Raw genomic sequence first — 123,315 nt, forward strand, 5'->3', positions numbered from 1 at the left:
GGCAGTGTCAGAGGCGGGGGAGGTAGATAGATGCAAGGAAAAATAATGAGAGCCACCCCAAAGTGGCATGGGCTGGAGGAAGCGAGGCAGGGGAAGAAGCTCCTGACTGACATCTGGACCAGACAGGCTCAAGGGTCCTTTTCATTTTCTGTCTTCTGGGTTCTAAGTTCTAGGTTCTAGGTGCTTTGCATGACACTACAGTTTCAGGTAGTTTTAAACCTGGTTGACTGGTTGGACCTAATGGCCTGATATCAACTTCGAGGAAGGTCTACAGCAGGGTGCCCTAGGGATCTGCCCTGGGGTCTGTACTATTTAACATCTTCATCAATGGCTTGCATGAAAACTCAGGGGAAAAATAGTTCACAATTTAGAGATGACACTGATTTGTGAGGGAGGGATGAAACATTCAATGACACTTAGGAACCGAAAATAACTCAAGAGACTAAGATGATTGGAGTGGAGCTAAGGACCTGAAGTGGGACAGAAATAAATGTAAATTCCTGCCCTGGGGTTCAAATAATTAGTTTCACACATAGGAGATGGGAGAGAAAACTATTTGTATGATCAGAAGACCTGGGCTTTGGGGAGTTGTGGAGCTCAGTCTGAATGAGCAGCCTGATACATCAGCCTGGAGATTCCCGGGGCTCAGGGCTAGCTCCCAGAAAAATGAGGAAGCAGTCAAAGCCAAGGAATATGCCCTTTCACCTTGGAGCAGGTAATCCTATGCACCAGCAGATGGCCCCCAACCTTTGCTGGTCATCACTGACCCCGGTCCAGGCATCTCGTTGAGGTGCTGAAAATCCAAGTGTTCCTTACTCTGGGCTTGACTGGTGCAGGAGGCATCAGTCAGGCCTGAATCCCCAGGCCACTTTTCTTCTCTTGGCGGGGTGCTTGCCAGGGCCTTGCCCTGGGCAGAGCTGTGTAGGAGAATGAATCCCTAGAAGACAGGGGTTCAGTTGTCAAGGGGCTCTGCTGGCCTAGCCAGGCATCCGGAGCACTGTGGTATAGTGGGAAGACCTTTGGGCCGGGAGTCAGGAGACTCTACTTTGAGCTCTGGCTTTGGCAGCTAGGGGATGCAATGGTTAGAGTGCCTGGCCTGGAGTCAGTAAGACCTGAGTTCAAATTTGGCTTCAGACCTTACTAGCTGGGTGAACCCGGGCAAGTCACTTTACCCTGTTTGTCTCAGTTTCCTCATCTGTCACATGAACTGGAGGACAAAGTGGCAAACCACTCCAGCGTCTATGTCAAGAAAACCCCAAATGGGATCATGAGGAGTTGACTGAAAAAGGACCGAGCAACAAAATCACAGGAACTCTTTGAGAACAGGGCCTGGGACCTACTGATCATTTATATGTCAAGTTGTTGTTGTTGGTCCTTTTTGCTTGGAGGACTGGCTGATCAAACCAATATGAACTCTGAAGGCTCTGCCACAGGTCAAGCACAAATAGTCCGTATGAACATTTGGCGTGGAGATATCTCTATATCTCTATATCTCTATATTCGTGCATCTCATGTTTCCTTTGAGCTACTACAATTCATAGAGCTCAAAGTTTTTTTGGTGCAGGCACACCATGCTGAGTGGTCCTATGCCAGTGTCTCCATGCCTCACAGTCGATCCCTAAGTTCTTCAGAGAGACCTTGACAGTGTATGAAGACTTCCCACTGGACTGGGGGGATGAGAATAGTTTGTTCCAAAGGCCACAAAGATGGCTGAAGCAGGCTCTGTGGAGAACTTAGAGCTTGGTCAGACATCGAAGATGCCAAGATCATCCAGTGCATCCCGGGCCATCCCCAGCCGTCCTCACTTTTGTCCTGCCCTTGGACTTTGAGGACTCAGGAAGAGAGAGTGAGGCTGCTGACTTTGCACAGATCTGTCTCACTTAAATCCAATTCATGCATAAGTCAAGGCATCAGGCATCAGTCACTGTTTTGTGATTTTATTATCTTACTGTTTTACTGTTTTATCCACCTTGAAGTCCTGTGGTGATGGACCACTGATGAAGCAGCAGATATGGCTACACTGGGAGCTATAGTCACACTTGCTCACAGAAGGCCAAGGGCTTCTCTTCTGAGCAGCAGTGGGATTGGCAGCCTCCCGTGTGTCTGAGTAGCCTTTTAAAAATAATATTTTATCTTCCCCCAATTACATATAAAACCATTTTTTAAAAGTTTTGAGTTTCAAATTCTATCTCACTTCTTCCCCTACCCCCTCCCTGAGATGGTAAGCACTCTGAAACAGGTTATACATGTGCAATCATGTAAAACATTTCCATATTAATCATTTAGTGCAAGAAGACAAAGGAAGGAAGGAAGAAAGAAAGGGAGGGAGGGAGGGAGGGAGGGAGGGAAGGAAATATGCTTTGGTTTGTGTTCAGACAACCTCAGTTCTTTCTCTGGAGGCAGATAGCATTTTTTAATCGTGACTCCTTTGGGATTATTTTGGATCATTGTATTGCTGAGAATAGTTAAGTCATTCACAATTGATCATTGTACAATGTTGATGTTACTGTGTAAAATGTTCTTCTGGTTCTATTCACTTCATTCAACATCAGTTCATATAAGTCTTTCCAGGTTTTTTCTGAAATCTGCAGGTTCATCATTTCTTATAGCACAATAGTGTTCCATTATAATCATATACCACAACTTGTTCAGCCATTCCCCAATTGATGGGCATCCTTTTGATCTCCACTTCTTAGCCACCACAAAAAGAGCTGCTATAAATACATTTGTACAATTTTTTTTTCCTTTTTAAAAAATCTCTTTGTGATACGGACCCAGCAGGGGAATTGCTGGATCACAGGGTGCGCACAATTTTATGGCCCTTGGGGCATAGTTCCAAATTGCTTTCCAGAATGGTTGGATTGGTTCCTGACTCTACTAACAATGCATTGCTGTCCCAGTTTTCCCACATACCCTCTGACATTTATAATTTTATTGTTTTGTCATATTAGCCAATCTGATAGGTGTGAGGTGAGGCCTCAGAGTTGTTTTAATTTGTGTTTCTCTAATCAATAGTGATTTAGAGCATTTTTTCATGTGACTATAGATAGCTTTGATTTCTTCATTTGAAAACCACATGTTCACATCCTTTGACCATTTATCAGTTGGTAAATAACTTGTATTCTTATAAATATGACCCAGTTCTCTATATATTGGAGAAATGAGGTCTTTATCAGAGAGACTTGCTGTAAAATCTCTCACCTTCCAGTTTTCTGTTTTCCTTCTAATCTTGGTTGCATTGGTTTCTTTTGTACAAAAACCTTAATTTTGTATAATTGAAATTATCCATTCTACATTTTGTAATGCTCTCTACATCTTGTTTGATACTGAATTCTTCCCTTGTCTATATATTTGGCAGGTAAACTATTCTATGCTCTCCAAATTTGCTTATCACTCTCTGTGTCTAAATCATGGACCCATTTTGACCTTATCTTGGCATACAGTGTGAGATGTTGGTCTATACCTAGTTTCTGCCATACTATTTCCCAGTTTTCCCAACAGGTTTTGTCAAATAGTGAGTTTTTGTTCCCAAAATTGGGATCTTTGGGTTCATCAAACACTAGATTACTCTGATTATTTATTACAATGTAAATTGTGTATCAGATTTATTCCACTGATCCACCACTCTATTTCTTAGCCAGTACCAGATGGGTGGGTTTTTTTGCGTGGCAATGAGGGTTAAGTGACTTTCCCAGGGGCACACAGCTAGTAAGTGTCAAGTGTCCGAGGCTGGATTTGAACTCAGGTCCTCCTGAATCTAGGGCCGGTGCTCTATCCACTGCGCCCCCTAGCTGCTCCCTACCAGATGGTTTTGATAATTACCACTGAGCAGTTTTTTTAAAAGACTACACTGTTCACCTCCTAACATGAGGAAGGGACTAGAAAAAGTACCCTAAAATTGCCTGCTTCACCCAACCCTAGCCTGCTTCTACAGTAGTCAGGGATCCCACCCTGAAGTCAAAATACAATAAAATGTACAAATTTTTTTTCCACAGGATTTACCAGCAGAAAATGTCTGGTCTCTAAAAAGATATCATTTAACTCCATCAAACATAGTGCAAATGTATCTTAGAGAGATGCAGGATTCTTGGCTCAGTTAAGAAAGAAGATGAAATTCAGTTTTATGCTGATAGTAACCATCCAAAGCAGTTTTATTATGCCCTAAAGGCTATTTATGGGCTATGGTGCATCTCAACTACTCAGTGCCAATGGGGCCACATTGATTAGTGATAAGGACATGATCCCAGAGAGATAGGCTAAACACTTCCATAGTGTTCTCATTGGATCACCATCAACCAGTGCTGAAACCATTGACCATATACCTGAGCCGGATGTCATTCTCTCTCCAGCTGAACTTCCAAATGAAGAAGAGGATTTGAGTGTTAATTGGCTCCTCTTGCATGGCAAAGTGCCTGGTGTTAATTCTATTCCAGTGAGATTTGCAAGGCAAGGAGGTCCTCATAGAAAAGCTGATGGAGAGTTTCTGTGCTCCATGACAAAAGGAGATCAAGGATGCCACTGTTGTCCCTCTCTATGTCACATACCCAGCAGTGTTGGGATTGCAACAAAGGAGATGGGGGCAGCTAGGGGGCGCAGTGGATAGAGCACCGGCCCTGGATTCAGGAGGACCTGAGTTCAGATCCGACCTCAGACACTTGACACTTACTGGCTGTGTGACCCTGGGCAAGTCACTTAACCCCTATTGCCTCACCCTCCCGCCCCGCCAAATGAAGGAGATGAGGTGCGGCCTCAGAGAGAGAACCTGTGATTGTGGAATCTGCGAGTGGGCAAAACTTGGAGGGGCAGAACAAAGCCCTGGAAGTTCTTTAGCTCCAAGCTCTCATTCTGCTTGCACATGGGGAAACTGAGGCTCGGTCAGGGAAGTGCCAGGCCCCAGTTCCAGAGGCCCAAGCCCTGCCCTCCTGCTCCGCTGCTCTCTCCTCCTCGACACAGACTTTCTGAGGGTCACGAGGGCCGAGGGCCGAGGGTGACTCGGCTAAGGCCCATTGTCCTTGCCTCCAAAATAAGGAATGTGGACACGATTTCTAGAGATCCTCCTACCCCTGCTAGCCTGGGAACCAGTGAACATGCGTTTATTAAAGGCCCAAGGTATGCCAGGCCCTGCTGTGGATACTAGGGATAGGAAGATAAAGTTGGGTCAGTCCCTTTCTTCGAGGAGTCGAGGGTATGCATCTATATATAATACATAATATATATATATAAATGTATGTAAAATATATTAAAAATAAATACAAGGTAATTTTTTTTGGCAGGGAAGAGTATGGAGGGAACCAGGAAAGTTTTATGTAGAAGGCGGGAGGAATCTAGGGATTCCAAGAGGCAGAGGGGTGATGGGGGGCATTCCAGGCATGGGGGACAGCCAAGGCAAAGGCCTGGAGATGGGAGATGGCTCTAGTGGGTAAGGGGGCCACTTGGCTGCCTGTGCAGTGGGTGAAAGGGGATGTGTGGACTATGTCTGGAAAAGTAGACTGGATCCAGGGGGTGGTAGGCTTTAGATGCCAAACAGTTTTCACTTGATCCTAGAGGTGCTAGGGATCTTCTGGGGTTTATCAAGCATGGGAGTGGCGTGGTCACCCTGTGTTTGAGGAAAATCATTTTGGCCACATCTGGTGGGCGGGTCAGAGCCAGAAAATGCACTGACACCCAGGGAAGATGATGAAAGCTCCTGAGAATCCAGGCCACAAAACAGAGCCATGGATGGCTCAGAGACTCATCCAGAGCCTTGGCTTGGGACCAAATGCCGGAGATCTGGAGGTGCCAGGTTGAGCCCCAGTTGTCCAGGCCATTGCTCCTTTTCTCTCCCTGCCTGAGCTCCTCGGGGAGGCCAGAGCCAGGGAAGGGTCAGGCCTGGCCCAGCGCTGCGCACACCCAGCATTGCTTAATCGCTGGCATGGAACAAATGAGAGCGGGGGAGCTAGCCAGTGAGGGGGCCAGGCCTCAGCTTCAGGCCAGCTCCCAAGGCAAATCCCACCCACTGAGGAGAGCACTGTGCTCTTGGTTTGGAAGGTGCCGGCATTTCTCTGCAGGCCTGGATGCATTCTCCTTCTGTGAAAGGAGGGGGTTGGGCTCCACGATTTTCTGAGGTTCCTTCCGGCTCTGACTATGATGACTATGGCTGTGTGACCTTGGAGAAAGTGCCACGCCTCTCTGGGCCTGATTCATTCTCTGGAAAACATGGGGGTTGGAGAGATCCCTCCCATCTCTGCCAGCATGTGGTTCCTTCTAGGATGGGGAAGGGGGCAGGGTGGATCCCACACTGAGCTCCCCCTGTTCCTGAAAAACACCCGGAAATTCCTGCCTTCCTGGCTGGGCTGGGCTGGCTGCCATTGCCCAGCATCACCAGGGCCAGAAGCTGGGGACAGGGAGGGTGGGGAGCATCAAGCATCTGTAGCAGCCGCAGCAGCAGCAGCAGCAGCAGCAGCAGCAGGGGAGGGGAGGAAAGTCCCTGTCTGGCCTTGGCAGTCACTGAGACTACAATTCCCAGCATGCCTTGGACTGCCACTGGACCACAATGCCCAGCATGCACTAGGAACTGTCTTAACCCATTCCATGCACCAGGTCTTCTGCTGAGATCTTGGATCCTCTTTACCTCCTGAATTGGTTTGACAGTCCTCTCAGAGGGGTAGATCAAACCCTCTGCAGGGTAGGGGGCTTCTGGGGAGTGCCAGAAAGCAGGCGTGTATGCAAAGTCCCGCTTAGCCTGATATCAGTCTAGGCTGAGCTCGGCCACTAACTTGCTGTGTGCCCTTGGGAAAATTCCTTTCTCTCTCTGAGCTTCAATTTTCCTCTCTGTAAAATGAAGGAGTTTTGAGATGTTTGAGATTGTTTATGTCTAAGACTCCTTTCAGCTCTGAAATTCCAGTTTTCCCCCACTTCTTAAAATAGCTTAAAAACTCTAAGTAAAGAAGACAATTCTCCTGAAATGTTTTCTCTGCCATGATCTCCTTCAATTAGGATCACAGCCCATCTCCATTTTTCTCCTCTATACCCTCTTTGTGTCAGGCAAACTGAACTAGTTCCCTGAGCTCGGTATCCCACTTCCCACCTTGGGGCCTTTGCATAGACCATCCAGTCAGTGCCTTGTCTCTGGCTTTCAGAATCTCCATGACTCGGTTAAAGGGAGAGGTACCCTCATCAAATTTGTGGATGACCCAAAGCTAGGAGGGACAGCCAACACTGGATGATGGGATCCACAAAGATCTTGTTGGAGAAATAAGGTGACAATATAAATTCTTACACTTGGGCTCCCACCCAAATCTTCAGAAGTACAAGATGGGGGGAGACAGCAGTTCATCCAAAGAAGATCCAGAAGGACTTCAAGCTTGATAGATACCAACAATGGGACACAGGAGCCAGGTAAGCTCAAGTGCCCTTGCACTGAACCAAGAGACGCAGAATGTGCAAGAGCTGGTTGGCCGGAGTGCCACTGCCCCGCCTCATTGCTCCATAGTTTCCGATTCCCAGCTCTGCCTTACAAGATGTCTACCATCTAGGCAAGGGCCTTGAGTTCCTGCCATGTGAGGAATGGGCCAAGGAACTGGGGCAGTTTAACTCAAAGAAAAGAAGGCGGGGTGGGGTGGAGAGGGCGTGAAGTCAAGGGTCTGGAGGGCTGTCATTGTGGTCCGTGGATGTGCTCTGTTCATTCATCATTGACAAATTATTTTAAAATTCTCTGTATCAACTTTGGGTCCAACTGTTTTCCAGCTTTGTAGTAAATAGTGAGTCTTCTTAATAATGTGTGTTACTGGGTTGACTGAACACTGGGCTACTGTTCACACTGGCCTTTTGATCTTCCTTACTTAGCAAATTTGTTCCAATAATCTCTCTCTCCCTCCCCCCCTCTCCCCCTTTTTCTCTTTTCCTTCTCTCTGTCTCTGTCTTTCTCTCTCTCCCCTATGTCTCTCTGTTTCCTGTCTCTGTCTCTCTGTGCTTCTCTTCTCCTCTCTCCCTCCCCACCCTGCTCAGTCTGTCTGTCTCTCTCGCTCGCTCTCTCCCTCTCCCTTCTTTCTCTGTCTCTGCCTTTCCCTTTCCCCTGTCTCTGTCTCTTTCTCCTATCTTTTTGTGCCTCTCTTCTTCTCTCTCCCTCCCCCTTCTTCTCTGTCTCTCTCTGTCTCTGTCTCTCTGTCTCTGTTTCTGTCTCTCTTGGGGGGGGGTGTCAGTCTGAAATAGAATCAACGATCTGTGTTTCATAGCATAGTTTGAGATGGAGGTTGGGGGAGGGGGGTGCAGCTTCCTTCCCCCCCCCTTTCCTTCTCCCTGAAGTCTGTTTCCTACCTCAGAATTGACTTTGTCTCTTTTTTGTTTGCCTCTATGAGTTCTGTTGTGGCCCCTGCCCAGTCTGAAGTTCCATGAGAATAGGGATTTGCTTATTCTTGTCTTGGGATCCCCAGCACCTGGGACAGAGCCTGGCTGGCTCAATAAATGTTGATTGGATTGAGCTGAATGAAACTCCGCTGATCACTTCAGTATTTAGTTTAGTTCTGGGCACCACGTTTTAGAACAAAACTAAACACGTCCGACCTTGTCCAGGGGAGATAAGCCTGGCCAGGTGGAGGATGGGGAAGGCCGGGTCACACAAGACTCTGTAGAGGGAACTGGGAAGTTTATCCTGGAAAGAAGTCTCCGGAGGAGAGCTGTGCTCCAGTGTCCAGATCCACTTCATTCTGCTTGGCCCCGGACGGATGGACAGACAGACGCCAGAGCTAGGAGCAGAGGTGTGGGAGGGGGATGCTGCTGTGCAGAGGCCGATTGGGCCCGAAAAGCTTCCTGATAATTAGAGATGCCTCTGAGTGGCCGAGGACGCCTTCAGGTTGGAGGCTCGATGCCCCTCTGGGACCGTCTTGAGGGGATTCTTGTTCAAGTCTGGTTAGACTAGATGGCTGCCGAAGTTCTGAGATTCTGAGATTCTTTGGGGACTGGTCCTATCTCTGCCCTCAGGAACTTACCCAAGCAATACTCAGCCTATATAAAGCACCTGCTGGTGCCATGCACACCTGAATGGACAGACAGCAATGAGTCTTTGTCCCAAAGGAATTTATACTCAAGGGGAAATAACGTGTAAATATGCAGGGTGGCTGCTGTGGATAAAGTGCAGGACCCAGAGTCAGGAAGACCTAAGTTCAAATCTAGCCTCACACACTAGCTGTGTGACCCTGGGCAAGTCACTTCACCCTGTTTACCTCCATTTCCTCATCTGTAAAATGAACTAGAAAAGGAAATGGCAAAATACTCCACTATCTCTGCCAAAAAAACCCCAACCCAAACGGGGTCACTGAGAGTTGGATACAACTGAACAATAAGGCAAAAGGTAGCAAGAAAACACTAAGTGTTTTTTTTTTTTTTCAGGAGGCCCTGGGGGAAGGGAGCTGGGGCTTCCTGTCCGAGGCGATTTTTGAGCTGGGCTTTAAAGGTTGGTGGGGCTTCTAAGCCATCCAGGCACAGGGCACTGGAGGTTGAATGTCTTGTCAGGGAAGAACGGTGGGGAGCACAGTTAGAACATAGAAGGTCTGAAGAAGAGAGATGGCATAAACCTTGGAAGAAGGGTTGCAGCCTGGTGCTAAGTGCTCAGGAGATGAAGAAAGACCCAAGTCAGTCCTTGTCCTTGGAGAGCTCACCATCTGACTGGGGAGGGGAGGCCAGTTTGGAGGCTCTTTCCATAGCGGAGGCCAGACATGCTGGGAAGGTAGAACGGACGGGGTTTGGGGGTGGTGAGGGAGGTTGAAGTTGACCCTGTGGTTGTCAGATGGGGCGCCTGGCAGGGAGCAGGTGCCTTTGACAGTAATAGGGCAGTTCAGGGAGCGGGGATCAGGAGGTCAGTTTTCTGCTGAGTCTAAGATGCCCAAGGAATGTCCAGTTTGCCAAAAGGCAAGTGAGCTACAGGGTTAGCCCTGGGGAAGGAGCATAACTATGTTATTAAACCTGCATTACTGGGGAGTAGGGCTGCTTATAAGAATCTGGGAGTCATCCACATAGAGATGGTCATTGAGCCCTGGGAGCTAATGCGGTGAGGGTGGGGGAGGAGGAGAGGGACGGAGACAGAGACAGAGACAGGAAGAGAGAGAAACACCAAGAGACAGAGATGAGAGAAACACAAAGAGACTGAGACAGAGACAGAGAGAAGGGGAGTGGCGTGGGGCTGGCTTCCCCTTCCACACCCTCCTCCAGCTCTTCCTCCCATGTTCCCAGAGATGGGTGGGCGTGGGGGGTGGGAGAAGGAGAAGGGGGCCAGGCAGGTTGGCAGGGCCTGGGCCTGGGGGTGGCACCGGCAGGCAGGGGGCTGCTCTGAACGGGGGAGCAGAGTCGGAGCCGTGATTGGATGCCGGGCTGCCGTTTCCAAGGTGAGCGGCCGCACCGTCTGTACATGCCCACTCTGCTCGCTCCTGTAGCACTGGGCACCCGCACCACCCGCACCACCGGCCTGGCTGTCTGCGGCCCGTCTGGCTCCTCATTATGCTTTCACAAAAAAGGACTAAAAAGCTGGGGCGTGGGGAAGGGGAGGGGCAAAGGGAGAATGGAGAGAGGAGGATGGGGCATGCTGCTGGGAGAGCTGGAAGGGGCCTCAGGGATCACTGAGCCAACCCCCACCCCAAACCTGCTGGAAATAAGAGCTTCTGCAGAAGGGGAAACTGAGGCCCACTGGGGAGAGTGAGGGGCAGAGCTGAGACTAGAACCCGAGACTCTACCGGCCAGAAGGACCCTAGATCACCTGATCCAATGCCTTCATTTCACAGATGGGAAAACTGAGACCAGGGCAGGAAAACAAGCTTTTTCTGCCAGAGTCGCTCTCCCACTACTCATCATCTTCGCACTTGTTCTTTCCCTCACTCACTTCCTCCCTTCACCAGTGTCTCCAGCCGCCCCTCCCATGAGGCCCCGTCCTCTCTGGAGAGGCTGTGTGATGCAGTGGGTGCCCTGCTAGAGCAGGGCAGGAGCCATCGGGGCTCCAATCCCACCTGGTCTTTTCCCCAGGTGGTCCCCTCTGCCCTTTGCCTCCTTCAAGCTTTGTCTCAGAGGCCCCCTGGGAGCTGAGCCTTTCCTGAGTTGCCCCTGCCTGCCAACATCCTCCCTCCCAGTCTGGCTCATAGGCAGTTTTCCAATTCAGTGAATGGAAGCTCTCTGAGGTCAGGGATGATTGGCAAAGTGCCGGCCACACGGATGCTTGTTTATTGGCTGAAAAATTATGTGCCCTCTTGCCATGGGCTTCCCACTCAGAGCCTCTGTTTCCTGTTCTGTAGAATGAAGATGATCTCAGTGGGCAGGTATGAAGGAGGTCCTGGGACCCTGGGTGTAGAGCCAGAGACCTGGGTTCGAATCTTGCCTGAGATCTTGGCTAGTATGGCCAAGGGTAAGCCCCTTCCTGGTCCCCACTGCTGAGCAGCATATGCTGGTAAATGCTTAATAACCAGCCCCACCCCTCCGCCCATGCACAACCAACCACTTTACAGCTATTCTGTATGACTAGCCTTTGTCCATCACTTTGGGAAGTCCAGAAATCAACAGAACAACTCTAGCACCGATTCCTGAGGTGTCAGTGCTTGGCACTCCTGAGCCGGTCTGGGCCGGCTCATGTCTCAGGGGCTCCTTGCACAAGCAGAGGGCCCACACCCATTGTGATGTTTGTTTTCTGTGACCCCTCTGTGCAGGAGGCACGTCCCATGCTTATCCCCATTTCACATGGGGGGAAACTGAGGCTCGGAGGAAGAGGCAGCCGACCCATCCTCACATAGCCCTAAGCCGCAGAGCTGCTTCGGTTACAGGACCATGGAGCTCCTCCCACCTAGATGTGGGGTCAGGCAAGAGGTGCAGGCATGATTCTGTGAAATAGGTGGCAGACCTTGCACGCTTAGTAGTGTGACCTCGACCAAGTCAATAATCAACAAAAAACCAAACCAATAAATGGCTAACATCCATCTAGCCCTTACTCCGGGCCAGGCACTGGCTGGGGGCTAGGTGCAGACAGATAAAAGAGAAACAGTCCCTTGCCCACACATTGACAAATACACAGTGACTTCTAGAGGGCTGGAGCACTGATAATGGGCCATCCCAAAGGATCTCCTGGAGGAGGAAGCATCTTTAAGTGTCCTCTGAGGCCATTCCAGGTGGAGGGGACAGCTGGTGAGAAGGTAGAGGCCAGAGGTGGGATGACCTGAATGTGTCTGGGTGGGGCTCGAACCCCACTCAAGGAGTTTAGCCTCAGAGGGTAAAGGCAAGCTCTACTTGCCAAGAAAAGATGGAGGGGTAGGGGAAGGTGGGGATCCTGGGGAGATGGAGAGGAAGCGATTGCAGAGAATGGGCTCCTTCAGGCCTCTATGGGCACCAGGACCCTCCCCAGGGGAGCCATTCAGTAGCATGGGAAGTGAGCAGCACTGAGGACAGGGGTGCCACCACCATAGCTATTTGAGGGGACGGCCTCAGTCTCGCTATACATGAAGTTGTGGTTGAGTTATTTCAGACTCCCTGTGACCCTACTGGGGGGTTTTCTTGACAAAGACATTGGAGTGGTCTCCGTTTCCTTCTCCAGCTTGTTTGACATTTGAGGAAACTGAGGCAAACAAGGTGAAGGGATTTGCCTAGGGCAAGTGTCTGGGGTCAGATTTGAACTCAGGTCCTCCTGACTCCAGGCCTGGCACTGCCCACTGTGCTACCTGACTGCCGATATATAAATGGGGAAGAAAGCCTGGCTAGCTCTTCAAGATCTATCAGAGGACAGCATGAGGTATGAGGTTCAAAAAGGTGGAGAACACTGGAACATCAGCACAGAAAAGAACCATAGAACAGGGGATGTCAGAGCTGGGAGGGGCCTGAGGACAGGGAAGGTCAGGGCTGGGAGAAGGTCTTAGAAATCATCTAGTTCAATCGTGTCATTTGAAGATGCATGTGGGAAGGGGCAGTGACTTGTCTAAGGTGGCACAACAGCAGTTACAGACCCGGGACTCCAACTCAGTTCTCTTGCCCCCACCCCAGGCCCTCAGGGCATGAGTGTTCCTCCCTCTCCTGGAGGCAACTGCCCCTGTCTGGTGTCCCTGCTGTAGCTGCTGCTGCTGCTTGGGGGCTTCCATCACACCCCATGGGCAGACCCCTTGTGCCCCATCTGGATTGTGTTGATAATGGTGGTCTTGTGGCACAGGCTCATGGTGAGGGTAGAATGATGACAATGGTCTTTCCTGCTTCAATCAATGAGAACAATGCTGTTGACACCAAGTGGGCAACCTAGGGCAGATCGGTTCACCACTCTGAGCCTGTTTCCACCTTGGTGCCTTGGCATATAAACTGGAAAGTCTTTATCCTTGAGGTGACTGCTCTAGCTTGTCAATGTCTTTCCTAAAGTAGGGTGCCTAGGACTCGGTGTCTCCAGTGTGGCCTGCCCAGGACATAGCACCTAGTGTGTGCCAAAGCCTGTGCTCAGTGCTGGGGAGTTTATGAGGTATTTTATTTTTTCCATTACATGTAAAGATAGTTCTCAACTTTTGTTTATACATGCTTTACAATTTCAGATTTTTCTCCCTCCCACCCCTCCCTCCCCCCTCCCCTAGACAGCAGGTAATCTGATATAGGTTACATCTATATATCTCTATACATATACATATAGATATATACATACACACACACATATATATACACATAATAACATTAATCCTATTTCTGCATTAATCCTGTTACAAGAGAAAGAATCAGAGCAGTGATGCAAAACCTCAAAATAGAAAGAAAAAAAAAACCAACAGCACCCAAAACAAAAGAAATAATATGGTTCAATCAGCATCTATACTCCACAGTTCTTTCTTTCTTTTTTTTTCTTGGATTTGGAGATCCTCTTCTATCATGACTTCCCTGGAACTCTTCTGTACCATTGCATTGGTGAGAAGAATATAGTCCATCACAGTAGGTCAACACTCAATGTTGATGATACTGTGTACAATGTTCTTCTGGTTCTGCTCATCTCACTCATCATTAAGTGCTGGGGAGTTTAAATAGAAAAATGAGAGAACATTTCTCCTCATGAGGAGAGAGTCCAATACAGAGCGCATGTAAGGATGGGAGTCTGAAGTGACTGTGTGAGAGGGGGCTGAAAAGGAGAGCCCTGGAGGGCAAGATGACAAGATCTGGGAGCTGATAGAATGTGTGGTAGAGGGCGGGACAAGGGGTCCAGGATGATGTGGAAGTTACACACTTGAGACACCAGGAGGGTGACCATGCCTTTGGCAGAAACAGGGGGATTTGGGAGGAAAGGGAGCCATTGACTTTGGAATGTCTGTGGGACCTTTAGTTGGAAATATCTGTAGGTCACTGGCAATCCATAATCTAAGCTTGAGGAGAGACTGGAGATGAATAGAGAAATCTTCTGCATAGGGAGTGGAATCTTTGGGAGGAAGTGATAGAGAGCGGTGGGGAGCTGGGGCAAGTAGAATGGAAAGAGGAGATGGCTAAGGTCAGAACCTTGGGGAGCGCCCACGGTTAAAGGGCAGGGTTTGGCGGTAGTCAGATAGGGGGAAGAAGAACCAGGAGAGTCTGGGATGTAAAAACCCAGAGGGTGTCAGGCAGCAGAGGCCAAGAAGGATTAGGACCGAGAAAAGACAGATCTGGTGACTGGCGAGTGATGAGATGGCCACCGGCTTACAAAGGGCTGAGTGGTCAGAGAGAGGAGAGGAGGTGGAGGCAGGGGATGGAGGCACTGAGAAAGGGAGGGGAGGGGTAAGACAAGAGCTTGGGGGGCAGTGGAGTATTTTGTTGCTTCATTGGAGGATAGGGGAAACTTGGAGCTGTCTGAAGGTAGTGTGGGAGAAGCCAATAGATGGGGAGAGGCTGAATATTTGAGAGTCGGGTAATTAATGATTAGGGATTCCATTTTTCAAAGGAGTTGGGAAGGGAGGGCACTAAATGCACACAGAGAGAAGTTTCCCTTGGCCACCTCATTGTCAGAGACTGGGAGAAGGGAGGAGAGAGCGAGGAAATGATGAGTTGTGGTGGACGGGAGAAGAGGGAGTTCCCATTGAATGGCTTCCATTTTCTCAGTAGAGTGAGAGGTCAGGTCCTGGGGTGGGGGTGGAGTGGCAGAAGGCAGAATGGGGGCTTAAAGAGAGAAGAGACGGTCTGGCATAGCTTCTGTGGGAACTGAGATAGTGAATCAATTAGGGAGAAAGAAAAGACCTGTCTTGCTTCAGCCAGAGCCCAGTTGATGTTGCACTCGATCTAGTTGTGAGTTTTAATAAATGCTCGTTGACTTAGCGTGACTTCACTTGTGAGCCTTCCTCCAGCTGCATTCTGGTTCTCATGAATAGGAACAGAGGAGGTGAATGGTGAGGTTGGAGCAGAGGCAATGGTCCGAGAAAGCACTGAGGGGTGGGGGAAGCAGAGGTCTCAGTGAGGTTGAAGTATAAGGTGGAGCGGGAGCCTTGGCATGACAGAGGGTTGTGGTCAGCAGGAGAATGTCAGAGGTTTTTCTTTCTTTTTTTCAACCAAGGAAGTGGAACATTTGGAGAGGCTCGCTGAAATGCAGACCATCCCCAGGGGCGGGCCAGGTGAGTGAAGGTCAGGAGATGAAGGGAGACTGAAGGATGGGGAGGCAGCTTAGTGAGTTTTATTGAGCATCAGTGTGAACCTTGAAACCCCCCAGGTATAAGGGCAGGAATGTGAGGGAAAGGAAGCTGGGGATCTTGGTGCTGAACTCCTCCAACAGAAGAGAGAATATATGGAGACATTGTAATGCTTTGCCACCACAAAGAGCTGCTACAAATATTTGTCAAATATTTGTGTATGTGTGGGTCCTTTTCCCTCCTCTATGGTCTCTTTGGGATACAGACCTAGCAGGGGTACCACTGGATCAAAGGGTAGGAACTGTCCCATAGCTCTTTGGGCACAGTTCCAAATTGCTCTCCAGGATGGCTGGATCAGTTCACAATTCCACCAACCATGCATTAGTGTTCCAATTTTTCCACGGGAAGCTTACATTCTAATGGGGGCAACAACATGAAAGGGAGCTGAAAAGCTATGGCATGTGAGGGGAAAGGTACTGTCCATAAGGGGCATGGTAGAGAAAGTCCAGGGTGGACTTCCTTACAGTGGAGATTCTGGGAGGAGCTGTCCAATCAGAGGAGAGGCTTTGGCATCCAGTGAATGAAGTGAGCTTCCAGGGCCTGCAGAGCCATGAGGAGCATGGCACCTCCAATGCTTCCTCTGGGGATGGTTGAGAGAGGATCCTTTTACCCTATGAGGACCTGCTGGGGCCCCAGAGTGTACGAGGTCCCACTCACAGGCCATGGGGGCCCTGCCGTGATTACACTTGGAGCTGAGGGGTGGGGGCCTGTCCAGAGGACCCTGAAGACCTCATGTGATCCCAGTGTTGGCCCCTCCTCATGGGGGCAGTGTGGCTCAGTGGGAAGGGTGCTGCTCCACAGCCAGGGGACCGGGGCTAGAATGATTGCTGTTTGCTCCTGGGGAGACCTGGGGCAAGTCACTTCACCTTCTTGGCCTCAGTTTCCTCCCCTGTAATGAGGGAATGGAACTCAGTGGCCTCCAAGATCTCTTCCCACTCTCAGTCTATGCTCCTGGGACTATATACATTGGGAAGATCAAATACTCACCTACTCATCCAACGTTTGTTAGGCACCAACTGTATGCAGGGAGACGAGTTAAAGAGTTCAGATAAAGCAGGATCTCTGCCTCTTTGTCAGCTGCTGGAGCTGTAGAAAGACAGGACACCAACACAGATGAATGAAATACATGTGTCTGAGTGCTGGCATCATTAGGGAGGGGCAAAGGCCCCTCTGAGCACCGAAGGGGAAGGTCCTTACTGACTGGGGGATCCTGGAGGGCTTCCTGGAGGAAGTGGCATTTCTTCTAGGCTTTTAAAGGATGGCAAGGAAGATCCCAGGTCTCTCAACCCCATTCCCCCACATGTCTGTCAGTCTGTCAGTCGGCAAGCATTTAGTAAGCACTTACACTGTGTCCTTGTGTAACAGGGTACATATGGACACAGAGGCACAGGAGACTACCTTCCCAGCCCTGACATCCCCTGTTCTAAGGTCCTCCCACTTTGGACACCCAGAGAATCTTGGGATACTAGACTGAGAAGTGGAAGGGCTCACACCCAATCAAGAGCCATTCCACCCTCAGGAGTTTAAAGGTTGCTTGCTTTCTGTTCAATGGCTGGCTCAGAGGACAAGGAGGACCTTGGGACTTCCATCTGACCATCATCTCTGATGTCCTCTAGCCCAGAATTTTCATGTATGTTTGAAGCAGAGGGAGAAATAAGGAGGCCCAGGTGGGGAAGAGGCTAGGCCAGGATCCTAGAGTGAGCCATCTCAGAGCCCCAGCCCCCTCTCTCCTTGCCCAGTCTCACCACTCTTGTGGAGAAGTGGGGGAAGGACAGGCTGGGTTGCCCCCTACTCCAGGCTGGCAGTAAGTGGGTCCCATCTGGGAGAGCTGCTTGTTCTTGTTGAGACGTTTTCAGTCCTGTCTGACTGAGTGAGTCTTTTTTTGGCAGAGATACTGGAATGGTAGGGAGACTGAGGCTAACAGGGTTAGGTGACTTGCCTAGGGTCACACAGCTAGGAAGTGTCTGAGTCTGGATTTGAACTCAGGAAGATGCGTTTTCCTGCCTCCTTGTTTGGCATTCTACCCACTGTGCCCCCTGGCTGCTCATGTTAAATGGACAGAGTGGGATGGGAGGCTGGGACTCATACTGGGGCTTGGGACATTGGGTCTGGCAAAGTGTAACCAGCACCTAGAGTCTGGGCAGGGAGGCTGGGCCTCATGGGGCTTGGTGGGGGGGACTGGAATGGGCGATTGGCATTGGAGGGATGAGTGGAGAGGGGGCGCTGGCGGGGCAGGAAACAATGTTCAGTGCCAGCCTCAGCACCCTGCCGCCCAGGGCCCCTACCCCCATCCCCAGCCACCACCAGTCCCATTTGCATGGGCTTCCACCACAAAGGGCTGGGGTGACTTGCTCCAGGACTGGCGGGGTTGACGCAGGGACCTGGGAGCACACCCTCCTCCTGAGGCGCCAAGAGCCTCCCAGAGAAGGTGCAGCCTGAGCCACTGCCCACCACCCACAGTGTCTGGGGGCTCCCCCCAGATCCTCCAACACACACCGCAGCCCAGCCGTGGTTAGGATGCAGGCCGGGGCACAGCCAGCTTCTCTGCTCCCCGTCTTCTCTGTTTCCCCCTCCCCCCGGTCCCCCAAATCTCCCTCAGTATCTTTGTGTCTCCTCCTTTCTGTCATAATCTCTGCATCTCTCTGTCTCTCTTCCTCTCTCTCTTCCTCTCTATTTTTCCCTTTCCCCCTGTCTTTCTCTTCATAATCTTTCCTTCTTCTCTCCTTTCTTTCTCTGTCATTCATTTCTCTCTTTGTCTTTCTTCTTTCTCTCAATCTCTCTCCTTCTCTCTCTCCTTCCCCCCTCCTTCCCCCTCTCTCTGTCTCTGTCTCCCCCTCTCTCCCTCCTTCCCTCCCTCTCTGTTTCAGTCTGTCTCTCTCCGTTTTCTTTCCCCCTCCTTCCCCCTTTGTCTCTCTCCCTTCCTCCTTCCTTCCCTCTTCCCCATCTCTCTGTCTCTCTTTCCCTCCCTCCTTCCCTCCCAGTTTCTGTCTCTGTCTGTCTTCCTCCCTTCCCTCCCGTCCTCCCCCTTCTCTCCCTCCCTTTATCCCTCCCTCTTTCTCTGTCTCTGTCTTTCTGTCTCCCTCCCTCCCTCCTTCCCTGTCTCTGTCTCTCTCTGTCTCTGTCTTTCTCCCTTTCCCCCCTCCTCCTCCTCCTCCCTTTGTCTCTCTCTCCTCTCCTCCTTCCTTCCCTCTCCCCCCTCTCACGGTCCCTGTCCCTTCACACCCTTTCCTTGGCCCCTCCATTGCTCTGCCCTAACCCTTTGCTGGTCCCTAGCCTCAGTGACCATTAGTCCTGGGAGCTGCCAGGCAACAGAAAGAGAAGAAAGAGGAGATGGAGGTGGTGCCAGTGGAAGGGCCCTGCCCCTTCCCCTACTCCAGCCAGTCGATGCCCGCCAGGCCCTCTGGGCAGCGGCTCAGCTGCATTTACAGCTTTCTCTCTGTTTCTTCACATCCACTCAGAATGGAGCAGCCCAGTCTTAAAGGCAAAGAACCTTAGGTTCTTGCAAATGTGGCGCTGGCTTTGCCCAGGGGAAGGCTGTCCAATCTTTGGGGGCCCCTGGCCCCTGCCTGGGCTCAGGGCAGCATTGCTCCTCTGCTAGAGGTCCCCAAAGACCTGCATACCCCCTACTTCTCTCCCTCCTTCCCCACTCCTAGCCCTACCCCCTTGGGCCCAGGGGCACAGGCCCTTCCCCCAACCCTGCACCAGGCACTGTGCCAAGAACGAGAGGTTGGCATGGCAGCCACGGGCAGTGAAGGGCCCCAGGGAACTGCCTGGGTTTCTGCACATGAGGCTTCTAGGGGGTAGAGGGGGAGGCTTTTCCTTCTCAGACCTGGGTCCCCTCTGCTGCTACTCCCTGTCACTCCACCCAGCCTCACAATGGTTCCTGTTTCCAGAAGCCCAGAGGACTTCAAAGCTGTCACAGAACCCCGGCATGTCTGGATTGCCAATGGCCTTCAGACTCAATGGGTTCAACCCCCTCATGTTCTGAGGAAGGAAACCGAGGCCCAGGGAGGCCTCAGAGAATTGTCTTGGGTCAGCCCACCACCGAGCTAAGGACAGGGCTGGGGTTTCCTCACAATTCAGCTTTGGGGGGTCAGTGACACAGGAGTTTGTACCCCCGTTTCATTGCCACAGCATCTCAGAGCCATCTGGTACAGTACGCACTGGGACCAGAATCTCCTCCACCCTTTGGCGCTGACCTTTCTTTGTCCCCCCTCTGTAGAATGAAGAGGTTGGATTCTACTGTCTCTGATCTCACCTGAAGCTCCAGACCCGGAGACCTCTGACCAGTGCCCCCTCCCAGCCTTAGCTTGATGCACAGTGAAAAGAGTATGGGCTCCAGGGTCCGAGGACTCAGATTCAAATCTTGACTGATGTTGTGGGACCTGTGGGGCCTTAGATGAGGCACTTCCCCTCCTTGGGTCTGTTTCCTTACCTGTAAAATGAGAAAGTTGAACTGGGGGTGGGGCTCTGAGGCCCCTTCCAGGTCTAGAGCGGTGACCTCAGGAGCTTGCAAGGCCTCCCCAGAACTCATTCCACTTCAGGGCAGTGCTAATTATTTCTGTTTTAACTTGGATGGAGTCCAAGTCAGCCTCTTTGCAAGCCCATGCCCTCCCTGCCTCAGGGCCCAGGACTCCCTCTTCCTAGATGATCGGTCCTTCAGGCACTTGCAGATAAATTGGACAACAAAAATTGGAGAGAAACAAAGTGACTTACCCAAGGTCCCAAGGCCTGTAAGTGGCAGCAGTCAGGGCCCTGTCATAGGAGGGGAAGCCCCCTGCCCCTGGGAGCCCAGGGCTCTGGCTCCCAGGAGCTGGGAGAGGATTGTGAGCATGTGTATGCATGTGCGTGCACATGTGTGTGCACATCTGTATTGTATGTGCATGCATTGTGTTTGGGTGTGCATGTGTGCACATGTGGATTGTATTGCGTGCATGTGTGTATGTGTGTGTCTGAGTATATGTGTATATTTGTATCTGTATGTGTGAGTGTGTGTATGTATACATGTATATGTGTTATAGGGTGGGTGTATTTGTGTGTATGTGCCTGTACATGTGCATTTGCATGAGAGGGGGTAGTGCTTGACCCTGGCCCAGATATCGCCAGTCTCTGGGGTCCAGGGCACAAAACCCTGCTTGTTAAGGCTCGGGGCCTGGGGGAGTGGAGCAGGCAGGCTGGCAGCATCTGGGATTTCTCCTCACATGGCTGCAGACCCGCTTTTCAGCCAGCCTCATTCGAATGCGCCCGGTGACCCTCTCCTGGATGGCGGAATGAAGCTCTCTGGGGTGGGCAGGCAGGCAGGCAAGCTGCATCTCAGCAGCAGCTTCGAGCCTGGGGACAGGACATCTGCCTGTCGGGGAGCCAGGGCCCAGTCTCCCCACAAGGCCTCCATGGGAAGCAGCCGGGCAGAGCCGTTGACTTTTGAATGCATGGCACGGGGCCAGGTTGGCACCGGCTCCCGGGTTAGAGATTGAAATTCAATGCATGCCTGGAGCTTCATCTGCAGCCGCCCGCTGAGGGAGCCCCTGGCATGGAGGAAACTGCATCTTCAGACCTGGCATCCCTAGCTGGCAGAGAGCTTAGAAATAACCAGCTCAACCCCCTCATTTACCAAGGGGGAAACTGAGGTGCAGAGAAGGGCAAGGATTTGCCCAAGGTCACACAGCCCATCCAAAGCCTAGCTGGAACTCCAACCAAGGTCTCCCTCCAGCTTCCCCGGGCCAGGGCTCTCGATTGTTTCGCATTTGTTCTGATTGGCTGGTTAGATGGTTTCTCACATATTGTCTGGCTGTGTACAGCTGTCTCCTTCAATGCAGGGGCTGTGGAGTCCGGTCTCAGCTCTGCCACACGTGACCTGTGTGACCTTGAGCAAGTTAGCCATGCAAACAAGGAGCATTTATGAAGCACCTTCTGGGTACCAGGCCCCATGCTAAGCACTTCACAAATATTAGACAGGGTCCTAGAATGTCCTTTCATTGGTGGTCCTAGTTTTCAGCACCTCACAGTCCGGGCTCAACCCCTTCCCATTCTGGTTGTCCTCTGCTCATACTCCAACTTATAGTTATCCCTCCTAAAAACACTGGACAGGGGGCAGCTAGGTGGCACAGTGGATAAAGCACAGGCCCTGGATTCAGGAGGACATGAGTTCAAATCCAGCCTTATACACTTGACACTTACTAGCTGTGTGACCCTGGGAAAGTCATTTAACCCTCATTACCCTGCAAAACAAAACAAACAAAAAAACACTGGGTATCCAGTAGACAGCTTAAACTAAATATGACCAAAACAGACCTTATTATCTATGCCCCTAAACAACTCTCAGTTTCCCTCCTACCTTCTATATCTCTATAGGGGGCACCACCACCCTAATTCTTCCAGGCTTACATCCTAGGAATCATCCTGGACTCCTCCCTGTCTCTTTCCCTATCCAAGCTGGTTCCAAGGTCTCTCTATCTCACTGCTGTAGCATCTCTGGTCAGTTACACCTCTGTCATCTCTTGTTGATTTCAACTTTGCAGCATCTCTTGTTGATTTCACCGTTGCACCATCTCTGGTCAATTTCACCTTTGTACCTTCTCTTGTCTTTGCTGCATTTCTGGTCAGTTTCACCGCCACCCCCCCAGATTGTCTCTTGTTGATTTCACCTTTGCAGCACCTCTTGTTGATTTCACCTTTGCAGCATCTCTAGTTGATTTTACCTCTGCAGTATCTCCCTAATACACCTTACTTCTCTCCTTGTACACTGCCCCCACACTGGGGCAGACCCTTTTCACTTTAGGCCTGGACTATGGCAATAGCTTCTGTGGGGTGTGCCTGCCTCAAGGGTCTCCCTACTCTAGTCCATCCTCCCTTCAACCACTGAAGTGATTATCCTAAAGCATAGGTCTAACTATGTCACCCTCTACTCATTAAGCTTCTGTGGCTCAGGAGTAAATAAAAATGCTCTGTTTGACTTTCAAAGTCCTCTATAACCTAGCTGCCTCCTCCCTTTCCAGTCTTCTTACACCTCTCTTTCCTATACATATTATTCTCTCCAGTGACACTGACCTTCTGGCCATTCCACAAACAAGAGGCACTCCATCACTCCGCTCCAAGCATTTTTTTGTCTGTCCCCCGTGTCTGGAATGCTCTCCCTCCTCTGCTCTGACTATTCATCAACCACCCTGGCTTCCTTTAAGTTCCAATTTAAGTCCCATCTTTTACTGAGAAACTTCCCCAACCCCTCTTAATTCCAGTGCCTTCCCTTGATTAATTATTCCCATTTATCCTGTATAGTGCTGGTTTGTACCTAGTTTTCTGCATATTGTTTGCCCATGAGCTTGGAAGCTCCTTGGAGATGGGAACTGTCTTTTGCCTCTTTTTGTATCCCCAGTGCTTGGCATGGTGCCTGGCATACAGTACATGATTGAAATTGCTTGCTGACATGACTAAATCATGAGATTCTGGCTCCTCATTATTTTGGTTATTATCCAAATTTGCAGGTTTCCTATAATAGTTCTAAAATAAAAATCCAGACCTGTACCTGCACTTATGCAGGGGCAGCTAGGTGGTGCTGCAGAGCCCAGGGCCTGGAGCCAGAAAGGCCCGAGTTCAAATATGACCTCAAACACTTACTGTATCTACTAGACCCTAGGCAAGTCACTTAGCCTTTGTTTGCCTCAGTTTTATTCCACTGTAGAATGGGGATATGATAGTTATTATTCCCTAGATGACACAGTCATAGGTACATCATGAATCAGCACAAACAGGGAGGCGAGGCAGCAGAGCCCAGGGAACAGGTAGGCAGCAGTTCCTATCGGCAGCTCCAGAAAGGCTACCTGTCTCTGCCCCCAGCATGAGGCTATGGGCAGTAGATAGAAGCAAAGAGAGTCAGCCTCCAGGCTGGTGTTCAAAACTGGTTCATTCTGCTGCAATCCCAAGCATAAGTGTTAGAAGAAAGAAGAAAAAGAGGTGGGGAATCCTCTTTAGGACAGACAGAGCTCTGGGGCTAGAGTCCTGACCCTGAGACCTGTTGCCTTAGGTTGGTTGATTGGGTTTTGTTTTTTTGGGTTGTTTTTTTTTTTTTTTAGTGAGGCAATTGGGGTTAAGTGACTTGCCCAGGGTCACACAGCTAGTAAGTGTTAAGTGTCTGAGGCTGGATTTGAACTCAGGTCCTCCCGAATCCAGGGCCTGTGCTCTATCCACTGTACCACCTAGCTGCCCCTGTTGATTGGTTTTTGATAGTTTTATTGCAATAGACTTGGTTTCCTTTCCATTATAAGCATTTTATTTCATGAATTCTTCTGAGAATGCTTGGTCAAGACAGATTGAAAATTCCTGTGGATTCCTGGATAGCTTGGTCCATGTATTTTTCCTTGCATTATGTGTGTCCTGATGGAGTATTGAAGATTGAGATAAGCTAAGAGATGCTTGAGATCTTAGAAAATACCAAAGGTCTGGGGAAAGGGACTCTGAGACATACAGTCAGCAATATCTGTGAGGCCTACACCTCACCTAGTCTGCGGCTCTGGGGTCCTCCGGCAAAGGACCTGATAGCACATGTCCTTCGAGCCGGGGTGGGGGTCGGGGAGGAGGCTTTTCTGTGGCCCAAGAAGAGGTGAGAGGGCTTTGGTTCTCACCTCTGTCACATGCTGACTGGGCAAGCCGAGACTCAGTTTCCCCTTCTGTAAAGTGAGGGGATGGACCAGAGGCTTGCTAAAGTCTCTTTTAACTCTAAAGCTGCACTCTTCTTATCAGAATTCTAGTCTTCAGAGCTGGAAAGGGGCACTTGATTCAGATCCAACATCCCTCAATGTCTGAATGACCAAGACTTTAGTTATCAGTTAATGCCTGAAATAACTTCGGTCTCTTTAGCTATCGACTGACAATAGCAGTGGGCATTTAGCTTGTGTGTCACTTAAAAATGTGCAAAGCACTATGGGTGTGTGTATGTGTGTAAAAATGTGGGAATTTGTGTGTGCATTCTCATTTGATCATCACAGCAAGGCGGGGGTAAATATTTTTAACAGATGAGGAAACAAGGCCCGAGCTCCCCAGCTGACCCTAAAAATGACCGGGCCACTCCCAATCCATTGTACTCCCCTTACCCCGACATCTTCATCTTCATTATTCGCTCACTGATAACTGACAAACACCTCAGATATCGGATAACACTCTAGTTATCAGCCAGCACCCTAATTGTCATCTAAAACCTTGCTTATCTACTAACCTGGTTATTAGTGACCACTTTAGTTATCACCTAACACCTTCATTATCTTCTAAGATGGCAGACCCTGCGGCCCTGGCTCCCAGCTAACGCTTTGGCCCTCAGTTATCAGCTAGCACCACACCTTGGTTGTCCTGTGACAGCTGAGAACCTGCTCTTCTCTCAGTCCTTCTGAGTTTGACCTCCAGCTGAGGCCGAGTGCCTGGGGAGGCTGCTCCCAGGCCTCCTTCCCACAGACCCCAGAGTTCAAGGGGGCTCGAGGTTTGCCCAGCTACAGCCCCACAAGGTAGCCTTTGGTTTTTGGGGGGCCAGGCGGCTTGGGCAGCAGGGAGAGTGGAGATGGAACATGGGGGGCTCGGGGTCGCCACCGCCTGCTCCCTGATGTTCCCTGCCCTTCCTCAGGGGTCTAGGCCAGCCTTCCTCCTCCTGCATCCCAGACACCTCACTCCTTTACTAGCATCATGAGAGTTTCTCCCTTTGCACCATGTCTCCTTTTCTTTACTCACACAGCCCTGCCTTAGTCAGCATCAGTCAACAAGAACTTCTCAAGTGCCTACGTGTGCAAGGCCCTGTACAAAGATGGCCCCTGCCCTTAAGGGGTTTACAGTCTAATGGGGGAGACAATAGGGAAACAGCCATGGACAAACTTGAGATTGACGGGATAAATTAGAAATAAGCCACAGGAGGAAGGCCCTAGCATTAAGGGGGATTGGGAAAGTGGGATTTGAGCTGAGACCTGAAGGAAGCCAGGGAAGTTAGGAGATGGAGATGAGGGGGAAACTGAGGCCCAGAGAGGGGAAAGGACTTGCGCCCGCTCACCCGGTGCTCCCGTCAGAGAACTCATCTTTCCCAATCCATCCAACAGTTCTTCATCAGGACCCGTGGAAAGAGTTGGGGTTCAGGTGTGGTAAGGCGACGGGTCCTGGCCAGACCTTCCTCCATGTTCTTAGAGTGATCGTTCAGATACACAGACTATGTGACCCACGCTTCCGAGAGAGTCACTGGGGTAGTCTTCTGGGTCATAGCTGCTTCCTTTTGTATTGAATATACCCAGTCCCATTTCAGCTCTTGAGAAGCCCAAGAAAATAGGAAGGCTCTTGGGGGAGGGGTAGTCCTTCATTCTCCAAGGGGACCACGACATGGGGGTGATGTCATGACTCGCAGTGACTTGGATTGAAGTGAGGGAGGGCTTTGCAAAATCACCAGCCTCACTCTCTCCTCCAGAGCCATCTGGAGATGGCCCGGGGTGTTTGGGGCAACTGGGGACAAGTGACTTGCCCAGGGTCACACAGCTAGTAAGTGTCAAGTGTCTGAGTCCTCCCAACTCCAGGACCACTGCTCTACCTAGCAGCCCCAGGAAGGTTCTAGAACCCTGACTCCAGGTCCCAGGATGAAGAAGATGAAAGAGAATGTTATGGTTCTCTGGTGGTATACACACCCTGGGAGTAGGAAGGAGAGGGGCACCGGGAGAGGCTCTTTTTTCAATGTATTGATCAGGTTTGCAGATTTTTTTTCTCTTTTTTATAGTTATGTTGGATGACTCCAAAAGGGGGAGGGAGAAGTGTGCTAAGAAAAATTTTTTGTTGTAAAAATTGAAAGATAACCATAAAAATTTGTCATAAAAGGGGCAGCTAGATGGCGCAGTGGATAGAGCACCGGCCCTGGATTCAGGAGGACCTGAGTTCAAATCCGGCCTCAGAAACTTAACACTTACTAGCTGTGTGACCCTGGGCAAGTCACTTAACCCCAATTGCCTCACACACACAAAAAATTTTTTTTAAAAATTGTCATAAAAAAGACAGAAAGATACCAGTGAGGGGCCAGGCAGACCTGGTTCTCAGCAGGTCCCAACTTCTCCCTTGCCACTTTTCTGAAGACTCACCCAGATGTGAGCTGAAGCTGGTGCCAAGTGGGCCGGTTCTCCCCCTGCTCAGTCCCTGAGCCCCCCCTCCACATCGTGGTCAATGTCTGACACTGTACTCCCACAGTCACCTCCACTGGAGGAAATCCAGAAAGTCTTCTCCACTCTGACCCTTGTCCCCTCTTCCTAATGGTGGTCAGTCTTAACCCAGCATTCCTGTGAGTCCATAACCCAGGGAATCTAGGACTTCCAGGTCCTGAACACGCAGGGCGTCCAAAGCTTTTCTGTAGCCCTGCAGCTGAGCCCTCCCCCGTGGGCTGTCTCCTTCAAAGTCTGGGCTTCTTGAGGGCAAGAATGCTGTTAGCCTTAGTGCTAAGAACATAAATGTTTCATGCTTCATCCAACCCTCCTTCCACCCATCCATCCATCCCCAGAACGTTTCCCTTAGATTGTAAGGTCTGGGGTGGGAGGGGAAGGGACACGAAGCTAGGGGGCTGTTGCAGTTCTCTGTGTCCCTTTCCTTAGGCCAAGCACAGCCCTCCCGATGGTCAGTGACGGAAGGAATAAACCTCGTAGGCTCATTAACTCAGAGCTGGGAGAGATTTTAGAGCTGATCCATCAAGTCCAATGCCAACATTTTACCCATGAGGAAATAGAGCTAGCTAGTGTCTGAGGCAAAGTTGGAACCCAGGTCTTCCTGACTTCTAGTCCAGTGCCCTAGACCCTCCCACCTCTTGAGAGGATCCATTAATGGAAGTCTAGTGAGGGGGTGAACAAGTGAATGAATGAAATTTAGGTAGGAATCACCAACAAATGGGATTTATGAATGTGTTATGAGTCAATGAAATCATTAATAATTAATGTTTATGGATGAATGAATGAAATTACAATATCAATCATCTATAACTGCTGAATGAATGAAAGTTAGGTAGAAACAATAAATGCTGAATGAATGAATGAAGTCTATTTAGAAACTATAAGCCAATGCCTGCTGAATGACTAGATGAATGAATTGTAGACATAAGCCATTAACAGCTATCTGCTGTAGGAATTAATTTTAAGTAGACTAACAAGTGTTTGTGGAGCAAGTGAATGAATGAATGAGAAAACCAATGAAATTGAGGTAAATCCACTTGCATCTTTTCATTGAGTGAATTAATAAGTTAAATGTATGTAGGAAGCCTTACTAAGCACTTGTGGAGTGAATGAATGAACAAATGAACATTGGACAGACTTCATTGATAAATGTTGATTGAATGAGTGAATGATTATCTGTGGAATGAATGAATGAATGAATGAATGAATGAATGAATGAATGAATGAAATCCAGGTAGAAATTCTTACTAAGTATCTGTTGAGTGAATGAAGGAAATCAGGAGGATTGGGTGAGTGAATGAATGGATTCCAAGGGGCCGGGATGCCGTCCTCTCCCCAGTTGACCCCAACAGCTGCTGAGCTGGAGCCAGAGAACACCAAAGAGGCTGAATCCCCCGTGGCCATGAGGGCCAGGCATCCCTGCAGGGACCCCCCTTTCTCTGGGCCTCTCCTCCATTCCCCTCCTTTCCCCTGCCCCCTTCTCCTTTGCTCACTCGATCTGCCTTTGTGATTCTCGGCTGCCAAGTCCAAGCTTCCTGGCTGGCTCTGGATCAGCGTGGAAACTCTCCACCCTGGGAGGAGGTTTCTCTGGAAAGTTCTGAGGCTGCCTGAGTGAGCAGAGGCTCACAGTGGGGCCCTGGCCCTTTAATGCATCTGCTTAGGGCTGTGACTGAGGGGTTTCAGAGGCCAGACACCAGATCTAGGCTCTCTGCCTCTTCCTCCTCCTCTTTCTCCAGGCACACCTGGTCGGGCCCTCCTCCGGTCCAGCTGACCCACCATGGGTCAGGCTCTGGGGAGGGCACTGAGCCCAACCCCCAGGGACCCCAAAGGGGGAAGCTGAGGCTAAAGGAGATTCTGATTCTCCTGGACACTGGAAACCTAGGAAAAGAACATGGGGCAGAGTTTGGGAGCCCGGGTAAGTTCCTCTTTCCCTTTCATGATTTCCTGTGTTTCTAAGTGTCTGTTGGTGAGGGTCAGAGGGTCAGAGCCTTCAAGAGGGCTTCAGGTTGTGGCTCAGAAGGTGTTCAAACCCAGCAGAAAGTGTGTCAGACTTCAAAGTACCTGGTGGAAATGGGAGATCATCCAGTGTCATAGCTGGGAGGGGTCTCAGGACCAGGAATGTCAGAGCTGGGAGGGGCCTTAGCACTGGGGCTATCAGAGCTGAGAGGCCTTAGAATGCAGAGTGACCTTGGGAAGATCCCATGCCCTCTCTGAGTTTCTCTCCCTTCTGCTCCCGGGGGCAGCCCCTCCCTCCAACCCCACAGCAGACAGACCAAGGAGGAGCTACCCTCTTGGGGGGGCTGGGCCACCCCAGCTCGAGGCTCTTCCCTATTCTGCCTCCTCTCAGAACAAAGGAAAAGCAGCTTCCGGGGAGCTGGCCACCGAAGGCCCCTCTGCCTTCATCTGGCATGCAGGCTGCTTCGCCAAGGGGCCTGCGGGTCCCCAACGCTGGGCAGCTGCCACCAGCTTCTCTTAAAGGGGAAAAAGCCTGAGGTTGCCTTTTGTTTTGACCGTCGTGTGGGCTTGGGTTTGGGGAGCAGGAATGTGAAATCAGAGAGCCGAGGTCCCGATCCCAGCCCGGCCGCAGCCACTCTGGAGGGCCCTGGGCCTCAGTTCGCCCTCCCCCGACCACACACAATAGATGTCACCAAGTCCCATCCCCTCCCATGCTGCCCCAGGGTGCTCCCTCTGACCTCCTCTTCTCCCTCCCCTACTGAGCCAGCGGGAGCAAGAAAGCAGGGACACTTGCAGTAGTACGGCGCTCTAAGCAGGGAGGGGGCTGTTCTTCCTCGGAGGCTCAGGTTGATGCTTTCCAAAGACAAGAAGGTGTCTCCTCCCCTCTGAGGCACGGGGGGGGGGGGGGGGGGGGGGGGGAGTGTGTGTGCAATGTTCTCTGCTCAGCCAGGGAGATAGTGCTTTGGGCGGCCTTGGGGGAAGGCCTGGCCGTGGTTGGAGGGCATTAGCCGCCATCATCGGGAAGCTTGAAGTCCTGGAGACTCCAAGTCTAGAGCTGGAGGGAGCCCCTTAGCTGTGGAGTCTGGCCCCTCATTTTACAGACAAGGACCCAGAGGCCCAGAGACGGGAAATGACTTGTACAAGGTCACCCTGGTCTGGAGCATCGGAGCAGGATGTGAATGCAGGCCCTTTGACACCAAAGTAGGTGACGTCCACTCCCTCCTTAGCCCTCCATGCACTGATTAAGGACCCCAGAAGCCACTCCTCTCTGTTCATGTACAAAAAGGGTAACAGCACAGGTGCTGAGAACAAGGCCCATTTTAATTCTGATATAGCTGAGAGGGGGGTGGTCTTCCCTGGAGGATTTCCAGGGTGAATCATGACAATAAGGAGAGTAGGCCTCTGGCGAAAGCCTCAGCCTGCCCAAGAATCCAGAGCCTCAGGTTCTAGAGCTGGCTCCACCTGCTAGGGGCTTCTCCCCAACTTGGAGCTTCCCCTCCCCCTCCCCCAGCTTTGATCTGTAGAGTCCCCAGCCCCACACAGTCTCAAGCTTGCCATGAGAACTTGGGGGGAGTCTGGTGGGGAAAACCTGGGGCATGGAGTTAGAAAATCTGATTGGACTTACCAGTTCTGACACCCCCTGTTCTAAGGGCCTTCCCAACTCTGCCATCTCCTGTCCTAAGGCTCCTCCAGCTTTGCCATCACCTGTCCTAAGGCCCCTCCAGCTCTGCCATCCCCTGTTCTAAGGGCCCTCCAGCTCTGCCATCTTCTGTTTTCAGGTGATCTCTCTTCTCTTCCTTCCCCCCAAATGGATATTCTAGGTTCTAAGTTTCCTCCCATTCTGATGTCCTGTGGTTCCCTGTAGTGACTGCAAGGTCAGGGAGCCTGGCTGGGGAATCTGGCCACTGCAAGCCCACGGGACCAGTTTCCATTTAGCTTTGCAGGCCACATCACCTGAGTCTGCCCCAGGGTCTGTGGTTGGGAGGAGGGGCCCGGTGGCAGGGCAAGGCCAAGTGTGTGGAAAGTCCCCTGGACAGCAGCCCTGAGCTGGAGGCCTTGCCTGGCTTCTGACTAAACCTGGCTTTGGATGTGCCCTTCACCCCTGCTCCCCATTCAGTCTACTTCATGAAGTCGATGGATTGCACCTGGCGGCCTTTCAGAGAGAAGTGTTCCTAAAGCACCTACTGTGTGCTCACAACCACCTGGGAAGTAGGTGTTATTATCCCCACTGTACACTTGAGACAGAGGGGAAATGACTTACCCAGGGTCCCAGCACTAGTAACTATCTGAGGCTGAATTCGACCTCAGCTCTTCCTGACTCCGGGCCGGTATTCTCTTCTCTATGGCACCACCCAACTGCAATGAAATGATCCCGAGCTCTAGGTCCTGAGTTTTTGGTGTGTTCTTTGTTGGTGATGCTTCTTACCAACAGCCATGCTCGCTAAAACTGTGTGTTAACTAAGAGTCCATGAGCCTGAGGCCTGGCTCTCTGGGGCTGTCCTGGTCAGGCAGGGAGAAGAGCTTCAGGAGGAGCCAGCCACACACCCCCTCCCCCTTGGTCAGGGCCTCGCCTCCATGGGCTGGGGACAGCGTGTTGGGAGTTGAAACATCTGCTCGTCCTGCAGGACGTTTTTGGTGAATGACCTCACCCTCCTCCAGAGAGAAACCGGCTGGACGGGCCTCCGAGCTCCCCTTCTGTCCCCTGAGGAACGGAGCCGGGCGTTCTGAGAAGAAGCAGAGGAGTCTGGAAGGACTAGCTCAGCTGGGGATGATTCAGCCGCTGTGGGGCGGGGCTCCACTGTGACTTTGGCCAGGGCCTCAGTTTCCTTATCTGTAACACAGGGAGTCTATCCTCCTGGCAGTGCCTTGGAGAAAACCATGGGCACTGTACCCGTTCCATTTTAGAGACCCAAAGCTGGGCGGGTCAGCGGACACTGTGCGGATGCAGCCATCTGGCCTCCGAAAGATCTGGAGTTTGGGGTGGAGGTGCCTGTGTCCACCTTGTCCCTTTTTAATGGCAGCATTTCATTTCAATAATATTACTAACAGTAAGGCCTACTGTGTGCCAGGCGTGCCCCAGCATGGGAATGCAAAGAAAGGTAGAAGGCACCAAGGGATGGTCAAAGGCGTCCGTGCTGAGTTGTCTACAAGGTGACATTGCGAGGCTGCCATGGGCACTCCCTGAGCCTGTGGCCTTGGCCATGTCTGGCCTAGTGGAAGGTTGGCCAAAGCCTCTAGGCCAGGAGTTGGATGGTCATTGTTGTTCGATGGCCACATAGTTTGAAAACAGTTGAAGGGTGTGATTAGACCCGCAGCTCCAATGGAGGCTCTGACCTAGAGGCGCCTAATAAATGCAGGCCCTCAAGGTCACTGCAGCAGAGAGCTGAGCCTGGAGTAAGAAATATCTGGGTTTAGATATTGAGTGGCTATGCATGTCAAGTATTTTGTACCCCTTAAAAGCTGATGGAGAGTCAGCCTTCATTATCCCTCCCCATATATATATATATATATATATATTTGGTGAGGCTATTGGGGTTAAGTGACTTGCCCAGGGTCACACAGCTAGTAAGTATTAAGTGTCTGAGGCCAGATTTGAACTCAGGTCCTCCTGACTCCAGGGCTGGTGCTTTATCCACTGTGCCACCTAGCTGCCTCTCCCCCACCATATTTTGACCTAAGCCCAAACAAGTTGGTTCAAATGTGTGGGCATTCCTCGGTGGTAAGCTTGGGGAGAGAGGCTGGTCCTTTGATGGTCCCACTCAGCTGAGCCCTCTGGACAAGGCCTCTGCTCACTCACAGGAGTCCCAGAGAATAACAGCCAGAGCCGGGCATCTGTGCAGACCCACCCCTTCCCCACCTTTCCTCCCCTTAGTGCGGTTGGGCTAATGGATGGGTTTACTCAGCTGGGCCCGTGCTGCCCTGCTCCCCGAAACCCACAGTGATTTACCCACAGTCTCACAATGTAGAAGTCCCAGGGCCTCAAGATGGGGAGGGCAGCCCCAGTAGGACATGGGCACCATGATGGAAAGGTGGCTTCCACCTAGGGCCAAGGCTTGGTTACAGGGAGGCAGCTCCCCACATTGAGGAGAGAAAAGCAGGGGAAGCTGGGAAGGCACTTCCTCTCCTCTCACCATCATGCTCCCCTCCAGACCCTGCTTCTCCTCCCCCTTCACCCTGGGCTGCCCCAGGATCCCTGCCCCACCTGCCCCACCCCCCAGCAGCTTGGCCTCAGGCCAGGTTCTCACAGAGAAAAGGGGGTGGGGTACAGGGAGGGGGAGCTGGAGCCCAAGGGCTACCTTGGGGGGTTCGTGCTGCACCCAGCTGTGTTGCAAGGAGGTGGGGCAGGGAGGGGCAGCAGGGAGGGTGTGGCCTGGGGCTCCCCCAGTCACCCCACCCAGTTCGAGGGCCCGGGAAGGCAGGGCCACAGGTTTTCAGGAAAGAAAACTGAGAGGGCTTGGGAAAAAGAGAAGGGGGAAGAAACCAAAGGCAGGAAGAAGGGAGGCCGGCCAAGGAAGCCAGGCTGGGGGGAGATGGGAAGAAAAAGAGAGCTAGAGAGAGTGAGAGAGAGAGAGAGAGAGAGAGAGAGAGAGAGAGAGAGAGAGAGAGAGGGAGAATGAGAGAGAGAGAGCAAGGCAAGAGAGAGAGAGCAAGGCAAGAGGTGGGGAGGGGGAGGGGGGGGCTAAGCCTGAGGGAATAGGAGAACAAATGAAAAAGTGAGTGAGAAAAAGGAGAAAAGAGGGAAAAAAAGGGAGACTAGGAAAGAAAAGGAAATTGAAAAGGAAGAAGCGTGAGGAAGGAAACAAGGGAGGAGGAAATCAGGGGAGATTGGGGGGCCCTAAGGTCCAGTCTGAGTTGAGGGCCTTGGGGAATCCTGAGGGGGTGCTATTGGGGAACCAGGAAGGGGTGCAAAGCCCAGCAGGTAAGAAGGGACCTTTGTGGTCCAGGGGAAGGAGCCCTGCACCCCAGGATGGTGCACGAACAGGCACATCCACATGCACACATGCATCTACACACACATACACACACACACACACACACACACACACACACACACACACACACACACACTCAGGCTTCCTTTGGAGGCCATCACAATGATGTGGAATTTTGCCTCCATGTTTGATGCCTGCCAGGAAGTCCTGATGGGTACCCAGCTGCTTCCAGGCAGGGGTTCCTCAGAAGGTGGGTCCCCACCTCCCCACCTCACCCTCCTTTCAGAGCTCAAAGGGCCCCTTGGCCCAGCCCCACAGGCAGGCAGGAGCTCCCCCCTCTCAGCTCCCTGTGAGCCCAGCTCCACTCCCAGAGGCTGGCAGGCAGAGCTCACTGGGTAGGCGTGGAGTGTGTGTGTGTGGTGGTGGTGGTGGGGGGGGGATTCAAATGCTCAGAATATTTTCGGAGACCTGCTGGTTGGGGACTTCCTGTCCCAGCAGCCAGCATGGAGGGCTGGGAGTCTGGGGAAAGAAGAGAGAAGGAAAGGACAGAGATATTCTACATATAAATGTGGAAGTAGATTGATGCACACATAGTCTATGTGTCTATTTATACACATCCCACACTTGTGTTTGTACACGGGTTCTCTATATGTACACGTGTATATTTATGCACACATGCCTACAGGTCTGCTGACACATATCTGTCTATGCTAGAGTGTGTGTGTGTGTGTGTGTGTGTGTGTGTGTGTGTGTGTGTGTGTGTGTGTGTACAGGATGTGTAGATGCGTTGGGAGGGCTAGGGAGCCAGCAAACAGACTGGGCAGCAGGCTCCCTGGGTCTTCCTGCCTGGCCTGACCCTTTGTCCCTTCCTTCAGGCTCTCGGACCCTTCTTTTCTAGATAGCCACCCTTCGGGCATGCACCAGAAGTCAGTCACACTCCCCCAGGTGAGCTCTGACTGGGCTGAACGAGGAGGATCACTGGAATCCTCACCCCAGGGGTGCCTTCAGACCCCAGCTAGTCCCTAGTAGGTGTGGGGGCTCCTCCAGAGGTGGCCCCAACAAGTGTATTCTGTAGCCCAATGACCCCCAGGGAGGGACATTTGGCACCCAGGCACGCAGAACAGAGTCCCAGGGAGCTAAGGGCTACCAGGAGTCATGGGGAATAGTTGTGGAGGACCCGATTCAGGGTGATTGTAGTGAGTGCAATTCCAGGGAACGAGGGAGTGGCTGGAGAAATCATACTTGGGGCAATGGGGGGAAAATAGTGGGATAGGCTTGGGATGACCTGTCTGCGGGTGAGGCTTGCCTCTGTGGGCCACCTGAGCAGGTCCTTGGTTCTGGGAGATGGAGCCAGTTGCTCCGGTTGGGGCTGATCAAGGCTGTGGAGAGCCCCACCCCCATCTCTGCCAAATGTCCAGCACCCATCCTCAGTTGGCCAGTTTTTATTGGGGGGGGTACTGGTCCCATTGCATGTGTGAGGAGGCCCCCTGTGTTACCAGCCCCTCCCTACTCTTGTGCACATTCTCTGTCCCCACCCCCCTTCCCGGGCTGTCCCTACCTCCCACTTACCATCCATTTTGGACCAAGAATTGAACCTCCACAGCCCAAAGTACAGGGTCCTGCCTGCCTCAGGAGAGGAGCTGGCAGGGGGAGGTGATAGGAACTTGCCGTGAAGACTGACCCCCCCCCATGGGGGCAGAGCAGATCTGCTCCTGCTGCCACCCCAGGCCTGGCCCATCAGAAAATGAGCTCAAGGCCTCCGGTGCCAGGCTACCAGCCCCAGCCCCACCCCCAGGCTGACACTGTGAGTGAGACTCTCTGGGGGACTGGGCGCTTGTAATTCAAGGCTCTTGACCCCTTCCCGGGTGACCCAGACAATCAGTCAGACAGTGAGGCCTGTGTTTGCAGCTCACCCAGCCCGGTATCTGCCCGCATTTATTTCCCCTTATAACTCCCCATCAATTTGGGCTTTTGTTCTTCCAGGCCGGGCTCCCTCCTCCTCCTCCTCTTCCCCAAGCCCTCCATTAACCCTTTGTGTGCTTGCTCGATGTTGCACTCACTCTCTGCTGGTGTTGGGCACTTTGATTATTTTATGCCCTGTGAAATTTGGAGTGGGAGGATTCTGCCACGTTGGGAAGGGAAGGGCCGAGTGCTGACAGTGTGGGTGAACAGGCCTCGTCTGGTGCAGAGAACCCCTGGAGGAAGGAAGGAGCCTGGAATGAGAGCTTATTTGGAATGAGAGAAGTTGTGGCCGGAAGGATGGCCTGGCATTGTCTCTGATGGCAGGGGAGCCTGCCAAGCCCCAACTCGGCATCTGGGCCCAACCCTGGGGAAGGTGGCCTGTGGCCCCTCGAGGTGGGGGTCTGTATTCTGGTGTGATTCCAGCCCCTCGGTAACAGCGGTCAGTTGTGGAGGGTGTGGCTAAGCGGAGACAGGGGGCCTAGTGTACTATTTGTCAGCTACCATTGAGGCCAGGACTGGACACCTGGAGCCCCTGCCAGGCATCTTAGGATTTAGCACTAGACTGGACCGAGGGTGTGACCAAGACAGGACACCCAAGGTTCTTCCTTAATGGGCGCTTGGCATGTGTCTAGTTCAAAGTGAGGAAAGCGTACGTTGGCCCAGTCATCCCAGTTAGCCCCTCCACAAGGTGGCCAGCCAGCAGGGCCCAGCCGTGCTCGGCACACATCTGTGGGTCCTGAGCCATCCGCGGGGCAGAGTTTTCACTGGGAAAGGATGGACATTTGGCAGGCCCTATGGGGAAAGTCTGACTTGGTATCACAAGGATTGGGGAGCTGCTGTGTCCGAGCCGGTTCTGATTTCTTCTCAACTTGCCTAAGCCCCAAGGTCAGGGTGAAGTGGGCTGGTGGTCACCTTCCTGATGCCTCCTGTCTGTGGGGGGCTTGCTACCCTGCTCCTTGTACAGAATCCTTACACAGAAAGTGCAGGGAGGAGCCCCAGAGGCCCCTTTTCTTTTGGGCATTTGTGAGGGTCAAGGAAGTGTCATCATTAGCTGGGCACAAGACCATAGCTCATAGACTCTTAGGTGTCAACCTGGAAGGACATCTAACCCATTGTACCCATTTCATAGACGAGGAGGCTGAGGCTCCAACAGTACTGGCAGGCAGAATTCTAACTGTGGCCTGCCTGCCTGTAAAGATGCCCAGGAGCGCGGAGGCCACTCAGACCCCTGAAGATGGCGGTTTCACCTTTGTCCAAAGGTCCACTTTGGGGCAGCTCTCCTGTTCAGACAGGGTTTACGCTGGTCTAGAATCTGCCTTTGGATAACATCTACTCTATTCCTCATCTGCCCAGTGGTGGAAGGCCAGGCAGAGGCCTCTGAACCTGAAGGTCACCCCAGGCTAGAGTCGGAGCTGGGGTGAGTCTCACTGGGGCCACATCATCTCCCTCAAATGGCTCTCTTGCCCTGGTAAGCGAGCTGGCCAAACTAGCTAGAGTCCTTTTCCACTTAAAGACCTGTGACCATTAGGCCACAGGCAATGGGGAGCCACTGACAGTTCTGGAATGAAGAGATCTGTGGATCAGTCAGTTCTTGCCTGCCTCATGGAAGGATAGATTGGAGGAAGAGAGAGAATATAGGTGGGAATCCTCCCTCCAGGAACACTTTCACCAGGGGGAGGTGAGGAGGTGGTGAGGGACTAGAGAGGAGGGGGGCGAGGTGAGGAATGTCATAAAGACAGAAGGAGCAGGAATTGGGGCCCGATTGGCCAGGAGAGTAATTCAGGGCTGCAAACATGGGTGCCTCCGGGGGGCCGGTGGTGTTGATTGAGGGGGAAGGCTGTGAAACCAGGGACAGAGACTCTGGGCTCAGGTTTGGCTGGGTTTCTGAGCTGCTAGGGGAGCACCCAAGGAGAGGCATCCTGTTTGAAGCCCAGGAGACAGACAGACAGACAGACAGGGGCTGGCTCAGAAGTCGGTCGGGTGGCCTCTATCGGCCTCCCATGCTGAACTCTGTCCTGGGTACTGTGAGGGGTGGGGTGGGGGGACCCAAAGGAGGGAGATGCCGGGACAACTGCCTGGGTCTCTGCTCATGCTCCCCCTCTTCGTGTGTGACCCGGGAGCATCCCTGATCCTCTCCGAACCTCAGTTTGCTCATCTTTAAGATGGAGATATTAACAGGAGGGAGGAGGGCTGTAGGCCAAGGGCACTGTGAGACTCCCAGGACCAGAGAATGGGCAGAAGACAAGAGGAGTCGGTTCCTTTAATGCCAATCGGGCCCTATGCCCAATGGAGGCTTTGGGTGTGTCCACCCCCAGCTACATCAGAGTCCGTGTTGGGACTCGCCCTGTAAGTTTCCAAACCCTGATGCCAAGGCCAAAGGTAATTTGCTGACTCGGTGTTTGAGGGAAAGGTGGAGAAGGCCCCAGGCTTGAGAAGGGGCGCTCTCTTCTCCCAAGGAAAGAAGCCCTGGACTGGGAGGGACGGCCAGAGAGCCCGTAGCAGCTGGTTTCAGGATTCCACTTGGAAGGCTTGTTAGAGCTTCAGGACAGAAGGAGAAACTGAGGCCCAGAGAGAGTAGGGGCAGAGAGCTCACAGCTGGCAGAGCATGTATTCAAAAGAAAACCCACATCATTCACTCATTGTTTCCTTTCTTCATTCAACAACCATTTCTTAAGTTACTACCATGCTCCAGGGACTCCCCTAGACACAAGTCACAGATGAAACCATCCCTGCCCTCAGGAAGCTGATGGTCTGCTGGGAGAGTGGGCAATAACGGAAACGCTTGAGCCAAGACAACATCTGTTCAAAGGGGTTTGGGGAGAGAGGGCACTGGGAAGGTGGGCAGGGGGAGGATCCAGAAAGGCCTAGTAGGAACTGGTGTTCATGCCCATCCCTGAAGGATGCCAGGAGGCAGACGTGAGTGGGCACTTAGTTGGCTAGATCATAGCATCTGGGACTCCTGCATGGCGAGCCTGGAAAGGTGTCTTGATGGGCAGGTTGTGAGGGGCTTTGAGTAGTAGATGGGAGACCGTGTCCTTCGAGGCAATAGGGGGCCAGCCCACCAAGGCTTCTTGAGTGGGGCTCCCGATAGGACTGTGGGAGCCTGAGCTGGAGAGAGCCTTGAAGAGCAGCTGCTCTGATCCTCAGCAAACTGAGGCTGAGAGGGAAGGGCTCAGGCTGGAGCCAGCCCTTCAGAGGAAGGCCCGTCAATGCCAGCCTGGAGAAGCCTTCTTCCACACCTCTTCCTGGCCCTCAGTGAAATGAGGTGGTTTGTTTGGTTGGTCTCTAAGGCCCTCCCATCCCCTGAGAAGCTCTGGCCCATTGGGGTGGGAGGTGGAAGTCACCCCCAGTAAAGGAGCAAAGGCCAAGAGAAAGCAGAGAAAAAAATGCTTTGTAAACATGCGGGTCCCACAGGCTCAGATGGTTTCTGTACATACACAGTGGTCTTTATTCTTGTTCTTTGTCTCTCAAATTCTTGTCAGTAGATAATTCTTAAATTTGCACCCCCTTCCCCTCTTTTTTGTTCTTCAAAGAAGCAATGAGAAGGTTTGTAAGGACTGCTCTCAGCTGACAGCTCCAAAATGCAGGGTGTCTGGGGTCTGGCTTAAGCAATTTCACTGGCGACCAAAGGATAGAAGGGGAAAGGAGGCTATTTGTTTGTCACGGGGCAGGATTTGTAGACACCCTCCCATCTGCCAGCCATCCCAATTTATTGGGTAAAAAAACCCTCAGGCTTGTGGTAGTTGTTTCCCCTTCTTTGCTAAATGGAACATTTCCATTTTGTATGCATACATACCTATAGCTATGCTCATAGATGTATCCTGGAATTCACAGATTGTTGTTTGCTCAGAGGAGGATTTAAAAGCAATGATGGGACTTAGGACCGAGAGTCGATATCGGTTGGGGCTCTTCTTTTGTGACTGGCAAGTCTGTTCTTTATAAACGGGACAGAAGGGGCGGCTAGGTGGTGCAGTGGATTAAAGCACTGGCCCCGGATTCAGGAGTACCTGAGTTCAAATCCGGCTTCAGACACATGACACTTACTAGCTGTGTGACCCTGGGCAAGTCACTTAACCCCCATTGCCCTGAAAAAAAAAAAAAAACGGGACAGAAGCGAAATGCCGTGAACCTCATGGAAGGGTTGGGTTCCTGGGCAATAGACAGGCCAGTAAATGTCTACTTCCCCTCAGTGGGAGGAAGGTCACAAAAGGATTTCTGTGTCAAATTTGGTCAACTGAGATAGGAAGAAATGCTTTGCGTTGTATTCTGTTCTTTTTTATTTTCTATTTATTTATTTAAAATTTTTTTATCATTCCCTATTTACTTGTAATTTATTTTTATAATGTTTATTTTCTATTTATTTTTCATTTTATCATTGATTATTTGTAATTTATTTGCACATTTTAATTTTCTATTTATTTGAAATTTTCATTACCCACGATTATTTATTTGTAATTTATTTTTATTTTTTCTTTATTTTTGGAGGTGGGGGTACTGTTGATTGCTTCTTGGATGTAGGTCTTTAAGATTCCTGACTCAAACATTTCCTATCTGTTCAGTAAGAGACAGAAATGGAAATTCCCCCCACCCTCTTTCTCCTCCCACTTTGGTCAGAGTTTTGGGATACCAGCCATGGGTGGAATTGAGCCATTCTTCAAAGTTCCTTCCAGTGTTGGGAATGTGGGCTCCTGGGGTCAGCAAGTCCAGACTCAGCCTCCATCTCGATGCTTGTATACTGTCTGGAGAATTAGGCTCTGAGCTCATAGGCTGAGCTATTTCTATCGGACTCTTTACTTAGACACATGCACTGCTTTCCTTTACCACAAGCAAGTTCCAGACTGCCTATCTCCTAGTGGGCAGTTTAAGAGCTTCCTCATTCGATGAATTTCTCCAGGGTTCAATACCACTGCCCAGTATTGCAGGGCAGAGGCTTGGCTTCATCCCAAGAGGAAGCCTCAGGAGACTTTTTTTTTTTAGTGAGGTAATTGGGGTTAAGTGACTTGCCCAGGGTCACACAGCTACTAAGTGTTAAGTGTCTGAGGCCGGATTTGAACTCAGGTACTCCTGACTCCAGGGCCAGTGGTCTGTCCACTGCGCCACCTAGCTACCCCAGGAGACTCTTTTTTTGAGCCAGGTGTTACAGAAAGGTATGATTTGGGAAAACCCAGTCCCAAGCTCATTGGGTGCCCCAAACCCAGACTATGTTCCAGAATCCATTCTCAAACTTCTTCCCAAGTGGACCCCTGCTCAGGAGTCCTGAGTAAGGGTTCTCAGGAAACATGTGGATCTCCATTCAGGGTACTCAAAGAGAACACCTACTCATCCCCCGATTGTTTGCTGGGGGAGGGGGGTTGGCCAGAAAGGCTCACCATGACTGAGAGAGCAGTGAGCAGGCCTTAGAGTGGTGTCGATGACTAATGGGGGCAGGAGAATTTCCTCCCCCCCCCCCCATTGTCCCATTGTGTGTGGCCTGTGGCCCAGGTATGTGGAGAATATGGAAGGCTAACCCCAACAAGTTAGATTTGGGGGACAGATGGGAACAGCAGCCTCCAGCCCCAGGGCCTGGACAGCTGGGAGTTAGCCCCTACCTAAACGTGATGCTAGCCTGCTCAGAACCTGCCTTCGGTGGGGGCACAGAGAAGCCCTCCGCCACCTACGCTGTAGCACAGCCCTGAACCCGGCCCTTGTTTTTACAGTTTCTTGTTGATAAATCCATTTCAACGGACTGTGGTTCCTTTGGAGAGCCACGGGTTTCAGAGGGCTGCTTCCAGGGGCCGGCTCTGAACCTCGGCTTCAGAAGCGCGACTGGGAGGCCAAGGACTCTAGAACTCTCAAGGCTTCTCGCTGAAGGGGGAGCTTTCCAAGGTACTCTCTGTTTAGGGCCAAGCGGGGTCTTGGCTTTCCAAGGACGAGCTTATGATGTTTAGAGCCGGGTCTTTGTGTCCCTAGCGTGGGCTGTGCACACAGTAGGTACTAGATAAATGCTTGTTGATTGGTTGAGTGATGGAGAGGGGCCTTATACTGAGATGAAATATAAGCCGCCTTCGCTATCCAAGCGCAGGGACTTCCAAGAGAGGAGCCCGGAATTGGGGTCGGATGAGGCGGTGGAAGGAAGCGTGGATTTGGAGACCGGGGACGGAATATGGAATCCTGGCCCTGCCCTTTACTAGCAGGGAGGCGTGGAGCCTCAGTTTCCTCTGCTGAAAAATACAGGAGGTTGTACTGTGGGCTTCTGAGTGTCCAGGTATAGAAGGAACGTTCTGTGAAGGTTTCGAACGACCCCTCGCGGCCAAATGCCCTCCCTCTCTCTCCTCCCCCGCCCCCAGGATGGGAAGAATGCCCTTGGCCCCGAGAGGGCCCCGAACCCCGCTAGTCCAGGGGACTTTAACCCGGGCTCCCTGACCTGGTCGCTTTACTCGGCTGATGGCGGCGTTTCCATGGAATAGGGCTGTTCGCTTTGGGTTTTCGTGGCTGTATTGAAAGACCCGGGGACCCATAACGGGCTCCCCCAGACGGCGGGCCGCCAAAGGGCTGGCTGGCAGCGACCTCGGACCCCGAGCGACCCCAGCGCAGGGGCTGCCCCCTCGCCTACCTCTGGGGCGCCGGGCCAGGGGAGGTGCCGGGAGTCAAGAGGCGGTCGCCCAGGGCTTTGGAGTTCGAAGGAGGCCTCGGCCGCCCCGCCAGCTAGACTACCCCCGCACTGCGCGGAGCTCTCCGCGGACACCCCGACGGTCTGCGGGATTTCGCCAAAGACTCACACCGGGAAGGCGCCAGGGCCAGGACCCCGTCTCCAGGCCGGGCCCCTGCCCACTGTGACACCGACAGGCCGAGGAAGCGGGCACGACGGAGGGCGGCGGGCGCAGCCTGGAGCAGTTAGGGATTCGGGGCAGGAGGTGCGAGGCCGCCCGGGACCCTGCCGCCTCCTCCCTCCTCCCCCTGCCCCGGGGCCGCCTCCCTCCCTCCCGAGGGGCCTGACCCCTCTAATCCTCTTTAGTGCCCAGCTGGGTGAGCTTTACTTAGGCAAAGTAAACAGCGGCCCGGAACAAAGGGCCGGCGGTCTCGGCCGCGTCCCACTCTGACCCCGGGGTCGCGCCCTTTGTTCCAGCCTCAATGGTAAAGGCTCACCCAGGAGCCTGGGCTAATTCCGGCACGTGCGGCGGCCCCCGGGCAGGCGGCGAGCAGCGGCAGCAACCCGGCTGAGGCAGGGAGGCCAGAGGCCTCAGCCCGGGCATCCCTGGCCTAGAGATGGATGCCCAGCCGTTCGCTGCCACCCCCAGGCGCTGCTCGCCCTCCTTCTAGGGAGACAGCCACAGGGAAGTGTGCGTGTGTGCGCATATGCGCGTGTGTGAAGCACACCCCTGCTGAGGAGGATGGGGGCCTGGGGTGGAAGCCCCAGCTCACTTCCAGGATCCGTTCAAGGGCCTCCTGCCCCGGAAGCCTTGCCCCACCTCTCCCTCTCCCTGTCCTCCCCCTCTGCCAACCCGTCCAATGTCTTGGTGGTGACTGAGTTTGAGTCTTACACATCTGGGGTCGTTTTCCTTCCACATAAAGGCAGCTCCTTCAGGGCAGCAGGGGTGTCCAGTCTTTTTGCATCCTTAGAGTTTAGCACACTGCCCAGCACATTGGGATGCCCACGGGACAGGACATTTCATTGTTGGAGGAATTTTATGGGAGGAGAGTCCATCCACCACTGCAGGTTGGCACCTACCCTGCAGCTGAGCCTTAGCTGCCTGGGGCATTGAGGAGTTAGGTGACTCACCAAGCAGATTTTGAACCCAGGTCTTCTGGGCTTCAAGGCAGGCTCTCTTCACTGCACCCTGCTGTTTCTCAGCTGTACATAGGCTCTTCATAAATGCTTTTTGAATGTTCAAATGAATGAAACTAAAAGGGATGAACTGGGCATATAGCTTCAATCAATCGACATTGATTAAGTACCTACTATGTGTTAGGCACAGTGCTAAGTGCAGGGGATACAAAAAGAAGCAAGAGACAAAGAGACCACCGAGGCTCAAAGAGGTCCTCACATTCCCAAGGCCACACAGGGAGTCAAGAGTGGAGAAAGGCTTCTGACCCTGGTTCTCTGACCCTCAATACTTTGGGCAATGCTGCTTTATTGCATCCCTTTTAGTATTTTGGTCAGTTGTCCAATGATGCCATCTCAATAAAAATGGCAGTAGGGACAACTTTGCCTTCAAAACATATTACCAAAGGCAGCAATTCAATGCCCAGCCCTGTGCCTTGCACCTACTAGGTGCTTCTAATAAGGAAAATTGTAAGTGACCTTCAGACTTGGATAGTCCAACTCCCTCATTTTCTTTTTCTTTTTCTTTCTTTCTTTCTTTCTTTTTTTTTTTTTTTTGGTGAGGCAATTGGGGTTAAGTGACTTGCCCAGGGTCACACAGCTAGTAAGTGTCAAGTGTCTGAGGCCGGATTTGAACTCAGGTCCTCCTGACTCCCAGTTGGTGCTCTGTCCACTGTGCCACCTAGCTGCCCCCCAACTCCCTCATTTTATGGAAAAGGAAACTAAAGTCTATTAAGGGGAAGTGGCTTGCACTGGGCCACACATTCAAGGATTGAACCCAAGGCTTCTGACACATTGCCAGGCCCTTCCCATCACTCTGAGCTGTTCATCGGGACGAGGTGATGGGTATATCAAAAGAAGATGGTGGCTGCATGTTTAGAAGAGACAGGAATTGGGGCCAGACAGGAAGAAACCAATGCTATTTCTCCAAGATGCTCCCCCAGCCCTGCCTGCACATGTCTTACCCATCCCATGTGTCTACCACATTACCTCACTGGAGGCTGCCAATAAGGATGGCATTTTAAAACAATATTTTCCAAATGTTTTAGGTACTTAGTGCAACCAAAGGGTTTGATGGCTACTATTCACAGCCCTCTGACACCTAAACTTTAGTCAGGGAAGGGATACAAAGCTTTTGAAAAAACTATTTTTTTTTTGGTATTTTCCCCCCTTATTCATTCAAAAGTGTATTATTCTGTATTCTTCTGGGTTGGGAGAGTCGAGCCGATTGGGAATAAAGAAGAAACTCCATTTTGATTCATTTTGAAGATGGAATGAGCTGTTTTGTAAGGTAGAGAGATGCCAGTCACTAGAAGTATTCAAGTAGAGAGTTAAGCAACCACTGTCAGGAGAGAGGAGGCTTGTTAAAATAGTAGACTTTTGAGGATAGTTCTTAGACTCAGGCTGTGAACTTGTGAAAAGTTTATGTTATTTTTGGATTTTCTTTTCTTTCTATGAAAGAAAGAAAAAGGAAATAAGAAAGAAGGGAGGAAAGAACAAAGGAAGGAAAAAAGAAAGAGGAAGGAAGAAAAAAAGGAAGACAGGAGGAAGAACAAAGGAAAGAGAGAAGCAGGCCTTTCCAGACTTGGGTTTTTCTCCACAGATAATGGGAATGTTGCAGGGATGGTGATATGGAGAGTAATAGAGACAACATTTCATTCCAAAAAGAAACACCCAAGGGTGTCTGAATTCACAAACTGGATCATCTATTGGGAAAGGTTGGCCAGGGTTGTTTCCAGAGCAAAGGTAGAGCAGTAAAAAGAGCCAAGTTCACATGCACAGGATGTAGCTCTTTGCATGGTGTCCAGCACATAGTAGGTGCTTATTAAATTGTTGACTTGATCCTCCCTGGCTCAGTTGCTTACTGTCCCTTCTGGGAACTCAGTTTCCCCATTTATGAAGTGAGGATATCCTCGTGGACAGCCCTACTGAAGGTGAGGGGGCTGTCGGGATGTCATTCTGGGCCTGCAGAGTCTGTGGCTGCTTCTGCGTTCTCTGTGATGAAAGAACCAGACACTGACGGGGCCTCCCTCCCCATCCCCCCAAGCAGAGAGGATCCCTCCATTTCTTCCTCATCTCTGTCATGCTTGTCAGGGCTCTCTCAGCCCCTTGCTCGGCATTCCTGAAACCCCCACATCATCTATCAGGTCCTGCTATGTCCCTTCACCAAAGATGTACCTCCTGGGGGTGTGAGGGCACTGACAGTTCTGGGATAAAGTTTTTAGATTCTCTCTGTCCAGGCTCCTCACCTCCTTTTTCCATTTACTCTTTTGTGTGTGTGTGTGGGGGGGGGCAATGGGGTTTAAGTGACTTGCCCAGGGTCACACAGCTAGTAAGTGTCAAGTGTCTGAGGCTGGATTTGAACTCAGGTACTCCTGAATCCAGGGCCGGTGCTTTATCCACTATGCTACCTAGCCGCCCCCATTTACTCTTTCAACAAGTCCCAGAACCAGCACCTCAGAGGGTTCAAAATCATGGGCAAGGACCCCTGGAAGCTGTGGGAGATTCCAACTGTGAGGACCACCTGCTGATGGCAGGACTTGAGGCCATCTGTGTAGCCCTTCCTTCTGATTCCATCGTTCAGCTGTGGAAACTGAGGCACACATAAGTGAAAGAGCTTGAAGGAAGATCCACAGCTTGTTAACTCTAGAACAGGACTCAAACCCAAGGGCCCAGGATCACAGGACAGGGAGCTAGTTTGGGAAATGATCTACCCATTTCCATTTTAAGGTGTGGATGAAGACTGAGGCCCATAGAAGGCCACAGAAGGTACCGACTTGTGTGGGTTTACAGAGGAAGTTAGTGGCTGAGCCTAAATGTGAAGGCTGCGGTTTGGTTTTCCAGTCCAACTCTCTCTCTCTGCTAACATGTGCACTGGCTCCCAGGATGTCAATGACAGGGGGTAGGGGTGGGGGAGGTCAACAATGCCCAGCACAGCCTGCTTGCAAGTGAAATGATGATTCTGGACAGAATGCTGGAGAGTATAGCGTTTCTGAAAGGGTCGGCAGCAAAGGAGTTAACATGATTCCATTTGGAAAACCACATGAGTCTTGTGACGGCATGATGCTGCGGCCAATACCTGTCCTAATTCTGGAGCCCATCCTTCTACCCAGCTCTGGTCTCTTCTGTTCTATTCTGAATGTACGGCAGGCAGCCTGTGCCCATTCCAATGAAGTCATTGTTTGTGGCAGGGCTGCTTCTGTCTATGCAAAAGCCCAAAGAAAATGAAAAGGGGATCTCACCCTCCCTCTCCTTCTCTCTCCCTCCCTCCCTCCAACTCTGCTCTTTTCTCTGTGTCTCTTTCCCCTACTACCCCCTCCCACATACACACACACACACACACACACACACACACACACACATAGGTGTGTATGTATATACACTTGCAATGAAGTGATTATAACCTGAAAAAAAGCCTCTCATCAAAATTCTTAATAAGCTGCAGGAAGATTAAAACTATATTCATAAAGCCCAAATCAGCCATCGTTTATGGTGGGGCATAAGAGTAGCTTGGACATGTTGGAAAAGAAATCAGCTACAACTGGTAATGGGGCAGAAAGAACAGCGGACTCCAGGCTCAGGACACTAGGGCTGGATTCCCAGCCCTGCCAACAGCTTCCTGTGTGACATCGGGCAAACCCCTTCCCTTCTTGGGGTCTCAGTGAAATCACGGGGTTGTACGAGATGGTCTCTAAGGTTCCTTCCAGATCCAACATTTTAGGTTTGGTATTAGAAGGTCTCTCCTAGCCCTAACAGTCTCTGTTCTAAGGCTCCTTTCAAGCTCTGATACTCTTAAGGGTCCTTGTAGCTCTAACAACAATAACTCAAATGTATACAGAGTATTTGGGTGTGCATTAGGACTGGCTGTGATTCTGTCATTCTGTGGCAGAGCCTTTCCAGTTTGAACTTCCTTATCCACTGGGATTTATCACTGCCCTTTTGAGAAAAAAGCAAAAGAAGAAAAAAAAGAAATGTACATAACTTTATCTTATATAAAAGGAATAGCAAGTTGTACACAATAGTTTCATATGAAATTATCTTTTTTATTATACTGTCATGGAAATCCTTGTTTATTACAAAAATTAAAGAGAAAAAAGAGAAATTTAAAAAATTATTATATCTAGTGACTAGTGGCAAAGGAGAGAAGGAGAGAAAGGGAAGGGGGGAGAAAGAGAGGAGAGAGAAGGGGAAGGAGGGGAGGGGAAGAAAGAGAGAGAGGAGCCATCTGCAGGATTGGATTTCACCTTGATGCTCATGAACCAGCGAGACATATCATACTACACGACCCTGTGCTGCTATGGCTGAGATGGAGTTGGTGGCAGCCACGGCCATGTTGGCTTGCGTGTGGACATGGAACATTCAGTTTCGATTCATGGCACAGAAAGTGCTGTGAAATCAGAAATCATCTGACTTGTGAATTGGTCTTGGGCGTGGAGCACTTGGGGAGAAAAATCATCTCTGGACGAATCCTCCCTCTCCCCTTCCTCTCCCCTCCTTCCCCCTCCCCCCCTCCCCACTGAGTTTTCTTCTGTACTTCTGAGCATTCTCAATGCATCCAGACATGATAAAGCTAACTGGGCTTTTGGATCTTAGTCCTGAGTTATGTTATTTTTCAATTACCAAGTCACCATTCTGGGGTGGGAAGAACACTGTTTGGGTTTAGAGTCAGAAGATGGATTCAAACCCTTGCTTTCTTTCTAGCTGTATGACCTTAGGGAAGTTAAGCTGTGAGGTTGTCCTCAGTTTCCCCACCCATAGAAGGCAGGTGTGGAACTCATAGCTCTGCCCTCCCCACACCTCTCTGTATGAGCTGACCTTGCATTGGTTGCTGTTACTCACAGATGTGCCTTCCTTGCGACAAGGCTGTGTAGGTCCTGCTCTGGTGAGACTGCAGGATGATGGCATGCACCTCAGCACAGGAGCCCTGCTCAATTTTGTCTTTTAATCTCATTGAAATCTTGAGGGGGTTATATATGGGGCAGTGGAGGATGATGGGGGGGCCTCAGTCTCCTCAGAGGAAAGAAGCTAAATTCAGTGACCTCAGACGATGCCCCCTGCTCCAAAGGGCCTCTTGACTCTGCTAGCCTGTGGTTCTAGGATCTTCCAATTTCTTCTCAGGATGGCTCTGAGCCTTAGTACTCCAGGGACAGAAGCATTCCTGAAAGCTCTTGTTTGGCTTGTTGAGAGCCCTAGGTGTGCCCACTTCTACTGATTCTGTGTGTGGTCGCTATCAGAAGACCCACCCTGGAGAGCAGCCGGGGCTGCTGTCACTGTTTTCCCCTGCCTCCCTAGTGCCAGGCCCGGCAGCTGGTACCCAGAAGTCACTCTCTGCTTGTTTATTAATAGATTTGTGCTCCTCGTTGTCCTTTTCAAAGAATTCTGTGTTCCGTTAGGCATTTGAGGTGATTTTGTATTTGGGGAGCAGGGGGAAGCAGCTACATCTTCCATCAGTTTCCTTTGTTCACCCAGAAAGATTGTCGAGGGCCTTTCCCCTAAACATGTCTCTGTGGAGTGGCTGACTTTAGGGATTCCAAGCCTCTTGGGGCTTGGGGACTGTTCGCCACTGTGACACACCCTCTCTATATCACTTAATCCTCCCTGGAGACTGGGGTAGGAGCCATCCTGGGTCTGTAGCTCAGGCCTGTGTCAAAATCCCTCAAGCAGAAAAATGATCTTTCTGAAAGGTGCACAGTTTAGCCTCAGTGGAGGTGAATGGAGGCAAGCTGAGTCCAAGGCCAACCCTAGTCAGTGACTCAGAAATCCCAGATCCTGTTTTGTTAGAAGCGGTCACTGACAACTGAACTGGAGTAGGCGAGAAAACTAGTCAGGGGCTTCTGATCATTTCTTCAATAAGAGACTGATTTTCTAAGGTTGAATTTAATCATGTAAAAGTCTAGTACATTCTTGTTTGTTTTCTTCCCCCATAAGAAATGGAATATTTCTTTCTGTGTCTGAATCTGCATTAAATTGTTTGTTCTTTTTGGAGGGAATTTTTGTTGTTGTTGTTCTTTCTATTCCTTTAAATAGTTGTAAGTCGATCTACCAAGAATACATGTAATTTGTTCCTCCATCCTCACCGTCCCATCCCTCTCTCTGCTAAGTAGGTTATTTTCCCCCCTTAAATATCGTCAAGCCCCAACACACTGCTATAGGGCCTTGGTGCTAGCTTTTTGACCTGGGAGAGTGGAGGCTCACCATTTTCTAAGTTAGATTTGGAGTCTGGTATATTTCCAGATAACGAAGCAAACAAAACCGAGGGCCGGAGTGTTAGGGAGGGCGACCCTGAAAATGGACCAGGTGGTCGCTGCAGCCTCTGCAGCTGCCAGGCTTGGAATGCGTATTTCCCCATTTTTCTAAGCAGAAGAAGGATAGCAAAGTTGAGGCCGGAAGTGGTGTGTGTGTGTGTGTGGGGGGGTGTCTGTGGTGTATATGTGAGTGTGTGTTAGCAGATGTACATATGGACATATGTAGCATGGAGGGAGGAAGCTTCTCTTTGAGCTTAGTTACCCAGGATGATTTTCTTGAAATGGAATTTTCCTAAATGCCTGAGTTTGGCTCCATCGGGGTTCGTTGCTGCACCCCCGGGGAAGCTTTGCCCTCCAAGCAGCTTAGCTTCCACTAATTGCTCTCTGGAAGAATTCTCTGGGACGCTTCCTTTGGGGAAGTCTCCGCCTGCCCGCCCTCCCGCCCGCCGGCCGTTGTCCCGGGCAGACTCAGCATGCACCTCCTCCGCCTCTGAGTCCAGTGTTGTTCTGTCCGGTTCTTGGTCTCTACAAAGGAACATGTGCTTTATCAATAGAGTTAATGGGCATCCAGCTGAAATAACACAGCTCTGGGCCTGGCTCCTGATGCATGTAAGGCAAGCTTTGCGCCTTGGATGCTGCTGCTGATAGTCGGTGAATGCATTGACATTTCCCTGGCCAGGATGCATGGAGGTGACACCCGCAGGCAGAAGGCGATAGGTCCCAAAGTGTATATACTTCAATGCACTGTTCCATCGAGATTTAGTCCAAAGGAAGACAGGGTCAGGCCTGAGCCGTGAGATTTCAGGGACTCTGGTTCCTTTGAGAAGATCTAAGATATTAGACTCCTCTACGGCAACTCCCCGCCTCCTCCCAAAAAAGTCCTCTTCCCTGCCTGGATAAATAGGAGACACGTTTTGCTGGTGATTTTTCCTAAGCCTGACACTATTTCTCTTTTCAAACTATCTAATGTCTCATCTTTAGTTTGTCCTCAGAGAGGACACCAGGATTTGTTTGACTAGAAATAAATACCTGAAATCACTATTGACTGACTATAGACTATAAACAATGCCAGAAATCAGAGAAAGAAATAGCCATTTCTACTGGGAGACGCCATTTTAATGAATCTGAGAGAGAGCATCAGGCAGGAGCATGAGAAAATCTGTCAATGTTTTGGAAGGCGAGATGACAATTCTGAGGTGCAGTGGTTGACATACCTTCTCCCAAAGCCCAGAAAAAATGAGGAAAACGGGTCTTGGCCCCAAATCGATTTGTCTCTTTAATGACCAGGATGCGATTTGTAACTCACATATTCCATGCTCATGCAGAGCCAAGGAAAAATGTGCTTCCTAGCCTCCCATGGACAAGGAAAATACAGCGATTTCATCTCTATCTCTATTTATCTATTGCATATGCCCACATGCATACACACATGTTCACAAACGCCTCATTCTCTTTGTGTATGTTTGTACTACTTAGAAAAAATAAAAATTATGAGTTAGCTGGTTTCTAAGTTATGCTTCCTTTTCAGCTCTAGTATCATACACACATACACACATATAGCATATCTAAAATAGACATATGATCAACATCAGTACCCTATAATAAAAAGATACATGTAGCAGATAATGGAGACATATGCAAGAGATGTACATATATGGACCACATAATGAAAGATATATGTATAATATAATAAAAGTGAGATAGATACATGAATGCAGCATATAATGAAGATATATATTTATACACACACACACACACACACACTCATACACAGCCTATAGTGAAAAGGATAGATAAGATGCACACACATTTGTAGGATAGAAATATATGTGTGTATATCTGTGTATACACAAAGACAGCTAAATACATATACACATAAGTAGGATATAATGAAAACTATATACACAAATGAAGGTTTAATAATATGTGTCTATTTGGAAGTAAAGAAAATAGACACATACAGTAGAAAATAAAAAAGATATCTACAAATGTAGGCTTTACAGACACTGTATACAATATATGTGTACACATGTTTAATATAATAAATATATGCAAAAGATGCTCCCAGGTAGTATAAAATATAGAGCTAGGAAAGATATATCTCTATCTATACACATATAAATGCATGTGTGATGGAAAGAAAAGCTATACACAATATACACATTTCATGGAATGAAGAAATAAGATACATGTGGAATATATGATGAAGACACAATGTCTATCGTCACAGGTAGACTGTTATAAAGAGAACTATCACACACACACACACGGCATATAATGAAGAGGGAAGCTGGAAATTTGTCATGTATTTAAGATGATGGATCCTTTGCCCACTAAAAGTTTCTAATCTGGACTTTTATCTTTCAAATGTTAAGCTGGCAGCCACCAGTCACAAGACAAAATAATTATCAGTCCCAAGCCTGAGTGCATTTTAGAATGCTCTGCAAATTTATATATTTTTTAATAATGAAAGAAGCAATGGCATGTTTTTGCTGCCACTCTTTATCATGATGATTTTTGAGTGAGGAGGAGGGGGTTGTTCATTGAACCCACCCCTTGAGCTCTTCTTCTCCCTCTCAGATCCCCTTGTCTGCTTGCCAGGGCTTCATTTGTGTTGCTAGCACTTAAATGCCAAGTTTGCTACAAACCATGATTGCTAAAAATGGAGTGGACGAAGCAAATGCTTTGGAGAAATGCTTCATTGTGTTTTGAAGGAAACACAGGTCCACATTTCTGGAGCCTTTTGCAATCTGAGACACTTTACAACTCGGAGTTGCTTTGGCTGCTTGGCTGGGTAGATGCTCTGGTTTTATCTTTTCCCCACAATTTTATTTTTAAAAATCCATGTACATCCTCATGGATCCATCCAACTGCCTGGAGAAATTGATGCCCAGACGTCTAAGATGAACTATAAATTCCAAGAGCCCATTTCTTACTGAAGAGGCAAAGCAAAATGGAATTTCCAATGTGCAAAATTACTTTGACCGGAAAGCAAAAACATATCTAATAAACAGCAAAACAACAACAACAACAATAATATTCAATGTATACCATCCCCAGATTTTGTCCCCCACTTTCTCATTATCTGTCTGTGTCTGCGTATTTATCTATCTGTCTGTCTATTTAGGCATAGTCTGCCTTTGGAAAACATTTACTGAGGGCACTGGAGCAGCTGTCTTCCCAAGGGCACCGTCTCTGTGGGCACTAAACTGAGGGGGGCCCACTCTGTCCATCCTAGAAGCAAACACAGACTTGGGGGCTTTTGGTCAGGGTTGAAAATATGTTCCTTCCTGACTATAAAATTAAACTTTTAAAAAACGACTGTCTAAATCTAAATTGCCCCACCAGGTTCATCTTTCCCCCCTTGTTTTTCCTATTTATTTAACAATAATGTACTGAATGCTATAATATGGGTTTGTGTGTGGAATAAGTCTGGGACATGGCTGAGAAGGTCAACTGAAGTCATTGTGAAACAAATGATCCTGATTTTGTAAGAGGGGGAGGGGTAGAGGAGAAAACCGGCAACTTTCCTTTAACTCTGTAACCAATTTTTACAAAGTGTCTTTCCCTGAAAAGTAGCAGCAAAATTAGTCTAACCTTAAACTTCACCCATTTTACCAAAGTCTATATATGACACACTCTAAGTACAATTGGACTAAGGAAAAAGAAAAAAAAATGTTTTGGTGGGGGAGGATGGATAGGTAGCAGGAAGTCCCTTGCTGAGATTTCTATTAGACAGCTCTTGTGATGAAGGGGAAGAAAACAACTCACCCCAAAGACCTAAACATACTGGAATAGCACAACTCTTCTGAGCAGTATTTGGTAAGATTGGACTTCACCCTTTGGGAGCTCCCTCCCCAAGGCAAGGACAGGCCAGTCATGGCTATTTAGGATCCATCGATGAAATTAAAAGTAATCATTTTAATATTTTAAAAATTACTTTAAAAAACCCTTTATTGGCTATAACTAATGACAATATATTTTAATTTAAATATTACAATATAGTGATAACAGAAAAAGGAGGGGGCACTGACTACTACTCATCTGGAATTACCTGACTGGTATTAATTATTTCTGAATAAAGCTGAATTTGGCTTCCCAATTTGCACTCATAATTACATGGAAATCCCCACCAGATCCAGAGGAGAAAAAAAAAGCTACATTCCCAAGGACAGCCTTCTGCCTGGTTCCAAATAAAAACTGGAGGAAACAGCCAGCATTCAAATGCCTTCTTACGAGCAGGGGGAAAATCATCCTTCGCAAGAAATAAAAGCTAGCAAGGGGATCACGGAGACCTAGAGGTTTGAGGTGAAAGACGAATCTCCAGCTTTAACAGGAATGTGGTTGTTAAGCCTGTATTAGTGCTAACAGCCTAGAGAGGTGAGTAGCTTTCGGAGATGGAAGAAAAGTCGCTTGTCCTTTTGTGGGGCAAAAAGATCGAGTTATCTTCCGGCATCTCTCTCTCTCTCTCTCTCTCTCTCTCTCTCTCTCTCTCTCTCTCTCTCTCTCTCTCTCTCTCTCTCTCTCCCCAGACGCTAAAGGTCAATGTTTTACTTTTCAGATTTAAACCAGGAGGTATAGGATATTAATTTCTCTAAGCTCAGGTGTTTGAGAAATTGATTTAAAATTAATTCAAAAGTAGTTTTTGGTTGCAACTCATTTTCCTTTATAATGATATCTTTTGAAAAGCAGGAATTTTCTTTATCTGCAATGGGACAAGTGTGAAGGAGACAGGTGCCCATGTATTTCTGTAATTAGTTACTTAGGTATTCATTAATTGACTTGATCTTTGGTTTATATGGTGTGTTTTTTCCTCCCATGCTCTGTCATTTTGCAGGTAGGGGATGAAGGGAAGCATAGAGCTAAGAAAATACAGTCATAACGCTGCCGCTCATTCTTGGTCCTTTATTTTATGTAGTTATTTGATTTTTTTTTCATTTTCCTTTCATTTCCTTTTCTGGTTTTTGAGCTGGGGGGAACGGAGCAGTCAGGAATCGGGCTTGTACACCCATACACACAACGTCAGCTCCCTGAGAACGTCTAGGGTTCTCAAACCTCCTCCAATATTGGAAAGCCACAAAGTGGTTTTAATATATTTGTCAGGAGGTAGATCAGACAACACGTATTTGGACTGGGGTGTGTGTGTGATATTTATACTGTTTGATTGCTCGTTAAGAGGTTGGATTCCTTTTTACAGTTAAGATTATTTGGGGGGGGGGAAGGAGGCTGCCGTAGGCTGCCCCCCCCCTGTCTAGAGTCAGTGTGGAGCAAGCCCAGGTTCTTTTGGTGGACAGCCACGTTGGCGGGGGCCAATCTCTTTAGCTTTGTCTAATCCTGCGAATTTCAGTTGAGTCAAAATGGGTAAAAATTGTGCTGGACCAAAGAAGAAGGGAGTTTTCACCAAGCTTTTTGCTTTTTGCTAGAAAGTAGAGGCTGGACCCCAGAGGAAGATAGGATGGCTGCCGTGGTTTTCGTTAGAGAGAAATGAATGCTTTTTTTTTGGGGGGGGGGAGGGCTGTTCTTGTTGTGAGTGTGCCTGTGTGTGTTTAAGGTAGGACTGAGAACCACTGTCTGATGCCTTTTTTCTCATTTTCCAAGCGAGGGTCCTCAGATCTACCAGCTCCAACAAACAGTTATTTTAGAAAACTTTTTCTTCCAGAGACAAACACGGGCAGGTATTCATAATTTGGGCATTCGTTCATTCATTCATTTAATGTATTTTTTAAAACAATAGTTGAGGAATGAATGCATGCCTGAATTTCAGAGAAAGCCTTTACTGTGTGTGTGTGTGTGTGTGTGTGTGTGTGTGTGTGTGTGTACACACAGGAGTTTGGACAGAGGGAAACAAAAATCTATGCCTTTTGCTGCACCAGCAAGGTTGATTCCAGGTGTTCGGGGGCCAGAGCTAGTGAAGAGAGCTCTGAAATTGTCCACTGTGGCCTCATTCCCCTCTATACAAATTGCATAGCAAATGTTAACACACACCCAGAAGCCTGCCACTGCCTTTGGTCCATAGCAATGGGGTGGAAGCTGCCCCTTTGGGATAAGATTTGTACAGGAGACAGCGTGCCTCCTCTCCTCTGAGGGATCAAGCTGAGAAATCAGGCCACTGGCAGAACAAACAAGAGGACACTTGAACCCGGCCCGAAGTGGAGGAGGACAGACACCCCTCCGTGTGGAAGTGGGCTGGGAGGAGGAGAAGAGAGCCACTCCAAGCCGTAAACACGGAGGTCAGAGGGACATGCAGATGTGTGAGGATCTTCTTCTTTGTACAGTCTATGGGGCTAATCCAATGTTTAATGAAGTTTCCCAGCAAGGAGAGGGCTGGCAACAACTTTTGAATTTACCAATGACATAAAAAGTATATATATTTTTCTTCCAATGGGCAGGTTTCAATTGGTAGACAAGAATGGTGAGATGTGACGTGGAAGGGTACTGGATGGAAGGAACGCTGATGTATGCTGGGGCCAAGTACCAAGAAAGTCTGTTGCTATGAGAGGAGAGGGTGTAGTGGGGGGTGGGAGTGGTGGTGGTGGGGAAACTAGAGGAAGCTTGAAGTTCTGTTCTGCCTTCTGAGAAAGCCAGCAGCTGCCCCCAGCTTAGAGTGCGTAGGTTGGGGGCAGTCATTAGGCTGGGAGAGAGAGAGGATCGAGGGACGAGAGAGGGAGGGAGGGAGGGAGAGAGAGAGAGAGAGAGAGAGAGAGAGAGAGAGAGAGAGAGAGAGAGAGAGAGAGAGAGAGAGAGAGAGAGAGAGAGAGAAATTTGCAGCCCAGCCCCAGCTCCCTGACAGTTGAAATGGAGAAGACGTGCTGCAGGCCAGGAAGCAGGAGGCTAGCCCGCCTGCCGGTGTGGCTCCCTAATACACCGCCCCTCCTTCCTCCTTACACCGGGACAAGTCTCGGGCCCAAGCCCCCGAGGCCACTCCAGGCTCAGGCCATCCAATCAGACACACTCTCTCCTCTCTCTTCCCTCTCTCTAGGTCAGATTTCTGCCCAGTACCCAACCAATTGTAAGCCACAATAATGATGGGGATGGCGATGGGGATGGGGGCGGGGATGGGGATGGGTGGTGGGCACGATAATAATTACAGTTCCCACCTTTCCAGTTATCCGGCTGGGACTTCTGTCTCTTGGGTAAAGTTGGGTCAAATTCGTAAATGTGTCCCGTCCATCAATATGGACTTGAGGCTTTCTCCGTCGGAAAGGACAAAAAAAGGAGACGTGCATTCGCAGAGGAGAAAAGTCATCTTCGGGATCTGAGTTTGGTTTTTTTGGTGGGTCTTTTTTGTTCTCTCGGGCTTGGCCACAGAACCGCCCTGGGCCTGGCTGGGGTTGCGCCCCGGCGGCGGCTGGCAGGGGGAGGTACGGAGAGGGGAGGTTGGGGACAGGGTGCGGGGAGACGGCCGGTGCCAGGAAGTTGGCTTTACCAAAGCCCTGTAGTGAGAGGCCAAAAAGCGCAACGTGGGGTTTGGGGAAAAGGTGGGGGGGGTGCCTTGTGCTCCGCCCATCCCCCCATAAGCAAGGCCAAGTGTAACCGTCCCTCCGGGACGGGGCAGAGAGCCCGGGGGAGGCCGACAGCCCGTCCGTCCGTCACTGTGTCCCCTGGAGCGGCGGCGGCTGCTCGGCTGGAGGACCCCGGGAGGGGGGGGTGAGGGGATGGATGGGGGATGGGGAGCCGGCAGAACCCGGGTAAGCGAGGGCGGGGCGCGCGTGCGCGCACACACCGGAGCGCGCTCCGACTCCCCCGGTCTGGAGCCGCGAGAGGGACGAGTTCGGTCCGGCCAAGGTCAAGTCCTCGGACGCCCCTCCCCCCCGGGAGTGTCTGGCTCAGCCCCGGAGTCCCAGCCCTGAATCTGTAGCCGCGCGCTCCCGAGTGGCCCGCGGGCACGGCAACGGGAGCGCGCACCCCAGCCTCGGCGCCTGTGACTCAGGGTGGATGAGGACGGGGCGCCGCGGGAGGAGTTGGGCTCGCGTGCGGGGGTCTGGGCCTTCAGGCCTTGGGGTGGGGGGTGCCCAGCGGCGGCGGGGGGAGGGGCAGCCTGGGCTGCGTGGGGCTTTGCGCGCGCGCGCCTCCTAGGGCGCGTTCCCGCCGCCGCCACGCAGGCCTGGGCCCCCTCCCCCCTCGGTGGGCAGCACCTCTCCCCCCCACTCTCCTCCTCTCTCCCATTCTTCTTTCTTCCTCCCTCCCATTCTCTTGCAGCTCTGGCCGCCCTTTCCCCCCTCCCCCTCCTCCCTCCCTGACAGCCTCGCCCAGCCCTGGGATGGCTCCTCCCCGCCCCGCATGCCAGCCCAGTCCGCAGCCCGCAGCCCCCCACTTCCCCCTCACCCTGCCCTCAAGTGTACAGCCGGGCCTCGCCACCTCCCCCTAAAGTGGCCTGAGCCTGGGCGAGGAAGTCGCATGGTGCCCGGGTTTGTCTGCCGAGCCCACCACGGGCGCTGCGCCCAGAAGCTCCTGGACTCGATGGGTGGGGGGCATTCAAGTGGAGCTCCCTGCCTTCCCCTTACCCCTATTTACTGGAATGGCTTAGAGTGGAAGGCGGCCGCACTGCTGGTCACTGCCCTGTGCCCCGCGTTTCGGGCAACCTTAGGGGTGTGTGGTTAAACCTCCCTCCCTTCTATTTTTGGCGGGGTCTTTTATTGTTTCAGGGGTGCCCGCGACCAGAGTCGGCCTTATTTTACCAGTGGGTGAAGCCACTCTTCTCTCCCACTCGCCCCTATTTTCCTCTCCCCTCTTCTCTCCGTCCTCTCGGCCGAGCCGGGCTGGACTGACCCCCCACCCGCGGAGCCTCCTCCGGGGCCCAGAAGCCCTCGGCCGGCCAGCCCGCCCGCCCGCCTGCCTGCTGGCGCCGCTCCCCGTATCTGGGACAGGTGCCAGCTCCGAGAGACAAAAGACAGAAAGGGGGCGGTCACGGCCAGGACCGAACGGGCCGGGCCTGTGTGTGTGTGTGTGTGTGTGTGTGTGTGTGTGTGTGTGTGTGTTGGGGGGGGGGTGCTCAGGAGAAGGAAGAGGAGAGAGGAGGCCAGGCCAGAACGCTCCAGGCCCGAGTAGGGCCGAGCTGAGCCGAGCCGGGCTGCGAACGGCTCGCAGAGCCCGGGAGGGGACTCCTTAGGAGGCCTCGGGGTGCCCCCTTCTTTCGAACTTGGTTTCAAGCTAGAGACTGGAAGAAAGTTTTGACGATACTTTAAAAAAAAGGGGGGGCAGCAGCCCTCCTCCTCCTCCTCCTCCTCCTCCTCCTCCTCCTCCTCTTCCTCCTCCTCCTCTTCCAACCCCACCCCACCCGTCGGTCGGCCCTCCCCATCTCTGTAGGCATGTGAAAGGTCTAGGGGGCTCTCCTGCCCTTCCCCTTCCTCCTCCTGCTCCTGCTCCTTCTCCTTCTCCTCCGTCTCTCTCCCTCCCTCCCTCTCTCCTCTCTCCTCTCTCCTCTCTCCTCTCTCCTCTCTCCCTCTTTTTGCCTGCTGAATAATTCATCATATCAGGCTCAAGCCGGGACCATTAGCATGCATCGGACATGCTGTTTGTCTGTTTGCTAACATTCTTCATTCAGGACTTGTTAATGCCAGACGAGCTTAACACGCTTCCCCCCCTCCCCCCCCCCCCCCCCCCCCCCCCCCCCTCCGTCCCGCGCAGCCCCTCTTCTTCTCTCCCCCTCCCCCCCCGTTTACTTCCCTCCTCCCTCTCTCTTCTCCTCTCTTTTTCCTTTCCCTTTCATGCTATCCCTCTCAGCCCGCTATTGTTGTCGTGGTCGGGAGCTGGAAGCCTGCGCTCGGAGTGGGCTGGGCGGACAGCCTGGGAGCCGCGAGCCGGGCCGGGGCCGCCGCCGCCGCCTCCGCCTCCGCCGCCGCCACGACCCGGAGCCCCGTTGCTAGGTAAGGACCGCCTTCCCCCTGGACCAGCCTTCTCCTGGGGTCTCTCTCGGGGTCTCTCTCGGGGTCTCTCTCTCTCTCTCTCTCTCTCTCTCTCTCTCTCTCTCTCTCTCTCTCTCTCTCTCTCTCTCCCCACCCTCTCTTTCTCTCCTCCCTCTCTCCCTCCCCCCCTCCCCCGCACACCCGGAGAGATTCCGTGCGTGCCAGTGAGTAGATGTGCCTCTCTCTCTGATTTGCACAGGAGGCTTCAGGACTGACTTCAGCGTGGACTGACTAGCTCCCCCACTTCCCCACGAGTCCCGGGTTTCCTCCTCATCCTGCACCCGGTAAGACTTTCCCATCAATTCCGAGGCAGTTGATTGGCACCTGGTAACGTGGCAGGTTGATTTGTTCTCGGCGGCGGCCTGGCTGGGCCTGAGGTGGGGTGGGGGGCCCAGCGATCGGGCTTCGTTGGCAAGGAGGGAAATGAAGTTTTAGAAAACCCCCCCAGGCTGCTCCGGAAAGGGGAGCTTCTGAATCTTCGTGGCCCTGGTAGCAAGAAATAGAGATTGTAGATTTGGGATTTCACACTATTTGAGTCTTCTGGTGAGGGTGGGGTGGGCACTCCTTCACCCCAACTTGTTTCCAACCAGGGAGAAAGAGTTGAAGGAGAAGGAAGAGGACGATGGAGGGCTCTGGCTCTTCTTGGACAAAAGTCCACTTCAGCTGGTATTTCTGAATTCACAAGTCCGACTGGGGCCTGGCCTGGCCTGGCCTGGCCTGCACCACCTTTCCTCGCCCTCCCTGCCTCCCTTGTTTCCTTTAGGAGGACCTTGTCTGTCTGTCTGTCTGTCTTTAAAGTACAAGGAAAGGCCCACAGGAAGAAAGGCAATGTCCTAAGAGGGACTTGGGGGTCTCCCCCACTCTCCCATTAGGTTTCCTTAACAACCTTCTCCAAAGGCAGTGCAGACTTAACAGGGAGCTCCAGAGTTGGAGCTGAGCCCCGCCATTCTCACTTTTTCAATGGACAGGCTCTCTGGGCCTTCCTTCCTTCCTCTCCTCCTCCTCCTCCTCCTCCTCCTCCTCCTCCTCCTCCTCCTCCTTCTTCTTCTTCTTCTTCTTCTTCTTCTTCTTCTTCTTCTTCTTCTTCTTCTTCTTCTTCTCTCTCTCTCTCTCTCTCTCTCTCTCTCTCTCTCGCTTTTTCTCTCTCCCCCCTCCCTCCCTTCCCCCTCTTTCTTTCTAAAGTGAGATCCATGTTGAATTCCTCAGAAGCAAAATTTCTCTTTAAAAAAAAAACAACTTTCTGTGTTTGCTTCGTGTGTCTATTTAGATACCAATCAGAGGGATTTCTACATGGAATACTAGAGAGCAGCATCTCCAACAGCTCCAGGGTAACAGGGCTGGAGAGATGCTGCTCATTGTCCTGAAACCCCTCTCAGTTTGGGGAGAGCAGGCCCTCCATCGGCCCTGGGAGCCGTCCTTGGGCGCCCCCAAATTCATCCACAGCTCAATGGCGAAAGCTCCATTTTCATACAGTCTCCACCCCACGACAAAAGGAAAGCGCAGAGAAGGGAGCTGTGCAGAATCTATTTCCGGAATAGCTCCAAAGGGTCTTTTGGGGGAAGCAGGAGTGCTTGCTTCTTAAACTCCTGAACCCGGAGCCGTTTCTCTCCAGCCGCTTCGGTTGTTGCTCAGATTTTCTCTTGAGCTGCTTCGGGGTTCCCAGCATTTCTCCTTCCCTCCACCACCCCCCCCCCCTTCGTCCAAAGCCAGGCTGGAAATCGGGCCCCAGTCGGACGCTGTTTGAGGCGACATTTTATAGCAGCTTGAATCCTAAGCAGAGCAAAGAGCCCCTAAGCCACTGTAATAAACAGGCACTTGTAGGTGGGTCAGGCAGGAGGCTCTGCCAGCGTCTTGACAAGGCCAGGCCGGAGAGGACAAGGAAGGAGGTAGGAGTGTCCAGCGAAGCCATCACAGACTTGATGGCAACAGGGAAATGAATTCCTGCAGAGAAGGTTAGAGGAGGCTCAGGGTGTGGATCTTCAGGTAGATGAGGACAGAGCTGGTGGGGCTTAATGCCTGTGGCAGAACATGCAAAGTTCCACACTGCACCCCCCCACCCCCGCAATGGCCGACTCTGAGGACCCTGACTTGCGGCAGGCCTTCTTCGGGCCCTTCCCTTCCCTGTCCTCTTCTCACTCACCATTGTGGTTTGGGGAAGGGTGCTTTGTCTGAAAAAGAATGGAGCAGGCCCTGAGCTCGGAGGGGGTTGTGGAAAGAGCTCCATGAAATACCCCCGGAAACAAACTCAGACTTGAGTCCCAAACTCACATGGAACTTCCTCATAGAACTACAGGGGCTTATTTCTCTGGAAAGAAACGAAAGGTCGGGTCTCTGGTGAATGTGACCTCCATGTAGATCACAGCCCCTTTGCTTGGCTCCTCCTAAGCTTCGGGAAGGCTGAGTTGGGAGACAGAGTGTGTGTGTGTTTGTGTGTGTGTGTGTGTGTGTGTGTGTGTGTGTATTGAGGGGGTTACTGACCATCCATTCTGAATGCCGTGTCAGCTGCCTTAGGCCCATCTTGAGTTCAGCCAGCATTCTACTCCAGGGGTATAAGCTTCGGAATAAATGGTGGGAAGTTGTGGAGATGGGTGGTTTGGGGTGGAGAAAGTCATTGCCCCCCCCCTTCCCCTCCTCCACACCTTTGGAGACCTATTTGATGGCTTATTAAAACACTAGAACTGGAATATCCTGCAGTCAAGTTGGGAAGGGAGAGGAGACTTTTCATAATTATAATTCTGTGAGGTGGAGCATTTTGTAAAAGCACAGCCAATGGTGGTGTGTGGAATGGCGGCCTGTGCTGGCGATGCTGGGCATCCATATTTGTCCCGCATGAGCTCTTAGCAAAAACCCTGGTAAGAACTGGGAGGGTTTGCTTCTGGAAGTGGAGAATTTCTGGGTTTGGAGGGCCAGCCCTTGGGGGGTATGGAAGGATAGGGGGTAGCCCCCCTTCCTGTAGAATTTTACTAGGCAGAAATGTGGGTGTCCCTTTAGGAAGCCATATGAGAAGCTCTATTCGTCCACGGCCTACAAATGCACGGCCTGGCTGTGACCAGCCATGCTGGGGAATGGGAGCACAGCATCGATTCCTAAACCAAATGAGGCGCCCTGCTCACCCATCTCCAGGATTCTACTCCTGGCTCTGGGCTGTCGGTGGCTTTTTTGTTGTTGCTGCCGTTGTTTTAGGAAGATGTGCACAGAAAGACAATTCTGGTAGGCCAGCTCTGCTTTCTCAGGAGATAGAACATCCCATTCAGGAGAAAAAAAAGGGAAAGAAAGAAAAGAAGGTTTTTTTAGGATTAAGAAAAGGTAAGAGAGCAAGCCAGGCATAGTCATGACATATAAACACTTCTGCTGATGGGGCCTCAGATTTCTGCCCTTCCTGAATTTAAAATATTGAGATATGATTGGAAGGCAAAGAGAAGGCATGGAGCCTATGTGCCATTGTGTGCGTGTGGTGTGCTGTCAGAGGGCTGGGCCCTGGGCCCCCCTTCTTTCCTCATCAGGACAGATGCTGTTCCGAGATCATTGCTCCTAGGATCCCTGGGAGGGAGGTAAAAGCTGAAGGGAGGTAGAGAGGCAGACAGCTTCCTAGTACCTGGCGGACTGGGGGTGGGGGGGGTAGGAAAGAAGGAAGAGGAGGAAGAGGAGGAGGAAGAAGGAGGAAGAGGAGAGGAGGAGGAGAAGGAGGACACAAGGAAGAGCACTTAGCTGTCCCGAGCTTGCCTGGTGGACATGCTGAAGCAAAGCATGGGGTCTAGCCGGCAGCCATCAGTGATGTTCCCTCAGTCTTTGGCTCTTCCGGGGTGGCAGGAACCCAGGCTGGGTGACACCTTCCTTTCAGAAAGCTGAAATGGGTCCTAATGAGGCATTTCCCCGTAAATGCAGTGCAGCTTGTTTTCTGCTTGGAACAGGTGCAGATCAGCAGCCCATTTTGCTTAGCGGGTTATTACATGGGGGCCAGAACAGTGCTGTTTGCTGTGCAAGATGGTGCCTTCTGAGGTGGAGCGGGTGGACCTCAACATGGGGCTTGCTCTACACATGGCCTTGGCCTTTCTGAGGGAGCATGGAGGAGAAGGAGGAGGCAGCCTGGGGGGGGGCAGGGTAGGTACCATGGGCATCAGAGCTCTGGCTTGGGTGGTATTAGATTTCCTCCTTGCCGGGGAGACGTGGCTACCTTGGTGGGGGGCAGACCTTTTTCCAAGGGGCAAACTGGAGGGGGAAAGTAATGGGGTATGAACAACTATTTGAAAGATGAGACCATCCATTTCAGGCTGGCTCATCAATGACCAAACCCTCCAAGCCCCCCAAACCGGAGTGTTGGATCGTTTTGTTTTGGAGCTAAAGTAGCTTCCGGGCACGAGCGAATGGAGCCGTTCTGCTATTGGTTTCCTAGAGGGAGGACTACGTAATCAATGAGAACAGAGGATCCATTTCTCATTTTATGTTTGGGGTGGGGGGAGGGGCAGGTTAATCGTTTTACTTTTCTTTGGGATCACATAGGAAAACTTCTTCATGAAAGGTCTACAGCCTCTGATCTGAAGAAAGAGACTCAACCTCTCAACTGCAAAGCCCAGCCCATGCCATGCGGGTCTCTGCTTCTTACCGATTACCTAAGATATCATGGGGCTTTAGAGATGGCAGGAATCTAGTGATGATTTAGTCCAAGCCCCTCCTTTTAAAGATGAGAAAGCTGAGACAGGAAGTGATTTGCTGAGGGTCACCTCCCCAGGAAGGGGCAGATCTGGGAATCCGACCCTGACCCTCTTCCAGTCAGGGGCTCTTTTCCCTGCCCCCACTCCCATTCAGGACTCTGAAAACCAGGGATCTTGAAATATGGTATTTGTTGTCTCTGGGTGGGGAAAACATTGCCAGAATCTGGGGATGCCCGGCTCGCAGAGCCCCTGGGGGTGATCGTGAGGATTATGATGTTAGATCTGAACTGAGCGCCCTTCGAGGCTCGCTCATTGTCCGGCACCAGTGGGTCGAAACAATTCGGGATGCCATCTCAGCCTGCCAAAGGACAGGCATTGGGCAAAGAAGGGAAAGAGGAGCCTGGGAGTCCATGTTTCAAAAGGAGAGACGGAACAAGCCAGGGAGCCTTTCATTTGCTCCACAGAAGTTCTAGCTTCTGGTAGACATTTGATGTGATCTGAATGAGGACAGATATGGGGGCAGGCTGCCACTCACTGGCCCTTGCACTTTGAATGACAACAACACAAATTGGTGAAGATTTGCCAAGTGATTTCCTTAGGACCCTGTTGGGGAGGTGTGCCAATTCTCATTGTCTCCATTTTACAAATGAGGAGTCAGGCTTCAGGTAGGAGGGAGAGAGGCTGGAATGGTGGGCAGAGCCCTGGATGTTGGGTCTGAGTTCTGTGTCTGAATCCCTTAGTGACTGTGTAATGGTGGGCCCATCCCTTTTCTTCTCTGGACCCTGGTTTTGTCTTTGGAAAAATGAGGGAGTCCCTCTCAGCCCTGAATGGCCCACCCTCAGATTCAGATCGTGTGCTGTGCTGACCATGTGGATCCCTGGTCTACAGCCTTGAGATCAAGTGAGTCCAAAGGGCCCATTTTCCAGATGAGAATATGCAGGTGACTGATGAATCTGTTGTCACAGTGGTAGTGACAGAAATAGGATTCAAAGGTAGGGCCTTAGAGTTCACATGCAGGCTTGTTTCCACTCCCCAGCCCCATGGACTGTGCCGTGTTTTTGTGATTATATCCCCTTGTCTAATATAGTGTCTGACACATAGTGGGCTGTAAGTGAAGCTTGATGGACGGAAGTGCCAGAAGCGTCATTTGAACCCAGATCTCCTGACTCCAGGTGGTGACCGGGAGGCTGTTCTGAGAGATAGTTACCACCATTCTGGCCCCAGGAAAGAGGTAGTTTGGGCAGAGCCCACAAATTTGGTCTTTCTAGAAGCCAGTAAGAGCATGTGGGGAGAAGCAGTCACCCCCGCCTAACTGACGGAGTAGAAAAAACAGAAACAATTGTTTTAACCACCAACAATGGGCCTTTATTCAATATTGATTTTCAGGGCTAATGAATGCTTTTTGGAGGGACCCAGGGCTTGAAGAAGTGAGAGCTTTCTTTGGGTTCTTCTCTGCAGAACCACAGGTACTGAACAGTTAAGGGGAGAGAGAGAGAGAGAGAATGAGAATGAATTGTTATAATTCTTGGGAAATTCCAACAAGAAAAGACTTCCTTATTTTTCATGGTGACAAACCTTTCAGAAGTTTTTCCTGCTCTCTCTCTTTCAGCTGCATTTCCATCATCAAGGTAGTATAGGGTAGGAGAGAGGACCCGATCTACTCTGATGCCAGAGTTTCCATCCTGGTTCTTCTGTGTATCAGCTGTGACTGATACACAGTTACTTTTTCTCTCTGAGCTTTGGTCACCTATTCTTACCTTGGGATCTGCAAACTTTTTAAAAAAAATATTTTGAAAACTCTGTTTCAACAGAGTTGATGTCTGTGATCCTGCTCTGTATTTTATTTGATGCATTTTTTAGCCAGATTCTGCACAGGGTTCTTGGGCTTCACCAGGCTGACTGCCCAGGGGCCAGGAAAAAGGATCCTTGTGCAGGGAAGACTTCCTGAGAGCCTTGTGAGCCACGATTTGTGGCTTCCGCCGTTCTGCATCCCCTCCACAGCGTGTCTGTGCTGGCCTTGCAGAGACCTGGCCAGGGAGGCGCAGCATTTGGTTTTGATTCCTTCAGAGGTGTTGTGGTGGTGGCCAGGACAGTAATTGTCTCTTCTGCTGTCAGCAGGGTCTCTTGAGCTTGTTGGGCATTAGTGGTGCATAACAGCTTTCGGCACCCTAAGCTTTCTCCAGCCCCTGAATTCCAGCCAGCTATAGCAGAATATTGTGGCAGAGAACCCACCCACTGGACTTCCTGGGTGACCTTGGAAAACTCACTTCCATTCTCTGCATCTCTGTTTCTTCTTAGGTAAGACGAAGGGGCTGTTCTAGATATTTCCAAAGCCCCTTCCAGTTTTGAACCCTGAGAGTGGATAAATGGCCATCCAGGGATGCTCTTGGTCTGGGCCCGATGCAGGGAAGCCCCTTTTGCTCTGTACACCAGGCCCCTCTGGTTGCTCCTTCCAAGCCTTCTCATGACTGTTCCCCACATTGTTGGGGTGGGTTTCTGGTCCTCAAAGTAGGCTCTAAGGGCTGGGGTGAGCATGGCTTCCTCGGGCTCCCCAGAGGCCATTGGGGAGCAAGAGCTGCACACTCTGGAGCTCAGCGCAGGGCCTGAACTCTGGTGAGATGGCCACCAGCACCCATGCCGTCTCCATATGCTTCCTCTGCTGTGCTGAACGGCATTGACCAATGGCCTCAAATGCCACCAACAGCCCAGTGATCCTGCCCTGTGCTACAGCACAGTCAGCACAGGCCGTTGCCCTTTGTGAATTCAGGACGCTCCCTTCTCGGCTCCATTTATTGAAATGCTTCTCTTCCCATAGGTTTCAGCTTAGGTGCCCAATCGGTCCTGGAGACATCTCTGATTCCCATCCAGCTCCCTCATCTCCTCCCTGGATCACAGGCTCATAGGCTGAGAGCTACAAGGGGCCTCTGAGGCTGAGCCAGGGCAGCCGGGGTGGGGTGGAGGGCTTAAGTGATTGGTCACCCTGGGAATAAGTAGCAAAGGTGGGACCTGAACGCGACTCTTCTGCTTCCAGAGCCATTGACTGCCTTGACTGGCAGCTTTTTGAGTGAAGGGGTGGGGTCTTCCCCTTCCTTTTTATCTCTGCCGTGGGCTGGCCACAGGACCCTGCACACAGCAGAGGTGACCAATAACTTTGCTTTGGATTAAATGGAATCCATGTGTGCCTGGAAATAAGATTTCCAACAGATCAGACCTTGGGATACCGGAGCTGGCAGGGCCTTTGAGAGTGTCTAGACCAGGGCTTCTCAAACCTTTTCTACACGTGACCCCGGGGCATATAGTATATGAAATAGGTAGATATAACCTTTGACTGCTGTCAAATTTTTCACAAAACCCACATTCATTTAGCCACAGTTTAAGAACCTTTGGCCTAGACCAATATCTTCATTTTTTAAGGAAGGAAACTGAAGTGGGGGAGGGGTGTGTGTGTGTGTGTGTGTGTGTGTGTGTGTGTGTGTGTGTGTGTGTGTGTGTGAAAGGGGCTTGTCTCTGTCTCCAAAGAGAAATAATCTACATTTTGAGGAGCTGGTTACCTTTAGTTATTTTTCATAGATGAATCTACCTGTCTACTCCAAAATAAATTCCTTTGGGGACTTAATAAATGGTCCCCCACAATGGAGGTGCAGCCCCCTGCTCTCTATTAAGAGCTTTTCTTCAAATTATGGTGGTCAGGACTTCACAGGACAGCTGAGGGCCAGAATTGGGAGGGCCCTTGGAAATGACCCAGCCTGGAGGACCTCCCCATTTTTCTGAGGATGAGGTAGGTTGAGGTCCGTGGAAGGATAGAGAGTGAGCTGGCCAAGGCCAAGGGCAGTGGTGGAGTTGGGATTTGAACTTGAGACCACTATCCCAGACTTCTGTAGTGGACGTCAACCCCATCCTTACGCGCGCGCGTGCACGCGCACACACATGAACTCACACACTCACACTTGAGCACACACACACAAGCATGCACACGCACATACACAATTACATTCTGATGGCAAAATATTTGCTCTTTGGTGCCTTTGAACATCCAGTTCCAGGGAGGTCACTCTTCTAAAAATCGTCCCTTCTATTCCATAACTAAAGTAATGAGAATAGCATTTAGTAGAAACATTTGCCAGGTGATTTGAGTTTCTTAAATTCAGAATTCTGTTGGAATATATTTAAGAGAGATATTTACATTTAGATCAGTCTTTGATAATTACATTTTAAATTATAATAAAATAATTATGCTGTGGCTGAGATTCTCCCCTATGTTTTCATGATAACCAAAGTGATTCTAAATTGCAAGTGTGTAGGGACTGGGCTACAAATGTTTGTTCGTGTGTGCTCTGTGTGCACACGCGTGACCAGCACTTGGAGAAGTAGGGAAGAGACAGAGGAATTGGGATAGTTTGGGGGTCAGCTGGCTCCCTTACTTTAGCCCCGCCCCGGCCTGGCCAAGAGGAGCCCTGTCTGGCTTGTGATCATTCCAGTTCTGAGACCGTGTTTCGATCAGCTGATGGAGCCCATCTTTCCCGTCATCATCACTGCTGCTGTTGTTATTGCTGTAGAACAAGGTGTGGCTTTTTAGATGGGGAGCTTTCCTTGTCACCAAGTCTGGGGGCGGGGGGGCAGTGGAAAGACTGACTTAGAAAGACTGCAAGCGGAGGCTTGGCACTGGTCGGTGCAGGGCCCTACTGGGCTCCATGACAGTAGGCACTGCTTCATCTCTTGTAGGGGGAGCGCATTTCCACCTCAGCAGAAGGGGGGTTACCCCAAGGCCTCCCCGCTCCCTCCTAACTGGGCCATTCCATGTTCTCTGTTTTCCCCTCTCGGCTTTGCTGTCCTCTAACCTGAGGTCCACATCCTCCCCGCTCTGCCTTCCTCCGTTCAAAGGCCTTGCCCAGCTCTGCCAACCTCGGGGTCTGTGCTGGTTATTCCAGGAGGGACCTTACACCTCAGGCGCTTGTGGGATTCTACAATAGTGGGCATGCAGAGCTTTATCTGGGGCTGGGGTGCCGTGCTTGCCATGGCGAGGGAGGCCTGGAGAGAATCTCTGCCCATAGGATGGCTCCTCGCTTTAGTGCCCATTCCCACTCCCCTCAGCCCGTAGCACACCCCTCACTCTGCCCTCATGCCACATTCAGAAGATCAGCTCTTACCCCTTCTGTGGATCTCTTTCAGCCAGTGGGAACAGGCTCCTCATCCGAGAGAACAGCGTAGCGGACATTTCCCCGGATCATCCCTCATCAGACCATCAGGTGTGTGCAAGGCTATGAGTGCGAGCGAGGCCCCTGCAAAGAGAGGGTAAGGCCCTTCCTCATTTCAACTGTTCTATGATCCTTGGGTGGCGGCTTTGAGCAGATTGTAGGAAACGTGTAGCCACAGTGAGCCCTATGGGTTGGAGGTGCTGGTCGGGCATCACATAGCAAGGCTCTGTGCCCTTGTCCAGCTCTGCATGGACCTGCAGGCTGGGGTGTGGGGCCCCAGAGCTATGGCTATGAGCTCAGGAGTGCCAGGAAGCCCAAGAGGCTAATGTGGCCTGGTGGGTTTGGTCCAGGCCCGTCCTAGACCCTTCAGCCTGGCCTGGTGGGAGCCTGAGGCGTCATCCATAACCAATGGGAAGAGGAGATTACAAAGGCTTCCATCTCCTGTCAGCACTCTGTTGGGGGGTGGGAGAATGGCTGACCCTGAGTCAGACTGAGAAACTGGCCAGAACCCACAGCAGAGGCCTGCAGATAGGCCTGAGTGGTCAAAGGCTTTCCAGGGAGGGAGGAGTCTAGGGGGCTATGGCAGAGTGAGCATGGAGGGCCAGTGGGGTGAGGGAGGGGCTGTGCCGGCTCTTGCTTCCAGCTTTCTCTTGGCTCTGCTTCTGGTGGTCCATCTCTCTCTCCTCACCCAAAGGCTCCACTCCCATTCAGGGAGGCTTACTCGGGGCTGGCAGATGACAGGCCTTGTGACGTGGGGAGCTAGAGGTTGGGGGCCAGAGGTGCTCCAGGAATGCTTGAAGCTTAGAAGGTCTAAGGCCCTGAAATAGCCCCTTTGCCCCACACACCTGGGATGCCCTGTGTCAGCCGCCCGCATGGGGCAAGTGGGTAGAAATGGATCCCAGGGGTCCTCTGGGTCCCAGGTATAGAGAATGGGATTCTGGGGCCCGGGGGGCCAGGGGACTGACCTGAAGGACCCTTCTACGTTCCACCGGGGTTTCCAGCTGCCAGGGAGTCTAAAAATTCCAAACCACGAGAAGACGGCCAGGACAGGCCAGGACAGGCCACCTGGGGTGCAGATACTTCCTGGGTAGTGCTCACTTGGGCTTTGTCCCAGGGCACTGGGAGATGGCTTTCCTCAGGTGACCCAGAGGCTGCTGCGGACTTCCTCGAGCCCGTCAGCCCGATTCCCACCAGGCAGGGAGGCAGCCACCTAACAGTCAGTTTTCAGGGACCTTGGCACAGGCTTTTATTTCCCCTTCTCCATTAGGCCCAGGGGACCCGGCTGTTGTTGCTGGGGGTGGGGGGGTGCGACCTAGGCCTTCAGGACATGGGTGGAGAGTGGGGGGAAGGAAATGAGGCACTTCCCCTCTATCCCAACCTAGGAGTGAGTGAGCAGCCAGGCACATGTGGCATGTGCCCTTCCCCCTCCCCCGGCATCTGTTTGCCTGGCGCTGGCTGCCAGGCCTGATGCTGGCATGGCAGAGGCCGGTCCTTGGGGCCATCTCACCAGTGGGGTGGGCTCCCAGGAACAGAGCTTCTCAGTCTCAGCTGCCCCTCACAGCTTGTTTCTCATCACGCAGGGGGCAGACACCCAGGCAGCATCATTCAATGGAGGCTTGGAGGACTCTCAGACTATAAAGCCTTCTGTGTTACTGCAGCCCCGCAGCAACCCCCCCCCATGTGTCTGAGGCTCCCCGCATTGTGGCGGGGCCCACAGCCCTTGGGGGCTGCTGGCTCTTCCCCACCACTGTTTGTTCAGGAGAGCAATTAATCTTGCATCCTGATTGCTGGGACTGACCCCGACGAATTTTGCCTCCTCTGGCCTAGACAAAACCTAGCGGCTGGATGGACAGAGCCACCCTAGGGAGCCCCATGGCAAGGAAGGAGTCGCAGGGAGAGTGGCTCAGGCCCATGGTTCTGACCTTTCTGGACAGTTGGTCCTGGCCCTATCTCCAGGTGGTCGGGTGCTTCAGTGACCAAGTCCTGTTGGAACCATTTGAAAGGTGCTTGGGGGGAGGTGGTGATGTCTGTGTTGTGGGGTGTGTGTGTGTGTGTGTGTGTGTGTGTGTGTGTGTGTGTGTGTGTGTGTGTCGGCGCATGCGCGCACTTGGCCTCAGCCCTTCTGTTCCACTTCTGTTCCATCAGCCCAGCACCCATGCATCTTTCAAAATTCTTGGTGGGCGGGGCTGAGCCAGCCAGCCCCGTGCTTACGTGGGGGCCTGTGCAGCCAGTTCAGATGAAAGGAGGAGACAAAAGTGGTGTTCTTCCCATCCACAGGGCTGGGTGGTGTTCATTTAGCCCGTCGCAGACTCATGTGCGAACCTGTCGCCTTGGGCTCCCGAGCCAGGCAGTCGCTGCCTGGGCTGGAGGTGGCCTCGATCAGGCTCCGGGCTGCCAGCTCGCCCCAGAACATGGCCCTTTGAGGCTCCTGCAAAGAGCTCTCCAGCCGGCCTGGCCTTCGGGGGCAGACGGGCCGCAACAGCTGGCTTTCTTTTTCATTTTAAGAACGGAATGGGCGGCTGCTGCGCCGTGGGTAAGTCCTTTCCTGGGGATCCGTTGTATTTGTAGGGGAGGAACAACTGCTACTGCCCAGGGTGGGGAGGAAGTCAGGGGAGCTTGTCAGGAATCATCCTTGAAGAGGCTGTGCCAAGGTTTTCCAAATGTTTTCTGTAGCCTTTTTTTCTTTTTAATCCATACGGCCCAATGCAGAAAACCCAGCCCCCGGTCCAGCTTGTTTTCGTCGGCCGCAGGCCTTGGCGAAGGCCGTGAGAAGCAGTGGGGGCAGCTTCCTCCTCGTGCCCTTCTTTCTCTAGCATTGGAGCAGATGGGACACTCTTTTCCCTCCTCTGAGATCCATCAATAGTCTTGGCCCATGTTACCCTTTTGTGTGGCTGTGTTTGGCCAAGGGAGAGAAGAAGGGGTAGATGGCGGCAGGCTGGACCAACCAGCTGGACAAGGGATGAAAGCAGAACTCAGTGCGTTTGAAACTAGGCAAACGGCTTCATTTTCCTTGCTACCAGTCCCCAGATAACTCTTGGCTCTGCTGGATCATTTCATTTTTCTCTTTAAAAATTTTAAATAGCAGTAACTTATTTCTGTAATGGTTTGAGCTTTTTTTTTTTTTTTAAAGAAAAACAAACTAAAATCCAGGCATTTGGCTATATTAACTGAATTGTGTTGGAGGAAGTTATTATTATTTTTTAAATTGAGCTCTTTCATTTTTCATTTAGAGAGGCTAGCCCTGCAGTAAGACCTGCATGTAGACATTTTGGTCAAATCATAGAAATTAGTTGCTCATCAAAGATTTAGTTAGGAGGACAGCTCCATTGGACCTAGTGTTGAGCCAGCATCTTCCCAAGCCTGAGTTTTAGCTTGAGCCACTAATGGGGCCTCTGCAAGTGGGACGTAGGACCACCACATCCGTCCGGATTCCTGATTTAATGGGGAATCGCTTCCAAGGTCTTGGCACACCTTGGCTTTCTCGATAGCCTTTTCTCTCAAACCACCCCTTGGGCTGACTGGAACTTTTCAAGTGGCTTCTAAAGGGCCCAAGTTTCTAAATTTTAAAAATGTAGCTTTGTCCATAAAAGAAACCAGGATGGTCATCTATCCAATTCCCATCTCCCACACTTGGCTAGTCCAGCCACTTCTGCCCAGAAATAAGCCTTTGTTTTCTGAGCTTCATTGTCACTTAAAGTCAAATGGGATGGTGATTTATAAAAAGTCTCTGCTTGGGGACGGAAAGTTTCAAGATATACTCTCAGGGAAATCTGGCCCGATAAGACTCATCCGTCTTCACTTCTGGGGATGTGCCGAGGGCCTCCTTCTGTGGCCAGCTGGCCAGCCCCACTTGAGGCCAGTGTTCTGGGAAGGGGAGAGGGTGTGGCTTTGGCTTGGAAAGCCAGTGTCCTGTCCCGGGTGGGGAGAAAGAGCCCCGGCATCTTTGGAGCGAACTCAGAGGTCTCCAGAGACATGCATCCACAGGAAGGAGAGCGGCATTTCCCTCCCTTCATATTTCTTTGGATCCTACTTTGCCCCCAAGATGGTACTAGTCAAGGGCAACAGTCCTGGGAAGGAAGGCGGGGGAAGAACTAGTGCAAATCTTGGAGGCTGTGTCAGTTTTCCCCTCTCCCCCCGCTTTTCTGGTGATGTGTAGATATGTAGAACATCAGAACTCTGGCGGATTCCTTTTATATTTTGGAGCAGTTTGTGATTTTATTGGTTGGGGAAACTGCAGATCGCTACATGACTCAAACGTTTAATAAATGCTTATTGATCAATAGCTAACCAAATGATAGTTGATAGAACGTCATGTTACTTTATTACATTTTTTAAAAATCTGTGCAGAAGAAAAAAAATGGATTCATTCTCCTCCCTTCCTCAAGTCAATATTTTCTACTCTGCTTAATGCCATAATGGTAAACTGCGGCAGGGGACTCTTCCCTGCCCCCAATATCCTTTATTTTGCTAACTAGCTGATGCCATATAATTTCCACCATCTAACCCTTAGTTTTCAACTTGAACAATGAAGGAAGAAATCAGGGTAAAACATGGAATAATTTTTTTTTGGTTCTCTAAATGATTCTTCATCAGTCTGAATATCAACTTTTTTGATAGCAAATAGTCCTTGCCAGTTGTGTGTGTGCATGCATGCCGTGTGTGTGTGTGTGTGTGTGTGTGTGTGTGTGTGTGTGTGTGTGTGTGTGTGTGTGTGTGTGTGTGTGTGTAAAGAGCACTCTGGGCAGCGCCTGCTCTGAGTCCTTCTTTCTATATAAAGTGAACTCCCAGCCTGAAATGGTACGTTCTCACAGCACAGATGGGCCAGTCTGTCATTAGGACTGTCTGTTACTTGTTGGGACACCGAGCATATTTTTGGTGCAGAATCAACAATTTCTAAGAACCCAGGTCAAAATAAACAAGTGATATTTGCTGATTAAAATAGCCTTATTAGATGAACTTTTCATTCCTTCCTCCCCTAAACCCCGGATATTTGGGAGAGGCGGGGAAGGGCAGTTTGTCTCCCTCCTTGCCCTTGGGGATTTTGATCTCCATCTTCTCACAATCAAGGCTCTCCACCATTTGTAATCTACGTTGGACCTTTTGAATTTTCTTTTGTGATGTTGGCTGGGGGTTGAAATACTCTCTGGGTTTTCAGGGTTGCAAAGACATTCGTAGACCATAGAATGATTTCATGATACTATTGTGATTTTTGGTTAAAACTATTTGGAGACATTGAACAATGCCAAGATCTAGCTATTTGGGCTGAAAGAGGGCTCCACTAATAGCCACCTTCAAAAACTGAGTAGATGAACAGCAGAAAATAGCATCAGATTTTTTAAAATTATCTGGAAAAGAAGTTGTTAAAAAGTACAATTCTCATATTAAAACTTCTAATAACAAAGCAGCTATTTTACTTTGGTTGGTTTTCATCTCCTTCTCAGAGTGTTGTGAATGCTTAGCAAAGTGCCTGGCGCATAGTAGGCTCCGTATAAATGTTAGCTATTATTATTATTGTTCCCAACTTCATAAAGGCTGTTGATCAGATTTACATGCAACTATTTGATCACAGATAGGTCGTTCTAAGATGACAATCTTTTTCTTTTCTTCTTTTTTTGCTTTTCTCTTCTATCAATTTGATGTTGGTCTGTAGTTAAGAGTTCTTTGTGCTTTTCTCTCTTAAATCTGTATTCATCATCTGAAAGGGAATTACCAACCATCTCTGCCCAGCTGGTCTGCTGTAACTGGGAAGAAGTCTGAGCTTTTTACAAAGGAGGCTGTGCTACCTCCAATAGGGGGCCCGAGCTCACACCTCGGTATGTAGTGGGGCAGTTGTCATCATATTCCTCGTCATCCTCATATAATCTATGGTTCTTTGGGGGGGGGTTCTTTAAGAAATGCCTCTTTTCATCTCGGCATGATGATGTCTGTGACAAACATTAGAAATGGAAATGGATGTTGGGAAAATGGTCAATCCCCCCCCACAGTGTCCCTTGATTTCTTATCCCTGTTCTACACCCCCCCCCGCATTGCTTTACAGTTACCTCTCATCTGGTATATTCAGTGTCTTCCATGTCGCCCCCATGCACATGGGGGCCTCCCATGGGCTGTTTAGGAGGAAGCCTCAGTGCCATGCCTCCTGCCCTCCAAATGGGTCACTTAATAACAAATGCCCGTGTGGAGAAAGACCAAACTAATGGTGTTTTCCAGAGTGTGTTGTGCTGGGCTGGAGTGGGAGGGAAGCCCTTTCCAAATTCAGCTCTAGATAGTTGGAACCCTGTGGCCCGTAATCCATGCACTAAAGAGCCTGTGAGTCTCTGTCGAGGCTCTCAGTGGCTCCCAACAGCTTTGGCGGCGCCCCTTGCCCAAACAAGGCTGTTGAGGCCTTTGATGTTTAGTGGGTGTGTCTTTCCATGTTCAGCGCCATCTTGTATGCATCCACGGGCACACATAGGCACATTGGCATGTATGGTGGTGTCTGGGTGGCACCATCCCTCTCCCTCCACCCTGGCCCATCCCCTTCGAGTTGGCACTCTAGGCCTCTCCATGTCCATTGTCTCCAAACCCCTGGCCTTGTTTAACTGGCCCCTGTTGGTATTTGGCCCCAGATACAGGGCAGGCAGCCTGAGAAGAGCCCTGCTGCTTTCTGCTGTTTCAAGGGGCATGGGGACCACTCTCAGACAAGCTCAGATTCTAGCTCCTCCTCTTGCTTCCGACCCTCTGAGCTTGAAGGAAGGGCCCCTCCCTGAGACAGCCTTGGGCGTTTGTGCTTCTGTGAAAATCCTTTGGACCCGTCTGGGGGCTGGCTGGAGGGTGGGAGGGAGGTTGAGGCTAGGCTTGTGACAAGGAGAGCCTGGGGGATTCATTTCTCTGGCACCGCTCGATCATGGTCGCTCCGGGAATCCCGGGCAGTGGGCCAGGAAGGGGAAGCCATTTTGCACACTTGAGATGGAAAGCCAGAGACTAGGGAATCAGATCCAGTGGAAGGAAATTGTGGGATTCTTTAAAAGCAGGTGGTGAAGAAGAGGACGAGCCAGTGAGCTTAGGGGCTCCTAGATCCAGAACCATAAAGAACCTTTGAGCTCATATAGTCCAATCCCTTTATTTTACAGTGAAAGAAACTGAGGCCTCCAGAAGCCCAGAAAAGTTTGAGGCAGAGCTGGACTCCAGACTCACGGCCTCCATTTCCAAATCTTTCCACTGTCCCCTACTGCGTGTGTCTGGAGGGGGAGGGGAGGGGAGAAGGAGAGGGCAGGGATCCAAACCCATGATTTCATCGGTGTAAGGAACACTCTGTTACAGGAACTTCCTCCCCTGATGCTCTATCTGCCAGTCTGAGAGAACAGCCTGCTGGGAACTCAGAGCCCTGGCCACTCCTGCCCTTTCCCCACTCCACTGATCTAGTACTCAGGTGAGGGAAAGAGGAAGAAAATCAAATGACCTTTGGGCTGTTCTTGTTGACAAAGGTGGGCTGAAAGAGAAGCCTTGAGCTTGGCCACATCGATAAATCAGGGCACTGCCAACAAAGGCCCTTTCTGGACAATGACCAAGGGCCAAGAAAGGCCCTTGAGATGCAGATTGGCCTGGACCCTCTCCCAATTCCCTTCCTCCATGGACACTCTGCTGTCATCCAGGCCACCCCCTTATTTTATGGCTGCAGCATCTCAGACCCAGAAAGGCTAATCAGGAAACAGCAACCTGCCTAAGGTTTCTCAGCTAGGAAGTTTGGGAACTGGACTCGTTCCTGGGTTCTTTGGCTCTCAACCCTTCCTGGGCTTCTTTCACCAGCAGCACAATCCTCCAGAATCATTAGGGAAGTAAGAGAGGTAGGGTACGCATCCTTAGCCTCTGGTGATGGGCGGCCGATGAAACTGAGGGCCAGAAAGGGATGGCGCTTGGGCACAGTCACACCAAGAATGAGGGGAAGAACTGAGAGACAAACCCGTATTGTGCAAAGAGGGTTTGTCTCACTCTCCCGAGTCCAAGTCCTGGTTGGCTTGGATTCAGCCTTATAACATTCTTTGACTTTGGAGCCCAAAGTCTTAGGGGGGAGTTGGCAACAATACCAGTGTAGCCAGGTTCTTGGGCAAGCACACATGTCAGCTTGTGTCTTCACGTGTGTATAAATGTGTCCACACATGTGCATGCACATGCATTCACAGTCATCTGCATGTGTGTGCGCATGTTTGTGGCTGTGTCCACATGTGTGTACATGTGAATGTGCATTCCCTCGTGTTTGGGTGAATGTATCCACACTTTTGTATGAACGTGTATGTACTTATGCGTGTGTGATCATGTGAGAGGAGGGGGAGGCATATTAGGGTTTCACAAGCAAAGTCTAAACGGTTTATGATCATCAATAACTGACATTGAGAGGGCAGCTAGGTGGCGCAGTGGATAAAGCACAGGCCCTGGATTCAGGAGTACCTGAGTTCAAATCTGGCCTCAGACATTTGACACTTACTAGCTGTGTGACCCTGGGCAAGTCACTTAACCCTCATTGCCCTGCAAAAAAAATAAATAAATAAATAAAATAAAATAAAAATAACTGACACTGAGAAAGCACCTCAGACTTCACTGTGTGCTTTTAAGAAAATATTTTATTCAAAGAATTCCCCGGAACATACATCCAATCAACTCCACTTTGCCCAGGGACTGTACATTGAATGAATGAATTTTGCCGCAGGACACATTGAGCCACCTTTGCCCTCCCCCAATTCCTTGGCCCCTTTGATATACCTGGCAAACGCCTCTTCCTCAGTGTTCTTTGTTCTCATTTTGGAATGGGCTTCATTATTCTGCTTCTGGTTTGGGGGAGTTTCTTTGCTTCACATTATTTCATAAGGATCCTTCCCAATTTCTTTGTTTTTCTCATACTTGTCGGTTTTTACTCCATTACCTGAATGGGCCATGATTTATTCCAACATGGGCATTTAAGTGATTGACAACATCCTATGATTGCTGTTAGGAAGATCTTCGTACATCTATCACTCTTTGGGTTAGTCGTTTTATTTGGTTTTGTTTGGTTTTGGTTTTGGTGAGGCAATTGGGGTTAAGTGACTTGCCCAGGGTCTAACAGCTAGTAAAGTGTATAAAGTGTCTGAGGCTGGATTTGAACTCAGGTCCTCCTGAATCCAGGGCCGGTGCTCTATCAACTGCGCCACCTAGCTGCCCCAGTTGTTGTTTTAATAACACAGTCAGGGCATATTTTTAGTTCTTTTTTTGGGGGGGGGGGGCGGGCAATGAAGGTGGTGCTGGTGCTCTATACACTGCTCCACCTAGCTGCCCCTTAGTTCCTTTTTAAATCTGGGTCCTTGAAGAATGCCTATTCAGGATGGCTTCCTAGCCTCATTTTTGGTCCCTGAAAGGTCAGAGGAGCCATGGCAGACATGCAGTACATAGAAGGCAGCTGTGTGTGTGTGTGTCTGTGTGTCTGTGTGTCTGTGTGTGTCTGTGTGTCTGTGTCTGTGTCTGTGTCTGTGCACATGGGTATGTAGTCGTAGCCTGTGGATGTTTGTATGATCTATGCAAAGAAGAGACCAGCTCGTTTCCCCAAAGTTGACTAGACCAGCAAATATCCTGAGAAGAATGTGGCCAACTAGGAAAAAAGGGTTAATCGGACTGGTGGGCAAATAAATAGAACTACCTAGACTGGGGGCCAGAACCCACCTGGAAGCAAAGCTGAGAGAGGAAGAAAACAGGGAGCGATTGTTACTGTTGTTTTCATTCCATAGACTGGAGTGTCTCCAGAGCCTCACTGGGGAGAAAGGGGGTTCTGAGGGATCCCCGAGCCTTCTTCTGGCCAGGGGACAGTTCCCAGAGGGGCTCGGGAACTGGAAAGGCCTGGCTTCAGAGCCTGCTTCACTGGCTTCTGACCCTGGGCCAATCACAGAACTGGTTTGAGCCTCACTTCCCTTATCTGCAAAACGGGGATAATGTTACCTGCTCACCTTTGCCAGAGACCCAAGTGATGAGGCTTGTCCGGTCTTCCAGTGCTCTGGAAATGGTACTTGTTGCTCCCTCAGAGAGAATCTTCCAATGGCAGAACCCAAAGGGCCCCGAGAACCAAAGGGGCCATCTGTCTCTGTCTGTCTGTCTGTCTCTGTCTCTGTTTATCTGTCTTGTCTGCCTGTCTCTGTATTGCATAAAAAAATTTGATGTTTGTCTTTTGCTTGTGATTCATGATGGAGGAGCTGCTTGAGTAACAAAGGAAAAGAGTGAAGTGAAACAGCAGCCAGTGGTCACAATGGGTAACAGTATCCACCACCCTGCCCTTCAGAGAGGTGGGAGGTATGCTGACCTCAGCCTGGGCTCCGTTCTCTGGGGCTGGGATGGGTATCTCAGCTCCTTCTGGGAACTTCCTCCTGCAATGTGTCGGGTACATTGTTGCTCTCCCTGTCCCACTTCTGTTTCTTTCACTTTGTATCAGCTCACACAATCTTCCCAGATTTTTCTGAAGCCATACTCATCCTTCCTCATGGCCTAGTAATCTTCTATTTCATTCAGAGCCAGTCCTAACCCTTTCAGATGGAGAAACTGAGGCTAGGAGAGCTCCTCTGCCAGAGATTCCACGGCCAGCAGGTGGTGGAGCTGGCCAAGTGATGATAATTTGGGAGGGTTAAATGACTTGCCCGGGGTCACTCAGCTAGTAAGTGTCAAGTGTCTGAGGCCGGATTTGAACTCAGGTCCTCCTGAATCCAAGGCTGCTGCTTTATCCACTGCACCACCTAGCTGCCCCCCAGTGATGATAATTTCTTAGTCTGGCTGTGTATTGGCCAGTTGGAGGGTGTACTCTCTGAAAAGAAGCTCAGCTTAGGTGTTTGCTGGACATTTCCACAGTCAGATCCTCAGTAGGAGGCTCTGAGGCCTGTCCCACCACTGAGGAGTCCATTCAGATGGGCAGCCAATGAAAGGTGTTGGCTGTCCTGAAAAGGGCCCATGCCCCCTTCCCTTTGGGTCCCGATGCCTGACAGATGTTGTAGCCGAGGGCTCTTGGGGAGGCCCAAGATGGGGGTGAGCAGGATGGCTTTAGAGCTTGCAGCAGAGACCTCAGTGGGGAGCCTTGTGTGGAGACAGTGGCGTCTTAGCTCTAGACCCCTTAGGACCCCAGGTCCAAGGCCAGAAGGCACTTCAGAGGCCATTGAGACTACGCTCCTCGTTTGACTGAGGAAGAAACAGAGCCCCAGGGCTGGGAAGTGACTGGCCTTGGGTCCCAACCCTTGTCCTCTGATCCAAGAGCCAGGTCTTGTTTTACTCAGTGGCCAAGTCCAGCCTTTGTCTGGGAGGCCTCATTTCATAGAATTGGCTTAAAGACACATTCTCTGGACTTTGCTCTAGTCAGCTTTAAGCCTTGGATGCCACCCAGTGCTGGCCTGGACTGAGCACCCATGAGAGACACTGAGGCTCTGGGGCCATGGAGTCCTCCTGTCTGTGCCTGCTCTGACCTCTCCAAGTCAGGGAGGGAGCCCCCAGGGCTACTTCAAGTCCGGTTCCCCTCCCCGCTTTTCTTGACATCGGCCTCCATCGACTTCTTAGCACGTCCTTCCACTGCTCCCAGTTCTGCCTTCTGGTGCCAAGTGGAACAAGATCTGTCCTTTTGTGACCCTAGTTCAAATTCAGTATCGTGTCACCCTCATCTATCCCCTTCCCCAAGGCTTCCTAGTTTGAGTTTGCTGAGGGGTGGGTGATCTGGGAGTTAGAACAGTATTCTTTGCTGGGACAAGTTCCTTCAAAGCTCTGAGCCTCTCCTTTGCAAGAAGAAGGCATGACTGGGACCCAGGGCTTCCTTTCTTCAAGCCCAGGACCCTAGCCAGTCAGCCATGCTGTTTCTTTCTGTCGAAGCAGAAAAATCTTCAAGAAGAACAAGGACACTATGAGCGAGCTGGGTGAGCTAGGAGGGTACTAGATGTGGAGAAGGAAGGCCAGGGCTGGAATCTCAGCAGCCAGCTGTGTGTCTTGGGCCAAGTCCCTTCCCCTCTCTGGGCCTGTTTCTTTTGCTAAAAGACTGTAACTGCAAGGGTTGGGCCCAGCTCTCTCTGGCTCCTGCCAGCTTTGCATTCATTGCCTGGGGGTAATGAATGTATTTTCCCCACATCACCTTTTCCATTAGTAAGAAGTGTGTGTGTGTGTGTGTGTGTGTGTGTGTGTGTGTGTGTGTGTCCGTCCAAGCTCCCCCTGACCGAGATAGCAGCCATGGTCCTCACCTCCTCCCCTTCTCCAGCCTAACCCGGCGTGCTAGGGTCAGAGGACACACCTGCAAAGGTGACCTCTTGACGATTGCGGGTGGTTTTTCTAATCACACTAATTACAGTCGAGGCTCCAGAGTGCTATAGGGCTTGGGAACTGCTACCTCTCACGTGCTGTGCCATTCGATGCTCATCCAGCTCTGTGAAGGAGCTGCTGTTATTGGCCCCATTTTTCAGCTGAGGAAACTGAGAAGTGAGGTGCCGGATGGAAACTCCTGCTCTTCTGATTCTGAGCCCAGCAGTTTAACCAATGAGCTTCCCAGCTCTGTCCATGACGGCTGGATCAGGGGATCTTAGAGAAGGCCCTGGTCTTAGAAATCAGAAATCAGAAAAGACCTGGGTTTGAATCCAGGCTGTACCATTGCTTGTGTCACGTCCTGCCTCAGACACCGATTTCTGTGGGGTGTGGCCTTCTCACTTCCCTCCTCGTGCCTTTGCTTTCTTTAGCTGTAAGGTGGCAAACTACTGCCAGGGGCCAGACCCAGAAGCTGCCAAGAATGGCCTTCCCATTTGAAAATAAAATTTTACCATATTAAAAAATGTAAAACCCTTCTTAGCTCAAAGGTTATGGGGGAGTGGGTGGGATTTGGCTCAGTGAAGTTCTTGGTTCTGTACTAGGGCAGTGGATAGAAGTGAAATTTCAAAGACCTGAGTTCAAATCCTGACTCAGATACCTTACTTCCTGTGTGATCCTGCACAAGTCACTTAAACTCTCTCAGCTTCAGTTTTCTCATCCACAAAATGGGGATAATAATAGCACCTACCTCATGGGGGGACTGCAAGAATCAGTTAAGATAAGTATCTCAAAGCCTCTGCAAATTAAAAATGCTATAGAAATACTAGTTGGTGGTGGTGGCAGTAGCAGTATGTTCTCTTGTAACTCTTAGTTCAAACATTTATCAAGTTCAAGCGTTTTTCAAATCCCTACTATGTGCCTGGCACTGTCCCTGTCCTCAAGGAGCTTATAAGTGATCAAGGTGGAAGTGTGTGTAGAAATAGAAACCAAAGAAATAGGTAGATGCAGGGCTGGGGGAGGAGTGGGGAGGGAAGATAGTCACTAGGCTATTTTGTGTTGGGGGAAGGGCTTCCCATCCTGTTTGCTGGACCCCTCGGCTCTTCTTCCCTCGCCCTTCCTGGTCTTTTCCTTCTCTCTCTCTCTCTCTCTCTCTCTCTCTCTCTCTCTCTCTCTCTCTCTCTCTCTCTCTGGGCAATGAGGGTTAAGTGACTTGCCCAGGGTCACACAGCAAGTAAGTGTCAAGTGTCAGAGGCCAAATTTGAACTCAGGTCCTCCTGAATCCAGGGCTAGTGCTTTATCCACTTTGCCACCTAGCTGCCCCTTCTCTTTGGAAGAGATCACCTAGGCCTGGGCTTCCAGAGGTGAGCTTTGGGAGGGCAGCCAGAGGCTGGATACTTTCTCTCCTGTGCACTGTATGCAGTTGGTGTTCCATATATGTTTGTGGAATGGGAAACCAAAGAATTTCAGACTTCTTCCTTGTCCTATGTCCAAATGTATCTGAACGGGGGCCCGTCCTTTCTTTGGGGGGGGTTGACCCCTTTGTGGCCACTTTTTAGAAGTAATTTCCTCACACTAGTCATTTTCCACCCAGAAGGAAGGGCAGGGCTCCTTGGGCAGCCAGGGGCAGCTCAGGGCCCACCCTGATGGCACTTGGCTGGGCATTTCTCTTGGGCTTCCAGGAGGTAGAATGCTAGGTGGAGAACCAGAAGGGAGCCCAGAGTCCATCACATCCAACCCTTTCATTTGAAAGAGGAAGAAACACCCAGGGAAGAACAGGACTTGGCCACAGGTAGGCAGTGGCTGAGGGAGGATTGAAACCTAGATCCTCTGGCTCATGCTCCAGCCACCGCCCCCATTCTACAGAAAAGACCCTTGTAAAGCTTCTTGTGCTGTTACTGTCGCAAGGGGTGAGATTCTGTTTCTGTTCTGGGTCTACGGCTGGTCAGGCTGGTGCTTGTGACTGCCTCGGAGCAGGGTTGGGCTCATCTCTGTCTGTGCCCTCAGTGCCCAGGGTGGCACCTGGTGCCCTGCCAACACTGGTGCTTCATAGATGCTTTTCCATGGATTTGGATGGAAGGACAGGGGTTTGCCTGCCTCCATGACTCAGAGTGCCGGCAAGGAGGCATTGTCTGACCCAGGCACTTTCCAGGCTTGTCCACGAGACGTCTTCCACAAAATGGAGCTTGAGAAGGCGGTGGGTGGTGAGGCTGATGATGAGTGAAGTGAGGAGTTGGGAAAGATGAGGCTGGAAAACCTGGTGATGTCCTCAGAGCTCTCTGAAGGCATTGTCGGGATGTTCATAATGATGCTGACTCTGTTTCTCCCAAACTTCAAGTTTGCTAGTACTTGCCCCTCGATGGCTCTTCGGGGGAGGTAGGACAAGGACAGTAATGCCCATTTTCCAGAGGAGGCAGCTGAGGCCCTGAAGTTAAGTAGCTGTGGGGGCCAGGTATCAAAGCTGGGGCTCCTGTCTTCCAGTGCAGGCTGTTTTCTGCTGTAAAAAATGCTGGCAGAACTTCTCCATTTAAACCTTCAATCCAGACTGAGGAGCATCCTGGGAAGCAGCTGAAACTTTTCAGATGATACAGAGGGTTCAGATTATGTGGGGGAGGGGGAGGGTGCGGGGGGAATACTGGAAACTGCAGCCCTTCTCAGTTTGAGTCAGTAAACATTGATTAAGCACCTACTATGCGCTTGACACTTTGCTAAGCTCTGGAGTACAAAAAGAGGCAAAAGATAGTCCCTGCTCTCTGGCATGTCCCAAGCTAGTGGGGAGCTTACAGTCTCTAAAGAGATGAGCCCAGAGTGTGCAGGTGAGATGAGACAGAGGCCTGGCATTAGCTGTGCAGTCCATGGTGACAGCCCGTACCTGGGATGAGCATATGCATCTGCCAGAACAGCTCCCCAGCTGTCTCTAAGTCAGAAATAGGGAAATGGGGCCTAATGATGGCTGGGGAGTTCTAGCTCCACCCCAGTGACTTTCTTATCGACCTTGAGCAAGTCTCTTCTCTTCTGCAATTCCCTGTTCTCAGAGACCTCCCAGCTCTGACCTTCGCTGTTCTAAGACCCCTCCAGCCTTGACATTCCCTGTTCTGAGATTCATCCTAGTTGTGACTTTCCCTGTTCTAAGGCTCCTCCCAGTCCTGACCTTCCCCATTGGATATTAGAAGACGCATTTAAGTCTTTCCCAAACTGTATTCTCTAAGATCCTGGTGTTCCAAGTGTTGGCAGTAGGACTTCCTGTAGAAAATAGTTAAAGCTTCTGCTCTCATTCCAAATATTGAATGTGTGACTGTTGTTTCTGTCTGAACATGGCCCCCCTGCCTTTTTGAAGGCAGTCCCACAGCCCCAGCTCCCTCTGGGCCTGCAATGATGAGACCCAGCATTGTATTTCTTGGAACTCAAACTGGAGGAGCTGAACAGAAGGGTCGGCCTGGCCCTGGCTCTGCAGAGCACACTGAGGGGCACTGGAGCCTGCAGTTGGCCTGCTCCCTCCCACCCCCTACTTCTATGCATTTTGTCCTGGCTGAACTCAGTCTACAGAGGGCCTCAGGTGGACTTCGTATTCATCTGGGGGCCTGGTAAAGATCCTCGGTTGGCACACATTTTCTTGCCTTTTATATGTTGAGGTAAAAAAATGGCTGAGCTTGAATCAAGGGAGGTGAGTTCGATTGACTGGCAGGTCTCTCTGCTCCCATGGAGCCTCAGTTTTCCTCTTTTGTCCACCAGGGGGGCCCCTCCCAACACCAACATTCCGAGCTGAAGTTTGAATCCTGGTCTTGGGATGCCCCAGCCCCTCGGAGCCTAGTTTTCTAGGACTTTCCATGCCAGGCTCTACCCTAGGTAATAGGGAGCCTGCAAAGTTTTCTGAGCAGTGGAGATGGGTGTGGAGTTGGGGTGGGGGTGGAAGGGATAGCATTTCACCTGAGGATGTTGTGGAGAAGCACTGTGGAGGAGATGGCTGGCATCCAGCCTAGGGGCTCTGTTGGGGCTCCCTTAGCATTTGACTCTTGTTCTGGTTGGCAAGGGGGTAGTGGGGAGACTTTGGGAAACTTGCTGATGTGGGTCATTTGGAATGTGCTTTGAAAGCTTCAAAGGGCCCCCAGAGCTTGGAAATTTGGGCAGAAGGGGCAGCTAGGTGGCACAGTGGATGAAGCACCGGCCCTGGACTCAGGAGGACCTGAGTTCAAATCCTGCCTCAGACACTTGACGCTTACTAGCTGTGTGACCCTGGGCAAGTCACTTAACCCTTATTGCTCTGCAAAAAAAAAAAAAATGGGCAGAAAACAAGAGTCAGCATTTTTCAAAAGGGCTGGCTTGTCCCCTTGGGGAGTAATCCAAAACCTGCAAGTGACCTGGGCAGCAGCAAGACCCCAAAGCCTGCATGGGAGCAATTGGAGAATCTAGGAGGTGGGATGATTATCAGTAATGAACCTTGACCTGGTCTGGAAACAGGCTCCTCAGGTGAACCTTGAATGTCAACGCCAGCTTAGACCTTGGAACACAGGACTAGGAGGGACCGGAAAACAGAGGACGGCAGAGCTGAAAGAGGTTTCAAATTGTAGCGACACTAAAGGCTCTGACTCTCTGACACATCGAAACTTACAAAGTGCATTTCTGGTAGCAATCCTGCAATGGAGGAGGTGCAAATATTACCTTGCCAGTTTTAGAGGAGAATAATGAATGTCAAAGTGGTGAAGTAAACGTATCCCAGCAATTGAGCGTCAGAGATGCAGCCACGCACAGAGGGGAGAGTCGTGGGTTTGGTGTCTGGAAGAGCCAGGTTCAAATTCTAGGTCTCCCCCTTCCTAGCCCTGCTCTGTGTCTTAGTTCCTTCTTCTGTAAAATGAGGGGCTTGGAGCTGATGCGTCTGGATCTGTCCCTGCCAGGCAGTGATAAGGTGAGAGCCCAGGAGGCAGAGTGCCTCGAGCAGCCTTCTCTGGAGACCGCAGCTCGTAAAATGTGGGTTTGCTTTAAAAAGCATGGGAACTAAAATGCCCCCTAGATGCACAGGCTCCTCTTTGTCTGTTCTGTGTGGGCGGGAGTGCGCCGTCTGCTGGTTGGTAAGTGTACAGTCACAACACCAGAGCCAGAAGTGCCGAACCGCCCCTTGTAAAGCGCCTGACCCCCCCCCACCCCCCCATGCCTCACCTAGAGGTGCTGAACTGCCCCGATAGTGAACACCGCCCCCCCACACACACACACCTCACCTCGTGTCTGCAGAGCATCAGTGCTCTTAGAGACTGGGAGGACGGCCTCTCTCGGACCTCAGATACCAGCTGGCTTTTGTTCTTTTGGCAAGAGGAGAGACTGGGATCCAGACAAGTGTGGCCTGAAACCCGCCGTGAGTGGCTGAATTAGAGAGGTTAGCAGCTTCAGCATCCCAGGGGCTGCTCCACGCTCCTGAGCCCCGAAGGTGGAGGCTGGTGTTGGACTTCCTGACTGTGTGATCTGTTAAGTGGAGCCAATACATAGCCCTGAGCATTGCCTCACCTCTCAGGGATGGCTTTTTTTTTTTTCTTTTTTTTTTCTTCAGGGCAATGGGGGTTAAGTGACTTTCCCAGGGTCACACAGCTAGTAAGTGTCAAGTGTCTGAGGCTGGATTTGAACTCAGGTCCTCCTGAATCCAGGGCCGGTGCTCTATCCACTGCACCACTGAGCTGCCCCCCAGGGATGGCTTTTTAAACCTCCAAGTCCAATATCTGCAGGAGCTTTGATGATGATTATTGTGATCATGACGTCGACTCCGTGTGACCTTGGGCAGCTCCCTGGCCTCTGCTTCATCCTCCCCATGTGTAAAGGAGGGCCAGGATGAGTGGATCCGCGATGAGGCCATCAGCTTAGAAGCCTGCCCTGTTGAGTCCTTGCCCCTGTGTCTCTAGCACTTAGCACAATGCCTGGCACATCCTAAGTGCTTACTAAATGCCCATTTACCGACTGATCACTGCCTTCAAAACTTCTGCCCTACAGCTGCCTTGGCCTGGGGTCATTTGGCACCTTTGAGAATACCCAGCAAGTGGGAGGGTCTCTGGCTTCCAATACCTGCTTCATTGATAGTTGTGTGACCTTGGCCAAGTCACTGACTGACTCTCCACCTTCAAAAATTTAGTAACTGTCAGTCACTGTGCCAGGACTGGGAATAGGAGACAAAGTGAAAGTCTGCCTCAGGAGGCTTCTGTTTTGTGGGACCCAATAGTGATGAGGACGCTGGACTGGATAATTCTGGGTTTGTCGATTGAGGAGTTTTACCCTGATGCTGTGGTCTCCCCATCTGCTATAAATCTCGTGCTGATCATCCGGGGTTCAGATGTGCTCCCTGGTTTCCAGAGATGTGTTGGGCTTGGCTGTCATTGTCCTCCCTCTGTCCATGTGACTGGAGGATCCTCAAGCCCTGTCACCCAGAGATCTTTAGTGAATCCTGTAAACCAGAGATGCTGACAGATCTTCCCTAAAGGAAGCTGACTCCACGTATTCCAAGAGAAAATATCTTCCTGGTGCTAAAGGCTCCTTGGTAAGGTATGGCCTGCTGGCCTGACCACAGGCACCGTTACGAGATTTCAGGCATAAAGAGGAGGCTCTGGTGTGCCCTGACATGCCACATCTTTACTGCCAAGGATCCAGGAGGAAAGTGTGAGACTGTGTGGGAACGAGCCTGGCTTGGCTTTCGGAAGAGTCACGACATACCCCCCCCCCCGCCCCACCTAGAGAGGAGCAGGATGAAGCCTGCACCTGGGGAGACACAAGAGCAGATCCTGGAGGTGGGGGGAGCCTCTAAGCAGGACTGAACAATAGAATACCTGAATTCAACCAAAGGAACCCAGAGTGCTCCCTATGGGCCAACCACTGCTGCTAAGCCCTGGGGATACAGAGCCCAAAAGAGAGACATTCGTCAAGTCACAAGAAACAGTAAGTGCCTAATGTATATAGAAGGATCCTTGCTCTCTGTGTGGAAGGAAAGCCAAGATTTGGAAAAAGTAATCCCTTGGTCTCCCTGCTCCCCTCACTTCCTTTCCCTGAATCCACCCATCTTAGCAGGCCTTGGTGATGCCCATCTCTCCTGTTTCCCAGACACCGGAGAGAGACTAGCTGATATCGAAGTATAGCGAAAATACTTAGAGAAGCCTCACTTTGAATGCCAAACCTGACCCTTCTTAGCTGTGTGACCTCAAGCCAATGCCCACACCTCTCAATGCCTCAGTTTCCTTCCTGGAAATAACAGTCCTCCCACATCTTTCTCCGAGGGTTGCTCTCAGGAAGTACTTTATAAACCACACAAATGGGAGCTATTCACATTGTCCTCAGCCACTGGGTGAGGGCTCATATGCTGGGGGTGGAAAGAGCCATGAACAGTGGGTCAGAGTGAGGCTGTGCCACTGGGGGACTGCGGGCAGGCTGCTTCTGGCCTGCTTTGAGTCTCCCTTTCCTCATCAGCACAGTGGAGATGACAGACTATCTCATGGGGATGGGGCTTTGTCAGTACCAAGGAAGGACGATCATCCTGGGGCATCCCAACCTCATTTACGGCCCAAGCAAAGGTGAATTATTCCAGCTGCCCCTTCATGGGCTTCTCTTAAAAGCCCATAGACATGCATCTTATGAAATCCTTTCCTGGTTGTTCCCCGGATGGGCGGCAGCCTCGTTCTCATCACATACAGAGAGCCTCGAGTGCTTTCCAGAGTCTTGGAGCCGGAGATGCCACAAACACTCCAAATACCTAATTTTCCATGGCTCACAAGGGAGGGAAAGAGGGAGCCGGGAACTCTGCTTTAAATTACAGGTAATTTCAGTTGAAAGATGCAATAGAACCTTGGTCCCTGGAGTGGCCAGCCACATGCCACTCCCTAATATTTACCTGTGTAGTCCTGCCCGCCCCTGCAGGGATCCTGAGGCTCTGATGGCCTCTCTCCTGGGAGACGGGAGGGCCACATCTTTCCCTCTTCCTTGCTCCCTCCTCCATGTAAAAAGCACGCAGGGCTTCCAGTGCCAGGCAACTGTCCACAGCTGTGGCTCAGGACCTTGGCTTAGGACCATGGGAATAGTAACCAGGGCTTTTTCCTCAGGATAAGAGAGGACAGGCAAGAAAATGAAGCTCTGGGCAAGGTCAGGTGATTGATCATCTACAACTTTGGAAGGGTTTATTGATCAGCTGAGGAGGGGTCTCCTTCTACTCCCCAAGACTTCCATTGCCATCCCCCTGCAGCCCCAGGGACAGATGGGCCCCTGCTGCTGAGAGTCACTTGGGCAGAGTTGGACCTCCCAGTGGGACCGGAGATTCCTGGTGGGGAGGCATGTTATGTCATATGTGATATGACACATATGTGATATGTGAATGTCATGTGAAGTGTATCTTATAGCGTGTCACCCACGCCCCCTGGGTGGCCAGCAGGGTCCTTGGGGCTTCCAAGGCAGGTCTTCTCAACCTGGAGGGCATCATGCCCTGTACCCACTCTGAGCAGCTAAGGATGCCAGAGAGAATTGGCACTTGGTCAGATCTGGGCTCCAGTCTCCCTGGCCTCAGCTAGCCCTGCCTGGGAAGAAGGTGGCACCATCTTGGTTTTCCAGAGTTTATGGTGGGGGAAGTCAGAGGGATGGAGGGACTGGTCTGAGGTCCTGAGGCTCCAGAGCTACCTCTCCCCACCCTCAGGCTAGTGACCTGGGTTTGGGCCTCCATGACACCTGCCTCAGATAAGAGGGGCAGTGCCATTTTTTTCTTTATAAGGAAGATACTCTGGTAAGTTTCCTATCAGCAGACTGACATGTTCCCCCAGACTGATGAAAGTTAATGTTATAGCATGTCACAGGTGGGAAAAGCTTTAGAACAGGGACCATCAGGGCTGGGCGGAACCTTAGAACAGGGGATGTCAGAGCAGGGAGGGGCCTCAGAACAGGAGATATCAGGGCTGGGAGGGGCCTCAGAGCAGGGGATGTCAGAGCAGGGAGGGGCCTCTGAAAGGGATCTCAGGGCAGTGAGAGAGAACACCTAAAATAGCCCAGTCCTTCCCCATGTAGAGGCTGAGTCCCTGAGAGGGGCCCCCACAAGGTAATGGCTCCCTAAGGCTTCCCTGGACACTCCCTGCTTTCTCCATGACTGGCCCGGTCAGTCCTGACAGATGCTGCTAATCGGCTCAGGGCCCGAATCTGTGAATGAGGCCGTTGGGAGCAGAATGTTTGAGCGAGCACAAGTGCTGAGAAGAGCTTTGGTTTCTAAGGTGATTAATGTTCCCTGCTGACATAAGGCCCAGGCTCCTTGATCTTCGGGATTACGTGTCCCAACCAGGTCAGTGTGGATGAAAAGAAACGCCCCTGGTTAGTGCTGCCATCTGCAAACAAGGCTTCTTGGCCAGGCCCGTGCCCAGAGGCCCCATGGGGAGTCACTCAGCCTGCCCGTCACAGCATCATTGGAGGGTCCTTGGAGATATTTGGATAGAATAGACTGAGCCCTTCATCTCCCAAGGCCTCAGTGTCCCCATCTGTAAAATGGGATGGTTGGAATAGATGGTTTCTAAGGCCCCTTCTGACCCTGGACCCTTGGCACACTGGACTTGACATTGGAAGACCTCAGTTCAAATCCTGCTTCAGACACGCATTGGCCCTGATCCTGGACAAGTTGCATGGCCTCCAGCACTGGTTTCCTCTGCTTTCAAGTGGGGATAATGAGACTTGCATGAATAATTAATAATAATGATAACCCAGCGCCTCAGCATCTGGAAAGTGCTTTCCATCAATTATCTGTCAAGCTTCCCAACAACCCGGATGGGGAGTGGGAGAGCCAGAATCAGGGCGTGCTCCCTGGAAGAAGGGGCTTGGACTGGGGAAATGCCTTGATCACCTCCAGGATCTCACCTGGTCTGAGACGCGGTGCTGTTTTCCGTAAGAGACCTGGCTGGAGGAGGAGGAAGGAGCCAGAGGCTGGGAGATGAGTCTGGGGGCTTTGAAAGCATCCTTTAGGCAGATGGCCGCCTGGGAGCAGCCTAGCTTGTGTTCTCCGTGCTCAGGACAACCCCTGGAGTCGGTGTGTGGTCCCCATCGAAAAAGTTGTGTGTGTGTATGTGGGGGGTGGCTCCCCTACCCCTCCGAGCCTCGGTTTTCCCCTCCAAGATCCCTCTAAATCAATTCAACAAGGCCAGGCGCTGTGCTAGGCACAGGGAGACAAGATGAAAATGTCCCCTGCTGTGAGGGGCTTGCAGGCTCTCTGAGCTCTGACTCCTTTCTAGAGACGTCTCATAAGCCCCAGAGGCTGATGGTCCAAGAAGCTTCATCTTTAGGAGGGAGTGCAGGAGGAGCTTCGGGGTGCCCAGGGATCTGGGTGGGGGTGCTGTCCAGCTCAGGGTTGATCCCTCCAAGCAGATGGTGACCTTGTGAAGTGCTGCCTGCCAGAACTGGCTCGTTCCTGACAGAACAATGGGGGGTCTGAAGTCCTCCGTGGCCCAACCAGGGCCCCTCCCCTTACATTCAGGGAGCACTGAGTCCTCTAGTGTTTTAAAGGGGGGGGTGGTTAAGAAGGGAATGGTGTTGGGGGCATCTTGATGGCACAGTGGATAAAGCACCGACCCTGGATTCAGGAGGACCTGAGTTCAAATCCGGCCTCAGACACTTGACACTTACTAGCTGTGTGACCCTGGGCAAGTCACTTATCTTCATTGCCCCACCAAAAGAGAGAAGGGAATGGTGTCCCCAGAAGTGTCTGAGGTGATAGCCCTGAATAGTCTCTCCCTTCAGCTTTCCTCCAGCACCCCCTCCCCTGCATGCATCTCACTCTCTACTTCCTCAGGGGAACTTGGGCATGAGTCCTTCCTCCCCTCTCGCAGCCCCCTCCCCACAATTAGATTGAAAGCTCCTTGAGGACCAGGAGTGGGCCTTGCTTCTTCTCCACCCCATGTTGGAGATGTTGTTCTAAGCCACCAATGCCAAGGAGCCGAACCCTCCTGCTCTGGTATCTAACTATCGCCTTACCAGAAGACTTGTTGGAAAGTCTGACCTGAAAGAAAGGGGGAACGTTTGGTTTCGTGTGTCCTCCCTGCATCTGCCCAGCTGGCTCGCGGCTGGAGCACCACTCGTTCCATCCAATCTGGCTTACATCCCTCTGGGGGCCTCCGGCATCAAAAACAAAGCAACAAAAACTGAGTCTGGTTTGGATTCCTTTCTCTGATATTTTTTGCCCATAAATTGAGGCCATGTCCTGCCTGTAGTTTGAAAGAAGAACACTCAGGCTGTGGCAACAGAGCTTTTAGTGGGAGCAGTTTTCATGGAGACCTGGGGGGAGAGGGTTGTACGGAAGTGGGCAAGGGGACCAGCATTACTCTGAGGATGCCCCGGCTTGGATCCGTGATGGCTGTTTGGAGGTTGGGGGCTGCCGAGGCACAGAGACCCTTGCCCAGTACCTAAATATGTGACCTAGGGGTCAGCTCTCAGAGGTCATATAGCCCAACCGCCTCATTTTACAGGGGAGGAAACAGAGGTACTGAGAGGTCATGACAGGCCAGAGGTGGTAAGGGACAGAACCAGGATTTGAATTCAGGTCCTGTGACTCCAAGTTCAGTGTTCTCTGGACATCTCCACAATAACTTTCAGAGGCAGAATTGAGTGTCCTGCCCTAGTCCTATTTGACTAAGGATGATTTTGAGCTGTGCAACACTTTTGGAGCTGGTCTCTCCCTTTAGGCAACACTTGGTGGGAGAAGGAAATAAGAAAGGAACTGTTTTCAGTTATGCTGTGGGGCCACCTAATGGTCTTTCTGAGCAATGGGTAATAAGGTGAGACCAGAAGTCAGCCTAGATGGGCACCTGGGGCTTTGTCTCAGGACACCAGAATTTAGAGCGTGCAAACAGGTAAATATGCTGCTTTAGTATCGCTGAAGCCACTGCAATAATAACTTATTCCCCCTTTGGCTCAGAGGACTTTCTTATTATTTTCATATTAAGAAACACAAGCTTGATTTAAGGAAACCATTTATGCTACTTCCATCAGGTATGTGTCTTGCTGCTTTCCCGGGTTACCAAAAAGTGCTAGTTTTGACTCTGAGAGTCAGGAATTGCTGTTTCTTTTTCTCTAAGTCTGGAGCTGGAAGGTCAGGGAAATATTATAGAGTCATAGAATCCAGGGCTGGAAGGGCATTTCAAAGCAACTAGTGAGATTTCCATTTTAGTGTGCAGGAATCCCCTTAATAGCACTCTCGACAGGGAATCCTCAAACCTCTGCTCAGGTATCTTCAGTGACAAGGAGCTTACTCCCATATGAAGACAGCCATGGTGGGATGGCTCTGGTTATTATATCTGGTTCTGTCATCCTTATATTGAATTGAATTTGGCTGCCACATGGCATCTCCCCATTGATGCACTGTCAGGCCATCTTGAGTAAGCCCTAGAGTCATCCATGAAGAGATCTGGAGCAGGAGAATCTTCTGGTTCATGTAGTCTGATGCTTATCCCATGTCCATGGCTGAGAGGACAGGACCTCACGAGAAGTTGCTAGGTAGAAAATTGGGGCATTTTCTGGGTGATTTGTGGGCCTTTATCCTTTCACTGGAAAGGTGGTTGGGGGGAAGGAGTCAGACTTGGTCGTTGTAATTGACCGGTTAAGTTTCTTTTTTCTCTTAGCTAACTGCCCCATCCCACCCCCATTGGTTTTGTTGTTGTCATTGTGTATATGGTTTTTCTTGCTTCTGTCTGCTTCACTCTGCATCAGTTCATGCATGTCTTCCCAGAATTCTCTCCTCCATCGTTTTTCACAGAACAGTCATACGCTGCTCCATTCATGCCCTACAGTTGGTTTAGCCATTCCCATGGAAGGGGCTCTACTTTGTTTCCAGGCCAGAGCTGCTGCAATGACGGTGGTGCCCATGGGACTGTGCTTTCGCGCTCTCACTCTCGCTCTCTCTCTCTCTCTCTCTCTCTCTCTCTCTCTCTCTCTCTCTCTCTCTCGACTCCTTGGGGTACATGCCTGGGAGGGGGATTTCTGCACCAAAGGGATGGCCATTGGAAGCCACTTTCTTTGCCCAATACTAAATTGCTGTCCAAACCACCTGATCAATTCACAACTCCACCAATCATGCACTTGTTTGCCCATTTCCTACAGCGGGACTTGGATTTGATCCAGTGATTTGCATCAATTTTCCTCCTAACACTCAATTTGGAAAAGCCACTAGGCAGTCAGGTCCATTTTTATTCCAAGAAAAGTTCAGGTGCTGCAGAGAAGAGCCTCAGGTCACCAGCGTAGGAAATGGCGAGGCTGCTCCTGGGACCCAGAGGAAGTCCAGCTCTGCTGTTAATCCCTTGTGTGACCTTGGGCAAGCTCCTTTGTGGGGTTGGGGCTGGCTGAGTTAGAAAGCCCTTGTGACCCTGAGATCTCAAGGCTTGGGGGGAGGGGTGCAGGGAAGTGCTCAAGGCTGGGGCCTTGGGGCAGCTCCAGCTCCTTTAAGAAGCTGCCATTCCCTCTTGCTTTTGGTGGATGGATGCTGTGTCCAGTGAGTGTTCCAAAGATCCAGGCCTGCACCAGGCCTATCTTTGCCCTGAGGCTCTGGGGCTTCTAGAAACATTTGAATCCTCTCTCCAAAGGCTCAGGCTAGGCTTGGTTGCTTTCCACACCCTCCTCTGCAGACTTCAAAGAGATGTCCTAGTTCCCAGAGAGCCCTTGGGGTCCTTTGCTGTGGGTGGTGAGAGGAGTGGCCAGCAGCAATGGGCCTGCCTCCCAGTCCTGCCACTACGGTCCCTAGATGAAGAGTGGGAGGGTCCAGAGAGTGGCATTCAGCTAGTGCCTAAGTGCCCCCCTGTGCCATATCACTCCACACGTGGACTCGGGGCCTGGGGCTGCTGGGACTCTGCTCCTGACTGGCTGGGTGACCTTGGGCAGATCCCTGCCCCTTCGGGCCTGCCTGCCAGTGGGGTCTGGCCATCTTGCTGAGTCACTGCACCCACTCTTCAGGTCGGGGCTGGCCAGACCCGAGGCTTGCTGGGAAAGGCTCAGGAGGGTCTGAGTAGAACAAGTCTGAGTGGATGAGGCGGGAAAGTCCAGCTTCCCAGTCCTTTGTAAAATGGAAAGACACCTGCTCTGGGGAAAGTCCTGCCCCTACCCTGGAGGGGCATCAGAGGAGCTGGCTCACTGCGGGGGATTTAGGCACCCCACCCCCACCTCAGCTTCCTCCTCTGCGAAGGAAGAGAGCTGGGCCAAGTAATCCTGAAGGTACTCAGCTTCTAAATGCTAGAAAATGCAGCCGAATGAACTCTCAGGAACCATGTTTGATCTCATTTTACAGAAAAGGAAACTGAGGCCCCAAGCAGTGGGTGGTCTGCCCAAGAGGCAGAGAGAGCCCAAGCCCTGCAGTCTGGGTGGGGGCAGGGAGGGAGGGCAGAGGCTGCCCCCCACCCCCACCCCATAGCACCAGTATATCCACAACGGAGCTAGGCCAGGCTGAGCTGCCCAGACCTTGTGTCCCGAGGAGCCCCAGATAGTTTCTTCTTTGCTTCCTCGGGGCCTCAGGGCTGCCGGAGACCCTACCCCCAGCCCCTTAGCTCGGTCCTGCCGGCCCCATCCAGCTGTGTGCTCCGCCTTTCCCAGTTCAGCTCTGTTTCCTATTTCCGACGATGTTCTAAGGTAATTGAATTACGTATCTGCTCGCCCTGGCGGCCGGAGGTGGGGGGGGGGGCTGGTCTAATATTGAGATCTGATAGCTGGTCATGAAGCCCGGGTGTGGCTGCCAGGTTATGGGGGAAGGGCAGGGGGAGGATGGAGGGAGGGTCTGAGGACCCATTTGTCCATTGAAACCCTTTTTTTTTTTTTTAAACTGAACACCTGCATGTGAGTGGATTAAAAGCATCCTCGACCTCAGCAACCACATAGATTCACAGGATGCCAGAGCTTAGAGGGAACCTAAAAGAGGGGATGTCAGGGCTGAGAGGGAGCTTAGAATGGGGGATGTCAGGGCTGGGAGGGAGCTTAGAACATCGAATGTGACTTCCATTGGAACTCCAGCTGTCTGCCTTCTGCTCCTGTGTTCTCTCCACTATAATGTGATCCTTTCTGGTAACCTTTACCCCTTAGGTTATACTTCATGTGATGATAAGTGGGTAATGCTTCCTGCTCTACTTGGGGGAGACCAATTGAGCCCAGTTAGAATCCACATTTTGGCTCTACCCGCCCCACTTCCCATGGCCCGGGGCCATCTTTCTCACCTCTTTGTACAAGCAAACAGGTTAATCTCCTGAGCTCTCTTCCCACCTGGGGGATTGTGAAAGTTAATTGGCTCCTGTGGCCAGAGGGTTGGAGCTAAGGTAGAAGGTGCCTAGGAGTGGGCAGTGCCTGGGAGTGATAGAACGGAAGCCCAGATTACACCTGGCTGGGTGAAGAAGGGGCTCTGGCTTTGGCTCCTGTCCCCTCTGCCACAGGAAAAGGACTTGTCTGAGGCCACAGGGAGGCAGACCAAGTCTCCACAGAATCTTGGCCCTCTGTATCAGGGTCAAGAATATGGCCGAGGATTAATTAAATGCCTACTGCATGCTAAACTCTGGTGATGCAAACAAAGGCTTAGCCATGATCCCAGCCCTTCAGGAGTTCACAGTCTAAAGAACCCAAGACTTGGTGTCAGAAGTTCTGGGTTCAAATCCCAGGTCGCTACATACTGCCTTCAAGATTTGACTGGGTCACCCCCTCTATCTGGGCTGTTTCCTTCTCTGTGCAAGGAGGGAATTGGCGATAATCTAAGTCCCCTTCCTGGGATGCAGTGGATAGAATGTCTGCCCTGGAGTCAGGAGGACCTGTGTTCAAATCCAGCCTCTAGATACTTAGTAGCTAGGTGACCCCAGGGAAGCCACTCCAGTATCTCTGCCAAAAACAAAACGAAACAAAACAAAAAACCAAATGTGGTCACAGAGAGTGGGACATGACTGAAGAACACCAACCAGCAACAACAAGCCCCGCTTTATCCAGAAGCACAGGCTGGTTTAGGACTTGGCCGTCTGAGGTTGAGGCCCGTCTTGTGTGGGGAGTTTTGAGTCATCTCAGGCACTTGGATGCAGGAAAAAAAGGCTTGTCCTGGCCCCTGGGTGGAATTGCTGACCAGCACAGAGGCAGAGCACTAGGGTGGGTCAGAAGTGCCTTCATAGCCTTGGCCTGACGTGTCAGCCATTTCTGAAAATGTCTGCCCAGAGGTAGGATCATTTGACTTAACCTATTCTCAGAAAACCTCCTGGTTCATGTTTTCAAAGTCCTGCATGTAAGTATCTTGGTGACAAGAACCACTTCTTTGGAAGTGGTATCTAGCACAGGGCTCTGCATGCAGTAGGTACTTCATAAGTGCTTGTGGAATGGATAAGTAAGTGAATGAGTTGAATGAATGAATGAATACCGGTCCTCGGTTTCGACTTGAAATCTGTTCCGTTTCTAGCAGAAGGTTCTCTCCTCTTGGGAAACCTTGTATTTCCACAGCCCTTCTAAGATCACCAAGTGCTTTCTACACTACTAACCTGCCAAGTAGGTAGGGTGAGGATTATTTGCCCCTGCTTTGCAGATGGGGAAACTGAGGCCTGGAGAGAGGATGTGACTGACCCAGTGTGACGGAACTGTGAGGCACTGGAGCAGAATCTGAATCTGAGGTCTCTTTTTATTTCAAAATTCCATTTTATGGAGGAGGCAAGAAAAACAAAATTCTTTACAAATGGGTCAAGTCATGACAGACGCAGAGAGAGATTCTGTTTCACTCTGCCTCTGAGCCCCTTGGCTCCCTACCTGGCTCAGGTGAGTCCTTCAGAAGGATGGTTGGTCCCTGCGTGGATCATAGTGCCCATCTTTCCCAGTTGTATTTACAATGGGGCTACCCCAAATCCAGTTCTGTGTGACTGGCTTTCAGTGCTTGACCCTCACCACAACCCTGGCAGAGCAGTCCTATTATTATCCTTACTTTACAGAGGAGGAAACTGAGGTTCAGAGGTTAAGGGACTTATCCAGGGTCACACAGGGTAAACAATGAAAGGATTCACAGGTGGGTCTCCTGGACTCTGCTTCCAGGGCTTGAGCCACGTGACCCTTCAACAAAGACACGCCTGGTCACCAAGATCTAAAGTATAACAAACTATATATAGTCAGCCAAATCAATCCATTTTTTTTTTTTGAAATTTGTCCAGAAGAAAAGTCTCTTGGTTCCTCTTAGGGGCAGCTAAGTGGTGTTGTGGATAGACCTCTGGGCCTGGAATCCAGCCTTGGTAGCCATGTGACCCCGGTAAATTAGTTTGTTGGCACCTGGGAAGGGGCAGAGGAGGGTTTCTTGATCTTCCCTAGGAGTGCTGTATGATTTTAGATCTTTGGGAACCTCCCAGATGATCTAATTGGTCGTGGATAGAAGTGTGTGTGAGTGTGTGTGTGTGTGTGTGTGTGTGTGTGTGTGTGTGTGTGTGTGAAGCAACTGGGGTTAAGTGACTTGCCCAGGGTCACACAGCTAGTAAGTGTCAAGTGTATGAATCCGAATTTGAACTCAGGACCTCCTGAATCCAGGGCCGGTGTTTTATCCACTTTGCCATCTCACTGCCCCTCGTGGATAGAATTTTGAAATGAAAGAATCCCACGGCCACGTTTTATGGCCGAAGAAACTGAGCTTTACCCCGGGTGATCCAGAGCTGGAGTTTGAATACACTTCTTCCATCTCCACATGTCAGGCCCTTTCTGCTCCCTGACTAGCTGCTGTCTTGTAGGGATGGCGGAGAGGGATGACGTCGGCCTTATGTGGTTGGAGTTGGAGGTTCGGACACTGCAGGGTTGTAGAGCTAGCTCTAGAAGGCATCTCGGAGGCTGTGGTTCCATCCCCTGGGCTTACCGAGGAGAGGACTCCCTGGTAGGAAGCTTCTGGGGTGGCCCGGGAACTCAGGTCTTTGACCCCTGAGTCACCACTCTGGCCAACACTTGATATGAGCAGGACATTATATAGCACAGACCAGGAAGGCAGGGCTTTTGTAATCAGCCTCAGTGGCCCCTGGGCCTTGGTAGCCAGGAGCCGGAGGTGGGGCTTCATTTCTGCGTCACAGATAGCGAATTTTCTCTTTTAAAAGAAGGAAAAATGTATTTCATCAGTTCTCCAAAAATGCTCCTGTCAGCAAGATCTGAGAATGGCTGGGAGGGAGGCTGGGATTATTATGGACTGTGGCTACAAGGCCTGCCACGCTTATGCCGGGCCCCTGGCGTTTGCCCTTGTCTCTGCAGGACCGAGAGGACGCTTTGTGTTGGAAGGAGGAGACGGCGCAGACGCAGCGTGGAAGCCGCCTGGGTAGTGTTGTCTGACGTGCTGAATGTGCGGTGAGCAAAATGTACCTGTGTAAAGGCGCATGGCCCTGTGCGCGTATGTTGGGTAGCTGTATGTACTGCACAGGTCACGTATAGATGTGTGAGATATATGAGATAGAGGGCGTCTGGTGGGCTCAGAATCATCAGCCTGGTGTCGTCAGCAAGTGGCCAGTCCCCACTTTGGTCTCAAACTTTCTTATCTGTGGAATAAAGGAGTTGGCTGAGATGATCCCTAAGGTACCTCCCAGCCCTGACATCCCCTGTTCTAAAGGAATGTACTCTCTGTGCCTTGATTTAACTCTCTCTCAGCCTCAGTCTCTTCCTCCATAAATGAGGATGCTGCGTGTAGTGTCATCCACATCTCTCAGGGTTCCTTTGAGGATTAAATGAGATACAGCTCTAAGGTGCCCCAGGAGCATCCACGGTCCTTGTCATTAACCCAGTTTCTCACCTTCCCTCTGGGTGTCCAAGGCCACTGAAATCCAGTGTCTCATCTTCAGATGAGCTGTTTGCTTACAGTGAAAGTCTGGCAGAAGTCAGATGGTTGGGGGGATTTGGAACAGGGAGGGCAGCATTCCATGGAGGAGAAGCCTTTGGGAATGGTGAGGGGAGGCAGAAAGAGTCCAAACCTTGGGAGTGGGAGACCTAGCTTTGAATCTGGGGTGGGAAGAGAGAAAGAGAGAAGAGATAGGGACAGACAGAGAGGAGATAGAGACAGACAGACAGAGAGGAGGTAGAGACAGACAGACAGAGAGGAGGTGGAGACAGACAGACAGAGAGGAGGTGGAGACAGACAGACAGAGAGGAGGTAGAGACAGACAGAAGATAGAGACAGACAGAGAGAAGATAGAGGCAGACAGACAGAGAGGAGATACAAACAGACAGAGAGGAGATACAGACAGACAGAAAGGAGGTAGAGACAGACAGATAGGAGATACAGAGATGAACAGAGGAGGAGGCAGCATGAGAGAAGGGAAGGAGATGGAAGGAGAGGAAGAGGTTTTCCTGCCCTGGCACATGTGATGGATGCACTAGGGGGACACTATCTGGGAGTGTGCAGAGGGGGTGGCATGTAGAGCCCTGGCCCCTGGCCTCAGGCCTTCCCCAGACAGACAGGGGACCTCCCCTAGAGCTGGGCTCGGATTCTTCAGGACAACTCGGGGTGGTGGGAGCATTGGGGGCGTCCCAGGATGCCTCCAGGTGGAAGGAGCCTCCAAGTTGAGGCAGACATCCCTTGCCAAGAATCCCTGTACAGCACCCCCGGTGAGTGACTGCCAGTGTCTTCTTGCTGCTCATTTGATTTCTAGGCTCCCAGGAGCCTGGTCCTGAATCTGGAAGGGGCCCCAGGAGTGTCTAGAGCCCACCTCCCTGGTTTTACTGGGGAGGAGCCCCAGGTTGAGGGAGCTGGTTTGCCCACAGTCCCTGGAGTGCCAAGCCTCAGAGGCAGGATTTGAAGCGGGTGCCCGACGTCCCATTCAGCAGTTTGCTCTGTATTGGTCACAGTCGGACAAGACTGCAGTTTATCCACACATCGAGGGCAAGTCATGTTCTTGTCCTCTCTCTGCACGTTCTGGAGGTGGTGTGGGATGCAGGGGTGGGGGTGCAGAGGACCCTGGGATCATCGTCCTCTTCATCCCAAGTTGTCTCAGAAAGATGAGTGGATTCTCAGCCAATCCATCAATTGGCATTGATTAAGCACTACTGTGTTCCAGGCCCTCAGGTACGAAGGCAAAAACAAGATGCTGTTTTTCTTTTAGACTTTCTGGACAGATTCCTCTTTCCTCTCCTACCTAGAGAGCCAGGCCTGGCTGCCACGCCACAGTGACTCCGTGTGACAGGGGAAGCAGCATCTGGCCTCAGGCTGGAAAGAGAGGACCCAGAAGGGGCAGCTAGGTGGCGCAGTGGATAGAGCACTGGCCCTGGATTCAGGAGGACCTGAGTTCAAATGTGATATCAGGCACTTAACACTTACTAGCTGTGTGACCCTGGACAAGTCACTTATCCCCAGTTGCCTCACACAAAAAAACAAAAACAAAAACAAAAAAAAAAACAACAAGAGAGAACCCAGAGGCTTTCCCATAACGTTGATTATTGAGCTAAGTGAGACCCCAGAAGCCTTTGAGTCCAAACCCTAATTTGACAGGGGAGGAAACTGAGGCAGAGAGAGGCTAGGTGATTTTCCCCGAGTCACACAGCTGGGGAGGGTCCAAGGCAGGACCTGATCTCAGACCTTTCTAACTCTCCATCCAGTGCTCTATCTGCTGCCCCTAATGGGAGTTGGAGGGGCTTTCCTATGGAAGCCAGCATGGATGTATAGTTCTTGGCTCTCTAGGGCAGACTTGGGATGTGGGGGAATATACAAGGAGGCGGACTTGAGATGAACAGAAGAAACCTTTGGCCGGCCATCAGGTTCCAGCACCATGAGAGCTGGGGCTGGGAGGGGCCAAGCTCCTGGAGCCCAAGGGTCTCCTTCTCACTTTAAAGAATGCACTTCAGACATCTCAGCCCTGTTGGAATCGTGGAAATTGTTCTCGTCGTATCTCCAAGCACCCTGTTTAAAAAGGAACCCCTTTTTTGAGATTTCATTTTAAAATGCTATTTTTATAAACTATCCCTTCCCAGTGACTGTCCACTCCCCAGCAGAAACCTTCTTATAACCAGTAATTGCAGGCAAGCAGAACAAATCAATACACTAGCCACATCTAACATCTGCCTCTTCCAGATCTGTAGGGCACCCCCAGAGGTGTTCTTTGTCCACTGGGACTTCCTGAGGGATGTCAAGCAGCCCCGCAGCTTGTGGGCACCTGGGAGGCACCCCTCTTCCCAGGCCCAGAGAAGGACGCTGCCAGGGCCAACCTCACACAGCAGGCTGTTGGCCTTGGCTGAGCAGGGTCTTCAGTGTGCTCATCTGGTCTTCCCTCTCCCAGGGCAGCTCTGGGGGATCGCCCCTGCCTTGGAATGACCCTGCCTCAGCTCTAGGCTGGCAGGGAAGAGCCAAAGATGGGGTCCCAGGCTGGGGGAATAATGAGAGGTGATAGGTAGGTTTGCTTGGAGGGGCCTCCCTCCTGCTGTAGGAACAAATGCCCATTTCCCACATGCTCCGGGCTAAGGAAGCGGCCTGTTGGACCCGGCCTGCCTCGGCCCAGTTTCTTTGGGTCTCCTCTTCTTTCCCTTTGCTCATGCCTTGGTGTCCTCAGGGCCTGGCATTTCATTCAGTAGGTGCTCGATAAATGCTGGTTGCAGCCCTTCCGACCCCGTTAAGGCCTCACATCCGTGGGACCCGTTATCGCAGCTGCCCTCTGGGTAACCCTGAGCCTTGTCTGGGTCCTGCCTTGGAGCCTCTCTGTTCGGCTGCATTGCTCCTGGGCACCATTGCGCCCATCTTACAGATGGGTAAACTGAGATTCAGAGAAGATATGGGCCTCATTTCTGGTGACACAGCTGAAGCCAGGGTTCTCACGCATTCTTCCCACTATAGTATCCGTACAGAGATGGAGACACTGAAAGGAATGAAGAGATTGCCTAAACTCACAATGGACTGTTTAACCCTAGACTAGGGAATGTCAGGGCTGGAGGGGCCTGAGAACGGGGGTGTCCTCTGAGCTCAGCTCCCCAGGTGGAGCAAAGCTCTCCGTTTTGGGGGTACCCACCTTTTGGAGAGGATGGGCTTTTCCCAACACCTCTTCCCAGCAGAGAAGTATTTTCTGCAAGATCTTCCCAGAATGCCGAGCTTATGGCAGCTAAGTATTTGTGGGTCATTTGAGGTCTGTCACAACCCCCAAGCAGCTGAAAAAATATTTGTTCCAAACCGTTGTTTTCCGCCCCCATTGTTTCCAATGGGCTGTACCGTCACAACGCCAAAGCAAAAGGAAAGACCTAGCAACGTGAGCCAGGACAGGGGGCAACGGCCAGAAGCCCAGCCCGTCCCGGGCATCTGGGCCCGCTCAGCCAAAGACGACAACAGATCGGTGCCCAGCCTGGTGCTGCTGCCTGCCCGGGCTGTGCTGCTTCTCAGGTGTCCTCTGAGCTTGGGGGGGGGAGGTGCCCAGAAGGGCCCGCAGGCCAGGTCACCTGCCTCCTACCTACTGCCCAGTCTGGGCTGGGGGCACAGAATCCTATCACCCCAAGCCTCAGGCCTTTGTCTCTTATTTACTGGAGAAAGTGGGATGCACCCAGATGCCTGAAGGGCAAGCGGGAGAGTGGTCCTGCCAGCCCTCTGGGAAATCTGAAGGAGGCTGGACTTTACCTCGTGGGGCTGGGAGTGTGAGCCTCATGGTAGAAGGGAGCTGGGGGGCCACTGCGTCCCAGTGAGGGGAGGCGCAAGACGATGACTTTGCTGTGGTTCTGAGCAGTTCAGGAAGGATGGGGGAGCAGAGCTGCCCCCACCCCACCCCCAGCCGCTGCCTTTCTTTGGAAGGGGTGGTCTTCTTGCTGCACAGTTTTAGGTAAAGCATTCAGGGTCCGTGGTGCCGAATGGGCCAGGCCCTAGGAGCACTGGGTTTGAATTCTGCCTGTGGCCCAAACTTATTTTGTGCCTTTCTCTCTCCAGCCTCAGTTTCCTTCTCTGTGCTTTCTGAACCCACCCCAGTCCATTCCAGCATCCATCGTTCTGGTGGAAGGAGGACCCCCGGGGCAGTCAGTGGGCAAAGGCCCAGGCTGGAGCCCGGCTACCCGCCAGGCTGTGCAGCCAAGAACAGAGGAAGTCTGGGCAGACGGATGCGTGAGCTAGCCAGCTCCACACACAGACATGCGTGTCTGCATGTGTGTCTGCATGTGTGTATATATGTGTGTTTGTAGAAAACACAAGTTCAGAGACACCTGAAAATCTCTCCCCAGAAGTCTGTGGGGCCCAGGCTGGGAGCCCTTGCTCTCCTATCTTTCTCACCACTGACATTTTGAGCCCAAAGCCCCAAGCAGGGAGAGTCGCTAGAAGCAGGGAGGTGACAGTCCTCCAGGCCTCTGCCCTGGGAGGGCAGTGAAGGAAAGGTGGATATCTCCATTGTGTGGGTGAGAAGACTGAGGCTAAGAGCAGAGCTAAGAGCAGAGCATAGTCACCTGCCATTAGAAGTGGCAGAGGTGATCCAGGAATCCAGAGTGGAAGCTCTAGATCAGTTTCCCCGGCTTCTTTGCAGTTTTATAGATGTGGCCTTCCATCTACCACCTGTGCGCCTTTGCACAGGATGAACCCATGCCTAGTGTGCCTCCTCCCTTTCCTCTCCCCCTGCCCGGCTCTTGGCATTCCTGGCAGTCCAAGCAGGGCCTTCTCTGGGAGGCCTCTCCAAAATGACTTGGGATAAGTTGTGTGTCTGCTGGTCTGTGTGTGTGTGTGGGGGGGGCATGTGTATCTTTGGGTCAAGTGGAAGCTCGGGGAGGGCAGGGGCTTCCTCCTTCTTGTTGTTTCTTGCCCAGTGCCTGCCATGGTGCCTGATCTTAATGAGTGCTTATTGGTTGGTGCTTGGGAGGGCATAAGGATGGAGTCTGGGGGTAGAATAGAATTTTTCTCAGCATAAAGTTGAATCTCTTTGCTTGTCTCTTCTGGAGATGGGTGCTAGGAGCCCTTCACCCTAGTCCTGGGCTTCCTGTGACATCCTATGATGTTGGTGACCAGGGTTAGCATCATGACAGCCGCTAGGAAGCAGCCAGGCCAGGCAGTTGGCAGAGCCCTGGACCTAGAGTCAGGAAGACCCGAGTTCAAATTGAGCCTGTGTGACTCGGGGAAAGTCCTTTCACTGCTGCCTGCCTCAGTTTCTTCTTCTGCAAAATGGGGGTGGTAGCAGCCCCTTCCTCCCAGGTGGTTGTGAGGACCCCATGAGATCCCAGGGAAAGCTCTCTGCAAAGTGCTCTGTGAGCCATAGAAGTCACTGATGTCTTCGTCACTGTGGTTGTGTCTTCTCGCCCCTTCTGGGAGCTTCATCTCACTCACCAGTAAAGGGGAGACGTAGCAAAGACCCCTTTCTCCCTCATAGGCAGTCAGGAGGCAAGGCTGGATGGTCGGGTGCCACAGGGGACGGTTGAGATGCCTCCCAGCCTCTCGGATGCTGGCGGTGAGAGCCTCCTTTGGCTTGGGGGCCCGGCAAGGTCCCCTGAGCTCTGCTCTGGGCAGCCGGCAAGCAGTGATTGTGGTCTGTACCAAGTACTGTAACCCAGGGAGGCATCTGGGGCTATGGACGATTTGGGTTGTTCAGTGGTTAGGGCCTGGACTTTTAGGGAGGGGGTGCACAGGAAGAGACAGGGAAGGGATAGGTGATCAGTCAGAATAAAGGCAGGAGCAATGACTCTAAGAGGGGAAAATCCCACCCGACCCTCCTCTGGTGGTTTCTTAAAAGAGCCTGGGAATTGTCAGGGCAACGGAGGTTCCCAGACCATGGCCACAAACAAGAATCTGTGAAAAGGCCGCGTGAAGCTGTGAGGTCAAGGCTGAGGCCTGAGCAGCGCCTGACCTTGGGGTGGGATGGGGGGGCTTTTGTGGTTCAAAAAAGATGGCAGCCTCTCATGCTCCCGGCTCCAGCCCAGCCCAGCTCCCCCCCCCCCATTCCCTTGTTGGCATCAGAGAAAGAGGCCCTCCAGGTGAGGAAGTAGCCAGGCATGGCTGCCTGAGGGGAGCGACTGTCCCAAACCTCCCTGTGAGTCTACAGAGCGTGCACATGTACACACATCCACACGGCACACACATGTACACACACGCATGTGACACAAATGCACATGTGCACACGCAGGAGTATGTACACGTGTGCATGCACACATGCACACACACACACACACACACACAGAAATTCCACATCTTTGGAGGGTCATGGACCCGGGGACTCGACCTGTCCAAGTTCACACAGGCAACAGATATCAAACCTAGTATTGGAGCCCAGCTCTTTGGATGCCACATCTAAGGCCCTTTCCCCTGTATCCCGTCATTTAGTCAAATCTTATTTTATACACAAGGAAACTTCTTGGCAGGTAGATCTCTTGACTTTTGACCTGAGTTTCTCCATCCACAAAATGGGGGAGACGACCCTTGCCAGATCTGCCTCTTGCCAAATGCCGTGGGGTGTGTGAGCCCAGGGATGTGAGTGTAGGTCCAGCCGCCTTGATGTTGTGATTCTCACGGCAGGGAAACCAGGCCTCATATTGTGCAGAGAGCTGGCCACCAAGTTGTGATGCGATGTTTCCCAACAGAGCCAGCAGGCACTCTTGGGTGCCGCTGCACCAAGCTCTGGATTCAGAAGGAAGGATTAGAGATAATGCCTGCCCTTACGGAGCCATGATGCCCAGCCAGGGGATAAAGCAGATGGCCAGCTCAGGGAAGGCGCTGGCTGGCAGGTAGACTGGGAGGTGCTCCCTGTACCAAGGACTCAGGCAGAGACTTCAGAGAGGACGGAGGAGCCAGGAGGGGAGGGCTCCGGGCCGGGCTTGTCCTTGGCTCGGCTGAGGAATGCAGAGGCCAGTGTAGACCTCGGAGAGTGTGTGTTGTGGGATTAACTCAGCAGAAAACTGGAGAGGGAGGAAGGAACAGGTCCTGGAGGTCTGGAAAGTGGAGAGCTCTGGGGAGCCCCTGGAGGGGTGGGAAGGGTGCTGATGTGGTCAGCCTCATGCTTCAGGGGCATCACCTCATGGGCCCCCTGGATGCCCGAGCCCCACAGGGCCAGTGGGATATGGGCCCAGCCCTGGGATTTCATGCACGCCCAGAGCCCTGCTAAGGAAACCCTCTCTTGTCTCATCTGAAGAGCAGGCATGTAGGGGGACCCCTTCCTTGTAGCCTCAGAGGGCAGAGTGAGGAACTGTGGGTGCAAGCCACAGGGGCTCCAATAGGGAAGGACTTTTAACAGACCAGGTTGTCTAAGAGTGGAGTGGGCATCCTCAGTTGGTGGTGAGATCTCCATCTCTGAGCTGCCTGGGCAGGTAGTGAGTTCCCTGTCTATGGAAGGCTTAAACTGGTAGCTGAGTGAAAATGAGGAGATTGCTCAGTGCCGTGGAAGGGGCCATGAGCTGGGGTCTCGGATCTGAATTCAAATCCTGACCAGGTCACTTTTTTTCTTTTTTTTTTTTTTTTGGTGAGGCAATTGGGGTTAAGTGACTTGCCTAGAATCACACAGCTAGTAAGTGTTAAGTATCTGAGGCCGGATTTGAACTCAGGTCCTCCTGAATCCAGGGCCGGTGCTCTATCCACTGCGCCACCTAGCTGCCCCTGGTTGGGTCACTTTTTACCTACACTTGTAACCTTGGACCAGCCACAGCCAGCTCTGACCTCAGTTTCCCTCTCTGGGGCGGCCCCCCAAGGTCCCTTCCCACTCTGGGATTCTGTCCCTTTGAGAAGGGCCGCAGGGAGAGGGGGAGGGGCGGGCCGGCCCAGACCCAGAAAGGGCTTTGCCTTTTGTCTCCCGGCCCAGCCTATCCGGGTGGCACAGAGGCCCCCCCTCGTCCAGGCGCAGACTCGGTTTCTGTTCCGCCTTTGACTTTGGCCGGCTCCCTGGGCCTGCGGCTTTGCCTGAGCCGGCTACAAAATGTCCGCCTCTCCCTGGCCGCCATTTTGTGTCTGTTCCTAGGCTCCCGGAAGCTGTGGCACAAATGGAAAACAAACTGGCCCAGCAGGCCCGGCAGAGGTCGTCCGCGAGGCCTCTTCTTGGGTAATTGCTACCGACTGGCTGCATCTCCCCAGGCTCTGGAAGGCACCCAGGGCCGGGCTGGAGGACCTGACCTTGGGCCGCCTCCATCAGCGGCTCCCAGCTCCTGGCACCGGGTGGTTTGGCAAGGCCGGCCCTACGGCCTGCTCTGGGAGCCTCCCTACCCCCAGCCGGTAGCCTCCAGCACCCAGGCCTGCTCTGGGGAGGCCCAGCCCTGCCTCTCCCCGTGGAGACCTGGGTAGGCCTGGGGCCCCAGAGGGCTGTGAAGGAAGCCTGTGGTTCCAAGCAGCTTCCATGGAGGCTGGTCTCCAGCCCCCTGACAAGGGAAGGAGGCGAATGCTAGGGCGGGGGGGGGGGGGGGGAACTTGTGCTCCTCAGGCTCCCAGTGACTCAAGGTGAGGGAGGGCTTCAGAACTGGCCAAGGACGCCCCTGTCTAGAGGAATAAAGGGCAGCTCTGGGCGTTCTGGTCCTGGAGGGACAGGGAGGAGGTGATAGAGGCTTTGGGAAGAGTTGGACAAATGAGGGTAACTCCCCACATTTGCAGGAGACCCCGCAGGCTTTTCTGAGCCCTGTGGAATGACTTCAGGCACCAAGGAGAGTTGGGTGGGTCTTTGGGACCCTGATTTTGGTGCTAATCATGAATAATGATGGCTCGGGTTGGCCGAAAACTCCAAGGTTTACAAAGTGTTTTCCTTGAAGCAGTTGGTGGCCCCGTGTTAGGGATGGGGAACTGAAGCCAGAAGAGGAGGTCGTTGCTGGCACTGGGATCAGAACCGTGTTCTCGGCGGCCCAGTCTGGTCTTGTTTCCACTGGGCCCCGCTGCTTCCAGTTATTGTTCCCCTCCGTGGCCCCTGACCACACCTGAGAAGAACGAGCAGGCCCAGTAAAGAAGCTCATGGGATCAGAGAGGGAAACTGAGGCCCAGGATTGGGACCTAAAGCCAACACTCAGGCTCTGTGAGGACGATGGTCTAGGAGGAGGCCTGAAGCATGGGGGATGGGTGCCCGAGGAGAGGGCAGGCTTTGTTTGGCTTGAGCCTGGCCCGAGGAGGAGCCCAGAGCCTTTCGGGGTCCTGGTCACCTTTGGCAGGCATCTCTGGGCCCTTCTCCAAAGGTTGTTCCGTGCCTCGACTAAAACCCAGGGGAGCCGATTCTGCAGAAATGCAGTTATCAAAATGGATGGACTTTAAATCAGATTCCTGTACCTGGGTGCAGCCCCAGGCCCAGCCAGCTCCAGGGGAAAGGCAGGGCCGGTGAGAGGATGGCCCCTGTGCCCATTGATCAGTTCATCTCACGGAGGGCACTTACTCAGGACCAGCTCTGAGTCTGTAGGCCCTGGCCTGGACCCCAGGGACTGGAGAGAGAAGGAAGACATCCCACACCAGGAGGCAGCGTCTCTACGTGTCAGTCTCCACAGATTACAGTGACACACGGTCATTTTGTGACACATGAGGAAAGCAAGATCCCTGAAAAGTGCTTCATCTAACACCGCCTCCTCTCCCTTGGCTCCCCGTGGTCTCACTGTAACTTGAATCATGTCCATGCTCATTGCTGTGCCTCAGTTTCTCTGCCTGTAAGATGAGCTCTGTGGTTCCCCACCCACTCTGGCATTCAACATCTCCATGATCCTAAGCTTATTGGGAAAAGGGGAAAGGTCGAGGTGTATCTGTGATGAATCGGATCCAGTTTAAGAAGCCTGTCTCCTGCCACATGCCTGATTCAGTCAGCTCAGACTTTCAGATGTGGCCCCTGGGTGGGGGACGAGTCCCCCTGTGGGAGAGGGTGTGGAGCCTGAAGCGTGCCAGGAGCCAGTGGGCCACCCTGAATCCCACCTTGGCTCGGGGCAGGGGCTTATCCCTCAGCTTGTCCTCTCCATGGCCCCCAGCTCACTTGTGGAGGATGGGGCATTTGGCATGCCGGCTACCATCTTGGGGTCTCTAAGACTTGGAGAGCGGGATGGCAGCCTCTGAGTCTGACTGGATGCAGTGGCCTCCCTGGGCCGCACCAGCGGCCCAACAGCTTGTTCTGGTCAGGACCGCCAGGGCCCTTGGCATCGGGCACTCCTAGTGAGGAAGGTCCTTTCACTACTGCCGAGCTTTTGAAGAAACAGGTTTTTGTTGCTCTCGGTTTTCACCTCCCCTGGGCCCGCTTATAGCCATCCGTTGTAGCCAAGAATTCTACAAAGCAAAACAGAGGAAAAGGAAAATGCAGCCCCAGCAGTGGAAACGCTGAAGAAAGCTGAAGCTCTGTATGAGGTTCCCCTGCAGGGCCCGGCCTCTGCCCGGGAGAGGCCACCAGGGTGCATCTGCCACCAAGCACGAGGAGGTGCCCAGGATACAGAGAGGTCACCCAGCCCCACGACTCAAGGCAGGACCTGAACCCAAGCGAGGCTTCCCAGCTGTGAGGAGGCCAGCTCTCTAGTTCCCGAGTCCCACTGCTTCCAAAATCGTCACTGAGGAGGAACTAGGGAGCCTTGCATTTCTCTGGAGGGGCGCTGGGCCCTTCTCTTGGGCATGAGTCCACTGCCCAGGTCTTCTTCCTCCAGCTTGGGCACTGCCCACTTTCTGATGCCCAAAGCTGGGCCGCCAGGGAGCAGCACTCAGCCCCCTCCTCTCCGTTCTAGGGCTTCTCTGGCAAGCTGGTCCCAGTGCCATTGCCCCCTTCCCAGTGTCCTCCCCAGTCTCCCCAGGGGCTTGGCCGGGAGCTCCAGTCCCTCCCTCTCTGGGCCTCAGCTTCTTCATCACCAAAACGGGATTAACGATGCTCTCTACCTGCCAGGACAGTTGTGAGGGTGGTGATCAAGAAGTGGGACTTGTTACCCAGCAGAAGCTCGGCAGGGCCGGCTTCTAGAATGGGCCAGCACACCCACGGGAGCTTTGCTGAGCCTGCGGCCCAGACGCGCTTTATTCCTCAGGAGTCCCAGCCCTTGGCCCAGGTGGGGCCCAGACCAGGACTCAGCTCCCAGATATCTGAAGCCCGCTGCCGTCCCAAGATAAACACCTATGTCTGAGTCTCTCCCTGTTGCCCAAGAGTGGCCAAAGGAAGCAGAGATAACCCAGGGCAGGAAGCAAACAGGGTCTGATGTGATGCTGAGGCTGTCTCCCTCTGGATGCCAAGTGAATCCTGCCACCACCTCCGCTGTGCCCACCGTGCCACTTTTCATTTGCTTTCATGAACCCTCCCCAGAGGCCTGTGGACCCAGCCACAGAGTCGGAAATGGATGACATGAGGAGGTGTCAGGAAACCTCAGCCATCCATTCTGGACCATCATCGGGGGGGATGACCGCAGTGCGGGTCCCCAGCCACGAGCAGTCAGCATCAAGGCCAGGCAGCCTGGCCACAGTGACCGTGGGGATCTGGAGCTGCTCAGCACGGCTTGGGCAAAGCCAAGAGAGGCCCTGATGTAGCAACAGTGTGGGGCAAATGCTTGGTAGTGAGCTTCTCAGCCCAAGTGAGTCCTATGAGGACTCCAGCCACAGCCCCAGAAAGGGTGATATTGTCCATGGTGCTGCTGCTGCTGCTGGTGACTGTGTTTTCATGGGGAAGGGAGCTGCCACACCGGGAGCCAACAGTGGCACTCGTATGTCCCTTAGTGAGGCAGTTGGGGAGTGACCACCCATCTGGCCGGGACAGGTCCCTGCAGTTCCAAAGCTGGTCCTCTGCCCGCTAGGTTGCAGTGGATTATGGTCCAGTTGTCCCCCATGCATGATCATGAATCACATCTAGGGACCCCTTAAGACTGACTTTGAAAAAAAAGTGACTGATGGTGCCAGGGTGGAGGGGCCTTAGAACACAGATGTTGAGTTCAGCTGCCTCCTTTTACAGACTTGCCTCTCAGCACTTAAGGAACCGTCTGGGCTGCGCAGCTGGCAAGGGTCAGGGACAGTGAGTGAGCCTGGGAGGTTCTGGCCACTCCTGGGGCCTCTCGTGTTCCTGGGAGGAGGGGCTCTGTGAACCAGAATTCAGCAGGTGAGGGGAGAGGGAACAGAGAGCCGACCCGTGTGCAGGGCAGGCTGGGGAGGCGGGGGTCCTGAGCCAGCAGTAGGGAGCCCTGGAGGGCTTGGACCTGCGGGGCAGCGTGCTCTGCTCACCTCCAGTGTTTCTGGCTGGGGCCTGGGGGGCTGTTGGGAGCCCAGAGTCGAGGCAGGCCCAGGCCCACCTGGGAAGAGGCCATGGAAGGGAGCGAACGGGCGGGGTGAGGACTGGGCTTGGCTGGGTCCGGGCACTCCTTCCAGCACTCAGAGCTGGTGATCTAATGGAGGCACCTGGCTCTGCCTTGTTCGGTGCCTTAAAGGGGGCAGAGGCCAGTCGGCCTGATGCCCAGCCCCTTCCCCTCTCTGCACCTCGGATGTGTGAAATATGGAGCTCTGGTGGGATGCTCTCTGGGGCCAGGGGCCGGGGGCGTTCCACAAGAGGTGGAGTCCTCAGCCCCGGCGAGGAGCATCTTGTTAATTTTATGGACCATTTTCACATGGAGATGAGGCGGCTCGGGCTCCCTGCCTCCCCCCTCCTCTGCTTCCTTCCAGACTCCATTGTCCACACGGCTTGCTGAGCAGAGACACTGGCTGCATTATGGGCCCCCCCCATACCCCCCGCTCAGGGCTGGGCCTGCAGAAGCTGTCCTGGTGGCCCTGAGCCAAAGTCGAGGTTACCACGAGGTTAGGCTGTCTGCTGGCCCCCCCCCAGCCCCCCAGCCCCCTCTGAGGAAAACAGAAGCTGCCTTGATGGGCCCGCCGCAGACAGGGCTACACCTGTTCCTCTTCCCCCGCCCCCAGCCCACAGCCCCCGGCCTGTTCTGTCTCCATTCATCGGCCTCTTCTGCAGTCACTCCGGAGGCTGGGCCCACAAAGGCGCTTGGGGGGCGACGCCTCCCGGGAACGTGCAGTGGGGGCTAAAGAAAGTCGGGGCAACAGATGTCAGTGGGCTTCTGCCAAAGGCCCCTTGCCAGGCCCTGGTGCCCTGACCCAGCCTCCCTTTGTCAGGTGCTGCTGCCGGCTATAGGAGAGGGCATTGACTGGGTCTGGACAGCAGTGCCAGCCTTAGTCTGTGAACAGCAGGCGGGTTGGGGTGTGGTGGGCACAGCTCCAGCAGGAAGGTGGAAGACCCAGGCCTCAGCTCCGGGAGGTGCTCCTTGCTGGGAGCTGCGGGGCTAGCTCTGTGCCTCAGTTTCCCCATATGCACAAAGAAGATTCTCTTTCAGTTCTCTGTTCAGTTCTGAGGCCCCTTCCATCCTGCTATTCCCTGTTCTGAGACTCCTCCCATCCTGATATCCCCAGTCACACAACAGGGAATGTGAGGATGGGAGGAGCCTTAGAACAGAGAAGGTCAGAGCTGGGAGGGGCCTTAGAACAGGGGATGTCAGGGCTGGGAGGGGCCTTAGAATAGGGGATGTTAGGATGGGAGGGGGCTTAGAACAGGGAAGGTCAGAGGTGGGAGGGAGCTCAGAACAGGGGATGTCAGAATGGGAGGAGCCTTAGAACAGGGGATGTCAGAATGGGAGGAGCCTGAGGACAGGGAAAGTCAGGGATGGGAGGGGGCTTAGAACAGGGAAGGTCAGGGATGGGAGGGGCCTGAGGACAGGGAAAGTCAGGGATGGGAGGGGCCTGAGGACAGGGAAGGTCAGAGGTGGGAGGGAGCTCAGAACAGGGGATGTCAGAATGGGAGGAGCCTTAGAACAGAGAAGGTCAGGGCTGGGAGGGGCCTTAGAACAGGGGATGTTAAGGCTGGGAAGAGTCTAGACCAGGGGCCTCCTATGGAAGGTTCTAGGTTAGGGATCAGGCTCAGATTAAGGAACCTTAGAGAGAACTGGAGGACATTTGTCCCTAGCTTCCTCTGCTGAGCCCAGGTGAAGTGGGGCCTTGGGCGCCCTGCAGGCAGGGCCAGGGCACCATATTCCCTGGGCTTCGGGCTTAGGCCTGGCCATGGGGGCATCCTTGGGTCTTAGGGCCCAGTGGGCTCTGCTTCCATGAGGAACGCTAAGTAAGGGGGTCAGTGCTGCAGATACTGCTGTACACAGGCACGGAAGGGTATCCCCCTTCCTCCTTTCCTGCCTTCTCCTCCCTTTCCAGAGACAAGCCAGTGGTCTTTGGTTGTCAAGTGAAAGACTCTGGATTTTATCCATAGGTACAGGGGAGCCGTAGCAGGTTTCCAAGTGAGAGAGAGGGCGGTGAGCAAAGACCCGCATCAGAGCGATGACCATTGGCGGATGCAGGAAGGCTCGGTGAGTGACCCTTCGGGGTGTGGCAGGTGTTGGGGGTGGGGCGGTTGCCTTGTGGGGGACACACTAGTATATAGTTTCCTCTCACTGTCAAATTTTCAACCCTTGACCTTTGGAAAGAGTGCTGGAGTCGGAGCTCTGGGCTCATATCCCATCTCTGCTTCCTCCTCCCGTGTGACCTTGGGCAAGTCAGTTCCTCAGACTCAGTTTCCCCCTCTGCCAAATGGATTGGTCCATGTTACCCCGGTGCTAAGGCACCAGGCCCTTCCTGTACCAGGTCCATGATCCTCCTGGGATGGAGCCAGGAAGCAGACTAGAACCAGGGGCTTGGAGGGCAAGGACAGGCATCACTGACAAAGAAACTGAAACTGCTGGAAAACCCAGGGGTAAATGTGCCAAAGCTGGCGAACGTGACCTCAGAAGCCTCTTTTATGCCCATGGCACACCTGCCACCTCCGCGGTGCCCCTGCCAGGCTCGGCCCAGGCCCTCAGCCGTCATGAGCCCCCGGAGAAGCAGGGCAGCACCCCGCATGGAAGCCCAACCCTCCCCTTCGAGGTCTGGGGCAAGCCAGCAGTAGCATTTGGCAATCCGGGAAGTCAGAAAGGAGCCCCGCAAGGGGGCCACCATCTGCAAGGGGACCTGGAAGGCCAGTCCCTCAGCCCCAGGGCTTGGCATGGAACAGATGCCCCTGTGGACTCAGGACCTAGACACCAGAACGACCCAAGTTCTGCAGCAGCAAGAGCCTGTGTGTGTGAGTTAGAATCTCACCGTGCCCTATGTGTACAGTGGACCTGGTGAGGCCTGCCTCTGCAGTGGAGTGCCTGAGTTACCTGGGACAACCCCCCTAAACCTCTCTGGACCTCAGTCTCCCCAGCTCTAGAATAGGAGGTGGGGCTCCTCACGAGGGGTGCAGGGCCTACCTGGCCTCTCCGCTCTCCAGTTGTTTTGTGACACCCAGGGGACATTGCAGGGCTTACCCTCAGGCACCCACCCTCCGGGCCACCCCTGGGGCTCACTTCCAGGCAGGGAGCGGCTTCCTTGATGCCCCAGGATGCCTTGTGGCACTAGCTCTTCCTTATCCTTGAGCAGACTTGGACCCTGCTTCCAGGCCTTGGTCTTGCTCACTGGTGGAGGTTGGACATGGAATATCCCCGACTAGTCCTCAGTTTCCGCATTTGTAAAGTAAGAGACTCGCCCTAAGTGACCTCATGGGATGACCTCCCATTCTTGTCTCTTGCAGGTGTGTGCAGTGGTCAGTGGCAGGCAAATTTTAGTCACAGGGCTCACAGTGTGACCCCAGGATTCAGGTTTCATGCCCCCCTAGCCCTGAAGTCAGTGCCCCTTCTCCACTCCGCCCAACCTCACAGAAAGTGCTGCAGAAGCTCCGAGGTCTCTCCTCCTTTTCCTTCTGAAAGATTAAAAGAAAGAGGACTGGGGATGCCCTCCGAGGTGCCAGGGGTCTCCACCTTCCTGCCACATGGCTCCCCGTCAGGCCTCTGACCCCCTTTCCCCATGGAGTGGATCTGAAGGGACATCTGCTGGGAAGCTTCTGCTTCAGTCTGACGTTCAGGTCCTTGCCTCACTGGAAGCTCTGACTTTGAGCCATGGCCCGAGGACCTCCCCAGGAGAGGAGGGAATGAGGGACCCTGTAGCCAGAGCCTTCAGGAACCTTGGCAGGGGCTGAGCCCAAAGCACCCTCACAGTGATCACAGGGGCTGAGTCTAACTTTCTGAAGAATCCCAGCAGAGATCACCCAGGCCTGGGGTGGGGAGGGGGACAGGGCAGCATCTGAGACGCCTTCAGTCCCATGGCTACTTGGCCAAGGCTGCCCTAGAAAAGGGCCTTTTGTGCCCTTCCTGCCTGATCCAGAGGCTCTAGCATCCCCCAGAAGACCTCAGGCCCCTGCCGTGGCAATGGCATCTCCTCACCATTAGATGGTCCCCCACATAGGACCCCCTGGAGTCCCCAGAAGTGTCCAAAGCCATGCCAACAGGCTCCACGCACGGGGACTGAGGGGTCATTATGGCACTAGGAAAAGCCATTGAGAGCCTTGAGCTGGGGGCTCCCTGGAGGCCAGGAAACATGTCGGGGGCCAGGAGGGGAAAATACATTGCCTCTCATGGGTGGGGGCCTTCCTGGGTCTTGTTTCATGAAAAGTAGCTTCAGTGTCCCTGGCACCACAGTCAGGCATTTCCATGCCAGCACACCAAAGCTTGGGAGGTCACCAGGGAATGAGCTTCACTTGAGGTCTGAGACCAGGCCTTCCTGGCCCTCGGGGCCCATCCTCAGGGCCAGACCCCAGAGGGACATGGGTGGTGCTGCTGTCCCTGGCCAGCTCCTGGGGTCCCCTGGCAGATGGGAACAATTTGGGGATCCCTTTGTCCTGGGTCGGATGCCAGCCATGGCCTCTCAGCCCTGAACTATGATTGGAAAAGCAGCTAGTTATCCTGGGGTTTGGCTCCAGGGCCCAGAACTGAAGGTGGGTTTGAGGGTGGGGGGAGTCCCAAGTGGGTATCGCCCCTTCTCTGTACCCAGAAATCCTGAGGCTCCCCACAGACCCTGGTTCTAAAGCAGTAGCCACTTCCCAGCCTGGAGAGAGTTAAGTCCTTTGTCATGGAGAAGTCATTGGGAGATGGAAATGTCACATTGTGCTTTCATCTTAAACATCTGTTCCACTGCAAAGCCAACTGTTGCCAGAGTTATTTTTTGTCCTTTTATTTTTTTTTAAGAAGAGAGAGAGAGAAAAACGGCCCAGAGCCTTTGAGGCCGGCATTCTGTTTACCACTGAAAACGACTCTCTGGTTATCAGCCAAATGCAATCGTGGCTGCTTTGTCAGAATCAAAATGGCGGCCTTTGGGCATGACTCACTTGGCAGAGTGCAGCTGCATTCTGTCCCTGCCTAGCTTTCTGTCCTTAAGACCCTCCCCACTCTGATCTCCCACACTCAGTGAATCCAGAGCCTCCCCTATGATTTCAGGAGCACTCCCCATGGGGGGAGGGGTGGGGAGACTGAATGGAAGAAGCTCAAATGGGGGATGCCCAGAGATCTTGCCTTCATCCCCCAAGGTTAGCCTGGACCCAGAAGCATCTATCCCCATGGCACTGACAGGGCCGGGTCTTGGCAAGAACAGTATAGACTGGCCAAGCCCCAGACTGGCCAGAAAGTTCTAGAAAGAAACAATGGGCCTTGCTGAGCTTGGTCATCTCACAGGTCTAAGGCAGGGGGTGGGGGTGGGGGTGACCCTGTTTGTGAGGGAAAGAAAAGCACAGAATGCATGATTCTAGAGCTGGAAGGCACCTCAGAGGCCGTCTGATTCAATCTGTTCATTTTACAAATGAGGAAACTGACACCCAGAGAATTGCCCAAGGTCAGGGTGGGATTTGAAACCAGTACCTCTGACTCCAGATTTAGTAACCTAACCTGCTCATTTTATAAATAGAGAAACTGAGGTCTAAAGAGGGTGACAGGCTCCCATAGCAAATTACTGGCCAGCCCAGGATGAGAACCCACATCAAGGGGAGGTGTGCTTTTTACCTTACTTTCAACCTAATACCAAATAAATAGGAAGTCTGAGGGTTTGAGTGGAAAGAACGTCTTTGGAAACCTCAGAGGAATCCCAAATGTTCCTGGTAAGCCAAGGGGCATAGGTGGTATCAAGTCTTGGCCCACTCCACTACTAACCAACCCCATGGGCACTGTGGGTAACTTACCCCTCCCCCACCCCCACCTTAGCCTCAGTTTCCTCCTTTGGCAAATAGGGATAAAGAACTCTGCCCAAGCTTCTTCCTCCAGATGGGTTGTAAGGATCAAAGATGTACAGAGCAGATTCTGTGGCAGCCCAAGGCTCCCGGGATATTGGTGAATCATTCGGCTCCTTCGGTCAGCCAACATTTCCTGAGAGCCTCCTAGGCACAGATGCTGGGGCTGGGCACTGAGGCTAGACCAGACAGTGGGTGTGAAAGCTTCGGTGATGAGGGTACAAAGGGAGGCCGCACCCCCTAGTCCCAGCCGAGCACAAAGAACCACATGTCTCAGGGGCATCTCTGCCAGAGAATCCTCCAGCCTGGGCTTGCTTGGAGACCCCTGTGGACCAGGAGCCCCACCTCCTGAGGCAGCTCCCATGGGGAGGAACGCGGGAAGTGACCTCTGTGCCATTGCTCCTGCCTCTGGGGAAGGGTCACGTGGACCAAGCCTGGTCCTCTCTCCCAGTAACAGCCCCAGGGATGTGGGAAGACCTAAAAGTGCCCGATGTTGCTGAGGGCGCCTCTCAAGACCCTGCACTGTCCAGAGCACCTGCCCCTCCTCAGTGGCCCATGCAGCCAAGCAGGCAGCAAGCACCTGGGAGATGCCTCCCCTGTACTTGGCACCAGAGATCCGGAGACCAAACCAAACCACTTCTGCCCTCAGGAATGGCCATTCTCCTAGGGTAGATGGCACATATGAAGTCGTTGGTGGGGGATGCCCCGGTAGATGGCAGAGGGTCTCAGGAAAGGGCTCCTGGGGGAGGCTGAACTTAAAGGAGGTCGGAATTCTAGGCCCACCCCTGCATGTCCTAAGCCCACATCTAGAGTAGCCCCGGGAAGGAAATCTGCTTTCCGGGAGAAGTGGGGAAAGAGGCGGGCAGTGTGCGCAGTTGCAGTGGCTCACCATCTGTCTAGCCTTCTTTCCTTCTAGGTGTTCCAGCACCCCAGGTTGGATGGCCAGCACCCCGTTGGAGAATGACTGCCCTTTGGGGTGAGGTAGTAGGTTGTATAGTTTGGGGGTCGCTCCCTCTGTCTGTGAGATAACTATACAGTCTACTGTCTTTCCCGAAGTGGCTGTGACATCGCCGCTGGAGGGAGCCCAGAGAGCCTTGCTAGGCTGCACCGAGGGCCTGAGGGGGGAGGGGGAGCCCCATCACTTCAGGGGCTGAAGGGAGAATCAGAGGTATGGGGCTGGAGCTAGGGCAGCGCTGCTGGCTGGTGGCCCCAGGCCCCTGGAGGCTAAGCTCAGGGGTTATTGTTTCTGTGAATGTCAGGGATGGGAGGGGGCTTTGGAAAGCCTCTGGTCCAGCCTCTCGTTTGATAGGCCCTAGCAGGGAAGGGGCTCACTCAAGGTCCCTAGGAAGTCCCTGTGCAGGTGGCCTGCGTCCCCAGGTCTCCCCAGCCCACTCCAGGGTCAGACACACTTGACAGTGAGTGGTTTCCTTACTCACTTAGAAGCCCAACAGTCCAGACACAGGCGATCGAGGGGCACGATGTTCATTGGCCCAGACATGTAGGCTGGCCCTCAGGCCAGAGGAATGAAGCTTAAGTGTGAAGGGGAAGGCCTGGATAGACACATTGGGGAACCTTGGTCTACCTTCCCACTCCTCCGGACTCACACCGTGCCAAAGGCTGACCCATCCATGCAGGATGATTTGGAAAGGTGTCTGTGAATACCAACAAGTCATGCCATTTTCTTTCCTCACTTTTGGGCAGGGTATTGTGGTGGAGCTCTGGGCTGTCTCTGTGTCACTAGGTAGCCTATCGGGGGAGACAAGCACTGGCCTGGGAGCCGGGAGACCCAGAACAGCTGTGTACCTCAATTTCCTTTTCTGTAAAATGAGCAGGCTGGCCTCCACGACCCCTTAGGTTCCCTTTCTAGCTTTGACATTCCATGGAATTTTCCTTATCTCTTGTATCATACCCCGCTCAAGTCAGCAGCTTCTCTGGAGGGGCTGAGTGCTGAGTGGTTGGGAGGGGGCCAGAGAGGCGCCTCCCATCAGGCAGGAATGGCCTGCAACCTTTGTGAAAGGCCCTGGGGTCTTAGAGCAGGGCTTCTGTGGGAACTATCTCCATATCACTGGTTTCCTTGGTAAATCTGGGTTTTATTGGACAACTCTGAGAAGGAATCCATGGGCTACCCAAGGGGTCCAGGACCCTGGGGAGGTTCCAAGCCCCTGACTGAGCCAGAAGGCTCTCTGGCCAGCTTTCCTTTTACAAAGCACACTGGGGCACAGGGAGGGGGGAAAGAGCTCAGCCAGGGGTCACAGTGAGCTGGAGCCAGTGGCCTCCTCAGCTTTGCCCAGTCCTGGGAATGTGTAAGAGAAGTCTAGGTGGGTGGAGGCAGATTGCCTTGCGGGCAGGGGGGCTTTGGGGAGCAACAGGAGAGACGGGACTGGAGACTAGGAGTAGGATTGGGGAGCCTTTTCCCTCAGGCCCAGGGTCGGATTCTTGGGCCTGAAAGAAGCCTGCGCGGCCACCACCTCGGACAGCCTCTGCTCAGCGCCTCGCGGGGTGAGGTAGTAGGTTGTGTGGTTTCAGGGTAGTGATTTTGCCCCAGTCAGAAGATAACTATACAACCTACTGCCTTCCCTGAGGGGCTGCCTCAGCCCACCCGTGGCCATCACCGGGCCCTCGCAGCTGCCCATTGGGCCCCCACTGCTAACCACCAGGTCCTCACTACTAACCCTTGGGCTTTCATGGCAGCCTGGTCCTCTCACGGCTGCCCACTAGTCCCTGGCTGCTCAAGGTTCCCTGACTCTTAGGAGGGACATCCACCCACCCAGGCATTGGGGTAAGCTTCCCCCAGCCCCTAAGCCTTTGTCCAAGGCTGGTCACTCTGGGGGTGACCAGGCCAGGGATTGGGCAATTTTAAAAATAAAGTCCATTGTAATGGGAATTCTGGTGGAATGAGCCTGTTTTCATTTGTTTTCATGAAATATTGATCCACATGGGGTTCCAGGAATGTACCATTCTTGGCATGGGAAGCAGACAGTTCTAGGGCTCCACTAAGTGCCCAAACTTGTGGGCATCGTGTGGGAAGAGTCCTGTGTGCCATACTGTGTGTGTCAGTGTATTAGTGTGGGGTGTGTCTGTGTGTGGTGTGTGTGAGTATGTGGTATGTATGTGTGTGTGAGTGTGTGGGTTGTGGGGGGGTGTATGTGTATGTCTGTGTGTGATGTGTGAGTGTGTGGTGTGTGTGTCTGTGTGGTATGTGTGGTATGGATGTGTGTGTGTGAGTGTGGGGGGTGTGGGGGGGTGTCTGTGTGTGTGATGTGTGAGCGTGTGGTGTGTGTGTGTCTGTGTGGTGTGTGTGGTATGGATGTGTGTGTGTGAGTGTGGGAGGTGTGGGGGGGTGTATGAGTGTGTCTGTGGTATGTCTGTGTGTGTCTGTGTGTGGTGTATGAGTGTGTCTGTGTGATGTGTGAGTGTGTGTGTGGTATGTCTGTGTGTCTGTGTGTGGTGTGAGTTTGTGAGTGTATGAGTGTGTGTGTGTCTGTGTGTGGTGTGAGTGTGTGGATATGCATGCACATGTGCACACAGCATGATTTTGTGGTGCTATAGCTCCCCAGCCCCCACTGATCTGCTTCCTCAGTAACCAGTAGGTATCACTCAGAGTGGATTTGGCCAAGGCAGGGCGCAGAGGGTCTCAGTTCTCCGCTGAGCTTCTTGGAGACCCTCCAAGCTGCCCAGTCTGTTCCCAGACAGTTTCCGGTCACTCAGTCAATCAATCAGCAAGCCTTCATTAATCACCTACTGTATGCCAGGCTGTGCTAAGCCCAGGAGATACAAAGAAGGAAAAACAACAATGGCCTCCCAAGGGGTCCCTTCCAGGGGGGCCTGGCTTTAACCTTTAAGCTCAATGCAAGCTGTGGTTCCTCTAGAAAAGCGGCAGACCCTTCTATGCCCTGGCACCAGATTGGGAAACCCCTCAGCTGTTCTTCTCTACCAGCAATTCATCCTTCTGAGTTGTAACTGTCTACAGCTTTTGTTCCTAGAAGGGGTTGTTGTGTCCAGAAGCCAAGCCTCTAAACAAATCAGACTTGCAAAGCAACTATCATCTGCTCTGTCCTTGAACCCATTTCCCCCTGTTCACCAGGAGAGGTCTCCGTCCCAAGCCTGCCTCTGACTTAGTGTTAGAAGGTCCCTTTGTAAAAAGTCTCTTTAATGTCCATCTGCCCTTGCTCATTAACGTGCTTATTTCAGCATCATCTTCAGTGACTGCCTTTCTATAAACTGTTTCTAGAAACCTTGGTCCCCAAGGTCAGCAAACCCGTGAGAGCTGGGCCCGTCTGTAATGGCGCTCCTTGGAAAGCATCCAGTGATAAAGAAAGGCTCTGAAGACCAGCTTTGCTGCTCCCGGCAGTGGACATTGAAGTCCCTTTGTCTTAGTTTCCTGCTCTGTAAAGCTGAAGGGGGGAGGGGGGAGGCTGGGCCAAATGATTCCTCAGGCCTCTTCAGGCTCTTAGGCTCTTAACATGGGCAGGTTATAAGAGAAGTGTGTGAGAGTCTGAGGTAGGGAATGCAGCAGGCCACCTCAGTCTGTGACCCTTTCCGGCCCAGAGATTCCAGGATTCTGCCCACGTGTGTGGAGGTTCATTAATGCACCTTGGGACTGGCTAAGTGGTCAGGGACAGATGTATGTCCCCCAGGCCCTGCTGACAGAGCTTTGCTTTGAGATCAAAGAGAAGGAAGGCCCTGGGAACTTGGTGGGAGAGATAAGGGGGCCCAGTGGGGATCCCTGGGGCCTGCCAGGGTCAGCCTGAGGAACATGGGTCCTCGTGACATCCTGGGA

The 123,315-nt window shown here is 52.1% G+C and overlaps 1 protein-coding gene across 5 annotated transcripts; it reads left to right on the forward strand.

Moving 5' to 3' along the window:
• The first annotated feature begins 53,912 nt into the window (after positions 1 to 53,912).
• On the forward strand, positions 53,913 to 121,633 carry LOC122730138. 5 transcript variants are annotated; one of them, XM_043969373.1, is made up of 8 exons: positions 53,913 to 54,048; positions 56,774 to 56,941; positions 59,296 to 59,534; positions 59,773 to 59,857; positions 69,395 to 69,517; positions 99,862 to 99,954; positions 114,681 to 114,777; positions 115,052 to 121,633. In XM_043969373.1, exons 5-8 carry the CDS (start codon positions 69,486 to 69,488, stop codon positions 115,571 to 115,573), a joined length of 744 nt encoding a protein of 247 aa, XP_043825308.1. In that variant the 5' UTR covers positions 53,913 to 54,048; positions 56,774 to 56,941; positions 59,296 to 59,534; positions 59,773 to 59,857; positions 69,395 to 69,485; the 3' UTR covers positions 115,574 to 121,633. The 5 variants fall into 5 exon arrangements, with proteins under 5 accessions (XP_043825308.1, XP_043825306.1, XP_043825309.1 ...); XM_043969371.1 differs by lacking the exons at positions 53,913 to 54,048; positions 56,774 to 56,941; positions 59,296 to 59,534; positions 59,773 to 59,857 and having other exon boundaries at positions 69,234 to 69,517; XM_043969374.1 differs by lacking the exons at positions 53,913 to 54,048; positions 56,774 to 56,941; positions 59,296 to 59,534; positions 59,773 to 59,857 and having other exon boundaries at positions 69,234 to 69,517; positions 116,016 to 121,633.
• The last annotated feature ends 1,682 nt before the right edge of the window (positions 121,634 to 123,315 follow it).

Source organism: Dromiciops gliroides, chromosome 5 (assembly GCF_019393635.1).
Source record: "Dromiciops gliroides isolate mDroGli1 chromosome 5, mDroGli1.pri, whole genome shotgun sequence".
Taxonomy (NCBI): Eukaryota; Metazoa; Chordata; class Mammalia; order Microbiotheria; family Microbiotheriidae; genus Dromiciops; species Dromiciops gliroides.

Bases quoted from the DNA above. Each gene is read 5' to 3' on its own strand.
- LOC122730138 (XM_043969371.1), top strand. From the start codon at position 69,345: ATGCCACATTCAGAAGATCAGCTCTTACCCCTTCTGTGGATCTCTTTC. The intron at 69,518-99,861 runs GTAAGGCCCTTC...TTGTCTCTGCAG, and splicing joins GAGGCCCCTGCAAAGAGAGG to GACCGAGAGGACGCTTTGTG. The intron at 99,955-114,680 runs GTGAGCAAAATG...TTTTATCCATAG, and splicing joins TCTGACGTGCTGAATGTGCG to GTACAGGGGAGCCGTAGCAG.